This window comes from Pezoporus occidentalis, unplaced genomic scaffold (assembly GCF_034315485.1).
Source record: "Pezoporus occidentalis ecotype Australia unplaced genomic scaffold, CSIRO_AGI_Poc_V1 ctg142, whole genome shotgun sequence".
In the NCBI taxonomy this organism is placed as follows: Eukaryota; Metazoa; Chordata; class Aves; order Psittaciformes; family Psittacidae; genus Pezoporus; species Pezoporus occidentalis.
The window spans coordinates 1-132,509 of NW_026913230.1; the positions used below are offsets into that span (position 1 = coordinate 1).

The 132,509-nt window shown below is 45.9% G+C and overlaps 6 protein-coding genes and 1 long non-coding RNA gene across 18 annotated transcripts; 3 read left to right on the forward strand and 4 right to left on the reverse strand.

The window, feature by feature from the left end:
* Window positions 1–471: 471 nt before the first annotated feature.
* MAML1 (mastermind like transcriptional coactivator 1) lies at window positions 472–23,878 on the forward strand. Of its 3 annotated transcripts, none has more exons than XM_062609878.1 (5): window positions 472–1,046; window positions 10,151–11,563; window positions 13,800–14,069; window positions 17,336–17,444; window positions 19,497–23,878. In XM_062609878.1, exons 1-5 carry the CDS (start codon window positions 678–680, stop codon window positions 20,486–20,488), a joined length of 3,153 nt encoding a protein of 1,050 aa, XP_062465862.1. In that variant the 5' UTR covers window positions 472–677; the 3' UTR covers window positions 20,489–23,878. The 3 variants fall into 3 exon arrangements, with proteins under 3 accessions (XP_062465862.1, XP_062465861.1, XP_062465860.1); XM_062609877.1 differs by having other exon boundaries at window positions 473–1,046; window positions 10,154–11,563; window positions 17,330–17,444; XM_062609876.1 differs by having other exon boundaries at window positions 474–1,046; window positions 17,330–17,444.
* A 105-nt stretch (window positions 23,879–23,983) lies between these two features.
* LTC4S (leukotriene C4 synthase) lies at window positions 23,984–32,365 on the forward strand. 5 transcript variants are annotated; one of them, XR_009963067.1, is made up of 4 exons: window positions 23,984–26,900; window positions 27,967–28,090; window positions 30,239–30,338; window positions 31,211–31,962. XR_009963067.1 is itself a non-coding variant. In XM_062609881.1 (4 exons), exons 1-4 carry the CDS (start codon window positions 30,112–30,114, stop codon window positions 31,975–31,977), a joined length of 528 nt encoding a protein of 175 aa, XP_062465865.1. In that variant the 5' UTR covers window positions 29,311–30,111; the 3' UTR covers window positions 31,978–32,365. The 5 variants fall into 5 exon arrangements, 1 of the variants encoding a protein (XP_062465865.1); XR_009963069.1 differs by lacking the exon at window positions 27,967–28,090 and having other exon boundaries at window positions 31,211–31,596; window positions 31,830–31,887; XM_062609881.1 differs by lacking the exons at window positions 23,984–26,900; window positions 27,967–28,090 and having other exon boundaries at window positions 29,311–30,338; window positions 31,211–31,281; window positions 31,515–31,596; window positions 31,830–32,365.
* A 152-nt stretch (window positions 32,366–32,517) lies between these two features.
* On the reverse strand, window positions 32,518–83,673 carry MGAT4B (alpha-1,3-mannosyl-glycoprotein 4-beta-N-acetylglucosaminyltransferase B). Its single transcript, XM_062609880.1, has 15 exons — window positions 83,444–83,673; window positions 48,119–48,298; window positions 47,299–47,439; window positions 46,341–46,474; window positions 43,733–43,779; window positions 41,499–41,612; window positions 41,020–41,095; window positions 40,528–40,642; window positions 39,669–39,799; window positions 36,683–36,790; window positions 35,571–35,764; window positions 35,109–35,187; window positions 34,578–34,665; window positions 33,546–33,658; window positions 32,518–33,460 (listed from the first exon to the last, which is right to left on the reverse strand). Exons 1-15 carry the CDS (start codon window positions 83,538–83,540, stop codon window positions 33,437–33,439), a joined length of 1,641 nt encoding a protein of 546 aa, XP_062465864.1. The 5' UTR covers window positions 83,541–83,673; the 3' UTR covers window positions 32,518–33,436.
* Window positions 83,674–86,562: 2,889 nt separating this feature from the next.
* On the reverse strand, window positions 86,563–88,186 carry LOC134159189 (uncharacterized). The gene is made up of 2 exons (XR_009963070.1): window positions 87,407–88,186; window positions 86,563–86,638 (listed from the first exon to the last, which is right to left on the reverse strand). It is a non-coding gene; the product is annotated as an uncharacterized LOC134159189 (long non-coding RNA).
* A 2,535-nt stretch (window positions 88,187–90,721) lies between these two features.
* SQSTM1 (sequestosome 1) lies at window positions 90,722–95,326 on the forward strand. 3 transcript variants are annotated; one of them, XM_062609882.1, is made up of 8 exons: window positions 90,722–90,981; window positions 91,165–91,260; window positions 92,091–92,320; window positions 92,435–92,591; window positions 93,058–93,147; window positions 93,636–93,880; window positions 94,127–94,331; window positions 95,017–95,326. In XM_062609882.1, exons 1-8 carry the CDS (start codon window positions 90,804–90,806, stop codon window positions 95,172–95,174), a joined length of 1,359 nt encoding a protein of 452 aa, XP_062465866.1. In that variant the 5' UTR covers window positions 90,722–90,803; the 3' UTR covers window positions 95,175–95,326. The 3 variants fall into 3 exon arrangements, with proteins under 3 accessions (XP_062465866.1, XP_062465867.1, XP_062465868.1); XM_062609883.1 differs by having other exon boundaries at window positions 93,061–93,147; XM_062609884.1 differs by lacking the exon at window positions 93,058–93,147.
* A 444-nt stretch (window positions 95,327–95,770) lies between these two features.
* Window positions 95,771–99,574, reverse strand: MRNIP (MRN complex interacting protein). Its single transcript, XM_062609885.1, has 7 exons — window positions 99,438–99,574; window positions 99,307–99,366; window positions 99,048–99,145; window positions 97,802–97,871; window positions 97,375–97,511; window positions 97,025–97,112; window positions 95,771–96,503 (listed from the first exon to the last, which is right to left on the reverse strand). Exons 1-7 carry the CDS (start codon window positions 99,495–99,497, stop codon window positions 95,898–95,900), a joined length of 1,119 nt encoding a protein of 372 aa, XP_062465869.1. The 5' UTR covers window positions 99,498–99,574; the 3' UTR covers window positions 95,771–95,897.
* A 407-nt stretch (window positions 99,575–99,981) lies between these two features.
* TBC1D9B (TBC1 domain family member 9B) lies at window positions 99,982–122,192 on the reverse strand. Of its 4 annotated transcripts, none has more exons than XM_062609909.1 (22): window positions 121,962–122,192; window positions 119,458–119,568; window positions 116,787–116,905; window positions 115,492–115,720; window positions 114,622–114,880; window positions 113,808–114,015; window positions 113,465–113,677; window positions 113,140–113,301; window positions 112,386–112,536; window positions 111,768–111,982; window positions 110,906–111,023; window positions 109,926–110,211; window positions 109,133–109,262; window positions 107,882–107,980; window positions 106,996–107,064; window positions 105,974–106,214; window positions 105,547–105,612; window positions 105,314–105,385; window positions 104,862–104,894; window positions 103,764–103,811; window positions 103,207–103,313; window positions 99,982–102,437 (listed from the first exon to the last, which is right to left on the reverse strand). In XM_062609909.1, the coding sequence occupies exons 1-22, from the start codon at window positions 122,077–122,079 to the stop codon at window positions 101,745–101,747; spliced, it is 3,747 nt and encodes a 1,248-aa protein (XP_062465893.1). In that variant the 5' UTR covers window positions 122,080–122,192; the 3' UTR covers window positions 99,982–101,744. The 4 variants fall into 4 exon arrangements, with proteins under 4 accessions (XP_062465893.1, XP_062465891.1, XP_062465892.1 ...); XM_062609907.1 differs by having other exon boundaries at window positions 104,862–104,912; XM_062609908.1 differs by having other exon boundaries at window positions 104,862–104,912; window positions 113,140–113,298; window positions 121,962–122,191.
* Window positions 122,193–132,509: the final 10,317 nt, after the last annotated feature.

The window sequence follows — 132,509 nt, forward strand, 5'->3', positions numbered from 1 at the left end:
CTCACTCCTGGCTCCGCCCTTCGCAGCCCCTGATTGGCTGAGCTGCCGATGCCCCGCCCCTCTCGTGCCAGTGCCTTTTAAACGCGCCGGGGGCCGCCTCCAGCTCTCCGCGCTGCCCACCCACGCCTCCGCTGCGCAAACTCGCGCTTCCCATTGGCTGGGAGGGTGCCCATCACGGCTCGTGACGCGTTGCGCGCCGTGACGTCACCCGCCACCCAGGAAGCTCCGCCTATTTATTCTCAACTCGGCTCTTGAGGGGAAAAACAATTTCAAGATGGCGGCGGCGCGGATAACAATGGGGAGCCGGGGCTTCGGGCCGGACCGTGCCTGAGAGCGGCGGCCGCGGGGCAGCGCGGCGGGCTCCGGCTGGGCCCTGCGGCGGGTGGGGAGCAGCCGCCGGGTCAGGGCTGAGGGAGAGGTGGGGGGGGGGAGGGAAGCGAAGCGGCACCGGCCTCGGGGGAGAAGGAGGAAGTGGGGCGGGAGGGAGCGCAGCGGGCACCGCGCCGGGGCGGGAGGGGAGGAACCGGGGCGGGGGCGAACCCGGCGGGCAGCCCAGGGAAGGCCCGCGGCAGAGGGGGGAGCCCAGGGAAGGCCCGACGTGGGGAGCCCCCGCCATGGCGGGGTCCGGTGTGAAGAGCCGGTGAACGGCGGCGGCCGCCCCCATCGGTCTCCGGTCCATGGTGCTGCCCTCCTGCCCCATGGCGGAGTTCGTGGTACCGCGGCACAGCGCGGTGATGGAGCGGCTCCGCCGGCGCATCGAGCTCTGCCGGCGGCACCACAGCGCCTGCGAGTCCCGCTACCAGGCCGTGTCCCCGGAGCGCTTGGAGCTGGAGCGCCAGCAAACCTTCGCCCTGCACCAGCGCTGCCTGCAGGCCAAGGCCAAGCGGGCCGGCAAGCACAGGCAGCCGCCCCCGGCGCCACCGCCGCCCGCGCCACCTCCGCCGGCCGCCGCCGTCGCGGGAAGCGCCGACAGGACCGGAGCCAACGGCCTGGACGCTGAGCCAGCGAGCGGCGAGCAGCACGGCCGCAGCAGCACGTTGATCGCGGTAAGGCGCCTGCCCGTGCTCGTTCTCGTTCCCGGTCGGGGACCGGGGTGGTTGCGGCTGGCACAGTGACCTCCGGAGCTGGCACCGGCTGGAGGAAGGAGATGGGAGTTCTCGGGGTTGGTGCGATGGTTGCGGTGGGAGGGCTGAGGCTGGTGCTGCTTTGTGGAGTGAGTGCTCCTGTCTGCTCGGTTGCAACTTCGCAGCTGATAAGGTCTGGTTTATTCTTGTCACCTTTGCGCTTTGGAGGAGCACGTAAAAACTGGTGCCTGATGTGGTAGGAGTAGGGGATAGCATTTCGTGGTGGTTATGGTCCTTCGAACGACTGTGCTCTGAATGTTTCTAGCCATCTAAAACGTCCCTGCAGAAACTGTCAGAGGAGCCTTAATACTGCGGTGGCTTTGGATGTTTTCTTCCTTATGTCTTTTAATTTGGGCAGTCAGGTTTTGGTGGAGTCACTTGATAAGGATGTGCTTGCTACTGAGGGGGAACTTTTAAGACAACGTGTCTTAATTCTGGTACATCTTGGAAAGAATTTCAGTGGAAAGACAGCTGCTTATTTGCCACTTGCTCTCGTGGGTGTGAACGCTGTGGGAATCCCACTCCACCCATCAAAAACTGGCTTAGCTCAAAATCTTAATGTTTCTCTGGCTTCTCTAGCATTTCTGGTTGTCGGGATATATTCATACAGCCCTGTTTGTATATCAAGATAGCTCTTGCTTAACTTTTTCTGAGCCCTCTGAATATACTGCTGTGTACTAACGTGTCATGTAATGTAGGTTAGTAGGATAACCTTTACAGGCCGCCTGCCTTAATACCTTTCTTAAACCCAGTTATTTCTAAGTGGTGGCCTGTGTGCAAATGATACAGTACTGTTCTGAGTGTCTTTAAAAGGGGATACTGAATTGACCTGAGACATTTCCTGGTCAATGTATAGCTTAAATCATGTGTAAGATGGTCTGTGTGTTTGATCAGATTAGGAGGGAAGGAGGATGTGATTCTCTGCTCTCCTGAACTTCAGTGAGTTAAGTTTACAGCTTACTCTGTACTTGGGTATGACTGGACATGATGTGAAATACTGAAACATGGGCGTGTTGATGTAACTTTAAGTAGCACTTGGCAGCATGTGTGCAGCTTGTAGTGTCTGCAAGATGAACTGAAAATGTTATTCAGCTGAATTGTTGCTGTTCTTATTAACACACATACGAGAATCTGGGACCTGTTACTTTCTGAAGACTGAGATGCTTATGACACAGTTAGAGCACTTCAGATGGTTCTTAAAGAAGGGTACTTGAGGAAGAGAGAGAGCCGTGTGATTCTGTAAAACCTCCTGTGTAGCCGTTGTTTAGTAGACTGATCTTGAATGTAAACTTGTGTCAGAACAGAATTGACTCAAAATTATGCTTTATTATCTAAAGACTTGGTGGGATTTCGTTTATTGCTTGTCTGGACTCTAAGGCTTTCTGTATATCGGGCTCTATCCATTAACAGTGCTTATTTTTGTTACACTCAGAGCTCTTTAGCATATCAAATCCAGTTGCTTAAACTGCTACCACACGGTTTCATATTGATCTCCTAAAAGAAAGATGTCTTTAATTCATTAGTGGTGTTTCTTTTGAATTGCCTTGGATGTGGATGTGATCTCTTTAGCATCCATTATAATGAGGACTCTCAGCAGCAGTGAGGTTCTGAAATCCACTGCACATCTGGGGAAGCCCTTCTTGTACAGGAAGCTGCTGCCAGTGGCCAATTTACACAACAGAAGAGGGTTTTAGTGTATGAATGACTCTTCCTAGTGCTGGCCTGCTGTTTCCTTCCCAGGATACATGACTGTAAGCTTAATTGCAGCTGCTGATTCATCACCTGGGTACTGGGGTATGAAGTTGGTTTGCTTAGTAATTCAAGTTTTAAAAACCCAAACCCATCAACAACAACAACAAACTTCTGCTGCTGATTTCATTCGTTTGGCATAAAATACCAACCCAGAGAGCTACATTTACCTCTAGCAATCATGTAGCTGTTATCAAGACCAAGCATGTGCTTTCTACGGGAAAGACAGGGGCTTGGTTTACAATATCCAATAAAATTTGTATGGACACCAGAATTACCTGGTTTTAAATATTCTGGATACATTCCTTTCAAAAGAATGCTGCTATATTAGTGAAACATGCATTATATCAGTTATCATTGCTGTTACTGTCCAGAGTTTTCCATGGAGCTGCATATGAATCTTCTCTTGGAAACTGGTACTTTGCATTGAAAGTTAATCAAGTGTTTATTTTGATCCTTGAAAGAGATGACAACTCATATGAAGGTAAAGCATTTGTGATCTAGCATCAGAGGGTTCGTAGTAGAAGGGCATGAGGCAGCACTGCCACAAGCGTGGACAGTGTGTGCATTCCCACATGCTGTACATTAGAGCATCTGTAACATTCAGAATAGCCATGGGGAGCAGGATGATGCTGCCACTTCTGTCTTAATGTCTTCTGTGATTTTTCATGGGGCCAGAGTCAGATATTTTTTCTTCAATTAGTCTTTTATCTGTTTAGATCCTGAAGCTGAATGGATCTTGCTTATAAGCACAAGTAAGGGGTAGATTCCTCCTTTGTTTTCTTACTAAGCAGCTCTAAAATTTGAGCCATAGAAACTGAGATAACACGGTATTGACACAGGAATACTTTGGATGACTTGTGCACCGCGTAGGCCTGTCCTTCCTTTGAGGACAGAGATGAAAAACTTCTTAAATTTCAAAACCATTATTTAATGGGAAATTCAAATGTTAAAATTTACTTCATTTCTGTTAAGACTGCATTATTAAGACTGTGTTCAAAGTAGAAGATACTTAATGTTTGGATGATGTATTGTCTGTTGTGGTAATCTTGCATTTTTGAGAAACAGGGAAGTTGGGAAGAGAGAGGATGTGTCCCTTAGAACACTTTTTCCTCTTTGCCAGGTTCTGATTTGAGAAAGTTCATTCTAATAATGCTGTTTAAATTCTCAGCAGTAAAAGGTTGGCTTCCTTCTGTTTCTCTGACAGACTATAACATAATGTATCACTGAGCTGAAGAGAGTGTTCCATTGACATATGAATAAGGAGAATGGCAAGATCTGGGTTTTCATCTCCACTCCTTGTTTATGATGTGGTCTCTTGGAAGGAGACCTGCTGCCTGTCTCTTACAGGTTGTTTCCCCACCTGGGAGCAGTTGTTGTGCACATGGCTTGCTTGGTCTAGGGCTGCCACAAACCCACAAAGACTGTTTCTGGAATGGGCAGAGGAGGTCTAGTTGGTGGCCTGTCTTGGGAATGGGTTGCAATAAAGCTGAAGAGCAGACCAGCATTTGTAAGCTCTTTACTATGAGGGTGCTGAGGCGCTGGCACAGGTTGCCCAGAGAAGCTCTGGCTTCCCCATCCTTGACAGTGCTCAAGGCCGGGTTGGACGAGGCTTGGAGCAACCTGGTCTAGAGGAAGGTGTCCCTGCCCATGGCAGGGGGTTGGAAATGGATGAGCTTTAAGGTCCCTTCCAACCCAAACCAGTCTGGGATTCTATTTGGAAGCAATGGTAATTTTTACATTAATGAAAGGTAAGTTCTAATTTAAGCGAAAGCACCAAGTAAATAAGTTTAAAAAGAAGTTTCAGTATGAGGACAGCAGTGTCATGTTTCTTGGTCGAAAAGACCTAAAGTGATAAATTAAAGGGAATAGATTGCCTGGATTGTACTGACAAGCATGAATAGCATTACCCTGACGAAGCTTAGGCTGGAGCACTAACAATTCAGAAGATCTTGGTTCTGTGTAAGCTGTGGTGTAGGGGTGTTAAGTTGTGAAATTATGTTTTACCACAAAAATAGCAAATTATTTCCATGTTATTTATACATAACTCTAGTGCAGTGTAGTCTTGCCACCATTGTTTGTTTTTGCTGACAAGTCTGATAGTTTGTTGCCCAACAACTCAGACAGGTTTTTCTTTGTCTCCTTTTAATTCTGTGTGAGGTATTGTTGTATGTTTGAAACATTGCCCTTACTAGATGAGTTAGATATGCAGAGATGCTTCCTAAATTGTAAGGAGGTGGGAGTAACTGATGTGCTGCTGCTGGTGAAGTTCAAGTGAGGTGGTAGAGCCGGCACTGCAGCTGAAGGCACAGCAGTGTTTTTTGATTCAGCAGAACAATTCCTGTAGCAGAAGCTGCCCCTTGTGACTAATTCAGGCTCGGGATATTTATAGACCTGCATATCCACAGCCCTTCTTCACTCCAGCAGGCAGTCGCCCAAATACAAAAGTCTTCTGGAATTAAAGTAAAAGTCAGAATTAAAATTAGTCCAGCAGTTTGGTTCTGACAACGCAGTGGAATGCAGGAACACACTGGGTAATAAAACACTTGTCTTGCCGGGGGAGTGTGGCTTTGGAAGCTGTGGGCAGATGCACAGTAAAGGGGGAGTTTTCACTATGTCAGAATCAAGATGTTTTCTTTCTATACGCTACAATTTCTCACACTTGCATTGTTGTTCCAGCTTAAGAGGTTGTGAACTTTGTTGTCTCTGTCCTTGGCCAGACAGGAAAGGGGAATCTCTGTCTGTAGTGGACCTACTGTAAGCTCTGGTTCATGGGAGCTTATCTGTGTTGCAGTGCTACCACTTCCATGACAGAAAACCAGATATAATATGTTTTGGTTTTCCCTTCTAGGTGAGCATGCTGCTATCCAGCTAGGAGACGTATTGGAACAGATTGTTATTCTGTTTCTAGAATAATACGGCGTTGTTTCTTTGAAAATGACCAGCATTATATTTCTGTATTTGGTATTTCATGACAAATCCTTGTAGACATAATTCTGAGACTGAAATGGAAAGCTTCTTCCAAGTGAAATGCAAAACATCAAAGCTCTGTTGAGTCCTGTAAGAATATTTTAATCTCTGCAATAGATGCTTCAAATAAAACTAAAGAAGAACATTATATGGAGCCTGAAAGGTGCAGTATAAGAACCAGATTTTAAAAAAGTTGTGTTTCTGCCATGTCCACTAAGTATTTTTTCAGAAAAAAACTTTTATACAATTTCCATTTTTACACGTACGTATCATAGAATCCCAGACTGGTTTGGGTTGGAAGGGACCTTAAAGCTCATCTCATTCCAACCCCTCTGCTGTGGGCAGGGACACCTTCCACTAGACCAGGTTGCTTCAAAGTTCGGTCCAGCCTGGCCTTGAACAATTCACTGTGTTCAGTTACGGAACTCCAAGTATAACAAATCACTGAAGTTTTACAAAAGAAGTTTAATTGACTGTCCTCAGCTTAAAAATTCTGCATTGTGAAGCTCTTGCTTCCAAAAGAACAATGTGAACTAAACTTTTGTGCCTGTTGAGTTCTAACCCATTGAGATGTCATTGGTTTCAGATAATTATCTAAAACTAGTTTCAGGTATTGAGTGTTTCACAGTGATGTTTTGATTCCTGGAAAAATCAACAGCAACAAAACACAGAACAATTTTGTGCACTGTTTTGATTGGTGGTTCATGCCTCTTTCCCACCAAGACAAAGTTTTAAAGCTTTTCCAGTTTCTTCATGTTGGGCTTCCATGGTAGTTTGTGGACAGCTTTTGGAAGCTGTCATTCCTCTGCTGTTAGACCTCAGTGTGGCTGAGCGGTAAAACTGGTGGGTTTAAGATAGAGATTGAATACAGCTTATCAAAACTATCTGTGTGCTGTCCATTTCCTGATGGAAGCCTTGTCATTTGGCTGGGCATGTATTCATCTTCAGTGCTGTGGTCCTGTGTGCTAGCCAAGGAAAGTGTATATGTAAATTTACGTGCTGTGAATTAAGTGGTCAGAGGCTGACGGTGTTGGACACCTCTTTTGTTGCGATGGTTACACTTGGGGTTTATCACTTTGTGTTCCTCACGTGAGCAGCCCGCAGTTATGGCCTGACTTAGGTGTGCTCCTGCCCAGTAAGTGTGTTCATTACCATGTTGAGGACTGTCTATTTGCTCACATGAATAAAATGCAACTCTGATGATGTGGTCTGGAGGAGGTGCAACCTGTGGCCCTTCAGTGGCTCCTTGAAAAACTGTCCTGTTTTGGGCCAGAGGACTGAGGCTTGTTTACATCCCTTTCTTTGCACTGCTCCCATATTGGTTTAAGCACGCGGGATAAATGTTTGTGGGGTAACACTTTTAGGCAAAGCTAAATAGCAAAGATCATGGAGGTTCAGCTTGTTTTTGTGAAGTTGTGACGATGGAAAGGATTGGCTCATGTTACAAATCCAATGGATTGATTCTGCTAAGGAAACTGCGGACAGTATGCCAGTGGGCCACTGTGCCTCATGGAATGATAGTGGACAATAAAGTTAAAAGGATTTTCCAGTGAGTAGCAGGCTGTGCTTTACTTTGTCGGTGGTTCTGCTTTCTTGTTTTCTCCTTGCATTTTGGCAGAAGAGAACAGGTTTTTCTTGCCTTGAGAACTCTCTTGGAGCAGCTTGATATGTAGATAGCTACAGTCTGACTTGTGTCTCACATGCCCCTTGTTTTTTTCCCCCAAAACCAGATTATTTGGATAGACACAGACAAATTGGGGAAGAACTGAATTTAGTCTTTCTTTTGCTGTTAGGAAATTGAGAGCTGAGATACTGTGTAAGAAAGGAACTTCACAAGAGAAAGTTGCATTATTGCTTTTGACTCTTTTTACTGTGAAAACAGAACTAGGATGCAAGTGCAGTTGGTGAAGTCACCAAGAATCAGGTATCTGCGTGTTGTGACTGTTAAAACCCATTTAGATATCAAAGTCCCTGTGTGTTTTTGTTGACAGGAGGAGACTGTGATGGGTATTAGAGGGTTTATATTTTTCCAGACTACAGTAAGTGTAACTTGTAAGTTTGGATGATTTAAACTAGGTAGCTGCATATGTTACAAATGGTGCAGTACAGTAACAAAGACCTTAGGACAGATAAGCTTCTGAACATTTGTCCAGCACAACCCAGGTGGGCTGTGCAGCCTATGAAGAGCTGTGTGCACTTGTAACTGTAATGCTACCAAAGTCCTGGTTGCCTTGTCTGTATGAATTACAGTTACAGCAGTGACCCCAGTGGGCGTATATTCTGTTTTAATACAGAAATTTGCTTCAGCTATGAGAAGAATATATTCGGTGACCAAAATGAAGTTATTTGTATGTCAGTTTTCAGGATGTATGTTTCTCCCTAATGGTTTAGAATTAAGGAGGATCCATTCCCAAACGTTGAGTGATTGACTCATATGACCTTGGGCAAGTTACTCATCCACCTTGAGCTTTGGTTTTCCCGGTTGGAGTATTAAGTAAACACCGAGAAACTTGCTGAAAGACAAATGTTGTGATTGAGTTGAGGCTTCCTTGCTTTCTCTTGTTTCGCCTCCTTCCAAAAAGTAAATTTCCATTATTTTTTCAAGTCAGTATTTGAAAAATTCACTCTAAATCTGCTCCTCCAAGCCGTGGAGCTGATGTTCAAATCGAGAGAATTCAAGTTCCAGCCTCCTTTCCAGATGTACACCTCACCTTGCCCTACTAGGTCTGCTACTGCTATTTCCATGAACCATCTAGAAGATCAGGTCTCCTGGGAAGCTGCAGTCTACCCCTCAGATAAAAATAAGATGTTGCTGCTACCTATGCAAGCATTAAGCAAATAATGGTGTTTTTTTTTTCTGAAGATCAGCTGACTGTAGACTGTTTAAAAAGAAAAGATCACAGCAGTTAACCATGAACCAGTCCCTCTGTCCTGAAATCAGAGAATGCTGCTGCCCAGGCAAGTGCTGTGAAATTCCTCTGATTTATGCTGGCTCTGCATACAACCTCTTGCTTGAGTGCTGAGATCTTGAGGTTTCCCCTGTTTTTTCTTGGATGGGACAGTTTTCCCCAGGGGTTAGTGGACTACGTTGTGGAGACTGCGAGTAATATTAACATAAGCAGACTTGCCTTGAGGTTTGTTTAATGAGGTGCTTTTCTTCCATCTGAGAGAGCTGTTGTTCAGAGAACCACGCTTCAGATGGGTGACTTTTTGTGCGTCCTGCTGAGATGTTCAAAGGCATCTTGTACAGGTGAGGGGAGCTGATGGGAGCTTTCCTTCTTTACGTGCCCTGCTCTGTTGGAGCAGTGTCTCTGCCCTACAGGTTTGTCTGCGTTGGTGTAGTGATCCAGCACAAACAAAGAGCAGCTTTTCTTACAGAATGCACCTGAGGGGAGGAAAAGTTTATAGTGATCTTTGATGTGTGCATGAATTCTGTTTTCAGATGTTTTTGAGGTCAGTGGAAAGAACTTCATATTTGAGAGAATGCTGCCAGGAAAGAGAAGTTGAACAAAGGCTCTTAACTCTGGTTATAAAAGTGTTGCTGTACCCTCTGCTTGCTTCTAGGTGGCACTGCAAGAAAAAGAATATGTACATTCACCAGCTCTGAGAAGCCAACTGTTGAGCTGGTTGGGGCTCTGGTGGTCATAGCGCAGAGAGGAGCAGCTGACAAATACTCTAGGAGAAAGGAGGGAAGGAATAAACTAATTCAAATGTGATAGAATTGACTGAACTTTGAAGTGCATTTTACATCAGTGTGGAACAGTGATCACTTAGTTACAAACTGGGTTTGCTTTAGTGCCAAAAGTGTCATTGTGTACAAAAATTATGTATGAAGTTCTATAAATTGTAATCACAAGGGAAGTGGTTCTCCTCTCTAAATATTTCAGTGCTTTATAAAGGTGTCTTACAGAACAGTTATACGGTTATTTATTCTCATCTAAAATTTGAATCTTAACATTCTTCAGTATTTTCTTAGTTTTGAATAGGAAAAATCTTTATGTATTCCAGTTCACAGCCATTTCTCAACTTTTTGCTGTTGTCAAAGTATATGGTGGCTTTTGGAAGCAGTGGGCTCTGTCTGATATAGTGTATGTTTTCCAAAGTTTATCTTAAGAGCTGATAGTAAGGAAGTCATCTCATGTGATGACTTGTAAAACAAATCTACCCAAGGTAAAGATAGAACTTTTTTTCTAACCTTTTTTTCCTAAAATGTTTTATTCAGGGCTAGACAATGTTCTGGTAAGAAATAAAAATCCTGATCTATGAAATGTGAAACTTAATAACTAAACCCTTCCTTTCTTTTTCAGCAGCTCCATGAGACTGTGAAAAGAAAGCTCGATAGTGCTGCTTCCCCTCAGAATGGAGACCAGCAGAATGGCTATGGTGATGTATTTTCTGTGTCCAAGAAACTACGTCGTGATGATGGCCTTGGTGGAGTGGGTGGTTCTTCCAATGGAATGCCCCCTGTGTCTCCACTCCATCATCTTGACAAGAAATCTGGTGGTGGAGACACCTTGCAACTTAACGGAAAGCATCCCATGGGGTTAGATGGCATCAGCAAGAAGTGTCTTCCAGATTCCAGCCTACAGATGAACGGAGGTGGTGATGCTGATGACTCATTTCCTCTGAGTCTGAACAAAGAGCTGAAGCAGGAGCCCGTAGATGATCTTCCATGTATGATTGCTGGGGCAGGAGGGTCTATATCTCAGAATAATTTGATGCCTGATCTTAATCTTAATGAGCAAGAATGGAAGGAACTTATTGAGGAGCTTAATAGATCAGTGCCCGATGAAGACATGAAGGATCTCTTTAATGAAGATTTTGAAGAAAAGAAAGATGCAGATTCTTCAAATTCAGCTGCACAGACTCCATTGCCACAAGATATTAACATAAAGACTGAGTTTTCCCCAGCACCCTTTGAACAAGAACAGATGGGATCTCCCCAGGTTCGATCCACTTCTTCAGGTCCAGCATTTATTGGTGCTGCTTCTGTACCTGTCAGTGCCGCTTCTCCAGCAGTTGGTAGTTCTCAGGCTATGTTTCAGTCTTCCAGTCAGTCAATGACTGAAAATCCTAATCAACCCATGATGCAGGCATCAAACCACTCTCAGAACGTCCAGAGGCCTCTCCCCAATGTGTTGTTACCTGGGAAGGGTGCAGGAAGTGCCAAAGAAATGTCTTCTGCTCATCAACTTCAGCAGATTGCTGCCAAGCAGAAGAGAGACCAGATGTTGCAGAACCAGCAACAAGCTTCACAAGTCCACCAAACAAATCAGATGTCCACGTGGCAACAGTCTGGGCCTTCCCATAGTCCACTGCCTGTCCCATATACCATGGAAAATCCCACCAGCCCATCAGTTTTCCAGCCTGACTTCAACAATCAAAAACTCATGATGCCTAATATGGGAAATAAAAGCTCACCTAGAGCTGGAGGCAATTACCATGTGAACATTTTGGGTCATCAGCAAAACAGCTTGAACCAGAACAGTGTGAATAGTCAAGGCTCTATGCTAGACTATGGGAACACGAAACCTCTTTCGCATTACAAAGCAGAATGTGAACAGGGGGTGACAGTACCTGGTCAGAACAAGACACCGATGTTGGCATACATACAACAGCGTCAGCAGCCACCTCTGTCTCATGTGAGTGATGACCAAAATGGGATGATCCTGTTGAAACCCAAGCCTGGAAACATTGCCTACAGACTGCCGCACAGTCAGGTGAATGTTCTGGGTTTTGTTACCTTTGTTTAGGAGCAGATTTAAGGTCTTGCAAGAGCGTGTTGGATAGGTAAGGCTGGAGTACAGATTCCTTGGTATTGTTTCGAAACAGTTGCCACATGATTTAAAACAAGAAAATTACAATATGCAGTAAGCTGAGACAAGAATCAAGAACTCTGTTTCACACTGGGGACAGTTTTTAATAGTTCTAGGTCATGTGGTAATGTGTGATTTCCAGCTTAATATACTTTGTGGGTGACAAATTATGTCACACTTCATAGAAGCTTCTACTTGCAAAGATAAATAGATGCTTTGTAAACTTTTGCCTAAAATAACTCTCATAAGACTGTAGTGTTAAGCAGTGTTCTCAAAGAAGCTTTGATTTCTTTACCTTGGTTTTAGTCCCTACTTGTGTCAGAGTTGGCTTACTATAAAAAGACATGCCTTCAGTTGCTGCTTTTTTGAAGAGAGATGGAAGTGGGGCTGCATTCCTGATTTCTTGGGTGTTCCTTGGGGCTTTTCGAATCTAATGATTTGTTATTGGTTAAGTCTCTGGGGACTGGGGAAGCACAGATTAAAAATGAATAATAGAAATATTTGTCTGCTTGAAGCAATATGCTTCAGGTTCTCCTGTAAAGGAAAATCACAGATGGTGCTTCTTTGCCTTCTATAGAACTGTTACTACAGGTGTGTAGCAGGTGAAAATTAATGAAGTGCATGGAAGTATAGAGCTGGGATTCTGTGACATGTGCCTACAATGCACATACGAGAGGGCTTGTTGAGAAAAAAAGTCTTTGTTATAAGGATTAAAGCTTCTCTCTCAAAAGCTGTTGGAGATCCAGCTCTAGTCGTATGTTCCCTCAGCAAAACAAAAACCGTCTGAAGAAGATCTGATTAGCCTGTGATAAAGACCACACTGATGGACAAATAACAATCTGAGATCAGTGTGTGCTTCATAAGGCACTAAAAGATTAACCTCTTCAAAAGCTTCAGCAGTAACAATGTAGAAACGTTTTGATGGAAGAAGGGGAAGGGTAGGGATGACTGTGAATGTCACATCTCTCCCTCGCTGAAAACCATGAGGGACACCCTGCATCTACGCTGCTCTGCTTGTACTGAATTAACAGAAATACTGATGAATGCTGCTGGAGAATTCCTCCAAAACCTGCATGTAGAACAGCTTAGCACAGCATTACCTGTGTTTGGCTCATGATTTCTAATGAAACTGCAGCCAACCCATTAGCTTGAAACTTGTATTTGTGTAAGTGGAGATGAAGCTGAACTGTGCTTAAAAAGGAGAAAAATTTCAGATGGATTTGATGGTACAAAGATGACAATATCAGATCTTGGATTATAATTGGTCCATGTTATTTTTCATTATCCCAAGTTCCAATCTGCAGAAAATCAGACTTATGAAAAATTAATAACAGATTTATCTGTAGAAGTATTTTTCTCTGTGGAATATGGTGATGATTGGATGCCATTAAAATACATTAAGGCTCATTTTGATCAACGATGGCCTTCTTCCCCTTCACCTCGAATAGTAAATACCAAAAAATCAACTTTAGGAGGGGAGGCACAGACAGTTGCTGACTTAAATGTTGACAGAAGAGGCAGGATTTAAATAAATGTTTTGTATAATGCAGATTTAAAATGTAGTGTTTGAAAAGCTGCTATCAAAATAAACTGAAGCTAGTGTGCTTTGTAATGGGTACTGTTGCCTGGCTAAGCAGAAGCCCACAGAGCTATGCTCAACTGTTTGAGCTGGACTTTGAGAAGTACTTTGAGACTGAAGTTAAAGCCTCTATTCCTAAATATTGTGGAGCTTCTGAACTTAACTCTGAACCATCATTTCTGTGTCTGGCATGTTAAAGGTGAGGTTTCAGCTGTCTTTAGTTAGCTGACGTGGAAATTGTATCACACTTTGCCTTTTCTAGTAGATGCTTCACAGGTGAAGAAGCTGTTGCATAAAGATGGGAAAATATAAGGAACTGATCTAATTTTTTATTAAATAGTGTAAAAGTACAAATAAGCAATAATGGGCAATTTCTGTTTTTCTGGGGTGTATTATGATTCCCCTCACTGTGTAGACTTTATTTACAAGGCCTTTCTTCCTTATCATGGTCACCACCATGATAGTGCCTTTCCTCACCTGTGTAACTACATAGTTAGTAAATTCAGTTCTGGATGGCTCATCTCTTTCTGTAGCTCATGTCACTTTTTCTATGTTCTGCAGGATCAAAACCCTTCTCCTAATGTTCCTCGTGTTCCTGTTTCTGTCCCGGGCGCTGGTGTTGGTGCCCAGGCTCCCAGCGTCTCCATGGCAGGTAACCACAGCAACCCACCTTATCTCAGCAATCAGCAGCAAGCAGCAGTGATGAAGCAGCACCGAATGCTGATGGACCAGCAGAAGCAGAGAGAGCAGCAACAAAAGCACTTGCTCATGGAGCAACAGAAGCAGCAATTCCTAATGGAGCAGAGACAGCAACATCTTCTGGCTGAGCAGGTGAGGGGAGCAGCAGTCTGTTTTCCTTTGCACTGATTTGCTTTGGTGGATGAAATAGCATTTGAGATTTTGTTGGACACTTATCATGTTACAAAATAGGGGATGTAAACTGCAGGACACTTTGGTATCCTAAGTATAATTGCTGTTTTATATGTCTGTAATAACCCAAAAATGTAGCACTTGCTTGCAAAGACTTGTTTTTGCTGTTGTTACAAGGCACTGTGGTAAATGGTAAGAATAAAATAGGTAGAATTGAGTATTGTGGAAATACAAGACAATACATGGAGAGAATGTATCATACCAGCAATGGTGTAATCTGTGAAAAAAGGCAAATGGAATCAGAGAAAAAAAAAGATACAGTTGAGATACTGTTGATGTGTTCTGTAGAACTTTGGAAGTGATGAGCAAGGGATTCTGCAAGCTCATTGTGCCTTCTGCCTGTTTTCCCTATGAGATCCACAGCAGTTCGTGCTTCAGATTTGAAAACATCTTTGACTAGTTTATTTGAGGAAAATAATTGGACATCTGCATCCAACTTGCATCTTACCCTGCCAAAAGAATTTAGCACTGCTGTCCATCAGACTGCAGAAAGCTGCTTTAGCCTCTCTCAGGGCAACAGGCTCTTTGTGTGAACATTTCTAAGCTTTAAACATTTTGCAAGTCTTTCAGTTGGGAATTAGCCCAAAGGGCCTTGTTCCTGTCATCAGTGCTTTTCTGCACTTTCAGAAGTCCATGCAGGCATGTTCCAGGCACTGGCACTGTACATACAGAGAAATGTCTGGTGTGGGAGAAGGTGAAAATGAATTTTCAAAGAAGGTTTGAGACCCAGGGAGAGCCTTACCATTTGTTGCATCGGTGGAGCTGTGCCAAGTCCAAGCAAATGGCTTTTTTGATCACCTGGAGACTTCTCTTAAAATTGAGGACTAGATTGAAGTGATAAAAACACCCCTTAAGTTCTGGAGCCAGTGTAGATAATAATATGGTTGGCAGTGTTTTAAAGAAAATGAGTGAATGTTGGTAAAGGTACATTTTTGATATTTGGGTAAAAACAATTTGGCTAAGGGACTATCACAATGGAAATACACTGTCAAAAGACTGAAGGACAAAAATTGCCCAGAGCCTCAGTAAAAGAATATTTTCTGGATGAGTTCTGTGATCTATAAACTTATATAAATAAATGTAACACTTTTAGTAAATACTTCAGGTTTTGATGACTTGTAGTTTTTAACATTTGTTTGTTACTCTCTTAAAACGTTAACAAACAGGTACTCTTTGAACGAAGGTAGGGAGAAAGGAAATATGGGGTGTTGCCATCCTGCTTGTACTTCTGCTCCACTGGTTACTGGTGATTTAGAGCTCTTAAAGCTGTGTCCCAGTAGATTTTCTTAGCTGAGTAATGGGCCTAATGGCCATCAGACCTCTGAACAGTGGGGTGGTATATTCACAGGGAGGTAAGTAGCGTATCTCAAACACAGTGTTCAAATATGTATATATGTAAAATTTTCCAACCTACTTTGCTTCTGCTTTACCCAGCACATGTCATTGTAGTAAATATCAGTGTTATGAAAATATTTTATTCCTGTCCTAGTTGTGGTATCTCTGACTTCTACAGCTTGCATCTTTGGATAGCGATAGTGGGACATGGATCCAAATAAGGAGCAGCTTTGCTTTAGAGCTGAACAGACTTAAACTGAATTTGCCACATTTCTTGGCCTTTCAGGTTAGATCTTGATAGCATTCTAATTTGGTATTTATTTCTTTGGATACACATGATACTGGATGTAGTTTTACAAAAGATCCTTGAATCATTTGGCATCTATTTTGCTGGAGAATTACAATTTCAGGTAGTTTCAGTGGCATTCCCTGCCGCCCTAAAGCTGTCTTTGCATTTGGTATCTTGTATTTTTTTAACATTTTTACTATTTTTCCTTTGGTTTTTTTTCTGAGCCAGGTTCTGCAGCTCTTGATTTTCTCAGAGCTATGGCATCTCTTGGCTTCTGTGGTCAGCCTCTTTCAGGTTTGACTGGTCCTGCAGGCAGCAGGTCCTTTCTGTCAGGCAGCCTGCCCTCTTCATTCCTCTGCGTGTCTCAACAGCTTCTTAGTTGTAGATGTTTCAGAAGGATGGTAGTAATGTCTATCTGCCTATTTGTTGCGTTGCACTCGTCTCTTCTTTAAAGGCTTATTGCTTGTGTCTTTACACCAGTGCTCTTGGACTTTCTGTCCCCGTTTCTGTGCTCTGTGTAGTTTTTCAGATAGATAGATGGTTGTCCATTGTATCCCTCTGAATTTCAGGCTGGTTGAAGATAGCTGTGGAAGCAGAGCCAGAAATACTTTGCCTGTTACATTTTGTATTGTAAAAGCAGCCTGTGGCTGCTTACACTGTCAAGATCTCTGAGTGTACCATTAGTGGATGTACAGGCACTCTTGATGTTCCCCTCAAGGCTTTAAGTTTCATTTTCCCCAGAAATTTCCTAACAGAAAATTAGCTTGTTTTATTTCACAAATGGTTTTAGCATCAAGTAGGCACAGGTTGAATGTGCTTTTAAAGAGGCAGGGTTATTTTGAACCATTAGTAGGGTTTCTTTCAATTGTTTGGTGCATTAAGAAAATGGTTTTGAACAATGATTGCAAAACTTGTATCGCTTCTGTTATAAACTCAGTGCTGCAGTTTTCCATAATCTTCTAGAAAAATCTGTGCTATAGAAGAATTTAGGCTTGCGAGTATTTCTTTTCATTTTTTGAAAATAAGGGCTAGAAAATAGTTAAATGTTTAGTTTTTACTTTTCTAATGATATTTTTAACTTCTGTTTGATTTCTAAAGAGAGGTCTAAAATTGATCTGGGATAAAGAGCTAAAAAGGATGTGTAAATTTCTTTTATACACACTCTTCAGCTCTTTTTGTACTTGTTAGTGGCTTTAGAGTATTGCTAAAAATGCCTGTTGATTGTTACTGGTTAAAAGATTTTTTTAATCTCAGGTTTTTCTGTGTTTTAAAGGCTTCAGACATGCATTGCAATAACTCCTGTAATACATGCTGTTGTCCTGTGTCTGAGTTCCTAATCTTGTCACTCATCAGATGAAGCTGACTGTGTTTGAGCCTTGAGAACCAAGGTTTGAAGTGACTCTAAGTCACTTACAGAAGCCCCTTCAAGTACCAGCTCCCCATGGAAGCATGCACATAGCTTGTTTTTATCCAAAGTAGTCACCCTTGGAAAAAGCTTGACTTGTTTTCTAATTGTCTTGCATTGGACCTTTCTTAGGAGAAGCAGAGGCAGCAGCAGGAGCAGCAGCTGCAGCGGCATCTGACTCGACCACCTCCCCAGTATCAGGATCAGCCACAGAACCCGTACCAGCAACCAGTTGGACAGTTCACAGGTGAGTAAACATGGCAGTGAAAATAGTGGCATTAGAAATATCAGGAGTAAAAACCAAGGTGTCTTCAGATTCCCTGGGTTGGATAGCTTTTAATTAATTTATTACAGCACCTTCCCACGTCACTGTGGGATTCTGTTGCAAAGTAACAGCTTCCCCTGTCCCAGATATCTGGGACAACTTAAGCTTCTGATTCTTAATGCTGCTTTGGAAGTGGGTAAAATTCTTAAGTACCTTCATTGTTCTGAAAGCCTTTTTATACCAGTATTTGCTTTTAGAGGTTGTAAATTCTTCTGACTTTCATATATTAGGATTCTTTTTTTTTTCCCTGAAGCTTGTATCTATCGCAGGCCCTCATTAAGGAAAAATAAGGGATGTATTATTTCTCTCATCTTCTAGGATGAGTTTAACATTGTCTAATATTTTTAGCCCTTTAGAAGGGAATGCAACTTGAATTCTCTTCATTACATGTTAGTGTCCTGCATGGTTTTTTTTTTTGTAGGAGAAGCAGCTTGGTATGTCTTCAGTGTTAACGCTGATAAATAAAATACTGTGTAACGCTTAAACTGGAATAACTTCATAAATGTAGAGTACAGTAAAAACTCATCTCCTTACCTGAAAAATCCTTACTAACAGGACACCAAGAAGCCATTTGTCTTTCTTCATAAACCTAGAGTACAAAAAAGTACTCATTCCTTACATTTTGTTTCCTTACTCTCTCTATTCCCACAGAAATAAATAATGAAGGAAAAAGATGCAAATAGAAACATGATACCCTCTTTCTGACAGAGTTCTGACTATCCAGTGTCTATGCAGAGCTATGACTGGGTTTTGTTACTTAGCTGAAACAACTCAATACCAATACAAAAGGCTTGTGTGTTAGCACAGTCATCAGTAGCATCCTTCAGATATTGCATGGAAACATTTTGTTTCTCCTGCTTTTTTTCTACAGAAATGCAGTAGAAATAGAGTATGTTTTGCTATAATGAACGTCAGCATTATCAAATCTAATTTTCCCTTGTTCTGATGATGATAACTATTTTTTTGCATCTTAAATCCTACCTCTTCACTGGAGCTTTCTAGTAAGGCTCTTCTCCCACCCATCCAACCCCCTCATAACGTTGGTGCTTTTATAGTAAGCTTTGTTGACAATTCAATAGAATTTGAATTGTATTTTAATATATTTGAATAATTATATGTGGATAAAATAATAATGATGGAGAGGCAGTATTCCTCAGCTATCTTTAAATATGAAAAATGTCTGCTGCTTTTCAGTTTGAAAGTAGGGAAAGTACTGGTGTAGGTAAATTTCCCTTGGTTGACTGTAAGAAGTGTATGGGGGGGATTATATGCATTACACTTCACAGTGCTTCTCTGTTCTTTTTTTGCTTTAAGTAGGGGGTTATTTATAGGAGAAATGTTTTTACTTGTTTATGAGAACAAATAACTATTTTGCCTGTTTTTTTTTTTTGCTGAGAAGACTTATTTTTGCAAATCATCTTGCTTGGTTATCAGCAGTGCTATTAACATAGCAAAGATTTCATTGTGGAAATCCAAATGATACTCTGCCAAAAATTTCTGATAGTTATATGAAATAAAAGATATGTCTGGAATTGGGAAAACACAGGAGTGGAAACCCTACAGTTGTACAATAAGAGATAAACTGTGTGTGCATCGAATAACTGACAATGTGTGTGCAGTAAGTGGTAGTTTTTAACAGCCTAGCATGCACTTCAAAGTCTGTGTTTTCCTTTGTTCACAAAGAAATATCAGAGTCCTACCTTTAAAGTCTAATTTTTTTTTTTTAATTGATGCTGAACTCTTAGAAGTGGTATTCAGATTTTTTAGGACATTGGCATATCTGTGTTTGTGATCAAGGTGGAGGTGCTAACTGGAGCAATAGTTGACGCTCTGTAATTAAAGTACTGCTGCGTGTGTATTGGTTGCATTGGTTGGCTTATACAAATGCAGCCATACCTCTGTTCTGGATTACGGTGTCCACAAGCTTGGTTGAACCAAAGTATTTAATGTACAAAATATTACTTTGTATTTCAGGGTCATCTTCAGCCATGCCTGGGGTCAGTAATTTGGGACAGTCCAGCTCCAGTAGTCCACGGATGTTTCCTCAGACCCAGAACATGATTCAGATGGGACCTGGGCACAGTTCTGTTCCTCCACTCCAGTCGGGCTCCAGTCAGCAGGATCGGGGCGTGACTCAGTATACCAATATGCAAAACATTCAGCGAGGGGGATTATACAACTTGGCTTCTGGTATGACACAGATGGTTCCCCAGCATGCAGCTCAAAGTGCCAACGGGCAGCCACCGATGCAGAGACAAGGCAGCTTGGGCCAGGGTGCTGCTGTTCCTGCTGGGTATGGGCAAAATACCTTAGCAAACTCAAGTATTTCTCAGCAGCACAATAAAGGTGCTCTGAATCCAACCTTATCTAAGCCACAGATGGCAAGAGTGCCAGCGGCTATGGGGGCTCAAAATCCATCTTGGCAGCACCAAGGTATCCCTAATATTAACAACCAGACACAAGCAAACAGTGGCTTAGGACCGTTTACTACCAACTCCTCTTTCCACATGCAGCAAACTCATCTAAAGATGGCCAACCAACAGTTTGCCCAAGGAATGCCTCAGGTAAGCCTAAGCACCAGCAGACCGATGACCTCCATGAATGCTGCTGTCTCTGGGCAGATGTTGTCATCATCCTTAGGTGCTCAGCAGCGGACAAACCCACCTACTCAACAGCAGGTACCCTCACAGCAAGTCTTGCCTGGCATCAACCAGACTGTTCCAGATCTGAATGCTTTCAGCCAGAATCCAAATCAGCAAATGCCCAACAGAGGTAATCTGCACTGTAGTCAAGGGTACCCTGTGAGGACAACCAGTCAAGAGCTGCCTTTTGCCTACAGCGGTCAGTCGGGCAATAATGGACTTCAGAACTTAACTGGTGACACAGATCTGATAGACTCATTGCTGAAAAACAGGACTTCAGAGGAGTGGATGAATGATCTGGATGAGTTGTTAGGGACTCATTAAAATGGGGCTGAGGGTGGGGGTTCTACTTTTTAATTATTTCATGAAATATAAACAACACTTGGACCAAAAAACCTGTGGCATTGAGGAGACTTGCAGGCATTAGAGGTAAATGGTTGGGAAAGGGACTGGAGCTGCTTCTCAATGAGTGTTGATAGGTGGTGATGGCGCACCAAGCAGGTCCGCTGGAGTAGTTTGCTTTGTCTTGGTGTCTCTAAGGAGTCGCACACTTGAACAGGTCAAAAAATCCTGTGCGTGTCCTCGCCAGCCTTTCAGAAATCTCACTTGCAGTGTTCTAAAATGAATTTTTTTTTAATTATTTAAAAATAAAATTCCACAAGAAATAGTGCAGAAAGAAAGCAAATAGTTGCACAAATTGTGTTTAGGACGTAGTCTCCTGCGGCTAGTACTTGCAATAATTATTTGTTCATAGCTTGACATGCTGTTGTAGTACAGTCCATCAAACTTCTGACTTTGAATTTGAGAAGAGGCTGTATGCACCTGAGTATGCTTGCAAAATGTTTTGAGTTCTTTTCCCCATTGCTGAAGCGAGTGCCTGTACTCTCAATAAGCAAGTGATATTTCACAGTAAATATTGCTAGATGCTGGTAATAGATGAAAGAAAGTATTAAAACCTGGCCAGTTAGTCTAGGTAGTCATCTTAATAGATTGTAGTCTTTTAAGCTGCAGTTTGCACTCTGTTGTAGAGAGGCACAGTTCTTGGCTTATACCTTGCTGTGTTTAAAGGGGGGAATTTCTTATGGGAGAACTTTTAAACTATAGTAGGTTTAACATGAATTGTAAAGCCATTTACTTTGCACCTGTTTCTTCATAACTTATTTCCAAAGGTAGTTGTATTTAAATGAAGGCTTTGCTTCATGACAGCTCATCTAGTTTTCTTTGTTGTAAAAAGTAAAACTAACTTTTGAGAGCAGTTCATTCCCCAAGTGGTTAGCAATGAGCACAAGACTTTGTCACTTCAGGACAAAAATGAGGAAAAAAGGAATTTGGCTGAGAGGTGGGAAGTCCTTATCAGCAATAATAGCACAGGCAGCCTGGGAGGATACTTGTATCAGGGTTGCTCCAGTATGGAAGTCTCCCCCTTTAAATACCTTTTTGTTTTTTTAATGACTGGGTTACGAGTTTGATAATCTTTCTACAGTCTGGTGGATTTACTTCTTTAATATCCCTTGAAGCTGGTTCTTCAGCTCATCCTGAGGAGACCTCTTATCCATAAGTTGGGGTCAGTACCAGAAAGGACAAAAACCACAGTGGGAACAGTCAGTGTTCCAAAGTCCTTACTTTCTACCAAAAAAATCCCTTATCCACCAACAAACCACCTTGCCTTAACCTTTATTTTAAAAGGAAAATAAAGTTGAAAGCTTTTGTTTTAAATGCACAAATACCTCTTCCCTTTCGAAATCCACTCATTTAAACTTTCTAACCAAACCCAGCATTGTGATTTAAAAGCAATTTCCTTCAACACAGACTGGCTTCTTCAGGAGTTTTCTGCACTGCAGAGATGTGTGAGAGGGTTTTTTCCAGAGTGGGTGAAGGGAAGTGAAAGGTAACATAGATTTCAAAGAAGGAAAATATTTTACTGTATCTGCAGCTCCTTTTGAGACAATTTGCACTTTTAAAAACTGCTTTTTTAACACTAATACTTTAGCCCTTTCCAAATATGCATGGAACATGGTTTGTCCAGCACACTTACCTAGTGTGGATGAATTACCCTCTGTTGGACAGATCTGATGTATCATGTTGAACTGTGGGTGAAAGATGTGCATTGATCAGTGGGTCCCACCATTGAATAGTGGATAAAACTTCACTGAAGCAGACTTAATCCCTCATAGAGCTTTTGATAACGTAAAGATTGTCTTTGGATGGGAAGACGAAGGTGTTAGTTGATGACACTTCTGGTATTTTGTAGAATAAGTAGTTGAGATGCAAATAACTAATGCTAACTTTTCTTATACTGGCAATGTAAGAAAAGAGCTAGTGAGTTTGGTTTACTGTTTCAGTTAAACCAAAACCTGGTCCAAGGTAAGTGTCATTAGAAGAATATAGATATAAACTAGCAATGGCAGGGGAAGGAGTGTTTGCTGTATTTCTATTTCTAAGGGTTAACTTTGCACCAGTGTGCCTTCCCTTCCTGTTGGGGGTGCTTGGGACCTCAGAATTTCAGGTGACATCCTTCAGTGTCACTATTTTTTTTTCTCCCCCTTACAAACACTTGAGAGAAGTTACAGGGTAGTAGGATTCAGCTCTTGTTTCTTCCCTGTTTAGGTTGTGGTGAAATCTGCTGCATTTTCCAGTAGATTTTGCACACAGGCTGTGTTCTGAGTAAGTCAAAATACAATCCATCCAGTTGTGATTTTCTTAATTGGAGTTAAAGAGCATCTGCTGTTTGCATTATTACTACCAAAAAAAGCAATCCAGCTAAATGTCCAGGAAAATGCAGGTGTGCTCTTTCCTCCACTGTTTCTGGAAGCTAAGGTGGATATTGCCCTGCTTGACCACCGGGTTTGTTCAGGAAGGTATCTAGGTTCAATGACAGGGCCTTTTCATGGTACTGTTGAAGTAAAATTCAGTGTAATTCTAGGCAAACTGGCTTATGATGCCCATTGGTCTTCATATGTGAACAGGATCCAAACAGCATTTAACCTGCTAGGAAAAGCAGCCATCCCTTCTGGTTTGGGTCCCTGTCCACATAATACAGTCGGACCGCTGGAAAGACGGTGTCACTGTAACAAAGTGGAGACAGTTCAATGGAAATGAACATACGGTTTAGATGTCCATAGGTGCACAGGTAGGGCTGGGCTTTGCCTTTGTGCCCTTGAACATGTAGCTGTCTATATATGCACTTGGGCTTTCCATTTGCTGCAGCTTCAGAGCAATAAAACTTATCTCCCCTGAACTGTACCTAGCCAGCCGCCCATGGCTTTATTTATGAACTGCGGTTTTGGCTGGGTAGGAAAGGTGAGAGTGTCACTGTGCAACATCCACTGCCTTCCAAAAACCACGATTCAATTGAAAAGGGTGCTCAAAATTTTGTTATACACATTTCCTTTGTGTAAATAAATGTTTACAATTTTATATTAAAGATTTGAATAAGAGTTAGATCTTCTGACTGTATATTTTTTACTTTTTATAGATTTTAAAACTATAATTCTTTATATATGTGTTTGGGGGGTATTATGGTAAGTTTTATGCTTGTAAATTGAGAACAGTTGAATTTGATGCTAACCTTTATGAATTTTTGTCATTGAAATGTATAAAGAGTCCATTAATCCCCTTATTCTTTTACTACAATTACTGGTGCACACCAAAAAGAAATCCTTCACTTCTGTTTTATCATTATAAAATAAATATTTTGCTAGTGTATTAAACATACATGGTGTGACTTTATACATTTGTGTGAGCTGAGCAGAGTTCAGCATTGCTGTTCCTAGTGAGATGGCTCCCTTCATCCTAACACAGTTCTGGTAAGCCTGTTAAGCCTGTTCTGCTGTGTCTTATCAATTCTTACGTGTCAGAAAGTCCATCTAAACAGGCCACAGCTGGATGAGGCCTTGGAAAACTTCAGTTTGAAAGCAAGGCTTGATGCTACACCCGCTGCTTCTGGACTGTTGGGTTTTTAGTGCAGCCTCAGGCCTTAAGCTGGGAGATGGGACTGCAGAGGGGGTTGCTGGTGATAAAGATGTTGATGACCACTGGGACCTCACAATGCAGAATTGTAGAGTTCCAAAAATATGCTCAGATTCCCTCAGCAGTAACAAGCTTTAGCGGATCAACCTGATTTCCTTGAGACTGGTAAAGAGACAAGGATTATGCGTGTTTGATGTACACCCAGAAAACCCCACCAAACTGATAAATGAGGAACGTTTACTGCAAGCATGTTAAATGTTTATGAACAGGAAACAAAATACTGACTTAAAAGCTGGTAAGGTCCCCAAGCCGCTGCATAGAGCTGGTGGGTTGAAGAGGCTGTGGAAAATAATGGCAAATAGGTCTTTCAGATGCTGCTGGATTGTTGGTCCTCTTCAGATGGATACTTTACCTGTATGTTGGTGAGAAGTAAAGCAAGGAGGTGTGATCCCATCAGCGCACAGAGGAGCCTGGCTTTGGTGGTGTGTGCTTGGATGTTAATACGTTCTTGTTAACAAGTTATTACTTGACAAATTACACCAAACTGAGCATTTCAAAGCAGTTCTTGTCATGAATCATAGCACCTGCAGCAGACCCAAGAATTCAGCTCCTTGTATGTAGTGTTTCCTGTTTGTCAAGTGCGCCTTTTAACAGATGATATCTAGTCATAAGTTCTAAACTGATATCTCCAATCTCTCCAACCACAGATTTAGCAGTAGTGATAAAGGAGAATTTGCAAAGCATGACACATGCTTTTCTTGCAAAGGCTGTATTTCTTCTACATGTTACCATGATTTCAAGCATTCCCCTATGGTATAAGAAGTTTAATCAGCTTCAAACAGCGAAGAATCATTCTCCAAGCATTGGAGCTGGTGTTTTATACAGCTACTCTGTGTAAAGCAGCCTTCAGATTTCCTCACAAAGTGCACCCTGTTTTGAGGATATTCCTACTCTGCAAGTTCTGAGCGGTGTTTGGGGGCAGGAGGGGACCTGTAACTTCAGGAGCTTATAAAGAACTAAATGTAATAATAATTTGCAATACCAGGACGAGCTGCTTCTAGTTTGTGGGCAACTGTGAAGTTTATGTACTTTATAGCTTTTGTTTTATTGTCCCCTTAAAGCTGCTGCCTTGTATTTAATGTTGAGTGAAACTGTCCCGTTGGAGTTTTGTATATGTTTTTCCAAAGACGTTAAGGAGTCTCAGCTCAGCAGCAGATTTATTTATTTATATAGTGCTTGACGTTAGTGCTTTTCCTGAGGCAAATGTAAATCTGCAATGGAAATGCTTTCTAAAGCCTGGGTTGTTTGCTGAAATGGTGTGAGCACAAGTAGATTGCCGGTGGCATTTCCTCTCTGACTTTCATCCCCAGATGAAATCTTTGGTCACCAATAGATTCTGTTAAGGTAAATTGCTTTATTTCTATTTCAGTGTGTGTCTGTTAGCAGCGTGGAGGATCTAAAGTCCCATCATACGAGTGTTTTGCAGAGAAAGGGAGCAGTTTTGCTATTTATATGCATGGCTTTTCTTACAGAAAGTGCACAGTTGTCTGTTTGAGTTAGGTTTTCAACATGATCGTTGAGGTGATGAAGAGCCAAACCAGGAGAACAAACTTGCTGCATCCCACAGGAGAAACTGGAGGCTTGGTCACTGCTGGTCGGTATTGTGCACGAATTCTGTACTGAGGTTTTGGGTGGGACTGTACACAGAGAAAGGCAATGGCTCAACCATGTCCCGTGCCCTCTCTTCACCAAAACTAAGGGAAATGTTAGTTGTTAATGACTGATGCCTTTCTTCTCCTTTTTGGCTTTAAAAACTTCAAAGTCAGAATAGCTTTACACATATAAAGTTGCTCCAAAACACAGGGTAACTTTTGGAACTGATGTGTATTTTGCTTTTGTGGAGTGGGGAGAAAAGTTACTCATGGCTCAAATATTGCTGGTTTTCAAGTTTTGCATTTTACAGCTCTAATGTCAGGCAGTGTTTCTGAGAGTCCACGTGTTTCGACATCCTCCCCTGCCTTCCATTTGGAGCTGAGAAGTTTTAATTTGTATGTTAGCCAGGAAAAGGTTTGCATGGCAGAATTGTAGCAACATCAGAACACTACAGTAGGTGACTGAGTGCTAGGAAAGAACCATACTTTTAGTTGGTACACTTACATCATTAATAGGATAAAACGTGAATGCTCTTTTAAATAGTCAGAATCCAGTAACAGAATTAAGCTGCTTCAGTTGGAGTCTAGAAAACCCTTCCACGTGATCAACTCCATTACTTGGAAAAAGAGCAGGTCAAGCCATTAATTTGTAAATGCTTGTTAATAGTTTTTACAACCTCACCCACAATGTAGATGCTTTAGAGCTGATGAAAACTAGCAGCAAAAGGGCTGAAAAATACTCAGTTATCTTTCCATTGCCAGCACTGTAGAACTCAATCACAGTACAAAGTCTGTAAATATAACTGGAAGGATTTCTCCTTTTGTGCATGCAGAACTTCTGCTGTTCTGTGGTTCAGCAAAAGGCACTGGTCTGAAATCACCATTTCCTGGTGACTGTCTGCCTTGGGAAACTGTGATGTGGAGAGAGTTAAGCTGTGGAGGTGGAAACACGTGTTGCTGCAGAGGAACACCATGGGCCCAGTGCTGTCCTGCAGGGAGGGCTGGGGAGCAGCCGGACCCATCACATCTGCCTAGGGTTTGGGCCACCATCAGCAACATGAGGCATCAGATGGACTTGCTGGCAACCATCACAGTTTTGGGAGTCCTGTAGCAAAGTAAATGTCCTTTCTATAATGCTAGGTACTATTAAGCTAATTCTCTTAAGCTTTGTGGAACTTGGTTCCTGTGTTTTGCTTGGAGTCTCTGTGGAGTAAAAGTTGGTTTAAAGATGCAAATGTTTGGCTGTTCATGGCAGAAGTTTTGTGTCTGTGGATGCCTGTTACTCAATAGGGACTGAAATCATCCACAAACCTCAAAGGCAGCATAGAATAGTTAGGGTTAGAAAGGACCTTAAGATCGTCCAGTTCCAACCCCCCTGCCACGGGCAGGGACACCTCACACTAAACCATCTCACCCAAGGCTCTGTCCAACCTGGCCTTGAACACCGCCGGGGATGGAGCATTCACAACCTCCCTGGGCAACCCATTCCAGTGCCTCACCACCCTCACAGGAAAGAATTTCCTCCTTATATCCAATCTAAACTTCCCCTGTTTAAGTTTTAACCCGTTACCCCTTGTCCTGTCACTCCAGTCCCTAATGAAGAGTCCCTCCCCAGCATCCCTATAGGCCCCCTTCAGATACTGGAAGGCTGCTCTGAGGTCTCCACGCAGCCTTCTCTTCTCCAGGCTGAACAGCCCCAACTTTCTCAGCCTGTCTTCATATGGAAGATAGCATCCTAGAAGGAAATGAGATTTAAGTTTTACTTTTAAATGTAAAATAATTTCAACAGTAGAATGTATTCAAAGTATTTTCTGTGATTGAATTTTAGCAGGTAATTTGTAGCTTAAGAGTGGGTGGAGGTGCTAAAACAAAGGCAGGTTAATAAACATGCTGATGAAGAGATCAGTGTGCAAACATATATTGTATGTCTATAGAAAAGCGTACGTACTTCTCTGTGACCAATGCTATGATGTGTTTGTAGAGCTCAGCTGCACAAAGCAGATGACAGGGTGGTTTGACAGCACACAGTAATTTGGAATATAATGCAAGCCCCCTTCTGTTCTGAATCAGACAGATGTCTTCAGAGAAACTGTAACTTCTTGTTACTTCCATTGATGGGTCTGGTTTAGACCTCTTAGAAGCAATAGCCAAGCTTTGTCTACCTCTTGTGTTTAATTGTAGGTCCTTTGAGTGACGGCCTCTCCACCCTGGGCTTCAGGAGGGTCATGGAAGGGGACATTCCTTCTGCTTGGGGTGGCGACAGAGCCCCCATTTTACTAAAATCTTCCCATTTCAACAAGGCAAGGTTGGTTTGTGGGGTTTTTAATTACTGAATTAATTCACTGTAGAGCTATCACACCTCTGCTTACAAACGGATGTGAATCTGAGCAGCCTGAGGTATTTTTAGCCATCAGATGATCCATCTCTTAATATAAGCATTATTTAAAACACAGGCTCCTTGAAGAATAGAGCTCAAGATTTCTGAGTTATCTGTAATTTCCCCTCAAACAATTTACAGAGAAATATCTGCGACTGGAAATGGAAGATACTTTTGTCATATGAATTTTGCTTGTTACTAAGCGGGATGGAGGGAGTGTTTAGTGTGCAAAGGGAAGACAGGAAGAGAAACTGAAATTGAGTTATGGAAATGCTGCTAAGCCCTTTCCACTGGGAAGCCCTCAGTAACAAATCCCTGGATAGCAGTTTTGTCTCAAATACATTTGTTTTATGAGAGCTTCAGGTGTTTTTTTACAGGTTGCAGCCTTAGGCATTTAACTTCCATGCCATGCAAACCATGGTGTTAGATAAATCGCAAGCACCGGCACCCTCTTATCTATGTTAAATTGGATAAAGTAGCCTGATTTTAATAATCTCTGCATGGGAAGTGAAGAAGCAGTTACAAAATACTGTGTTTCCTTTCCCTCTCGGTAGTATGAACTATGTGTGCCAATGTCACCTTGAGTCAGGGCTGTGCCGTGCCTTTTCTTGCGTATTTTGAAATGATGCTCAGTACGTGAGTACAGATCCGAGCTTCATTCCGAGAGGGCAGAGCAGTGAAACATGACATGTGCTGTATGTACAGATCCTCTTCCATCTCATCCTGATGCAGGCCGCCTGGTTTGATGGCTGAGTTTAGTGCAGTGTTGGTTGATTTTTAGTTTTCATTGTGTTTTCTGGGAGCTCACAGTTTCTACCTTCTCTCAAGTAACCTTCCTCTTTTCTAATTTAGTTATGCTCAATTTAGCAAAGCTCTGAGCTTAGTGCCCTGGGGTGCGTGCCCCTGCCCTGTATTGAACGCTATAGCAGAGCAGGACTAAAGTTTAGGTGGGTTTTTTTCCTCTTTCTTATGGCTTCAAAGGAAATAAAGCTTATGCAATGTCACAAACAAAGAGCTTGTTTGCCAGGTTCATTCAGATGTGGCAGCTAGCAGCTCCAATATGATTTGCCAAGTTTGTGGACATAACCAACCAGAGAATGAAGGTCTGGCTGAGGAGCAAAGTGCCGGGAGTGCTCAGCCCGTGTGAGCCTATAGAGGCATTTAACCTACAGACATGAATCACAGAAAACTGCTCTGGAAGGCTCTGCAGAGGAGGTTGAACTCTGTTCCCGGGAAGTCCACACTGAGAAGGCTCATGCAGTGTGGGTTTTTCAGCTCCTCGTTCTGAGAAGCTGATTTGAGGGTGGTTCTTCATCCTTAGTGCTTCACCCCTACAGCAGGTTTTGAGGACAGCTAGCCATCCCCTAAAGGCTCTTGCTCCTCTTGGGGGGTTGTTTTATATTATTATATACATATATTTCTATTGTTAGCCCTAAGTGTAAGAGATGGTGCAGTTGGTACCAAGCAGGATAAAAATCACTGCCCAGCACAGCCAGGTATATGCCACAAGCCAGAGCTATGCATTGATGCAGTAACTTTAGCTCAGTCCATTTCTTGAGCAGTGACTGGGACAAGACCCTGAGAGCATTCAATAGTTGTATCTGTCTTGTCTTTAATCTTGCAGCATCTGTCCCTACTGTCTCTTCTCTATCCTGCTGTTCTGCTTTTATCTTTGTTAGAATGAGACAGTCCACAAGGCATTCCTTGCAGCCTGGCTCCTTGTTCAGTGCTCTGGAAGTGCTGCTGCATTAGGACCTTGCTAATTCGAATGACTCACTCATGGCGTGCTGCCACAGCCACCAAAGCGACTGGTTTTATAAGGTGTTTGTCTCCTGTATGAAAACTCTCATTTTCAGAGGCAGCAATGTAGTAGTGCACCTCAATACTTGAAACATCAGTAGTTTCAAGTACTTTTATTGGCACATTTGTTCCAGGTTGTGTGCGACAGCATGGGCTACGAACCTAGGCAGTGCCAGCTGTTTTCTTGTAACCACTTGTTTGATCCCAGGCTAGGTAAAGCTTGGCTAAATACAGCGCTGCTGGACTGTTGCCCTTCTGTGTTCTTTCCTTTTACAGCCTATTTCGCACTGCAGGTGATCCATGCCCGATGGCAGTACAGGATCTCCCCTCCCAGGACAACAGGTCACCCTGAATTTGAGCTGGTCTTCAGAGCTCAGTACGACTTTGACTTCCCTGTGGTGAATCTAGATATGACTTGAGTCAAGTGTCGCTACCGGGAAAGACTGGAGTCACCCTCAAATCACCTTTTCACTTGCTACCACTGATACTAGGTATTGTGAATTAGGGTTTTTAAATGCTTTGTCTGAGGGTGATTCACTTTGCTCTGGCTGCAGTGTTTCTGTTCATCCATGACAATCCTCCTTCTGGCACTGCGAGAGGCAGCCGCGTTACAAATTAGTGGTTGCATGAAGGAGGTGCATTAATGAATTATAATCATTAAGCTTAATGTTGCCTCCAAATTAATACCCTAATATTTGCTTGTAGGTTGTTGCTGTTAAACTACAGCAAAGGGCCTTGCTGGCAGAATCAGCCACCAGGATGTTTTAGGTTTTGTCCTTTTTTTAAGCCCTTGTCCTGTGAACATCAGTGCTGAGGCCAATTCGTTCTGCTCTGTTCTGATGGAGAGAGCAATGCTGGAGCTAGACTAGAAGTGTTCACAGATCAGCTTCCAGCAAGCACCAGATTCCATCTTTCATCTCAGTCATTGTGTTTCATAAGCAATTGGAAGGAACTGGCTGGAGCTGGATTGAAGGGTAGCTCAAGCATGGCACTAAATCCTGAACAAAACAGCTGTGTGTCCTTGCCAGTGTGTGGGAAACATTTGAGGAGTGATACGGGGAGGAAGGAAAAGGGAGGAAAGGAAAAGGAAAGGAAGGACTTGGCTACAGGTTGCATTCTGCTGAGTTTGATCTGGCAGAAGGTTCCCTCTTACAGCATGAGCTCCCTGAATACTGCTAAGGAAGCTCTACCTGTGCATGTGTTATATATGAGGATGTGCATTTAACTCTCATCTCTGGTTCTCACCAGGGTGAATTGCTCAGAGTACTTCCCAATCTTCACCTGGCTCCTCTGGGTTGCTGGACTCTTCTTCCATCAAGGTGATGGGGATGAATCACAACATGCACAAAGCAAAAAGCCCAGTTAAAATCCCATTGTGACTCAGGTGTGTCCCCTCTGCACCCATGACATCGTTACTTGGGTAATGCAGTCCCCTTTGCCCAGACAGACCAACGGGGCCCAACCCCAATGTGCATAAACCTGCTGGGTAGCAACTGAGAAATCCCGCTGGGGATGCTCTGCCCCATCGGGACTCGGTCCCATCTCCCCACAGCTGTGGCTGCGGCGTGCGGGCTGCTCTGCCTCTACACCCACCTCAGGTACTTCCAGGGATACGCTGCGGCTGCGCAGGGACGGTGAGTACCCAGCTGGGGCTGTGGCAGCCCCAAACCCACCGAGGGAGCTGGGTGTGGGATGCAGCCCTGGGGCAGGTTTCCTTACCACAGGTGGGACCAAAGGCAGGTTTTACACCTTTCTCCTCCTCTCCTGTCCCTATGTGCTTGTGGCCTCCTCCCTGGCTCGGGAGGGTGCAGTATGCTTCATGCCCTGGGTCTGTTGGTGGTGTCTGACGGTGTTTCTCCCTGTGCAGGTTGGACTCATTGTATGCCAGTGCCCGGGTGCTGGGGCTGCTGCTGGGGCTGGCGGTGCCCAGGCTCCTGGCACACTTCCTGCTCCCCTGCTGCTCCCCATGGATGGCAGTGCTGGTGCGGCCCCTCCAGCACCTCGGTGCCTGGTGAGAGGGGCCATGGCTCTCCCAAACCCCCCCTCGGTTCTTACCTTTGAAGGGAGGTGGATGCTGGCACTGCTCTGCGTGTGGAGCTCCACTCTTCAGAGAGAATAGCCCATCTAGAAAGCAAAGGATGTCCAGCTTCTGCTCCTGATGATGAGCTTCACTGCTGGGTTTTGTAGCACTGTGCTGTCTAACCTCCAATACCTTTGGCTGTGCCCCACAGAGCATGGGTTAACCTGTAACCTCACTCACTGTTGTCACTCCTCCTTACTGCTGTACTGATGGATGGTGAAGGATCACACCACGGATATGCAGAAAAATAAGTCCCTTTTCTCAGTAGAAATCACCTGTGATTTCCAAAGGCGGCTGGGGACTGAGCAGTGCTTTGGGAGTATCAGCTATTGATGAGTGCTGAGGAATAGCTTTATTTAAAGTTTAGGGGCTACATCTGGTCCCTGGTCCCCAGGGATACCTACCAGGCCCCTGGAGGACAGAGCCAGAGCAGGTGCCTCGCTGCCACAAGTGACTCTCACTGCCGCACCAAAGCTTTAAACTTAGCTTTTATTACAGTGCACATTATTTTATATATTTATATAGAGATGTACTTGAAAAATCAAATGTATCCAATAATAAAAAATACAGCACATGAAAGTAGTATAATGCATTCCAGTGTATAGCTGAAGAGACAGCGGGATTTACACTAATCCCTACTAGTTTTGAACTGGGCTACCTCTGCTTTATTCCCCCCCCCCCCAAAAAAAAAAGAACCAATCACACCAATCAATAACTGAAACAATCCTTTTAAAAACCATCGTTTCTGCACTCAATCTCAAGGCATGAAGACACTGGAGACTTCACTGTGAGTGAAGGGGCTGTGTTCAATGCTGGCAGGCACAGTGTGGCGTATTTCATAGTTCTTTTTGTTTTCCCTGCCATACTCGTAGCTCCAACCCCTTCGGATTCGTTCCTCCTCTGCTGAAGGAGGGTCAAGTCTTCACCCTCACTTAATCCTCAGCTGTGGCCAGGACTGTTCAAGGCAGACCTTGGTCCCTGCCCGTCTCCATCCCAGCGCACCCATGGGGTCAGCCAGCGGGACTCAAGGTACCCAAGCGCCCCAAGTACAGCCAGAGGTGGCCCTGTCCTGGGCTGAAGGTGCTTTTTGTTCCCATGCTTACCAGCACTCACCCCGACCCCAAACCCCTGTGTCCGTGTGGCCTGAGCTCAGCAGCTGCACCCACGAGGGGCATCGCTCTCTGCTCCGGATACCGGGGTTTGCCTGGTTCTGCTCCTCTTCTGGAGCAGGCGATGTCCTGGCCCTGCAGCTCAGGCCGAGGATGGCGATGCCGGATGGCTGAGGCCAGCTGCGCTGCCCTTGCACCCGGGCGAGGCGCCCCGGGAGGAGGGAGCGGGAGGGGAGAGAGCAGGACGGGATCCACGTGTGTCCATCCACCCTTCCGCAGGCAGGGTCACTCTGCCTTCTTGATGAAAATCTGCAAGCAGAGAGCGGAGGGCCGGGATCAGAGGGAGCGGGGCAGGAGCCCCGGGGCATCCCGCTGGGGATGGAGCCCCGCTTACCTCGCTCAAGATGATCCACACGGGGGAGTCGGTCTGGATGGACAGCCTGATGGCCTCCAGCGGCCCGAAGGATGGGTCCACCTCGCCCTCTGCAACCCCCTTGGAGAAGGAGCCTGGTGGGGAGAGCACAGGGATGACACAGGGACAGACTCCTCGCATCCAGCCCCATCCAAGGGGACCACAAACAACTATAGCAGCTCCCCACCACAAGATGGGCTGAAAACCATCAGTGTGGACGTCAATACAGTGCAAAATGCTATGCTTTAAGGGACAAAAAATCTGCTAAACAAAGCAAAATGGGGAGTATTTGGCTACACATCACTGCTTACAGGCATGGGGCAGAGTGGAACAGCATGGTCCTGTAAGAGACAAATGTTGGTTCAGTATCTATGCCATGGAGATAATAATGTCCCATTTTTTGGTTGCAATTTTACTCTTCTTGTTTTAAATGTAACTGGAAGAAGCCAAATAGCACTGCAGAGGAATGTAAAGTGGCAGAAAGCCACACGTGCCAGGAACTTTGTCTATTTAAAATAAGAAGCCTTAGCAAGGACAAGTCTTAGCTTTACCACGCACCAGCATTTCCCCGTAGGCTGCAATGACTTATTCTTGTCCAAGGGTATGGCAAGCACTAAAACAAACTCAGGTAGCAGGAGACAAAGTCCAAGCTTCAAGTGTTGTGAGCATTGACACAGGCTGTGGAGGAAGGGTGTGAACTTGCCTGGGGTGAAGGTTTTTAACAGCAGATCAGGCAAATGGATAATCTGAGTAATTTGGTCCCAGCTCTGAGCAGAGACAGGCAGAAACATAGGGCTGCAAACTACCTGAAGAGGACACCTACTCCAAGAGGAGAGGGAGAGCAGTGGAGGAGAGGAAAAGACAATTAAATCCTCTTCCAACCTGGCTCCTGACAAGCAGAAATAACTCTTTGCCAAGTGAACAGCACTGAGGGTCTTGATTCCCTGGAGGGTGAGGCTATGGGCTGTGTTATCAAACCCAGTGGGCAGCTGACCACCCCGCACCCTGCTGTACCTATCTGGATGTAGCCATCCAGTGTCCTGCGGTATTTGAACACTGCACCTCTTCCCTCCTGCAAGGCTTCCTTATCCGACTGCAGGCTCTGTGGGAAGGAGAGGAACGTTGTGCAAGGCCATAGGAAGAGCCACTCAGAAGCTCCAAGCAACAGCAGCAACCCCAGAGCTGCCCTCGCCAGCACCTTGTCCCATTGCCTGACACCTCAAGCTTCGTTCTCCAAAACAAGAGGACATTTGATGCCCTCATGCTGCTGCTTCCATTGCACCTCTCTGGCTCCATTCCCTCCCCTGCAGCCCTCCCACCCATCCAACATTCCCTGTGTAGGCAGGGATGGCTCCCACAGTGATGGCTCAGGACAGTATCGCTGCTCCCGAGGTGGTACCACACCAGGCGTGACCCCCCGGCAGCACCTCTCAAAGGCACTCGAGCCTTGTAAAGATTTTCCTGACGGCGTCAAGCAGTTCCCTTCTCTCAATCCTCTTGTGCTTCCCACTCCACCCCCAGCTCCATCCTCAATAAAACACTTACGTCAAACGGCAGAACCTCCACAGTCGTATTGAGGAGTTTGTCTTCTGGGTGCTCGATGTTCCCGCTGCGGAAGAAGAACCTGTGACAGAGACCAAAGCCATGGAAACCCACACTGAGCGAGGGGTGACACGAAGGCTTCCCCCCAGCTGAATGTTCAGACAGCTCACCCTAACAGGGCCCTTCCCAAAAAACCCACGAGCACGTGGTTTGGAAGGAGACCTTCTGCACCAGGTTGGATACAGCATGGACTGCTCACAAGAGCAGGAAAGCAAAGGGCTCCAGCAAATATGGCCCCACAAAAAAAGGGTCAAGTTATTATCCCCCTGGAAAAGCACCACTTCCTCCTCCTGGGCAGCCGAGCAGGAGACAGGCAAAACATTCAACATGAGCCAAAAGGGAAGTGTCCCTGCATGCCCCAGGCTGTCCCTTGCCCAGCCCCATTGACCTCCCCCAAGCACTGGCCTTTCGATGCGGAGTGGTTTGAAGAATCTGAATCTGATGAAGTCTCCGGCAGTGGGAGTGAAGGCCCAGAAGAAGTCCTCCCGCAGGTAAGCCTTCTCCAAGGTGAAGTGCTGGTAGGTTTTCAGGCTGGTGCTCACCTCCGCGGGAGGGTTCACGTGCTCTTTGCGCAGGGCCTGCTTGCCAAAGTCCTTGTCCTTGGTGGGCACAAAGCGAAGAGGCAGAAAAGGGTCATGAGCTGCTCTCACCCATGAGGAACACGGGCTCCAGCAACAAAGCGCTGCAAATTAAAAGCTATTTGCACAGCACAGAATGATGAGAGATGGAAGTGATCTGGGAAAGGCAACAGCCAAGGCAATGAGTGACTGGATCCCAGGAGGACACCATGTCAGTAGAGGCAGCACAGAGAAGCATCACTGCTCTGCACTCTAATCCAGCACCAAAGAGCCCTTCATCGTCCAAGCATCCCTGCCCCAGGAGGACTGCAAACGGCCCTTACACCTGAGGAGAAGGGGGCTGTGAGGCTGACAACAGCATATAATGATTGGATTACACAGCCTGATGGGCACTGATACAAACTGGATTACACCATCCATTTACCTGGGGATCAGGCAGACAGAGAATTGAGCACATAGACACACCTGGTGTCTGTGTGTGTCTATGGGTCCTGCACATATAGCTGTGTTCATGTTTAAATACACACACACAATTTAAGCTCTTACACAGAGAGCTCTAGTTCACCTATCAGCAAGCCCCAGGAACAAGGACTGGGGTAGGAAGGAAGTCAACCCAACCCAGGAGTCCTGTGTCTCCAGGGTTTGCCAGCAGATGCTTTGAAATCAATTGCATGAACCACAGTTTGGTGCTCGGGATGGGTAGCCAGGACTTGGAAGCTTGCAGTGACTCTTGGCACACATCACTGCCATTCTCCGAAGCAGGAGCTACACGAGCTCACTGTAACTCAGAATAAAACATAATCACTGCACAGAAATCCAGCTGCCACCAGTTGCTGTCACTGACTTCCCCACCCCAAAAGCAGCCAGTTCCTCGGTGCCTGCAGGCCAGGCCTGGCACAAAAGCCACATCTGCAGTTTGGACAGGCGGCTGGTACCCACCTTCAGCTTCTGTATCTTCCCAGCCAAGGAGGAGTGGGTTCCCACGTGCTGGAAGAGCGACGGCTTGAAGCGGATCCTCAGGTTTGCCTTCTGCCTGTCACAGTGTTTCTGAAATGAGACAATCCCTCAGTGCCCCAGACTTAAACCTCTGCAGTCAACCGCAACCCACGAGAGGAACAGACAAGGGTACGAGGAGTGACAGACATCCTTTCCTCCCCATCTCTGCACCCTTCTTTGCTGCTTTGGCTTTCATTTGGTAAGAAGGCTTTTAACCACACTCTGTAGGAACCTGACTGTGACTCTTGGCCACTCACTCGCCAGGCAGCTGGGGTGCCCAGGTTTAAGTGCCAGGTTTCTCCTTGCCAAGCGCAGCTTAGCAAAGCTGAGCACATCTCTGTGCTGTCAGCTAGGGACGGACACAGAATTGGGTTTCTTTCGTCCATGGCGCATTGGGAAAACCTTCCTCCTACAACTCAGAGCTCAGGATCACTGAAGTCTAACGTACATTAAGGCCAGGGATATTCAGAGCCTAAGTGAATCATCAGCAAGCACAGGCCCCTTCCAGACGGGCAGTTTTCAGCTTGTTGGCAGGTGCTGTTAAGCAGATGTCTGGCACGTGCCATTGTCAAAGCTGTCTGACTGTTTCACACTCATCTCACCATGTAAATAAACTTGGGAGATGCAACTGGGATCCAGCAGCGATTTTCCATGTGGTGGAGGGAGAAAGATAATGGAATGGGAAAAGGAGGACACAGGGGAAAACCACTGAGAGCATGGAAACAAGTGGTCACGTTTAAAAATAGCTGAATTCTCTTAGTTTGGGGGAGTGGGTTCTGACTTCTGCTTTTTCCATGAGAAGAAAAGCGTGCACACCCCTGCCACCATCTGCTCCTGCAGCCCACAAAGAAACCCTGGCACCAGCAGGGCACAGCAGGGAATGCCAGCCACAATGAGCCCCTGTGATGTGCTGCGAGCACCAGGCAGGGAACAGCAGGGAATGCCAACCACAGTGAGCCCCCCTGATGTGCTGCCTGCACAAGCAGCACCAGGAGCTGGGAAATTCCAGGCATGACCCCTATGAGCTGCAGAGGAGATAATCCCCTGATCCAGTTCATGTTACATTAAAAATATTAAAACTAGCCATGCTAATGGCTATGGCTACTCATCGCCAGCAATCCTAGATGCAGCCCGTCAGGTCTGATCTCTGGATGGGGAGAGGAGGAGGAAGGGGAACAGAGGGAGCTAAAGCATCACTTGATTTCTCTTTCTCCCTTTTCCCCTTGTGCTAAAGAAGCACTTGCTGAAAGCAGTGTTGTCTCCATTGAGCCAGGAGGGGAATGGCTCTGTTGGTGGTAAGAAGGTCATCCTTTCAGACAGCTCTAGCCCAGGTAAATCTAAAATTAGTTGAAAAAGAAAAAGCAGGATCTATCCAGAGCAGGCAAAGCACTTACCGAAAGCTCAGGTCAAACAAAATTTCAATCAAAAAAGATAAATCCTCCCTGCTACCAATTTGATTCTGCACACTGGGATTTACAAGGGGAAGTCGCGTTTGAAAGGGCGCTGGGCAGGGTTAATCATGCAAACAGTGGGGGAAAGGAGCCAGAAATCCACATGGGAAGTAGGTTAATTTTTAAAAAGGCAACACGTTCAAGAGGTCTGCAGTTTCCCCTGGGAAAACCTGGGCTCTGCCAGGTACGAGGAGTGAAGATTTGCTAAGGAGAAGATGATCCTGCACAGCAGGATCTGCATTTACTCTACGCTCAAGCTGAGGATTTTGAAGGCAGGGGGACACAGCAGCATCATTCCCAGCTCCATCCCAGCATCCCATCATCCTGCCTTCACCCATAGCTGTGAGGACCCTGGGGGCTGCCGGGCAGGTCTGGTGATTGCTCTGCCACTCTTGAGCACAGGGGTTGGACTCTCAGGAGGACACAGCAGACACCAACTGAGACTGGTCCTGCTGCACATGGGGGACTGGAACCAACGACACAGCCTCTGTCAGGGATCAGAGCATTTAAACCACATCTTTGCCCCAGTTCTGCAGAGCCCTGAGGATGCCCTGTCCCCATAACACATAAATACAGTATTTATCCCCTGAGCAACCACTTGCCACCACAACGTAGTTGTGACCATGAGCTCTGTCCTAAGCAACTGCCTTTAATTGCACAGGGACTCCACTGCTCATTCTCTGCCGGAGGAGGAGGGTGAGCAAGCATATGAGTAAATACAATATGTTCATAGAGAAGACAGGAGAGTATCTGGTGGTGAGCTCATCTTACATTTACTGTCACACACGTTCCTCCTCTGCAATTCCCACTCGCTTTAGCCCCTCGCTGCTGCTCCGATGGGAGTTCAAGCCCAGCCTCCGCAGGGCACGGGGGCTCCTGTGCTGCTGCCTGCAAGGCTTTGTGCAGACACGTCTCCTCAAGCAAGCTGGCAGCATGAAAACGGAGCCCATTTCACCTCTCTGCACCCTGCTAGAAACCCTGACAAGAGCTCTGCCTTCATTCTGGGACACTATGCAAGGCGGGCTTGCGCTTGGGTCACCTGGGGTGAGCTGTCTGGGCAGCCTGCATGTGTGCTGAGGCGGGTACAGCACACGAGCCCAGAGCCAGAGGGTTATTCTGGGGTTATAGTCAGCGAGCAGGGAACAGCCTCAGGGAGAGAAGCACACCGGAATGAAAAGCAGCACTGAAGAATGGGGAACGGCCACTGTCCTCGAGGACTGGAGCAGGAATACTCTGTTAGTGCTCAGATGCAGAAATAATGCTTCTGCTGGCAGCTGCAGACTGCAAAAGCCTGAACTCCCAGGTCTTGGCTTACACAGTCTGCAAGGACACCCTGCGGCACGCTCCCCAGGATGGCACGGTTCAGTGCAAAGTCAGTGAGCACCAGAGCTCACAGGAAAGATCCTCTGGACACACAGACCAAGGGTGCATTTGCCCACACTCAATAGGTTTCCCCTCAACAGAGGTTGTTTACTTACTGCGTCTTTCTCAGGGTTGCAGACTTTCACCCAAAGGATGTGATCCAGCAGCCAGTCAATGGGTTTGTCCTTATAGAACATCAGGATGAACTCCACGATCAAGCTCAGATCCAGAGACTTGAACATTTTTCCTACAAAGGAAGAAAAAAGACAGCAGTTATGGTATAAAATGTCAAGAATCAGAGCTGGGAAGAAAAAAGCTTGGGAGACTGGGCTGTGAGGCTGGATGCGCCCGTCTCTCTACGTAAAGGAAATACCATGCAGCTCTGGTTTATGTACCACTACTGCTGGCATTGCTAATGCAGTTCTGGATTTAATACTCATTGCAGAATTAGAAAGCATTAGAGTCTCACAGGTCACAACAGTATCAAAAGGTCTAAAACTCTTCAGTAGTGAGAAATGAGGATGAATAACATTCAGCCAGCTGCCGGACAGGCCATTTCCTGCCCTGAAAACTGCAAGTTTCAAGCCAGTCAAACCAGTATCCAAAATAACAGATCAAGCTGCTACTGCAGCCATGTACTGCTGTTCCCAAAATAGTTCTGTGCTGATGTAAACTTCCTTTTGCACACTCTTAGGCAACTCCAGATCCCATCCAGCCTTAAAGCTACTGGTCACATCTAAGTTGTTCGACCGTTGGCTGGGCCAATGACCAGGTTTATGTTTATTAAAAGTGAGTATCAGCAGTACCTGCTGTGTGCGAACACAAGGGTCATTGCAAAAACAGGGAGGGATCAAGTCCAAGTATTTCACTATCTTGCGGGACAACTCTTTGGACCAAGAGCTAAGTGCCTGCAAGAACCAGCAGCCATGTGTGCCCATGCCTGATGGGGCTGGGGTGAGCAGGGAAGAACGTTACCAATAAACCCCAGCTGAGAAAACTCCAGGATCATCCACTCCTCAGAGGGCTGCTGCAAGGCAAAGTTCTTCATCGTGCTGAGATAGTTTGGTTTGGCCACAATATCGTCCTCCAGCTGCAAGAGGAAAGGACACTCAGTGCCAATGACCCATCCAGGTTCCAGTAAGAGCCTCTCCGTGCAGAGCAATCACACCATAGAACAGAGGAAAGCTTTGACATGAACCTAGTTTATTTCAGAAGATGCTCCAAGCAGATTTTTGTCACCCAATTTAGCAAATAAATGAATCAAGGATCCCTGCCCTCCCTTGGTGGGAGGTCTTCAAGTTATAAGCATCTTGGAAACCCAGCTTTTGAATCTACCTGATTACAACCCGCTCCCACTCTGCTGCGTCACACAACTGGACATGCTCTTTGCCCTCTCTCAGCTGGGTACAAGCCACACTGAACTCACAGGTGCACCCACCTCCCCTCCACCCCCAGCACCAAACTCACCTGCACATAATATATGCCTTTGGACTGGGCATACATCATTAAAAAGCAGTAGTCCAGGTTCTGCTTTGTCCTCCACCTGCAAGAGACAAACATGATGGGAGTGCCAATCTCTCCTCGAATACTGAGCTGTTCTGGGGAGCCAGCTGGGGCTTGGTTTAAGCTGGGAAGGTGACACAGCTCTGGGAGCATGGGATGGCATGCGGCCTCTCCCTTTTGGTCTCAAACTGGTCAGCTAAGAGTTACTTCCAAGTAACTGAGGGACTTCCAAAACCCCTCATCGTCTGGGTTAAAATAACCACAGCACAAGGCAAGTCCTGCAAAGCTGGTGTCAGTTCACACCCCGCACCACTTCCTTGGATAAAGCAAGTTTAGGGCCTCACCTGGCCCTGCAGATGAGCTTTCCCTGCTGGAGTCAGTGGGGGAGATGCTGCAGTTACTTAACTCAGGTCTTGCTTGGTTTTAAGCTCATTGATTCTCACCTGACTCTTTCCTTGGGGTCCCCAAAGGATTCTCGCAGATGGGAGAAATCAGGATAGAAATGAGGAGATGGGGAAATTACCTCCAGGAGACCTGAGTGTATTTCCTTTGGGAATCTGAAGGAGAAAAGCAGCAGTAAACAAACACCATGTCTGACACATCATTTCATAGACCACATCACTGGGTAAACACCGAGCTGCAGAGCCAAACAAAATCCACAGCCTCCAAGAGAAAACCTCCCCAGCAGCTAGAGCACTTCAAGGCCTCATCGTAGGACATCAGCAGGAACTGCCATGGAGTTGTAAAGCTGTTCTCTCCTTCCCATGGTGTCCAATAGCCCCACGTTTGTGTGCTCCCCCCCAGCATCCCTCCTCTCTCCTGCATGCAGCTCTTAAGGCCAGCCAAGAGGACCACGAACTTCCTATGGATTAAATGGACTGGCTCATCAAAGAAAGGACTTGCCGGCATTCCTGACATTTAGAGACTTTTCCAAATACCTCAGTCATTAAAAGCCATTTTGCAGAGATTGTTATGCATTTCTGATACGTTACTTAAACCACTGCTGGGCTGTAGTTAGGACAAGCAGCAGGAATTCTACCTGATTCCTTATGCTGATGAAATCAGCATCTCTTTACCCCTGTAATATGCTTAAGAACCCTTCTAAGAATCAAACTCAAACAGAAAGAAAATGTCACCCATCTGAAAAAATGTACCTACAAGAGCCTGGCAAGCAACAGCAGAGATTATTGTGACTGCGAGAGATAAGCAGGAAAACCAGTTATTTTTACACTGCCTTTTTGAGAACATTTGGTGCAAGGCTGATTTCCTTTGTTTGTGCAGAGCCTGGGGACGGGAGATGGGGCAGAGGGAGACAAAGCAGTGAGATTGCCAAAAACTTCTCCCTTATTTTCCCCTCCCTTATTCCCTCTTCGGGACTGGCAAGATTTTCATCTGACATTATCAAATCTCCCCTTCCTCAGGCAGCAGTGAAACAGACGCTTCTCACTGAGTGATAAAACCTGCACTGAAGCAGCCACTGCGTTCTCCCTCCTGCAGTCCAAGCCCAGCCTGCCCTGGCCCCACACCACCTCAATCTGGTTTGGAAGAGAGCTCATTTCAGTGAACGAGGGAGGAGCAGGAGGTGCTGGAGAGGGGGACGGCAAGAAATCAGATCATTAAGTCAATTAAAGTTTCAGGCCTTCTACGCAGAGGCGCTCTCTGCAGCAGCACCCAGTAATTTCATCAGGATCCATCGGACAATCAGTCCATTATCCCCCGATAAGTGCATCCTCCTGCCAGCAAGCAGAAGGAGGGGAGCTCTGCCAGCTCCTGCACAGCAAGATGGAGGGCTCTGTTTCAGCTCTTCTGCAAGTGCCCGGGAACACAACCCTCCCCAGGCACGCCTCAGCCCCTCTCCCATCATCGGCTTGGGATACGGGGCGCTGGGAGGATACAGGGATATCAGCTTGGGATACAGGGTGCTGCCCTTTTGCATCTCCTCCTTACAGTGACTGTGGTCTTTTAGAAACATGCAATCATCGCAGGAGCTGGATGGGAGTCACAGCCTCTTCTCTCACCACCCTCTTCTTTTGCCTCCGAGCTCTGATGCTGTTAACGCCTGGACCAGCTCACAGTTAAAAATCCATCACTGGCTGTTGCTTAAACAGCCACAGATGAAGCTGCAAAAGCCACTAAGACTTCAGGACATAAATAGCAGCTAGTGTGAGAGACTAACGTAACTAGTGCCTGAAACAAGAGGAAAACAAACAGGCTGGAGCGGGAAGAAAAACGGATCATGGATTTTAAAGCAAAAGAAGGCAGGAGCATTCGGGTGTGCTTCCCACATTGCCCAGTTGCTCTGACTCTGCAGAGCAGGTAGAGGGCTGTACTAGACACAGAAACAAGTGCCAGGATTGCTGGAAACCTAAATCAATCCATCCTCTCACAACGCCACAGGACAGAGAGCGCAAAACGAAACAGCATTACTGCGTGTGTTACATCCTGCGAGCACAAAGCAGCCGACTGGAAGCTACACACGGGAGGCATTTTAGAACCAGCAGAAAGAAGCAGCAATAGCAAAGACAGCGCAGAGTCTAAGAACAGAAGAAAGAAAACAGCAACAAAAAATAAACCCAAAAGGGAAGCAGCAAAGTGTGTATTTTCTCCTTAAAGAAGCCATTCCCTGGCCTCACGACAGGCACAGACTGTACAGCTGTAGTCACTTGGAACTGCTTACAAGTTTTTGATGTTTTCTGCCACTCCGGCTGTGTACTGCGGATCCGTCTGAAAACAGAAGATAAGCAGTGTTAGAGGCTTCAGCCTCAGCCTGTGCTCCCCGTGGCTCACAAATCCCCTCCAGCACACTCCAGGGGGACTGCCAGCACCTCTGCACCACCTCCATGTCTCCCTTTATCCCATTTAATCACTCTCCCCATGCTGATGGACTTTTAGAAGCCCTCCTTTATGGCCAGTGTTAACGAAAGCCATCACTCACCAAAGGACTCAAGACCCTGCACATCTTCCCCACGTGCTCTCTCCTGTAACTTCTGCCCCTGCCAACGCCAAGCGATTGCACAAAGTGTTAACTCCTGGACTATTTATTTTCTCCATAGAAACTGTCTTTCATCCAAGCAAATACTCTTGGCAGAAAAGGATCCCCGCCCCTTTTGTGAAAAAGAGGGGCCTATTTATAAGCGTGCATTTTTCATTTCAGGTTCATTTTGATGCTTTTCTTCCTAGAAAAACAGTTTCTTCCCACAATCAACCCGGCAACCCGTTAACAGTTGGGAGGCAAAGGCCATCAGTGCTGCACACCGCTATCTGCAGGCGAGATTAAGTGCAAATATAGGGACAGGCACCGGACAGAAACCATCTGCACAGTGACCGGGAATACAAAATCTAAGAACAAAGGGCAGGAGACCTGCTTCCTGTTGGTGGCATTGTTTTGGGCTGCTGTATGGATCATGGGACTTCATGTCTTGGGTGGACCTGCAGATGCAGCACCACAGAAGCGGGGACCAGCTGCTGGCTGTGCTTGGCGCCAGGCAGAGGTGAGAAGTGAGATGCTGGGGATGTATGTGTCAAGCTGAGGACAGGGTTTCCACACTGGAATGGTGACAAGGGAGCGTTTTCTCAAGAGGAAAAAGGTCCCTTTCCCAAACAGGGCTCAGGCTCCCAGTGGTGGATTGATTTCTTACCCCAGTGCTGCCAAGAAACAGCAACAGTAAAAACAAAGATAGGAAAGATGCTCCTGGCTTTGGGAGCAAACACACAGCTCCGCTCCAAGCACCTGGCTGCCACTGCAGTGGTTATCATGTGCTGGTGACAGCCGAGCTGTACAGCTCACGCCAGGGCTCCCCTCCACCAGCCAAGGAGCCCCCAGCTCTCCCAGGCAGCCCAGCCACTGTGGTTGAAACTTGTGGTGGTTAGAAATGGGTCAGAAATGGGAAAGCCCCATCCCCAAAAGGACATTTGCTTGCTCCACTTATTGTCCTGAGTCTCCAAATTATCCAGTGTCCACTCCAGGTTCATACCACCCTCTCCACTGTTTACTCTTTATCCCACAAGTGAGGAACTCTAACAAGCAATGCCAAGTGCAGGTACACCAAGAAACACTTTGGGAAGAGGCACAGTGGGCACGGCCGTGGTCAAAGCTCGGTAAAAGGATGTTGTGTAGCTACGAGAGCAAGCTTGGCAAGAGAGGACAGCAATGGTGGTGGTGATCTGCAACATCTACCATCGCCGTTACTGGGATATGGTGCGTGTGCTCCTGCACTTCACAGTACCAGAACTAAGGTATTCATTATTCACTTCCCTCATTACAGGTACCCCAGGAAGGTCAGGAGCTGCCATCACAGTGTGCACCTCATTTCCAAGCCAACTACAAAAAACATTACTGCCGTCCAAAACAGGATATGGTTTTGGTCAAGTTGCGTAAAACATCTCTTGCTTTAACTCCCCTGCTCTGAAAACAGCCATCAAACCTGTCCTGGCTCAAAGGGAAATGATGGCCAGGACTCAACATCATCCTGGCTACTTTAGGTTGCCCCCATCTGTGCACACCTTCCTGTACAAAATACCAGCCAGAGACCTGAAGGCCAAATGCTACTCAAAACATCACATTATGGGTAAATAGGCAGGAAACCCAGACATTTATCTCTGTTCCGCTCCCCGTAACATGCTGATAAACTGAGGTTTATCTTTCTCATCGGATTTCTGGAAATTAAGACAAATGCACTTCAGGCTCAAGAAAATAATCCTGAGGGGAAAGCCATGGAGAAAAATAACCATCTAAACCCATACACAAAAGCAGCTCTCATGGATTAATGTATCAAGGCTTTTTAGCCCTTGGATTCAGCAACTGATTCTGGGCTCCAGATACCAGTATGAAGAGGCATGCTAATCCTAGCCCCAAATCAGTGGACTTTGAGGTTCCGAAAGAGCGTTAGTGCTGTCTCACAGGTACACAGAGAAACAAAACTGCTTCAGAAGCAGGTCTGGGAGCTCCCCTAGACATGACCACAGGGCTGCTCCAGCACGTTTTGGGAATAACCAACCAAAAGCCATCCCAGTTTAGACGGAAAAGATAAATGCATGTGCTACACCAGCAGTTGCTAATGTTATGTGTTTGCCTGCTCACATGCTGACCCATTATGGCCCAATCAGTGTTTCATTATGGGCAGGATACACCTAATAATGCTGGTCAGGCAGCAGCCCAAGGCTGGGCTTATCTGCCCCAGCAAGCAGCAGAGCTGATCTGCAGGTGAGCAGCCATCCTGTTTGGCAGACAGTGGGATGGGATGGGGGCCAGGGAAATGGGGTAAACAGGCAAAGCTCTGTCTTACCTCAGCAATGAGGACGACGATGACGGAGTCCTCCTTCTCCTGCTGAGTGAGCTCCGAGATGAGGGAGTTGAGGGTGTCGGTGAGGTAGGAATGCACCTCCCGCTTCACGCTGGGGATTCCCATCACAACGGACACTGCCCAGGGCCACGGAGAGATTTTAGAGAGGGGGGTGTGCTGGGACAAGGCTCTTTGCTCTGCTCCTACGACACCTGCTTGGTGCCATGCTCCATCATTAAACACCAGCAGTGATGAGTAGGCTGGCGGGTTCCTGGGCTAAGCAGTGTTCCCATACTCCTGTCCCTCAGCCCAGTACCAACCAGCAGCACCCCAGTGTGCCAGGCTGGCAGGGCACCCTGCCAGGGCAGTCAGACAGACTCCTTCTTTTCTCCCTGAAGTCTGGTGTCTAAGGAAACATCCCCAACCCCTCCCTCTCTTAGGGGCCTTTTCTGCCTGTGAATGGTAGCTTCGGGATCACATTTGTTCTCCAAATCCCCCCCATGGCCAGAAGCACCTCAGTTTAAGAATCAGGTCTTTGGCTTTGGGTTGGGATTTGGGAGCAGGGAGGAACTGTCTAGTAACCAAAGTCCTATTTCAGATGGGATTTGTCGCCTATGACAACTTGAAAGTCTCCATGAAACTCCCTGCAAACTATGCTTTCATCTGACCACCTTCCAGGCAAAGCCTAGAGCACTCTGGAGATGGAAAGCAGCAAAATATATCTGGCAGAAGCGTCGAGAACGTTTCAGTGCCAGTCAAGAGCAGACACAGCACTACCCCATAGACTTGCAGACGTGACATGGCTTACCCACCCCACGTGTCACCAAGGAAGCTTGCATGATGCATGCAGCCGTTCCTCCAGCCCTGCTCATATCCATACCACATCCAGGCATGGAGGAAAGGGGAGGGACAGGCACCAAGGTGAGGAAGAGCACCAGAAGCAGCACTAATTCCCATTTACCTCCAGTGCGCCCCTGTCCCACATGCACGGCTGGCTGCAGACTGTTCTCCTTTGACAGCAAATGTGGCAAATGATGGAAGATGGTGGGAAGGTGCAGCACATTCTTGTTGGTGATATTCCACAGTTTTAACTTGGTTTCGTCTTAAAAAGGAAAAGGGAATCAATTGCAAGGCACGGTAGGTAGGAAGAGATTGCAAGGCAAAAAGCCTTTTTGGAGCAGCCTGGCCACCCGAGACTACTGCTGGGTTATAAGAAATCAGGCCAACCTTTAACATGCTACCACAGACCCAATTAAAGTTCAGCAGGAGCCAGGAGGGCCTTAAAGAAGTCCCAAAATATTTGGGAAGTAGGGGGGAGAATGAAGATAAAATGAAGGTCAAATCAGATCTCTCTGTAGGGATCCAATTTTCTTCAACTGTGCAACTTAAAGAAAAAAGAACAAATAAATGGGCAAGGGGTGCTCAGCCAGCCTAACTCCCTGCCCTGCCCTCTCTTTGGATCCCCATTTTCCATATGGATTCAATACAGCCATAGGAAAAGGCATGTATGACTTGCAAGGGAAATAAAAAGCTTGTAAGCAAGCAAATGGGCAAATCCTCGGCAGAGGTGAATCTCAGTGTTTAACGATGCCTGTGCCCCTCTAATTGAACAGGAGTTTAAGGGTTCCCAAGCCCCTCTGAACCCCACAGTTTGCTGGTGCTGGGGGAGAGAAGAGCAGGTCCTGTCCGCAGCCCTGCGCACACGCACACACACCTCTCTACCTCCTCATTAGCAACAGCTTCCACACAGCCCGAGATCCTCAACGTCTCTGTTTATTCACCAGATAAGCTGCTCCAGGTCCGGTTTATATCCCGCAGGGCCTGCTTCTCCGAGATCGCCCTCTTGATCTCCTCCAGGACCAGGTTGAGCTCCTTTGAGCGCTTCAGGCTCTCCTGCTCGGCTGCGTGCAGCCGGTCCCGGAGGGCGAGAAACTCCCGTTGGTAGATGTCCACAATGTCACCTGTGGATGGAAAAAGAGAGAGACGCTTTCTCCTCTGGGCTCCGAAGGGTTTCAAGCCACAAAAGCGATGCTCATCACTCGTACATCCCCTACCTCCACAATCCATGTGGATTTAGGGAGTTGTGGTCCAGCACGCTGGTCGGTGAGAGGGGAAGAGAGAGGGCAGCTTAAGTCGCAGGACTACAATTAAAAAGCTACTCCTGTTTTTCTCTTTCAACTTCGGTTTCCAGGTCACATAGAAATGCAATCTGGTTCTCTGTGATCGAAGCACACAGCAAAGAATAAGTCGCATGGTAGTTAGTTCTTCACTATATACTCAGGCAGGGGAGTCAGCTGCTGGCATTGATTTTACAAGCAATATTCTGCATCTCCCTCTGGAAGTTTGGGGGTGTGAGATGGTGACTGCTAGAGTGAGCAGCAGGGAATCAATCAAGTGAAAAGAGAACTGAAAGCACTGGTGGTGATGGCCTGTTAAAGACAAACCCAAGGAACATCAATATTTTCAATCACCTTGCTCCTTGCTTTGGATTCCTTATGGCACACATAGGAAAGAGTTTTAAGAGCACAAGTCAAAGAGCGTTCAAGTGGGTAATTCCAGACAACCCCTGGACAGCATCTTGATCGTCTTCTACAGGTGGCACAGGGCATCTCATGGATGAGCATGAGTGATGGAAAGCAAGACAGTGGGAAGAGCGATGCAGCTGTGCAGGGACATGAAGGCAGGGAGGAGGCAGCACCTCCTCCAGCTTTGCAACAGAGTCCCAAATTCTAACAGCCAAAAGGGACTTTTGGAATCTAACCTTTCTGAAACATGGCAGGATAAAGAATGTCAGGAAATAGCTGCCTGGAGGCTTATATAAATCCAAGTGTTTGGATACACAGCTTAAGGATACATCACATATAAAATATATAAAAATAAACTTCTGATAGGGTAACAAAGCTTTTTCTTTAAACCAACATCTTATCAACATGCCTTTTTTAAGCAATAAAACTATTAAGAGCTTTCAGCTGGAACTAACTACACAATAGCTGGGAACGGAATCAGTTAGCCACTAATGAACTTTCCTGGGCTGTTTTTTAACCCATTATTAATGAAACCACTCATTTAAAAAAAATCTACTTTTATCTGTGGTCACTCCTGTGTTTTTAGTAAGGCTTTAACTCACAGGAGTTAAAGGAGTTACAAGTCTGGACTATACCCAGAACAGATTTATCCACTGACTAGTAGACCTTTAGCCCAGGGTCTACAGGAGAGCTAACGAGAGAGCCCACAACCAGGAGAGCTAATGACCAAAATCACTGCACTGGAACTTCCCAGCACAGGGCTAAATATACATCAGAGCCATTGAAAAAAGACACGCTGACTGCTTCTATTTTGGAGTCCGCAAAGAAAAAGGAATTTTGAAGATCAGACATACCCAGCTCCAAGCAGTGAGTTTCCAAGACAACAGCGCTTCCCAGGCATGCTTTTGCCTAGGAAAAGTTTCCCCCATGGGTTCTCTTCCCCCTAAAAAAAACCCTTCTTAAAGATTCCGTGCTTCAACACCAGGGACACCCCCAAGGCCATCTGGCTCCTATTAACCTTTCAGTGTTATTTTCAAAGCCAGTGGCACGTGGGGAGCGAGCAGAGGAAGTCACACCCGTTTGATGACTCCGTCCATCTGACAACACGTTATTCACAGAAGGTTAAGATACAGACACAAACAGGGCCAGTCCTTCCTTTTTCCTGTGTGGTGCCGCTCGCTTTCCACTCCCATTGAGAAAACCTTGGAGAATGTGCACATAAACAGGTTAACACCCTGCTCTGGGAGCTGCCACGGGAATTCACAGAGGGATGTCAGCCTTTAAATTGACTGCGTGATGAGCTAGGGCTTTACCTGCTGGCACCTCGCAGGCATAAGAATAAACCTTTCAGCTTCCCAGTAGTACTCTAGATTATAGGTTTTCCTACTTGTATCTTTCACGGGCTGCATCTGTGAACAGCAGCAAGGAACAAGTCTCACTTTCTGCCTTTGCAAGACAGGAGGGCAGCAGGAATCGTGCCTGTGCAAGGCTGGAAGCATTTGGCTTTCAGCATACCAGGGGGTTACTATCCCATAGATGCTATCAAAGCCAAATCACAGCTAAAGGCTGCCATTAGATCTCGTCCTGCAATACCTGGGAGCAGAGTAAAGGCAAGGCTTTGCACTTAATGGCTTTTTCCAGAGCACTGCACTTCGTTTGTGTCGGATTTAGAAGGGAAATGTCACTGATTATTCCGTCACTAATGACCTGCCCGCCGAAGCCAAGAGCTGTACTTTTCATTAGAACTGCAATGGCGATGTGCAGTCAACCATTTACTGCTTTTCTAGCTAATGGTTGGAAGTGAAATTGTATTTGTTTCCACTGCTCTTGTCCTGTGATGTCTTCAGAGGCTTTCCATTCTTTAATTAAAATTTCATGAAATTTAAAAGCTGATCGATCGTGCCCGGTTCCGGTGACAGCTCCAACAGTCCGAGACAAAGCCCAGGATGGCTGGAACAGTTTCCCATGAATTTCCAGTAATGCCATTTTGCACTCGCCGGGCTGCAAAGACCCGTGGATGCGGATCTGCCGTCCTCACAAAACCCCTCAGCCAGGGCTCTCTGAAAAGCCACAAAGGGCATCAGAGGATAAATGGGGAGGGAACTGGTTCCCATCTCCATAAGGAAGGTTGGACACAGAAGTGATTTGCTGCTAATTAGGCTGAACAAATTTTTCAGCTCGTGTCAGTTCAGCACAGGCCCTTTACCTTTCAAAGCAGCAGCACTCCCTATCTACATATTTATTGTATTCCCTCCCAGCACAAGATAGCAGAGCTCTTAAAATATCTCCAGACTCAAGCACTGCAGGATAAAAACTCCTATAGCTATAACTATATTAAAAAAAGACTCGGCTAACTTTTTCTTGGGAGATAACACAATGCTTCAGGCTTAAAATACACTGGTTTAATAAAGAAAGAAACTCAGAGTTAGGCAATTGTCTGCAGGACAGAGCTGGGAGACCAAAATCCTCTCAAACTTACAGCACACATCGTGCATGCCCAGTGCCCTGCAAATAACCTATTTCTCACCTTGTCATGCTTAATATTTGCACCCAACTGTCTTTTGCAAAGCTTGTCTTTAGAAACAGGCTGGCTCTAAGGCTCCAAGCAAGCATCCAGCAGCTTCAAACAGGCCAGAGAAGGCAGCACTGGGAACAGCTGAGCTCCAGCCTCCATCTGTCCATCCCAGCGCTATGGGAGTGGATCTGGGGGTGTATCCCTGGAGGGGGGAGCAGTAGCCATAGGAAGCGTCCAGCTGAGCATCACTCACTGACCCACAGCTCCCCCTCTGCTCCCTCCTCTGGCCCCGGCTGCGCCTGGCCACGGCTGCCAGCTGAGAACCCTCTGCTGGGTTTGCTGGGTGACAGCGTGAGCTGCTGGTGAAGCAGCAGGCAGGGATGCTTGAATGGGTCCCTTCCCCAGCAGCCAGGATGCAGCAGCGTGCAGTGATGGGCACACGCTGGTAGGGCTCCTGGGGTGCTCCCTTGGAACCTTATAGGAGCTCCACAGAGCTGATCTGCAGCATTCCCAAAGGCTTTCATCCATCCAAGGCAGCATCCGTTTAACAACAAGTATTTCTCTGTGATGGAGAATCCTGCGGCTTCATTCTTATTTAAGTGACTATAAAGTGCAAACCAGGCTTGCAGAGGTCAGGGCTGGGACATCTGTGTCCACTCAGCTTATCCATTTTCAAGTTTTGAGTGAAAGCAAACACCTAATCTGATCCTAAACCAGCAGATGGGCACAAAATCAGCCCAGTGCCAATAAAACCCCACCATGAAACCTCACAGCCCTCCATATCTATTTATGTCTATATATATCTCTTTATATATACAGTCAGGAATATTATAATTCTGTATTCTTCTGCATTACTCTTTCAGCTCACACTCCAACCTCCCAGGGAACCTGCAGTGCATTTTAAACGTGTCCGTATTTCAGGACCAATTACTTCTGGTTTTGTTCTCTGCAGATAACCTCTCCCAGCAGAGCAGATCCATGGCCAAAGCCAGAGCTTTCCCTCCAATTCAATCTTTTCAAAAGTAAATGCAAAGTCTTTGCTAGCTGGATTTGCTTCTCATTAGGAAGAGACTTTGTTTAAAAAACTCAAAACAACCCCCAAACCACTAAACCGTTTATCCTCATGAAATCTGGGCTTTGAGAGCACAACGGCACCTTTTGACCCGCCTGATACAAGAGTTCCCAGGGCAAAAAGAGGCAGAAAAGAAAGTGCAGTCCTCGGTTCACACTGCAAAGGGAGCTGGAGCAGAAAACTAAACTGCCTACAGAAAATGTCCCTGCAGTGACTATTCCTTTGTTTTACTTGAAGCACCCCTTCAATAAGTAACCGCTCCCGCTCTAGGACTTGCAAGGGCCTAAGGGGACTCCAGAGCACACAAACAATCCTTTCCCCATTCTACAGCACCTATGGAATCCAAAAATGCAACTGGTGAAGCCCAGGGAATGGAGCTGGTGATCCATCCCACCATCCCTGTCCCCATCCCAGGCTGCCTACGCCTGGCTTCGTCCGCAGCCATTCACAAGAACTCCTGGAGTTAGATGATGATTAGGGACTTTCTTCCTTTTATGTTTTGATGTTTAATGATTGATATAATGCTGGCACTGCTCCACACATTACACTCTAGATTGCCCTGATTGAATCGCAGCGTTCATTAGGTATTTTGCTAACAGAATTTCACTGGACCATTAAAATGGATATTAGAGGAGTTTCTGTACCGTATCGGTGAATTAAACTCAGCAGAAAAGGATAGTACTGCTTTACATGGAAATCTGACGGTTAGCGAAGCACACAGGTATTAAGACACACAGGTACACAGTCACTCTACAATAAACATTTTATGCCACTGAAAACAAAATGTTGCCCTTTGCTTTTTTGGCTGTAGAAGGAAGAAAACCCCTTTAGAGACTCACCGTGAACTAAACCTCAACACAGCCTCCAAAAAGCCACTTGGAAGCAACTCTGCAGGGGTACGTGGAGCTACAGGTTAAATTGTGACACTAAATATGTCCTCTTAAGTAGCAGAAAGAAATAGAGAGGATAGTTGAGCATCTAAAATACCCCCCAAAAGTCCTTGCCTTGCCAAGCAGGATGAAGATGGAACAGGTTTTTTCCTTCCAACCTGAGGAAAGGGTAACTGTGCTCCTGTAAGAGGAGCAAGATGACAGTTACATCGTCTCTGCTTCCATGAGCCAGCAGACCATCGTACCTAGTCTTAGACTCATCTTTTAAAATCATAAATATTTTGGCAGTATAGGATAGCATGTGTGCTACCCTGAATAAGGTCCATTATGTAACAGTCATACCAGTCAAACGCACTCCTCTGTGCCATTACTGTGCTTCAGCCTAGAGCCTGTGCCCAAGCACCATCCTGACCAGTCATGGAGCTATTCTGCAGCATCATGGTCTATGGCATGTTACAAAGAGGTACCCAATGTCCCTACCCAGTAAAAGGCACTGGCTGTCTGGCTGGGTGATGTTAGCAGGAGTGATCAGCCCCGCACCATGGAGGCTCTCGCACTGCTCTGGGTTGGCTGCTGGATTTGAGCATCCCACTCTATCACCATCGTGCTGAACTAACACATCAGCTGGCACAAAAGGCTTATTAAAAGTCAGCCTGCCTGACAAAATGATCCTCAAATAAAGCAAGCACTGCTACCAGCTGCAATCTGGGGGGGGGAGAGCAGGGCTTTCTTCTAATAAAGATATTTAAGAAGAGCCTGTGGTATATTTAACAACATTTCAACCTTCAAGAGCTCTGCATAATGACATAGAAATGCAACGCATCTCTCCACTGATGGGCTCTACCCAGGGAACATGGGCTCCCTTAAGTCACCATTTCTCGTTTTTCCAGCAGTAGGTTTTGATCATATTCCTGTTGCATGCCTCCTTGCTGGAGTTTAATGACTCAGCCCATATGCCATCAGAAAGAGAGAGGAAAATATGTATCACCTGCACCTTATTATTTCAAAGTAGGAGCAACTGTTTGCATCTGAGATCGAGTTCAGACAACATCCACACAGATACTTCCAAGAATAAGCTTTAAAGTCCTAAGAAGTAAGTTTTCAAGGCAAAGTAGATTTCCCATTATGAGCATGGTGAACCATGATATGGATGGTAACATAATTCCCCTTCCAAGAAGGAAAGCAGGACACAGGGATACCTATGCCTGGACCCCAAAAGCTCCCCAGGCTGCTGCAGGAGGGGTGTAGGCTCTAAAGCAAGGATGTAGAAACTCAGAAATTAGGAAAGCAAACAGTGATGCCCATCACCTATGCAGCAAATATCTTGGATCAGGATAGAGGAGGCAGCAGAAGCCATCAGACTGCTCTCAGATACCTGCAGAACCGGTTTGGGATCTCTTCCTGCAGCCCAGCTCCAAGGGTAAATCACACTGAATGATACAGAGAGCTCAAGATCACTGCAAATCCCCCGGGTTGTACCTGCTGCAAACAAAAGCATTGGCAGGTGAGGAAATCCCTGGTAGGCAAAAACCACCCCCAGCTTCTGCAAGGGGAACTAGTCCTGATTTTTCCTGGGGTTTTATCAACCCATTCAAGGGATTTAACAAGGCAGAGAAAACAGCTGGCAATTCATTTTGCTGCAAAACAGCTAAGGAGGAGAACGGAAGAGGGCAAATACTGACACTGAGCTGAAGATAAAGAAGGCAGAATTAAATAGTGAATTTTCATCATAGCAAAAGGTTAACTATCAGGAGGAAGCCATATGGATTGGTATTAAACTCACCGTCTAATAGATTTAGTGAGGATCTGGAGAAGAAGATGAATTTGTGAAGTAGCCAAATGCAGAGCTGACACAGAGGTAAGCTCGTCAGAGCCAGAAAAGAAGCAAATGACCGGGAGAAAAGGCAATAAAATGGCAAATTGACATCAAAGCTGATGGGTACAAATTAATTGGGGGCAGGGGGAGCAAGGTACTTTTCACCTGTTTTTTAATTAACAATATTAACTAGGAAGGAGACCATCAGCATCTTGATGCTGCTCTTCAGGCAGCAGCAATCCAGGGGAAAAAGGGAGGTGGAAATGGAGGCAAACAAGATGTTAGTCTGCTTAGTGGACAGGATAGGGAATAACAGTGTGAAGATTATAACATTATTAAAATGATGCTGGCTAACCCCAGAATAGTTTTCACCTCATCTGAAAAGGAGTATTATTACAGACTTAAAAGGGGCTTTAGAAAAGGGTGATGAGAATGATCAAAGGCCTGAAAAAACACCCACCCTGCTCTATGGAGAAAGAAAGAAAATAATATATGAGATTATTCATCTTAGGATGGGTATAATAATAGGGCTCATGACGAAAAGCATATAAATCAGATTGATATAATGAAAATATATCACAGAATTCCATCCTTCTCATCTCACAAAATAGGAGTAACCATTCAGTTGAAATATTAATTTGAAACTGATAAAAGAAAACATATTGCACAGAGAAAGTATATGATATCTCTGAATTCACTGCCATGGGAAAACACTGGAAGAATGAATTCAAACAATGTTGAAAGAAGGTGCTGCAAGAACAGAGGTCCCAAGAGATGGGGCTGAGACCAAGGTGGTCCCCAGCCTCATCTGCATTGGCAATCCTCTTTTCCCCCCTTTTTTGGGGTGAAAAACACCCAAATCTGTGTTTCCCTTCCCAACTTAATTAGGAACATTACTGCCTTCATCTTCAAAGCAAAGCTAATTCATTAAAAATCTAATTATTTACCTGTGTAGCACGAATAGAGCTTTAGAAGCATTTTCCTCACAAATGGGAAGCGAAGGCTTTGTTCTTGGTAGGTTTTTTAATACTCTTTATTTGATTGGGGAATGAAAACATGCTGAAAGTGAACAAAATAAAGCATTACAGAAATCATGGGTCATTACGCCTCGTAATAATTGCAGCTCTACAGGGTTTTTAAGTGAAGACATTACAGAGGCAAACCTGGGTGAGGGGTGGGAAGAAAGGGGGGTGGAAAGGGGAATGAGAAAGGCTGGGAGCTTGCTTATGTGGTCAGTGCTGGTCTTGGACCATCCAGGTCCAGGCACATCGCTATTGGTGCTGACCATGCCATGAGTTGTTTTATTTGTCACTTGTGGCCGTCAGCTTCATGCTGGATTGCAAACCATCACACGCAGTAAAAACCCAAATTGGATTTGCTTGGCTCTCCCCACTTGCAAACCTCCAGACTGGATTTCTTTCCCTTTCGCCTTATTCTCACCACAAATACCAAAGTTAGTGAGTAAGATCTCATGAACCGAATCAGCCCTGAAGAGCGAGCTGATGTCTGGAGCACGCAGGACCACGTTCCTGTGGATGCTGGCAAAACCTAGCTCTGGAGCTTTAAAGAAGCAGAAAACCCTGAAGCAGAGCAAATGCCTCACAGTCTACTAGGAAACCCCTTTTTATTACAACCTAATTATGTTAATAGTGAAACAGAGGCCTCATTCCACCAACCCCCAGAGCACCCATGCATCCCACTCTGTGCCTAGTGCTAATGGCTCATGAGTCCAGCCGAAAGGAATCCCTCCAAGAAGGGAAGCTGATCTTTGCAAAGGTCACTGTGTTAATCATCACGCCCTTTCTCCAGCAGCAGCTGTCGCTAATTGCCTGTGAAGGAGTGGAAATGAAATTCTTGTTAATCCTCCTCCCAACACCACTAAAATCCAACATCATCATGGTCATCCTCCCCACAAATGACCATGAGCCACCGGCACTTCACAGCTGATGGATGAGCTCTCGGGATGAGATGCGGCAGTGGCAGGTGGAAAAAGCAGTTCCATTTTGCAAACTGAAGGATAACTTATTGATCAGCAGCAATAAGTGCCAGGACATTGTCTTTCTCCACCACCTTGTGCGATCGACCATCGCACTCAGTTACCACCAGACTCAGAACAGCCGAAATCCTGGAACAGGGGGAATTTGTTTGATCAATAACATACGAATCTTTTGGCAGAGCTGAGTGTATGACAGAATTTTACAAAATAAAGTATTGCTGTGTTATAAATCAGAGAACACATATGGGAAAGTTAGAGTGATGTACTAAGCCAGAGGGATATCAAGGAAATCACAGAAGTTCTGGCTGGAGTCACTGGCTCCGCTGATGTTAATAGCTGAGAACTTCCATGCAAGTCAGGTTTGACTTCTTTTTCCAAAAGAGTAACTCATTTGCAATGCATGTGACTGTGTTAGAGTGAAAGGATATTTAGAGTGTTCCCTTCGCTCCAGTGTTTATGTAAATTGTACATCTTGTCTAACTACAGATCCACGGCAGCAGATTACAATTTCCTTATTGTACCAATGCCCTGATCGGATGCACGCCTGTGCTGGTGGTGGGTAGGAGCAGACTCTTTAAATCACCACGCACTGATGATGGGATGAGCTGGTCTCAATGCATTTCGTTTTAACCATCTTAAATAATTTGCAGGATGCTTAAAATAAAATGCACACAGAACCTTTTAAAAATTACTCAGCATTAATATTTGAAATATTTATCCCCCAGGGTGTGGACTTGAAACATGAGCACTTAATGGGGTACATTTTCTTCTCTCCAGAGAAAAAACAAGACATTGCCATTAAATAGCGCAGTTAGACCAACCCTAAGTGTTGATGCTATCTGAGGGCTCTTGTTTCATTTTATATGCTAGGATAATTCCTGGGAAGAAAAACATACCGCTAAAAGAGCAGGAAGACCCACTTCTCCCTTTTCCATTCAGCAGCAAAGAAAACATGAGAAAGGGCTATCAAGTAATACCAACACCCCCTTCGACAAAACCACACCAGCCTGCTTTAGAGTGAAAAAAAACCTTATTTCTTTCCCTTGCAGACAACATGCCACTGGAAGTACAAACAAGATGGAGTTCCCACCTTGTAACCTGCAGCAATTCAACTTTTCCCTTTTTGAAAACACAGGGACTAACACAGAGCCAGGAGGCCTCTGTTCCACATCCGTTCAGCTGCAGAGCTGCCTGCCAGCCCCATGCCAGCAGCAGTGCTCTTCCAGAAGATGAGCTCTGCTATGAGGCAACACAGATGCTGGTGATGGCACAGCACAAGGTGTGGGTTACAGGACATTTCAAGGGTAGCAAATAAACAGCTGGGGAGGAGGATGCTGTCTATGTGGGTGTCCTACTGCTAAGACCTTTGGTTGCTTATTAAATGATGCCTGAAAGCTTCTCAACAAGCTGCTGCTCTTAAATGTAACTGGCATCTCCCACCCACCCCATGCCAAGCTCCAGGGTCTCACAAGTGGCTTTCAATGATCTCAAGCCAGGAGTGCCAAAATGGGCAGGGTGCTCTCTGCACTGTGCCTCTTTGGATGATGGCACCGACACCCATGCAGCCCTATGGCCTTCATGGGCTGATCCAGCTGGAAAGTTAAGCATCCTCATTATGGGCTTAATTTTCAGCCAGATCACCCTGCTGACTGAGCCAGTGGTGCAAAGGAAGCACATGGGAACTAGGATGCCCTTTTGGACAACAGCCCAAAGGGACAGCAGTTCAAATGTCTTGTGAAACCACATCCCTAGAAGTTTTGCTTTCTTGCAATGTCAAATTTACTTAACGGCTTAAAGGCAATGCACTGAGCCTTACAGCATGCTGCTTACCACCTCCAAAAATAGGTATGCTTCCCGTAGCCTGGGACCACAAGACCATGGCATTTATGCTTAATTTCACAACTATTCCTAAAGTGCTGTTTAGACCTGGCAGAGGACACTTCACGCTCCCTGTGAGCAGAGATGCACAGTTCACACCTCTCATTTCCTCTGAACATGCCTATTTAAATGCATTTGGGTTTTCAGTATTTCACACACCGTTACCTTTACTGGTGGCATACATAAGGTAATGCTACCTGCGGCTCTGCGGGCTGCTGTGGCTCAGTTTTCCAGACTTTCCAACTCAGAGGGAAGCTATGTTACAGAGAGATTCAGTTTGACATGTTTAGGTGCTGCAAGGGGAACACAAGATGGACAGGCTGCCTGCTGAAAGCAAAAGAGACCTTGTCTCCCTGTTGGAACCCATGAGCTGCACCCAACAAACAGACTCAGAGCCCACAAACTTTTCCCCTACGGAACAGTTGCATCTTATACAGCTCAGAAAGCACCAGTGCAGATGTATGTCCATATTTTCTTCTTCTCTAGGGATAAAACATCAAGAGAGGGCAGACAGTCTGTCAGATAAAGCAGCAATGTGGAAGAAGTGGAGGCAGAGCTGTGTCATCATCTCCAGCAAACCCCTGTCTGAAGAGGAGCAATGCAGGTGGGTGAGCTCCAACGCTGTTATGGGCTGGGAGGAGAGGCTCAAGACACACAGCGTCTTCTGGGGAACTCATTATTTAGTTTTATGGCCATGGAAAACAACCCAAATGTATAAACTGTAAGATCATCATTGTGCGTAGATAATTATGACTAAGAAGATACTCTCAGAAGACTTCCACAGCCATGTCCAAAGCTATGCCATCCAGGGGGACCTCGGCACGCTTGTGAGGTGGGCTGATGCCAACCTCATGAAGTTTAACCATGCCAAGTGCAAGGTCCTGCACCTGGGTCGGAGCAATCCCAGGCACAGCTACAGGTTGGGCAGAGAAGAGATTCAGAGCAGCCCTGTGGAGAAGGACTTGGGGGTGTTGGTTGATGAGAAAATGAACATGAGCCGGCTGCAGTGTGTGCTTGCATCCCAGAAAGCCAACCGTATCCTGGGCTGCATCAAAAGGAGCTTGACCAGCAGGTCGAAGGAGGTGATCCTGCCCCTCTGCTCTGCTCTTGTGAGACCTCACCTGGAGCATTGTGTGCAGTTCTGGTGTCCTCAACATAAAAAGGACATGGAACTGTTGGAACAAGTCCAGAGGAGGCCACGAGGGTGATCAGGGGACTGGAGCAGCTCCTGTATGAAGACAGGATGAGGAAGTTGGGGCTGTTCAGCCTGGAGAAGAGAAGGCTGCGTGGAGACCCCAGAGCAACCTTCCAGTATCTGAAGGGGACCTATAGGGATGCTGGGGAGGGACTCTTCATTAGGGACTGCAGTGACAGGACAAGGGGTAACGGGTTCAAACTTAAACAGGGGAAGTTTAGATTGGATCTAAGGAGGAAATTCTTTCCTGTGAGGGTGCTGAGGCACTGGAATGGGTTGCCCAGGGAGGTTGTGAAGGCTCCATCCCTGGCAGTGTTCAAGGCCAGGTTGGACGAGGCCTTGGGTGAGATGGTTTAGTGTGAGGTGTCCCTGCCCATGGCAGGGCAGTTGGAACTGGATGATCTTAAGGTCCTTTCCAACCCTAACTGTTCTATGATTCTATGTCCAAAGCCAAAGGGGCATTCCGACAGCCTTACAAATCGAAACAGCAGAAGAAAATCTTGACTTTTCCATAACAAACCACAGTAAGCCCTGCCAGTGCAAAGATACTGAAGGGATCCCGGATGCTGCCAATGTGAGACAAACATTTATTAGCCCTATACTGGTGCAGAGCAGCACAGCCTCAAAGAGCTGCCCCATGCTCTGCACCACCTCCCTGGCACTGTGTGTTTTGCCCAGGTGTGTGTCTTTGGGCACCATTCAGAAGTGGCTGGACCATTTCAAAAGCCAAAGTGGGGTCAGGATGCCAACAGAGCACTGCTTCATCATCACTGCACCCCAGTGACATCCACTAAACCACCTCCATCACCCCTGCAGCTCTGGCACTGCTCATTTGCAACCCAGCACATTGACTGTAGCCAATTCCCTGCACGTGTTTTCCTAAGGACAAGCCCAGCAGCTCTGTATGTGTGTGGCATATCAGATTTACAGGCATGATGTTTCTACACCCCTTCCCAGCATAGATTTGGAAGGTGTTGGGCAGGCAGCCATGCAAGCAGCCAGGAACAGGCAGTGCACGAGTGCTAAAAGAGCCTTGCACACCTGCAAAGGCAAATAAATTCTTTACTTTAGCATCAGACAGTAGACTATAAAAAGAAGCTATAAGAGCACATCACTGCACATGAAGGGAAATTCACTCTGCTGCTAATGCCCATAACCTCCCTACTGAGAGTAACGGACATCAACAGGAGAACAGACATCTGAGAGTGCTAAGATGTGCACTGTTTTTTCACTAAGCTTGTTCTGGGCACACTACTACTTGAAATACAGAATCGCACAGTTCTTCTTTCTCCCCAGCCCTCAAGCTGACGTAAACTGCACATGTTTTAATACTTAATGTCATTAACCATTAACATAAATTACCAGGGTTGTGATGAAGTCTCAGGAAAAAACTCAATTGTTTCTTCAGAGCTATTTCAGTTATACACCAAGTTACATTTCAGTTTAAATAAAAAGCAGCTCCTATGATGGGTATTCAGATAAGAACTTGGTCTAAACGATGCTGGACGTTCCTTCCACTTTTGAAATACACAAACGTACGTGTTATTTACGATCAGCAAACTACGGGGACTGGCTGATCCTCCGGAGCGAAGGAGGAAGAGCCAGATGAAGTTCCAAAGGCAAAGGGAGAGAAGAAAAGCCAGTTAAGTTTCCCAGCCAGGGCAACGATTTATGGTTAGGAGCCTTTTCTAGCTTCAACTTCTTCAGCAAGGAGACGGGACGCACACGTCTTGCTGTTCAAAGGACATCTTGTGCATCTGAGGAAGTCTGTCCAACTCGCTCTGGCTCCGGCCGCGGTAGTATGTTTAGTACACTATTTCCAGATGTGTTTTCTATCCCCGTCAGTCCGGCTGCTGCCTCGAGCCAAGGGAGTTATATAAGCTGCAAAGCTTAATTGGATTATTTAGCCCACATTGCCAAGAGGGAACCAGCTGGGCAGCCTGGGGAGGACCAGGCCCACCACCGGCTTGGGGGGCAAAGGGAGGGAAGCCAGGAAATAAATGAAAGAGTTCATAAAGCAAGCCTGGCCTCCCCATCTCCCTCGGATGTTTTCTCACAGCTCCCTCCCTTTCACAGAGGGTGCAGTAGATGGTATTTTAATAGAGGTACGTTTTCCTGTTTTAACAATTAAAAAAGAATGCAATAAGCACTTAGAAGACACGCGCATTTCCTCTCCACACTAGCAAGCGTTTCCTGACTGTGCAGCTCCGCGACATGGAATAATACATCTAGCAACTTAGCTTTCCCACAATATTATTTTTTCCCAAACTTTGGCAGTTGCGGCGGCTTATTCTCCATTTAAGGGCATAATCCTGCTTGTGGGATAACCCATCCCAACGGATCTTCACAGATGTAATTATCAGGGCAAAGTCCTAAAAAAGAAAAGTGTCGCAACTATTCTTGGGAAGAAATCAGGAAAGAGGAAAGAGAGAAGCTGAAGAGTTTCCAAGGGCTGTAGCTATCAAAGTGTGCCAGAATGATTTCGTTCCTTTTACTCGTAATAAAACTGGATAGCTAAGTTAGAAGTTAAGACAAGTATATAAACTCACACCAAACTTGAAGCAGGTTGTTGATTAAACAAAGGGTACGTGCATGCTTGAGAGCTACTAAAACCCTTGCCATGAGGGCCTGGATGGACTTTCTATGGCTTCACTACAAATAATCATAAAAAAGCAGCCTGGCATCCTTCTCTGCCACTGCTGACAACATTCCCACTGCTCGCCACCAGGCAAAATGCCATGGATAAATTCAACAGATTAAAACAAGCAGAACAGTACAACAGGCAGGGATGTGCTCAGTTCTGCTGGAAACAGCTACACAAACACTGTGAATCACACGCAGCGCTCGGGGAGAGAAGATGCCTCTCACCGCCCCAGCTCTGGTCCCCAAAGCATCGTGAGCACAACAAACCCCCAAAATCCGGGGCGGCAAAACTCCACCACCTGCATCCGCGCTGCAAGTTGTTATGAGTATTGAATAAGGAGCTTCCATTACCATGCTGGACAGGGTAATAGCAAACAGCAGTGGTGACCAAAAAGCTATTTACACAAGGGCTCTCTGCTCGGATCCCATGATTACTAGTTATGGAAATGTTTCAGAAAACAAGAATACAAAGAGGCTTCCACAGGGCACGGCGAGCCATGCAATTTGTGCTGTGCTGGGACTTCGTAAATCAAAACAGAGGAGTTCTGTGATTCTAAATCAAAATCCAAGCGATGTTTACAGCGCTCCAGTTGTGCCTTAAACTTTATTTTTCTTTACTGCGTGCATTTATGCCCTCGGTGAGCGGCAGCGTAAAGCCCTTTGTGTGACTGATGGGAAGCAGAAAATTGGCACAGCCTGATTGGGCAAACTGGCCTCACCTCCGTTATCTGCACTAAGAGCTCCAACAAATTTGTGTAATACCCAGCATTATAGAAATGGATTTCCAACCAGAAGAGTAGTTGGCAGGATTAAACAAGTAGAAAAGCACATGCACGTATAAAAATCAGGAGGTCTGCACATGATCTAATGGAGCAAGCAGAAAATAACTGCGGATGCTCCCTGGGCTTGGGGACTGCTTCCTTTACAACAGGCAGTAATGTCTCATTATGGGGGAAACAAACACAATAAAGATGAATATTCCATCTTCCCCTGGCTACATTTTACATGTTAAGCCAATACAAATTCTCAGGTTGTATTCCACAAAAATAGCTACTCAAAAAATAAAACCTGCTGGCAGCACAGCAAAGCAAATTTCATTTGAAAGATAAATCCTACATTCTTCACAGGCAGATGTGAAAATAGACCAGACTTTATCATAACAGCCCCTCCCATGAGCAAAGAAAGCCACAAATTTACAGCAAAGAAGTTGTTTCTTTTCCCTTCTTCCCCTTTATTGCTTAACTCAACACAGACAAAATTACTGGCAAACCAGCAGTTCTTGCATCTTATAAATAGACACCACACACCTTTCCAGTGCTGTGGCGCTCTGCAAAGTCAGTATGGAACCAACCCAGGGCTTGGGATCATCAGTAAAACACTTGGATGGTGAAACTACATGGATGCTGCAATTATTGTCGTCACAAAATGACCATTCAGTATTTCTCCACTGAGGCAAGACCGTACCAACCCTACGCTAACAAACACAGCCTTGTCGTGGTGTCTGGGCATGAGAGCGCCTGACACCAGCCAGTGGCTGCCAGGAGAAGATTGCTAGCAATTAAAGGACCTGGTTAACTCCAAGCTGGACCAGGACACTGTAGCATTGCTATCTCTAGCTGGTAAAAGGGCAAGCTCAAACCATCTCCACAGTTTTCCTGACAACTCCTACAAGCTGACATGGTTAATGGTCTGAAAGCTGTTCTTCAGTGCAGGTTTATAAATCTGGATCACCACCACCTTCCCTCCCACAGCGAGAACATTGCACTGAAGGGTGATTATCCATCTCATACCAGGATGGGGCAAGGAGCAAAAGAAGAAGCATCTTTAATCAATTAGACCCCAGCTTTAATGGTCTGAGCGAGATAATCCTTGCAAAGAACATCCCTTGGGTCAGTCCCCCAGATGAAATTAAACTCCCTACAGTGCAGGTGTTGGAAATGAAGTGCAGAGACACACGCACCATACCCAGGAGCATGCTGGATGCTTAAACATTAAAACCTGTTGCTCTGTTCAGCTCAGCACCTGCAGTTCTCATCTACCCCATGCCTGCAAAAGGGATGTATTCAGGGATGGGACTGTGGTGACAGGAGCTGGAACTGTCCCAGGCAGCGGCAGCACCAGGGGACTGAGGGCGACTTTCAGGCTTGTGCTCCTGCAATCTGAAGACGACCTTTCTAGATGCAAAATATTTTTAATTAAGGACTAAATCAATAACTATTAGTAGTAATTTTAGCTTAAAAAAAAAAAAAAGTGAAGCACTTTTACCCCACTAACTAGGGAAAAAAGAACCCAAACCATATACACCTGAAAGAAACCTGGTGTGCTTGGCCAGGTTTTCCTGCTGCCTAAACCAAGGCAGGAGTAAGCTTGGCGATGACCTGAGGTGCAACAGAGCTGTGCAAAGGCAGCAGCACCCTGAGATCTGTAGCTCTGGCCAAACCCTGACTGCTGGCCAAAAGTCCCTTAGATCCAAGCACCAGAGGCAAACCTCCAACAAGAAGTGTCTGTTTCTATGGATCATAGCTTGGAAGAGCAGCTCAGGCCTTTGGGATTGCTTATTTCTCTTTTAAAGTTGGTTTACCGTATATTTATTCCATCTCCAATCTCCCCTTGCCTTGCATCTCCATTTTTAATTATTTATCATCAGGTATCACATTCATTTGCATACTTTATGAGGTGCAAAACAAATGATTAGTCATTACATACTAGACTTCCCCAAACCATCTGTGCCGGCCTCTGCAGCAGTTTCATTTTGATTTTCTCTAATACTCGGGAGGAAAGAATCCAAAGGGAGAACACTGGATTTGTTGGAAACACAGAGTCAAACAGTCCAAGTACTTGCTGATAGCAAAGCCTTGTTACTCTGTCACAGCCGTGCTCCACAAGGAATGTGGTGACTATCATCTTTGTAGTAATTTAACCAGCGATACAAATTGCAAGCAGCATTCTTTCAAAGACCTTTATTTATTGATTAGAAACAAAGTCCTTATCCTCTTCCTGCTCCCTCCTTGAGTCATGCTGATTGCACACAATAGAGAGCTATCACTTAAAGAGTCAATTAAGTCAACTTCTGAAAGGTAATTGAATAGCTGAAATTCTTAGTGGAATATTGCGCTGCATTATCTTGATTGCAGGGAAGGAAAAACAAAGCAGTCGGAGCAACAAAAATCAGAGAATGAGGCCTTGGCCGTAGGTAGGAGTAACGAAATGGATGGTCCCATTACCCAAAATGAGATCATTATTTTCTTTCTTGGTTACTTCCAACCTTGCTGGAGGTGTGAGGAGGAAAAACACTTTATGAGGGATGAGCTGAGCTGCTAACCAGGCACAGAGAATGGTGCTGGCCATGGCCAGCCCACCCCGGGGGGAATCCAAAATCTGGGTGTTCACACTCAACCAAAAGCTTCGATTAAAGCATTTCTTGTGGCTGGGGCTTTATGAAGGTAACACCTTCCATGTGGATTCACCCATGCCTGACAGAGGAGCTCATACTATCCTCCGGCAGAGCCACACACAGACCTTGTGTCTTCGCTCTCCTGGCTACCTCCAGAAGTACCTGGAGGATTTTAGATCACCTCTGGAATTCCCATACCATGATCCAATTGAGCTAAAGTGAGATTAGGAGTTTGAAACCTATTGGGAAGAAGGACATAGCTCCAGTGCCTCAGAAAAATACAAGCTTAAACAAAATCCAAGCAAACCAAAAAGGGGGAAGAAAATGATTGCAAGCCTGCCAGTACTCAGAAGTTATATAAAATCACTCATATAAATGCAGTAAGAAAACACATCACAAACTGAGAGAAGAATCCTTAAGAACTTGAAGACACTGGCTGTACATGGTCAAAATTCACCATCAGTTTTCAAGGAACTACTCCAAGTCACAGCACTCGCCTATAAAGCATTCACACAGGCACAAAAAAAAAGCAGCTTTTCCCAAAGTAGGAAAAGAGGCACCACAAAACATTAAAATCTCCCTCCTTCCTCTGTGCTGACAGCAGACTCTGGTGTGACCAACTCCCCCCCCTCCCCATCCTCCCAGCCCTTCATCCACCTGGGTTTCTACAGCAGCAGAATCAATCCACCCCAGCCTGACCTCTGAGTAAATTAATGGCCAATTGCTGCTTTCCTGGAGCTGCTTTGGCACCGTCTGCCTCCTCACACACGTATTTTGTCTAGCACTGGAGCCTTGCTGAGGAACACACAGCTGAGGAGGGCGAGATGCTGCAGCACGGATGCTTTCTCTGGCTGTTCTCGAGGTCCTGGCCCTGAGCTCCGCAGACTTTCCAGCCCACTACAAGCACAGACCTTCCACAGCAACCCAATAAATGCCATTCCTCTGGTAGCAAATGTGCCAGCAGATAAGTGCAAACTCATCCCTCTGCAGGCACGGCTTCTGTGTTTGAGGAGCTGCAGGAGGGATGGTCAGAAGGGGGTCCCAACGGGCAGGTTGGGATCCCCTCCTGCGCTTTGATTTCCCACCTACCCAGCCAACTTTGCTTTGCATCAATCCACTTCCATGTCTAGAAGTCCACTGACACCACCCTCACCCTGCTGCTTTGGGGTCTCAGGAGCTATCAGTATGAACCAAAACATCCATGAATCCATCAGGAATTCGGCAGTATTGTGTAACTAACCTCTGAAATACACAGGGTACCAACGTTTGCCATCGTGCTCCAGAAATGCAGCAATGGCACACATCACCGAGTCCTGCTCTAACTTCTGCTCATTTTTGTCAGTTACTCCTCAGTTTATTTTGCAGTTATCTCGGCAATTCCCACGGAAAGACAGGACACAATTCAAGGAACTTGAGCAATTTTTTCAACTTGAATGGTCTTTACCCAGAAGAAGCCAGAAGGGAGCCCAGGCACTCAAATATACCCCGAGAGCCCCAGTCCTCAGACAATACTCCATCAAATGGGAGGTTTAGATTTTCTTAGTTCAGCAGACTGAAAGTTCATCAAATACAGCAAAGCACCAGCCTCTCCCCGGTCAGTCTGCGCTTGAGACTTGTTCTATCTCTGCAAAAGCTCTGTTGAGATACACCAGCACAAGGACTGTATCTAGAACAGCTCTAAGAACTGTTTGTGCTTTCCCCGGGAGCTTACGTCAACTCCTTGGATGGAGGAGCCTTGAGGAGAACAGATATTTCACAGAGCAGACGCTGCACATAAATATTGCCCCAACACAGATGCACCATGAATACAATTACATGCTCACATCAATTACGAGTACACTCCAAAAACACCATTTGTAGAAGACAAATAAACAAACAAATGTAAGCTTGAAACAAGAAATTATCAGGCATTCTAGCAAGCCACTCCACCTTATCATCATTATTTCCTGAGATGGGTTCTGCTGGCTCGTATTCCAGTAACCACACAGGTACAAGGGAAGAGTACAAATCATGTCTCACGAAACAACTGTTGGCAAAGAGCAGGATTTGTGTATTCATTGCTCACCACTGAACACTTCCATACATTTTAATCCCGACCTCAAACACAATTTGGACCACGGCAGATGTTTCCTACAGCGCAAGCTTCCTTTGGATGAGAGTTAATTCAGTTTGAACACAGCAGCAATGAGGAAAGGGATTTAAACATTTGCTGCTTATTCCCCAAGCTTAATACTGCAGAGGTAAAGATGAGGGAGTACTAAATTGAACAGCTAAACTTGCCTCTCCCAGCCTCGGATCTGAATTCAGCCCAGCACGGTAAACCTGCGCTTCCCTGCTTCCCAGGACTCCCCTCCCGGTGACACCAGCCCGTGTTGAAAAGATATTAAGTTAATATAATGAGGTTCTTCTGAATGAGAATTGATGTAACTGGGAGGAGAATATGCCTCTTGGGTTAGGCTGCTTAAGTGTCACCAAAAGAAGGGGGCATGCTCCTCTGCAAAATCCTCCCTCTACTTCCCTTGTTATCCTCAGCAGCTTCCTCCTGTTACTCTATATTAATAAGCAGATCATTATTTCTTCAGCTGCAATCAAAACCTTCCATAAGATGAGATCCAATTGCAATTCTACATTCACATAGTTGCCCATGCTGAAGAGCCCTAAAATGCTCTTAACGAGTTGTATGCACAAGGATTGCCTCTTCACCTGTCAGCGGAACGGGTTTGGGAAGCGACAGCTGCTTAAATAGTGCACACACAGCAGAGTAGTTTAAGGGGAAAAGAAATGCTATAAATAATTGAAATCACAGTGAGAAATGTAGGCAGAGCAGAGGGAAAGAGGGCAACGCAGAGGAAGCTGGCAGCAGAGAAGAAATAAGGACTTCTGGAAGTGAAATGAAACAAGAGCACACATACAAATGAATCCACACCTTCTCACCTGTGTGCTACACCACACATCAGCAGGCAGAAGAAGGTCTTGACCTTTTCTGCACTGTTTGGCAACCCAGGTTTACCCACCTATGAGCTCTCTCTTGCAAACACCTTCCCCTTTCCACCTCTCTGCCAAATCCCAGACTGGTTTGGGTTGAAGGGACCTTAAAGCTCATCCAGTTCCAACCCCTGCCACGGACAGGGACCCCTTCCACTAGAGCAGCTTGCTCCAAGCCCCTGTGTCCAGCCTTGACCTTGAACACTGCCAGGGATGGGGCAGCCACAGCTTCTCTGGGCACCCTGCGCCAGCGCCTCAGCACCCTCATAGTGAAAAGTAAGTCTGTCGGTCTGATGCGAAGAGCCCATATGGTCATCCCCAGCTCTACAGAAATCTTGGTTAGCACATGATGCCCCCCAGTGAGTAGATGTGGATTTTAAATGGCCAATTCTGCACTGATGACTGCCTCATTTACATGACCCACTTCTAGCCCAGCCTTCCATGCTGAAGCTATGTGGAAGGCTTTCCCATGTACCCAGCCCCAGAGAGGATCCTGCTCTCAGATGGGGCTTCTGAGCACCATGGGGTCATCGTCAGAGGTAGCTGCAGAAATGGCCACCTTTGGTTTGAAGACTGTAAGAACAATTAACCAGCACTCTGGAGCAACAGAGGAAAAGAGGAGTGCTTTAGGTTTCAATCTTAGCAGTAAAACACCTCCTTTGATGACCACAGCTGCTATGAAAGGCTAACGGTTGTCAATTTGCCTGGCCTTTAACTATTACAGCAATACTTCTTGACCTGCATTTTAGAAGTTCTGAACAGACAAGACAACACTACTCAGGCCAAGCAATCTGCCACTGCGTTGACAGATTTCCAAAGGTATATGAAATATCTGCCTTTCCCAAGAGGCTTGAATGATGTACTCATAGAGAGCTCTGCAGCCAGCCACTGAAAACCAGCGTTTCTCTCTGGGTACAGTTCACCCAAGCAGGAGATGGCAGGAGACAGTTGATTATGCTCTGTGGAGGTAACACTTGGCACAGCAGCCCCAGGTTCCACTTCGTGACAGGATGGGGTTGAAGAAGCGAGACTTCAACTCACAACTGCGCTAATCAGAGACCTTTAACTAGGAGCAAGCAAAGAGCTTTCTCAGTGAGCGGCTCATTCAAAGGGTGTGCAGTGATACCAAGAACCAGATAAAACTCCCCATCAAGATCTCTGTGCAAATCAAGAGCACATAGGAGCTGGTGTTCTCAGAGATAAGATGGATATCTTGCCTTACCCAGCAACCGATCAATTTTGAGGGGTCAATCGCCAGACCTCACCAGACTCCTCCTGCAGAATGTCTATGTTTTTAGGGCAAAACCCTGCACCAGGCATCACTATTAAAGCTGAGCCCTGCTCCTAAAGCTAAAGGACTAGCAACCGTGACCAGGTGAAGAAACCTTGATACTGACTCTTCTGTGCAAGCAATTCAGCTTAAGAGCTGCTGTTTAAGAAGCAAGTCACTGAGATGAAAGGTGATCACATTTCTTAAACACAACTCCCTTCTTAAAGAGCCTTCTAGAGGCAGCAAGGATCCCACGAACCCTCTTTTATACACACAGCCCTGCTAGGCAAGTGCCTTACCAGTTTTGTGCCTAATTCCATATGAGATCCTTGTGCAGCCCACCTGCACTGTCCCAAATTCAAGACTGCTAAGGGAGGGCTGAGCTTCATGTGCCTCTAAGGACATCCTCCAGTTAGGGCAGGGAAGTGACAGCTCTTGGTAGTATTCATGGCAAATCTGGTGTCAAGAGCAACTTCCAGTCCACAGCAAAAATAGACATACCAGCTCCTTGGACGTCAGCACAAGATTGGCCCTTCTAACCTCTCTGTGTCACATGAAGGAGACTGGAAACCCAAGCCCACTATCGACAGGACAGCATTTGTTTGACTTCTTGTCAAAAGCAAGGAAGCCCTTCTGTACTTCCAAAAGATACGTGAACGTTGACTGTACTGCCATGCCAGCAGGAAAAGATGGGAACCTTGTGGTTTGAGGGTCTACCACTGAGAAACTGTGTTTGGGCACTCCCCACGTGGTCAGTGATGGAGTCGTTTCCCAACAAGACAGCCATGCACAGCATCTGTCCTCCAACGTGCAAAGGGATGATGCTGGCCGCCCATCCTCCTCTTCCAACTGGAGGATGGCTCATGGGCAGCCGATTCAGCTGAAGTCCTGATACCTGGCTCCCACTGTCAAATGCACAGCTTGGCTCATCAAAGGATGCTGCGGCTGGTTCAGGCGTGCCTCAGTTCACTTAGTGTGAGGCTGGAGAGAAATGACTCTCTGACAGCTGGTAAATGTAGCTGCCTGCAGCTAATGGGGGATAATGAAGAACCAGCCACTTCTTAGAAGTGCATTCTGTCACCCATACCTCCAAAGAGCAGAGCTCCTCTGACCTCTGGTCATAGAGATCAGAGATCTGTAATGCAGCTCTTTGAACACTGTTAACTGATCCAACCCCATCCAAACGTCACGGATGCTGTCAATACAGAACTGCTCTTTTCTCTTCCTGCCATCCTTCCACTTCATCCATGGGGCATCCACTAGGTTCAAACACAAAGGCGGCAAAGAGCCTACAACAAGAGCCTCATTAACTGACTGTACAACTGGATTTGGTTTGGAGCACTGTGCCGTCCCCTGCACTGCATGGCAGAGCTCTTGCTGGGGGAAAAAAACAGATCAAATTAAGAAGTAACTTGCATACCTTAATATTGCGAGCAGCTCTTCTGTCAGACTTAAAACAACAGCGTTAGCAGCTATGAAAGGGAAAAAAGCCCGAGGAAGTCTCCCAAAACAGCAGACCAAATGAAATGGAAAAGGGTGAAGGAGGTTTCAAATCCACCCTGGAGAAAATGTGCATGGCAGCTTTAACCTGCTGCAGGGAGCACGGGGGAAATGAAACAGGATAGCAGAGACCAGAAATCAGATTTATTAGGACCAACCAGGTAGATAAAAGGTAGATGGTGGTGACTGGAATCAGCTAACTTCTGAAAATGTCCAGTCAGCTTTAGCATTTCATACACATGAAATTAGTGTCCACGCAAGAGTACTTTCCTGAAAGGATGGGATTTACTGCAGCCGAGATAATTATCTTGATACGTCTTTATCCCATTAGTGGTTTTCATTCGCATCCTGGAACTCCATAAGCGGATTGTTCAAGAATTATTTGCCATCCGCTGTTTCAATCCTGATCAGAATTATCTTTATACCTTGGTACAAAGAAAAGAGATTACATTCCTTCCAGGGCTTGCTGCAATGCCCTCTTTTCTGAGGCTCCTCTTATTATTTTCATTCTATAAGGTGATGAAAAGAATCAGAAAACAATTGTCATGGACATGATTTTGCCCTCTCCTCTTCCTTCCCTACATGTGCCTTTGGGAGGAGGAGGAGACACTCTTCCCATCACATTCCCTGCAGGAGATGTATCATTGCACCTGCACAGAGATGAAGCTCAACGAGACTTAGTCATCAAATTATCCAGGACAGGATCCAAAAATGCTTCCCCCCCCCGTTTCTTTTTGCACCACAATCCACTAATAAAAGAACAAAGATGAAACTGTTAAAACCAGTTAAACAGATCACTTGATGCAAGAGAAAGAAGTGGAATTCACTGCACTGGAGATCCCAGGGGCATACGCTGAATGTCGCGTTTTGTGCTCTCTAGTAATGTATGTCACTGTGCAAGCTCCAGTGGCGATAAAGCCAACATCCTTCAAACAGCCAAAACAATCCCTTGCTTCAAGGCCTAAAGCAACAGGAAGACAAAATTCCCTTCCCAGCCATTCTAGCCGCCTGCCAGGGTTTGTATTAATGGAAGAATTACATCTCCTTCCAGGTATGGCGAGGACACAGCCTTGTCTCCCCATGGCCATCCGTGAGCCTGCCCAGCAGTGAGTAAAGATGCCTGGATGCCACAAAAGCTATGCCTCCTCCTTACAGAAACATGAGGAGGTAAGTGTTCACACCTGACCTGAATAGGAATGCATGCATGTTTTAAAAAAGCACGTTTTACGGCTGTGCAATGAGATCTGGGGGAGAATTCTCTTTATAAACAAGTTATTAAAAGTGGGAAGAGGGACACAATACGAGCAGCTGCCAATTACTCAGCTCCCAGAGGAGACTTTCCAATTTCTCACCTTCCCCCAAAGCAAGATGTGCCGCTGTACAGCAGCACATTTACTTGCAAGTGTAACACCCTTCTGGAGTACTGCTTCTCTCCCACAAAGCAAAGCTGCGTTGCTCCTGTGCTGCCGCTGGAGAGGGGCAGCCCATTTCCCCATGACCCTGAACCAGAGCTGAGACCAATACCGCAGAAAATGAATGTGGCAAAGAGCGAAACAGCAGAACGTAAATCAAATTATCTTTGTATTCGACTTCAGGATCTGGCCACTCCTCCTGCCAACAGGAACAGCAAATTTGTGAGCTAATTCCCACTGCCAGGTTTGCGCCTCTGCAAATCTCTGCTGCGTCTCAGGCACAAGACGCCAGTAATGATTTTGTTATTTTAAGACAGCGGCAGAGTTTCAGACAGTAAATGTCCACGTCGCAACTGGAGACGTCAGAGGGAGCCCATCCTTTGAGGCAAGCACACCAAGCTAATGATTAATATCACAAAAGTAATCCGAGCCTTTAAAAATCATTATTCCCAAAATCAGCAAATAATTACCAAGGCCTTCTGCAATCAATACCCAAGATAAATAGACAATTAAATTGCAAAAGAAACAGAAGAATGTCGTTAATATTTGCCAAACACATGCCAAATACACTTCTTCATGGTAACCAAATACTTCCAGTAAATAGATATTTTAGCTCACTGGAGAGGCACTTTCAGAGAGTAATAAATTAATCTAATAAAACAGACAGACAGGGTGGAACCAGACATTAATGAAACACAAACTGATCTATATGGAGCCAACCCACAGTCATGTCCTAATTATGCTCATGCACCATTCCGGGTACTTACCTCCCCCACCCAGGTCAGCTCTTTAGCCCAGGGAGAAGACATGTTTCATACAGATCCACTGGCACGACAGAGCAGAGGATTTCAGCCATTGAACGATGATGTTTGTGCTCAGCTACAATGTGCATTTCTCATTTTCTTTTCTAAATACCTCTCGCTCCTTAAAGCCAGTAAATTACCCTGCTTTTAAACACCATTCTTGCTTTGCCTTCAGTGTGGTTTCAGCTCCATCCCTGAGGTGCAGGATGAGCTCTCGCTGCCAGGCAGAACCAGCTGTCCTCACATGATGCCTGTGCCACAGCACATCGCCACTCTGGAACCCAGAGGGTTTATCCTGGGGTGCTGTGCTCCGCCTCACCATCACTTCTGGGATCCCCAGGGACTCGGAGCAACCCCTGACACTCAGCGCAAGGACCAGCACCACTTCCTCCCCAGCCAGACAACCTTTACCAACTTCAACCCCCTTCAAAAAGGGGAGATTTAGATTAGACATTAGGCACAAGTCCTTCCCTGTGAGGGTGCTGAGGTGCTGGCACAGGGTGCCCAGAGAAGCTGTGGCTGCCTCATCCCTGGCAGTGTTCAAGGCCAGGTTGGACACAGGGGCTTGGAGCAAGCTGCTCTAGTGGAAGGTGTCCCTGCCCATGGCAGGGGATGAGATTTAAGGTCCCTTCCAACCTGAACTGTTCTGTGATTCTACCCAAAATTACTGCTTGCAGTTCACAAAGCCACACTATTAGATGAGCATCTGATAAAGTTCCTCACATAGCAGATAACTTGAACTGGACAAGATTAAGAGAGGGAGAGATGTGTGGGAGGACGTCCATCCCAGCCATTTTCTGCAACAACAAAGCAAGAAGGAAGGGAGGAAACTGAGCGAAACTGAAGACAAAGAGAAAAGATATCAAAGCCATCTCCGGAGAGAACACAATGAGAGATGGCAACAAAAAGGAATGGTTAAAATACAAAAGGCAAGATCAAATAAAAGGAAAAGATCACAGTCTGGGCACAGAGAGGAGGGAGGGGAGACCACCACACTGCTTTTGCCAGCATTAACTGAACAATTCACTTGACAGATACTTGTGTGTGGCAGCAGTTGAATCTGAGAGACTCCAACACCATCCAGGGCCATCCATGCACCAGGCAACCCATGCTCTTCACACCCAGCATGGGGTCAGGCGATGGGGACACTGCACAGCAGCTCTGCTCCCCTGAGCACCCCTCTTTTGGGGAGGAATACAGCAATTTAGTCCTTACTCAGAAAACTTCTCCAGCTTCTTCTGTAAGAAGTTCTTGGTACTGGCAGGGTCAGTCTTGCTACTGTGTTTTCACTAGAACAGGCTATACAAGCACGTAATGCTATTACACATATCTTAAGTATCCCATATCTCAGTATTGGAAGTTTCTGAGGTTATTATGAGGCTACACAACTTTTTTGGTATCACAGCCATAAAATTCCTCAGAGCAGTGACAATACATAGAGGATTTATTGCAGCACACACACAAGTAGTGAGTGACAAAAAAGGGTCTTCAGGTTAAACCTTACTTCCAGAAAGCTCTTGCCATCACAGAGTGAGAAGAAAAACCTATGGGCTCTAAGGCAGCCTTGAAAATGTGATGAGGATGGTCTAAAAACTCATTGGGGGATAGGTGTAGACCAGGTAACGGCACTGACACAAGCCAACACTGTGCGCTTCCACCAGTTCAGCACCTATCCCACTACCAACAAGTCCTAAACCACCAGTGTGACAATTGTAAGTAAATGGGCACTGCAGTGCAACAAAACTCATAACGAAAATAAGATGGGTGGAAATTAACTTTTGCACAGAAGCTTCTTCAAAGCCTGACGGTTTGCATTTCAATGCTGTCCACTTTAATACAAGGGGAAATAAAACATCTTGCACAAAAGTGTCTGGTCATTTCAAAATACAGATTAACTTTTAGGTAAGTATTTATCCTGTTCCTAGTGCAAGAGAGCAGGAATACTTAAATATCAGGGCAGTGACTCCAAGGCAGGAGGGAAGATGGAGTTACAAAGCTGTCTCCCTGCATCAGGGACATCCATGCTAATGCACAGATACTGGAGACTCAAATGTGACTTGACACCAAGACAAAAACAGAAGTGGCCAGTGCCCAATTAACAGAGACGGTTTAAAACAGAAATCTTGCTTTCCAAAAGAAGCCTAACATGAACTCAAAAAGCAAACCCAAGAAAGCCATTGCTGAATAAAAAGCTCCCTACACTTCAATTCCAATAAAAGAGGTGGAAGGAATGCACTTCCCTCCATCAAAGACAACGATCCCCTCCCTGAATCAGGAAGCCGTTAAGCAGATGCTTGATCAGCACTCCCTAAAAAGCCTCTCCTCCTCCCCGTTAACCTGCCAGCCCCCGCTGAAGCCCTTTGTTTATTTTAATAGTTTCCACAGTCCCTTCATTTGACCAATGACTTCTGCCTACGCCGCAGCCCTTCTCACCCAGTGATCTCTTGGGCTTTGTCTCGTGAGAAACAAAGCATCCACATTAGAATCACAGAATAGTTAGGGTTGGAAAGGACCTTGAGATCATCCAGTTCCAACCCCCCTGCCATGGGCAGGGACACCTCACACTAAACCATCTCACACAAGGCTCTGTCCAACCTGGCCTTGAACACTGCCAGGGATGGAGCATTCACAACCTCCCTGGGCAACCCATTCCAGTGCCTCACCACCCTCACAGGAAAGAATTTCCTCCTTATATCCAACCTAAACTTCCCCTGTTTAAGTTTGAACCCGTTACCCCTTGTCCTGTCACTCCAGTCCCTAATGAAGAGTCCCTCCCCAGCATCCCTATAGGCCCCCTTCAGATACTGGAAGGCTGCTATGAGGTCTCCACGCAGCCTTCTCTTCTCCAGGCTGAACAGCCCCAACTTCCTCAGCCTGGCTTCATACAGGAGGTGCTCCAGTCCCTGATCATCCTCGTGGCCTCCTCTGGACTTGTTCCAACAGTTCCATGTCCTTTTTATGTTGAGGACACCAGAACTGCACACAGTGCTCCAGGTGAGGTCTCACAAGAGCAGAGCAGAGGGGCAGGATCACCTCCATGACCTGTTGGTCATGCTCCTTTTGATGCAGCCCATTTGCATTGGCACAGTTATGGTACGGAAAATCGTCACACAAAACATAAATCTTCGTCTCCAAATACTTTTAGGCAGGTGGCTCAGCCCCACCTTTGCAAAGCACTGGGTGGTGGTGGATGCCTCTGCCAAGCCAGGCACCCCGGGACCAGTATTTGTTCATCCATGTACTGAGAAACTGGTACTTTGGCTCCTGGTTTGGGTCTTGTGAAGAGGGAGAACCGTGGCTAACCCATGCCTACCTGCAGCAGCCTGCTAGCAGCCTTGCCTAGTCTGTCACTAAAGCAATTTCTCCATCACTTAGCAGGCTTCAGAGCTTCCTAGAGATGACTGGCAGGCAGCTTCACTTAAACTAGCCCTCTATAGATGCATTCTACATTAAACACTAAGTGAATAATCAATGAACATTCAGGATGTTAGCACAAATCAATGATTTGTTTTAGATGAATCAAAGAGAATCACAAACGAGAAAGGGTTTTGTTCTGGAACAGAAGTAAACCAAGAGAAGTAAGTGGTTGATGTAATGGGGGGGGTGTTAACCTCCTCTGCCTGCTCTGCTACTATGCACTGACACAGACGCTGGTGTCAGACACTGCTGTGTCCTCCAAACCACTGTGACAAGAGATGTCTCTGTCCCCAGAGAGCAGATGGACACTGAGGCATGAAACCAGCTGATTTACTTTCCCAAGATTGGGAGGCATACGGCATAGTTAGGACCTGAATCCAAGTCTCTGGGGAACACTGTCCTGGCTGGGAGAAATCTCTTTCCCAGTAACTTCAACTCTGTCACACAACCACAGCTCTTATTGTTGAAGCAACAATGAGACGTGGACAAGTGCTTGTGCAGTGCATGTCAAGAGCCCTATTTAAAGACATAATAAAAACTGCAAAGAAATAAAACCAGAAACACAGGTGACTCTGGACAATGGACAAGTTCTTCTGATTAATGCACATCAACAGATTGCCTGGTGTTCCTCACTCCTGGGATGAATTTGGTCAAATCATATGCAGGATAATTTTGCAAATGCTGCTGCATTCCAGCCACCAATTCCACACAATGTCTGCTGGGCACCACACAGGCCAAGTAAAGGCTCTCAGAAATGCTCCTGCACATCTTTTTATTGGCCATGCATTTTAATGACAGGTTTCTAACCTCTGGGGCTCCTCAACCACGTCCCTGCCTGCACCTCCCCAGCCATCAGGAGCACACAGTGGGTCTGCTGCTGGCATCTCTCCTCCTGCTAAATGCTTCCAAGGGCTGTGGTGAAATGACCCCAGCTCAGACCAGGGCTTTCACTCCCATCCATCTGGCTGCAGCCAGTGCCTGGGACCTCAAAGAAAGGACAGAATCCTGAAGTCAAGCTGCTGCAGGTAACAGAAATGAAATGGCAGCGGGAAGCCGTGCATGCCATGGGCCAGCTTGTATTTAGCAGTATCACAAGCTTTGACTCCGCTGCTTCTAGAGCGGATTAGCGATCACGGCTCTTATGCATTATATAAGGAGACTTAGAGAGAAATATCCCTCCGGGACAAAGTCTGTTTCCTACAAAGGACACCCCAAGTGAGCAGAGCCAGCACCAGACAAGCAATATTACTTTACAGAGATGCTGTCTGAGCCTGCACAGCTGCAACGGGCACCAGAGCAATGTCCACACTGCAGCACGTTCACAAGTCACAGGAGAGACCCTGCACTCAGAGCTGTGCTGAGGCACCCTCCCAGGATGCGAGGGGTGACTCCTTCAAGGAGCTGTGCACATCTATTCCGAAGCGCTTCCACAATGCCCATGGGAAGAACAGTTCCCACAAGGTGAGATCCAAAATAGCATGCAATCAAAACTGATCTTAGGGGTGTGAAGCCACTATGGGAAGAACAACCCCACTGCGCACCTACACCTACAGGTACAGAGGTGCCTGCAGCTGTGGGTTTACAACAGAAACCTGGAGCTGGCTAGTATTAGGTAACTATAAATCATTAAGATCTGAGGGGGAAAAAGCTGCCAGGGGAAGCCTGCACAGGCAGCATGGCCACAGAGCCCACCCTGAGCTATGCAGCCATACCCTGGAGGTGCAATCCCACCTTCAAAAGGCAGCATTCCCAAGGGGCAGCGTGTTGGGAGAACCTAGCTCGTTGGTCAGCCAAGATGAGAACAAACGTTATGGATGAGAGCTGAACAGTTTTCATCATGGAAAGAAACAAACCAGAACAATTTAATTACAGGTAGGTTTAATTGTTCACTTTCATCCTACCTGCACCTGTGACTTGTCTAAAGTCGTGAAAGCTTCTCTGTTTTACCACGCTCTCAGTAGAACACCCCCTGTAATTTCCATGTCAGGCATGCTAATGCCTGAGCCTGCCGGTGCCTTGATCCTCTGACCACAGGTTACCCTACACACAGTTAAAGCCTACAGGTCCACCTCATGACAGCAGTTTATGGAAGGGCTTCTTCCAGAGCAGCCTTTCGGTTTGGAGGGTTAAATCATACTTAAACCTAAATTCAGCACAGAGAGAATATTAATCTTTGGCCAAGACACCCACCACCACCATGTGCAGCACGTGGTCCACCTCCAAACCACCCGTGATGCTGGACGTTGGCTGCCTGGGTGACTGGTTGTGCTATTTGAGGCTGCCCTTCTCTTCCTACTCCAGCAGACTATTTCAAACCTCATTTATAATTGGAAAGATGCAGCATCTGTTTTTGCAGCCCATGAGGTCAAAACTTTACTAATAACCACAGCACAGCAAAACATCATTAGCGGGTAAACAAACCCTGCATCAGTCACAGAGAAGCAGCTCCAGAGCTGGTTTGACCTGGTTTGATTTCTTTGGACTAATTGTTTTGTCCTCCCAACACAGAGCAGGAAGACAGGAAGGTTCTGTGATGCTTTACATGTGTTTTAATATAATATTTTACCCCATCAGAGTCAACACAGACACCTTGACAGCCTTCCCCAGAACTCAATGACATCAGCAGCTCAGGATCACTGGGAGTTGTCTCCAGCCACTCATGAGGGATGGCTGATGTTACAGAGGACTGGCAAACACAAAGCCTGTCTTTGAAAAATAAGGAGATGAGGATAAAGAGGCTGAGGAAATTACAGAATAATCAGCTTAGGTTCGGTTGAAGTGCTTAGAAAACAAGGAGAACTTGAGCAAGAGCTAACTTCTGTTTATCAAAAGCAAATCACATCAGACCTATCATGCCTCTTTCTGTGACAGGGTGCAAGGACTTGTAGGAAGGGGAGGAGAAACAAAGATTTCAGAGACATCTCTGATAATGTCTCATAGGAAGTCCTCATAATACAGCTGGGGACATGGGGGCTGCACTGAGCCCCATGAAGGTGGGAAGCCCACCAGTGAACTGGTTGATGCTCTTTGAGCACAGACTGGGAGGACTTTACTGAAGCAGGTTCCAGGGGAACCCATCCCAGATCTGACACCACTTGGTGTTTTCATCCACAACTTGGCTGATGGCAGAGAAAACACAGATTGCTTTTGAAAGCTACACCAAGCTGAGGGAGGCGGCAAGCATGCAGGAGAGCAAGATGAGAATTCAAAACAATCCTGACACTTTAGAAGAAGCAGTCTGAAAAAACACAAAAGGACACAGTTCAACAAGGACAAGTGTGAGGTAATGTGATTTGATAAGAATAATTAACCAGCAAGTACAAGGTGAGGAATGAAAAGCAGGAAGAGTTCTGGAGAAGAATGGCTGAAGGGTCAAGGGGATTAAACATAAAATGAAACACAAGTTTCTGCAGCAAAAGTAAAAAGCAAACACACTGGGATGTACAAACAGCATCGCTGCATGTGAAAGACCTGAAGTAATCCCTTACTCTGTTAAGCATCACTCTTCACGAAGGGTGGTGGTCCAGAAGAGAGGAACAAGAGCAACTGCAAACCAAGAATACAGAAGCTAAAAAGACTGATCAAAGGAACCAGCATGGTTTAATCGATAGTAGCAGGGACTAAGGGAAAACACAGCAGTGAGTTCCAAATGTCCCACAGGCTCCCGCAAAGAAGGGAGGAAGGAACTTTTCTGCCTGTGCCCCATAAATGGAAAACAGGAGAGCAACCGTGAAACCGAACTGAAGGAAAAGACATTTCTGTTCAGATCGTAAGACAAGTCAAATGGCAGAGCTGCTAAATGTCATTGTCCAGAGAGCTCAGGCATCTGCCATCAGAGGGTTTTAAGAAGGAACACGACAAACATCTGACAGGAAGGGGTTGGTTATCACCGATCCTGCACAGGGGCAGGAGATGTCTGGATGACCTCTCAAGGTCTTCTCCAGCTCTGTACCGAGTAACAGCCTGATATGTAAATGACCATAATCGCCGGAAACCTGCTGTGCTGACACAGCCTGACCCACGCTGCTTGTGACCTGCTGTAGCCATTGCTGTTTGCAAGACACAATCTGTTGCTGTCAGAGGAAAACATGTATCCCAGGGAGGGTCCTACCAAGAAGGACAGGGACAGTGGTGACCGGGGTTCTTATTTTGGTGCTTGTCTGAGCCATGGGGAAAAGCTACTTGTGAGAAAACAGAAGTGAGTCAAAGGATGACACAGTACAGGCAGCACAGGGCTGGCCACCCTGCTCCAGAAACCAGGAGTGACTGCTCACAGCCCGTGCAGTGTCGCAGGTCAGTTTCACTTCATTTATGGGAGGGAGCTACCAGTAAAGCAGCTGCTCAGCAGGAACCTCCAGACGCACCTCTCAGACTGCATCACAGTTATGCTCTAACATTTCTGGCTGAAAGCACATGCACCTGGTTGCACAAATGTTCTGCCCAGTTAAAAATGCCCCCAGCAGAAGCCCACCAGCCCACCGGCGGTTCTCCCGCACGACAAGTGCCCGTCACCCAAGCCTCTGCGCGAGGCAGCGCCAATGGGATTTAAACCACATCAGTAGCACAACGGGAAACCTCTTCAGCTGATCAACAAGGCAGAGAACTCCAAGCAGCCTACAGCTGCCAGGGGAAGATGGCATATCCCAGGCACTCCTGCCCTGCTGCTGAGCTGGATGGGCACGTACATGGGCTCGTGTCATCCTGACAGCCGGAGCCAAAACACCTTCCCCCCAGCCCTGCCACCAGCCTTGCACCATACACACGCTACACCTTGTGACTGTGCATGGTGTTCTGTGGGACAGCAATGCCACCGAGTCACATCTTAGGCTCAGCAAAAGCTGCTTCTCACCTGTAGCAAGGAGAGATGCTTATATGGTGATGGGAAGCAAGGGTCAAGGGCTGGATGGCCACACTGCATACCTTTAACAACCTCTGAAACTGCAGGAACTGAAAGAGCTGAGTGACTTAGCATGGACACGAGAGGTTCCTCACCCATGCACAAGTCAGATGCACAATTCAGAAGCAACTAACAGAACTGTCCTCCAGGCCAGGCTAAATCTAGTGCCCTGCTTTAGCGAGCGCCAGGATGGGGAAAAGCAACTATTCCATTGTCAGGAAAAAATAGGGGTGAGCATCTCTGTGATACCTGTGTGGGGTTCCTCAATGGGACGGGGCCCTGCCTCCCTGCTCCACAGCGGTGCAAACCCGACACCGATATTGAAGCAGTGAAACCGGCAGCCCTCGCACTGGTCCCTTGTGCATTTCAGTCACTGGACCCAGCATCGAGCCGCCGGAACGTGCGGGGCGGGCAGCGCTGCTCGCTTCTCTCACCTCCAGTTTGCCCTGAGCCCCTCACTACCGGATTGCTCCCCAAAGCCGCTGGCATCGTCACCTCTCCACGAGGATTTAACCCGCCTGGCTCCCATCGCGCGCGAAGGCGTTCACCATAAACGTGAGGGTGCAAGAAGCGCATCACCGAAACGAAGCCCAGCGCACCGGCACCCGGACGCCCGCCCGCGGAGTCGAGCAGGGACCCCCGGCGCTGGCACCTCCGGCCCTGCTGCGCACGGGCGGGCACGCCCGCACCGGGGATCCCGCGGGGCCAGGACGCGCCGGATCCGGCGGGTCCCCAACCCAGAGGCTCCCGCAGGATCCCGCCGGTCAGGATTACCCCAGGTCCGGGTCGCACCGGACCCCCGGGGTGCAGCGGGGCCCGGGTCCCCCAACACCCCCGCGCCCCAAACCAGGGCCGGGTCCCAGCTCCCCTCCGGAGGAGCAGCCGAGCACCCCCTTACCTTTGTGCCCGCCGAAGGCGCCGTACCAGGACAGCGAGAGCAGCGCGCAGAGGCAGCCGAGCAGCAGCGTGAGCGCCGTGCCGCTGCGGAGCCTCATCGCCTCCTCGCCGGCGGGGGCGGCCGCATGTCCCGGGCGCGGCGCGGCCTCGGCGGAGCGGAGCGGAGCGGTGCGGGAGGAACCGGCCGGCCGGCCCCAGGCAGCGACCGCACCGGGCCGGGCCGCGCCGGGGCGGGCGGGGCGGGGCGGGGCGGGAGGGGCGTAGCCAAAGGGGCGTGGCCAAAGGGAAGGGGCGGGGCGGGAGCGGGCGGAGGGCGCCCCCGTGCGGGGACGGCGGAGGTAGGGGTGAGTGTATGTACATGCGTGTGTGCTTGTGCGTGTGCGTGTGTGTGTAAATGTGTGTGTGTAAATGTGTGTACATACATATGTGTGTAAACGTGTGTGTGCGTGTGTGCATACATGTGTGTAGGTGTGTGTGCAAACGTGTGTGTGCGTGTGTGTGCATACATGTGTGTAGGTGTGTGTGTAAATGTGTGTGTGCATGTGTGTGTGCATACATGTGTGTAGGTGTGTGTAAACGTGTGTGTGCGTGTGTGTGCATACATGTGTGTAGGTGTGTGTGTACATGTGTGTGCATACATGTGTGTAGGGGTGTGTGTAAATGTGTGTGTGCGTGTGTGTGCATACATGTGTGTAGGTGTGTGTGTAAATGTGTGTGTGCGTGTGTGCATACATGTGTGTAGGTGTGTGTAAACGTGTGTGTGCGTGTGTGTGCATACATGTGTGTAGGTGTGTGTGTGTGTGTGTGTGCATACATGTGTGTAGGTGTGTGTGTAAACATGTGTGTAGGTGTGTGTGTAAATGTGTGTGTGCGTGTGTGTACGTACATGTGTGTAGGTGTGTGTGTGCATGTGTGTGTGCATACATGTGTGTAGGTGTGTGTAAATGTGTGTGTGCGTGTGTGTACATACATGTATGTAGGTGTGTGTGTAAATGTGTGTGCGTGTGTGTGTACATACATATGTGTGTAAATGTGTGTGTGCATGTGTGTGCATACATGTGTGTACGTGTGTGTGCATACATGTGTGTAGGGGTGTGTGTAAATGTGTGTGTGCATGTGTGTGTGCATACATGTGTGTAGGTGTGTGTGTAAACGTGTGTGTGCGTGTGTGTGCATACATGTATGTGCGTGTGTGTGCGCACACATGTATAGGTATGTGTGTGCGTGTGTGTGCATACATGTATGTAGGTGTGTGTGTAAACGTGTGTGTACGTGTGTGTGCATACATGTGTGTAGGTGTGTGTGTAAATGTGTGTGTGCGTGTGTGTACATACATGTGTGTAGGTGTGTGTGTAAATGTGTGTGTGCACATGTGTGAATGTACACATACTTGGTTCATTCGTATAGACGCACATACACACACTTGTGCACACACCTGTGTCTGCACAGAGGTACGCAGATAACTGTAGATGCCTGCATGGGTCTATACACATGTGTGTGCACACACATGCCTGGGTCCATGCATCTGTCTGTGTGCATATGCCTGGGTCCATACATGCATATGGCCATGTGGGTGTGTGCACGTGCACCTGTATGCACACACGGCAGTGCACACATCTCTGTGCATGGGGGTGTGCACCAGGACCCTCGCACAGCTGGGGGTGAGCGTGCAGGATGAGGTGCAGGCAGCAGCCCCCATGGCCGTGCAGTGAGTGCATATTCGCTGCCATTCCGCAGGAGCGTTTCATCTCGGTCAAGGAAGCAGCACTTAATGTTTACTGAGAGGAAATCGATGCCGGATGCATACTGCAAATGGGAGTTGCTGCCTGGAAGGACACCATCACTCTTCCAAAGGACCTGGCAACCAGGGTTATGGCCTCAAGCTGCTTCTTGGGTGAAGGATGGAAGAAAACAGATTTAAATATTATTTTGCCCTTGTTTTCTGCTATTAATGGGTCTGGTTTTATTTCACTGCAGACCAGGAGGAGCCATACAGGGAGGCTGGGTTCGAAATGCTGAGTTTACACAGCTCCATCACCTGAACTTGTTCCTGTGGTTGTCCGTGAGGTCAAAAAGAAGGTGGCAGCTCATGAGCTCCATATGTGGGTACATCATTCCTCCAGCAAGAGTTGTCATCTTCCATTCCCTGGAGCTCTTTTAGCGAGTAAATAGTTCTCAGATGTGTAAATATTTGGCATCCAGTGATCCAGGTCTGTTGCTTGAAATGTTTGGATCAATTAGAGGGTAATGTAAGGTGAAGCAGAGATGGGAATGGGGATCCAGGCACTCAGAGATGCTCGGCTGCAGCCTTGGAGCTGAAGTAGCCAGCAGGGATGTGCTGGGAGCCATCCATGCTCCATGGGCATGTTTCCTCCCGGCAGCACTCCAGCTGACATGGGAATCCTTCTGAGATGGGGAAATCCATCAAATGGGTCCTCAGGCCTCTACCCCATTTCCTTCTGGAAAGGCAAAGGGAGCTCAGCACCCAGGGGCTGCCTTGAGGAGCTGAAAGCCACACGTGTGTAGGAAGAAAAGTAGGGATCACCCATTTCTGCAGGGATGGTCGTGTCTGCTGCATCCTTGGACTCTTCTCCAGTTTATGAAATAAAACACACTTTTCAACTCGAAACAGTCTCTCCCAGTGACTAGAAAATGCAGGAAGGAAATCGGCAGAGGGAGCCCTTTGGATGGCACCAGGCTTCTGCCTCCACTGCCAGAAGCCAGCCAGGAGCTGCAGGGCTCACACCGGGCACATCCCTGAGTGAGGCAATGCACTGAACATCACTCTTGGGAATACTGAAAGGAATGAGGAATCTGTGCTTCCTCCCCTGGATTTTGCAAGGCATTGCCCAAGTGACCATCACCACAGAACATGAGCCAGCAGCACATCCCACCGACAGCATTTTCACCAGCAGAGCAAAGAAAACAAGCCCCAGAAGCTCTGTCCCACCCAGCCCGCATGCTTTCTCGCCTTAAACCTGTGTTAAACACAGAGGGTTCACAGGAATTAATGGCAACTTCTCCCCCTCCCCAGAGGCTGCAGACAAGCAAGAGCTGCTGGTGGGAAAGGCGCATGAAATCCTACCACTGTGACAGAGTTTAGGGAGATAACATGACACGTTTTAGAGCATTAGATGTTAGCTGGTTTATTTTCAGAGGTGCAAAACGCTCCTGCCACCCGGGGTATGTGGTGTGTCTGCAGCGGAAGAAAACAGAATAGCATTAATAATTTCTCCAAGACAATTAATTAGGCTCTTTCCCAAGGATAAAGCTTAATCTCATTTCTGCTGTTACATTTTGTCTTCATAAAAGTCTGAAGAAATGAATGAGCTTTATAGCACCCTTGCATGACAGAAACCTTGGGCTCTCTTGTGAAAAACGAGGGACTAAGCAAAACTGCCAGCACTTGTGATCTTTCTCTCAGACCTGCAAAGTTCCCTTTTATTCTTGAAATCCCTCCCTTTATCCCAGTTTTGGCTTTTATTCTGTTTTTAACAAGCAAACTTTGAGTCTCGGTCAAAGTCTAAAATAGGAATTGCAGAGATTCAAAACCCCAGCAGCAAATAAACAGAGAGAAGACGGTTGTTTTAAGGCGATCTCATGATCTTTGAACAGTTGATGTTGGCAATACTGAGCATGCTGCAGAAATGAGGGGCCTTCCATGGAGAGCACTCCGAAAGCAGCCCAGAGGTCCTGAGGCCATTACAGAAATTAGAAAGAGAAAACATTTGTTAGGCCTAGATAGGGAATGTAATCCAGGTTTGTAGCTGATTTTATCTAGCTCGCTAAAGAGCTTGGCTCTGGAGTTTGAGCAGTTCGGGCTCAGTCCTCCCTAGGCAAACAGCACTTGCTGTTTGTCTCATAAACCAAAGTAACTTCATTTTCTGTATGTCTTATAGGCTGCTGTGAAGTGTTCTAAATTCTCCTTAGCCACCAGAGATGAAGATCACAACAGGGTGTTTACCTTGGCTGTGTTGACATGCTGATGCTTTAATTCAGGGCAAAAGCCACACATCAGGTTCTCAGTGCAACATTCACCCCAGGCAATTTGTGTAGGCTGCAAGGCATTCCTGCACGCTTTTGGGAACATGAAAACCTTCAGTATTTTCACGCCGCCCGCAGTGTGCTTGTGCTTTGTGCCTGCTTTCCAAGTGTTTTCCCTGTCTGCTCCTCTGTCTCAGTGAAAGCACCGTCCCAGAGTTTCCTGCCCTTAAAAGTTACATGTCGCACCAATGAGAAGTGGTGCTGAGCCTGTGTAAACACCTGACGTGGCAGAGCTAACCTTCAGAAAGACTCAACCTCAAAAATGAGACAGCAAAAATAAACCCTCCCAGCTTTCCCTTCTGCCTGCGCGGCTGAGGAAGGACATTCTGCTTCAGAGGCACTGAGCTGTTTTCACTGGGCTGGAGGAGGAGGGAAACCATCATGGGATCAAGCTGAGTCACTACCATCTGACTGATGTGTCCAGAGCATCCTGCACCTCTCCAGAAGCATCTGGAAGGAGCGTGTGGTCTGCAGCACCCAGTCCAGTCCAGTGAGCACTCACCCGCTGGGGCTCTGCGCTGTCCCTCCATCACCACTCATCACTGCCAGAGCTGTGGGAACACACAGGACAAACCTTCCCCTCCTCACCAAGAGTGCCAGGGCAGTGATTTGGGCCTCAGGCTGGGGCAATGATTTAGGGAAGAATTCCCTCTGGAACATCATCACCAGCCTCTACGGTGATTTGCAATCGAGGAATAGACCCCCCCAGCCTTCATCCTGTCAGGGCTTTACTGTGAACATGAAAGTTTGGCCATAAGGAGCATTCTGGTGATCGTGCCCGCAGAGCAAGAACCTCACCAAACGTTTTTAAACACTTCCCAGCAGAAAGTGGGTGTAGAGAGAAAGCAGAGCACTGCAGGGACACTTATTGCTCCTTTTTTGAGCCTTTCCTCTATACATTTGAAATTTAAAACTCAAACAGCTTTTTTTCCCCACCCCTTTTGCTGTTCCTTTGCCACATCCACCTCCGAAGCTGGGTGTTCAGCATCAAGGGCTGAGAAAACACTTTTTGAGCAGGGGTTGCTGTGATGCTATGGGATTCCTAAAGAACCATAAGAAAACATCCACACAGCCAGAGCTTCACGCTGAGAATGCCAAAACCCGGATCCTCCAGCAAACAGAGGGAAAAACATCTGAACGTCTGTGGGAATACAGCCCAGCTGCTCACACAGCCTCCACGGGGGGCTGAGAAACTGCCCAGAGGCACATCTCAGGGCTGGGGGCAATAGGAAACGCAGGGAGAGGGAGGTCCAAGGTCTGGACCAGAGAAGAGCTTGCTGGGAGGAAATCCCCGACCTCGAGGAGGAAGAGAAGGAGATGACTCACCGAGTCAGCCGTGTCCCGTGACGGGTGAGGTAAGCTCAGAGCAGCCTGGTGAAAGCCTTGTTTTCCTTATGTTTTGTTGAAGTGCATGGTGTCACCACCGGAGAGCTGAGCGTGACTCAGCATTCTCACCAGGAGGAGGGAAATTCCCTCTGGCTTTTGGCCGCTTCCATGTTTGCCAACTGGATTAAGGTTCACATGGAGGAAAGCTTAGATTTCTGATTTCAATTTCGTGCATCACCTGATAAATGCATTGATTAATGTGGAGACACAAGTGGCTTGAAAAGACCCAGCAACTTGAGGACAACCCACTGTGCCTCAAACACCCAGGCGTGATGGAGCGGGGAGTAGGCAATCAGTCCTGTCTAAGGTGGCAGCAACCTTTCCTAAGGAAAGGATGTGCTGGGGCTGGGTCCCAAAATACAAATCTCTTTCTCTACAAACAAGACCAAAAGCGGCCATCAGGGTCCTCAGAAACAGGACATGAGATGGACACACTGGAGGTGTTGCTTGGCAAGGCAGAGTCAGCATTGGCAGTGTCCTGTGCTGCATGTCCTACAACTGCTAACCCTTCTTCTCATTTTATAGAGAAAAGCAATAATCCAATGATGTCAAGTCAGTAGCTTTCACCAACACTTTCAGAAATAAGAATACACACAGCAAACAGGGAAGGTGAATGTGATACACGTGCGCAAACCTTTCGATATCTCGTGCTGTAAAAGCTGGTGAATCGTTCCCTGTGCCACATCATCATGCTTAAATCTGAATCTGTTCATGTTTAAACTTAAACACATGGCTTCACAGTTGAATATTGCCATGCAATACCTGGAAATTGAAGTTCCTAGAAAATACTAGTAAAGGTTTTAAGTTTAAAAGGGCAACCTTTTTATTGTAAATAGTGTTTTCCAGAGAAGTGATGCAATGTCAAAATTGCCACACAATGACAAAAATGTAGCTATATGGAAGGCCAAGTGTTTTAACATATATACTTTAGGTCAAGAAATAAACTACCTTCCCATTGTGGCAATTAAAACTTATCCTTCGCTTGATTGCAGAAGATGGTAAATCATTACAGTTTCTCCTGAGCTTTTATTATCTTAAACCAAGAAATATGTCACCAATAGTCAGAGTGGTCAGGCCCTTGGGTGAGAGGGAATTAATACCAACGAGGCACCTAATAATCATCGATCCATCTTTATTTAATTACCCTTGGATGGCACAGATGGTGTGTTCTGCCAGCTGGACTCCCATGGCCAGATTAAGAGGCCTGTCAACTGTATCTGATCTGCACGAGAGCACTGCTGCCAACCAGCTTGGAAAGCCCCCAGAACATCCTCCTTAATGTCAGTTGTGTTTATATCAGTATCTTTATTTTTAGCCCCCCTTCTGAAACACCAAGTTCAGGGAAGAGCATTAGCCTAAGAGTTATTTATTCCTGCCACGCTGAGCATGTGAAGCACTCCGATGGGTGCTGTCACCCAGCAAGAGTGGGGCAGGCACTGGGATCCCACCTCCATCACCTGGCCGGGTTGGCATTATGAAGGTGATGAACAGGACCAATGTGGCCAAGTGCTGTGTTAGCACTTGCTCCAGCTAACGCAGGCGATGGGGACCAGCGGACCCCGAGGTGCGCTGCACGTCTGCAGTCATGTTTGCCCACCAGTGGGTCTTGGAGGCCACTGTGACTACCCAGAAGGTACCACCACCGCCGCACACGATCCCCAATGCCCGGTCACCGGTGATGCTCCACCGAACAGCACAGCCCCGCTCCCCTAGACCCCTATGGACCACCGCGGCCGCAGCTCCGCGGTGCACACGGGGCCTAGGGGGCGGAGCCTGGCTCACAGGGGGGCGGAGCCTACCACCGGTGGGCGGGGCGAGAGCCCCCACCCCCGCGGCACTATAAGCCCGCTGCTCCCGATCCGCCTCCCGCTACCGCCCCGTCGCTCACCCGTTCCCGGCCTCTCGACGGCAATTCCTGCTGCGCCACAGCCATGGCGGCGCTGACGGTGAAAGCCTACCTGCTGGGCAAGGAGGAGGCGGCCCGCGAGATCCGCCGCTTCGCACTGCCGCTGCCCGTCCGCTACCAGGCCATCCATGACCGCATCGCCGAGCTCTTCCAGGGGCTGCTGCGGGCCGGGCCGCCGCCCGCCTTCCGCATGCACTATAAGGGTGAGCGGGGACCGGGGGTGGCTTCTCTGCGGGAACGGCGGTGGGTCAGGCCCTGAGAGAGGTGCCCCGGGGGTGAGGAAGCCTCAGGGCACCGGGCTCCCCGCTGTCACCCCCGGGGTACCCAGCACGGGCTGCCGCTGTGACACTTGACCGGGCTCCTAATGCTGCGCTTTGCCCTTTTAGATGAAGACGGGGACCTGATCGCGTTTTCTACCGACGAGGAGCTGGAGATGGCGATGCCTTACATGCAGGATGGCGTCTTCCGTGTTTACATCAAAGGTAACGTCGCTCAGCCCCGAAGGGCGGCGGCAGGACTCGATGTCGTGCTGGGCACATTGCTGGCAGGGTGCCGAAAATGGGAGAGACCAGCACCAACCCTTCCCTTTGTCCTCAAGGGCCTGGTGGAACCGGCGGTGTTTGTGGGGGGAGATTAAATAAAGGGCAGGGTAATACACCAGAATATGAATTCTTCCTGCTGAGGTGGGGCAAGCAGATCACAAGTTTCCTCCTAGCCCTGTCATCTTGGCTGGCCCAATGTGAGCCACTGTTGTCATACTGGCTCCCTGGAAACATGAGCCTAGTCCTGGTATCTTTAATATTCACAACAATGCATAAGGAAGCCTTAATTCCAGTGTATTGAGTGCTTGGACACTCCCTTCTGTTATTGTGGATATCTGCAAAGCTTTATCTGCAGTCCCTTTAATGAGCCACACAAGCCAGTGGCTGTTGTCCCTGTTCTGCCTCCTGGCATCTCTTCCTGGGTCCCTCTCTCAAAAACATTTTGTTCTTGTAGTGCTTAGGAAGGTAGGATGAGAAGCCAAACTCGATAGTACAGCATTAATCCATAACACATCTCTTGGCATGTTTATTCTAGATAAGGCATGCTCCACTTAGAGGAGCAGGTATCTTTGTGGATCCCCTTTGCACTTGGTTGAAGTTCTTTTACATGCCCCCCCAAGCTTGTCTTTGGCAGCCAGTGTAAAAATAAACTGACCTAGTAAGTCAATACTGCACCAACAAGAGCCGCTTGTGCTTCCTTCTCCTCTGCCTGATTTCCAACCTTTAAATAGTAACCTGTTCTTGATGCAAAGTTTCCTTTCCCTTAATAGAGAAAAAGGAGTGCAGGCGGGAGCATCGCTCGCAGTGCAGCCAGGAGCCCCCCCGTGACATGGTGCACCCCAACGTGATCTGCGATGGCTGCGAGGGGCCGGTTGTGGGTGCCAGGTTCAAGTGCGCTGTCTGCCCAGACTATGACCTGTGCAGCACCTGCGAGGGTAAAGGCATCCACAAGGAGCACAACATGGTGATGTTCCAAAGTCCACTGCTGAATCCATTTGAGGTGGGTAAAATCTGTGGAGGGGAACTCCTGAACTACCTCAGATTTAAGTCCTGAGTTTCGATTACTCAGAATGGGGCTCTGTGAACAGAGTCACATGAACTCTACTCCTTGCAGTGGCTTCCCCGAGGACGCTGGCTCCGTAAAATGCGGCATGGTGTGCCCCCCTTCCCATGGATGCACTGCTGGGGGTATCCTGGCCCTGCTGCTCCATGCCAGAACTCTGAACAAGCCCAGGCCAGCACTGCAGCCTCCAGTCCACCCACTGGGGAAGGTAAGAGGAGATGCCCTGGTAAGCAGGGTGGTGGTGGAACCAGGCTAGCTGAGGTTCTGCAGCACAGGGTAGAATGTGGGTGGAAAAATAGACATAGGAGCTAACCTAATTTGCTTGAAATAATTAGCACCTTTCAGAATGGGATTATTTTTAAGGCATGCTTGGATCCCTGCAGTCAATGAGGATGCTGATAGAGGAGAGTATCTGGAACCAAACCAAGCCAAACTGTTAGGTCAAGCATGTCACTACTCCAGATCTGCCTTTCAGCATGGCTAATGAGCCTTAACAATGCTAATGCCACTGGCTTTCTGTCCCAGAGGTAGCTTAGAGTTGGATTTTTGTCTCTATGCTGCTGTTGTCAGTGTATGTGAGTGACAGGAGGCGAGCACCAAGATCTCATGGGGATAACTGTAGGTGCTGTTTCCCTCTGAGCATCTGTGTGTGCTAACAGAAGTTGTTTTTCTAGAAGCTTCTACTAACAGCCAGCCTCAGGACCCCAATGTCACCTTCTTAAAGAATGTTGGGGAGAGTGTGGCAGCTTTTCTGAGCCCCCTGGGTAAGTGGCTTACAGTTTGTTATCCCAATCCCTGAGACTGGCTTAAAGGTCCTTTTAACAGCAGCAGGCAGCTGTTGGGACTGATACCAGAACTACCTCATCCTACTAAGCCTCAGAGGCTTAATTTACTCCTGGTACTAATAATGCCTAGGCTTAGAACAGCCACTCAGTACCTTTTCAGAGCCCCCCTTTGGGAGGAAATAAAAGATTTCACTAACATGTCACCACTGTAACACTAGTGTTAAGTCAGTGGTGACTCAGGAGTTTGCCTGCCTCAAGTAGACATGGATGACTCCTGCCTTGACCCTCTATATGGCTTATCTAAAGGATAAAGGATGACTGTTTGGTGCTTAGCTACATGTAAGATGGCAAACTGTATGATTACAGAAACCTCACAGTGTTTAGATGAGGACTGATCCATGCTCATTTAAGACTGTGCTTTGGAAAAAATCGCTGTAAGACTTCCTCCATTTCAAATGCACTTCTAGGTATTGAAGTTGATATTGATGTGGAACATGGAGGACAGAGAAGCAAAGTGACTCCTGCTGCTCCCAATCAAGAGAAGAGCAATGCTGAGGCAAGCAGTGGTACTTCTAACCAGAATGTTCAGACCAAACCAGACTGGAATAACACAGAGCCTGCTGCAGAAGTAAATACTGTTGCAGAGCAGATACAAGACATGGTGATAGATCCTGTGCCCACACAAACGGAGGATGGCAGCTTCCAGTCCCAGGTACAAGAACTGTGACACTAATTTAGTAACTTACTTGCTGAGGCTTTACTAAAAAGGAAGATCATTATTTAGCATGCATTGTGGGATTGAATATTAAGATACCAGCAGATTAAGTGATACACAGCACCTTTGCTTTACAAGTTTACAGCAAAGGTGTTGGGATTTCTTGTGGAAAGGCAGATAGCAGGAACATGCAGCCTACCTGGAAAGCACTGCAGCATCTGGACTTTTTTCTTTCCATTTCAGGAACAGAGTGAGTCCAGCAGTTCATCAGGGGGTGATGAAGACTGGACCCATTTATCTTCCAAAGAAGTAGATCCTTCCACAGGTGAACTTCAGTCCCTGCAAATGCCAGAGACTGGTCCCAGCTCCCTGGATGTATCTCGGGATCCTCCCCAGCCAGGACCTACAGGACTGCGAGAAGCTGCACTCTACCCACATCTCCCACCAGGTATGAGAATGTGTACAGGTTTCACGGAGAGAGTAATTTTCACTCAGGAACTGCCAACTTCTCTGACATAAGCAGACCTGCTCTTAGACATGCTAGAAACTAAGGTCACATACAGTACAGCTAAACTCGTCTGTATCTTTGTTAGCAGGCATGGCAGCTCTTGTATCCTGTTAGAGACAGTCACCTGGTTCTCCTCTTGAATATGGGCAGCTGAGTCTTAGTAAGACTTCTGCCCCTAGACTAATATGCCATTTGAGAAAAATGAAAGAAGGTGTTACCCTAAATCATGTCCTTGCAGTGTACTCTTCAAGAGAGCCTTTTGATGCAGAATAAGAACTAGTACCTTGTGTGCCTTTAAGACAGCGTTATTTTGGTTGGAGCCAGTGACAGTATACAAGGCCACTTAAACTAGATCAACAGTGCACAGCCCTGCAGCAAGGCCAGCTGAGTCTGTCTCAGCTGTTTTCTTACAGCTGAGTGTGATATATGTGATGGGGGGTATAGTGATATATCTCCTATCTCAAGTATCTCCCTCCCACTAGACAAAGGGGAGCATGTCTCCTAGATTTTAATCAGCTATGCTAGGTTTACCAGGGTTAGTGCCAACCTACCTAATATGAGTATTACCTTAGCTACTTTGCCAATTACATGAAGTGCTTCAACTTTGTTACTCTTCTCTTAACAGAAGCAGACCCTCGCCTTATTGAGTCTCTGTCCCAGATGCTCTCCATGGGCTTCTCTGATGAGGGTGGATGGCTCACTCGACTCCTGCAGACAAAGAACTGCGACATTGGGGCAGCACTAGATGCTATCCAGTATTCCAAGCAGCCACCTCACTTGTAGTAATCTGTGTAACACAAAGCACTTTCCTTCTAACTGAAAGCAGACAACACAGTACAACTCACTCAGTGGTTCATCTTTCTTCCTGCTAAGAGTTTGTCTCATGTTTCTAAGTGCTTGTAGAATGGAGGAAAAATAAATACTACTTCCTGTGATCAGTGTCTGTGAGTGTTTAACTACCCAAGTTAAAAGTGGAGGGACCAGGCTAAGAGTGTGTTGCTTTCAGCAGGCAGCTCCCTATGGAAGGGAAGCAGCCTGGGACTGTGGTACCTCTGGGTACCCTTAGGGCTGCACTGCTGAAGAGAATCAAATGCTTTGCTGGTTCTGAAGCCTGCTCTGGAAGAAAGGGTTGCTAAGGGAGATCTCAACAAAGAGGTGGTACAGGAGAAAAAAGCTGTAGTTCGTAATGAGGAATGAATCACAGAATTTAATTGTACTGGCCTGGAACCCTTAGAGCCTGGGCACTTTCTCCTCCCAAGCTGACCTACTTCCCTTCTAATCTCTGACTGATGAGGTTGATGGACAACACTCCATAACCTTAGTTCTTGTCCCCTGCAACAGTTGCTTCCACCCTCATGCCTTTCCCCCAGACACAGCCGTGCAGCAAGTAAACAGCTTTAATAATGCAGTCCTTCAATGCTTACAGTAAATCTTGCCTCAGTACTTGGCATACCAACCACATTACGGAGATAAACAAGAAAGCAGTGCCAAACATGCCTGAACTTATCAGAGATCATCATCAAACTCATCACCTGTGCAGAAGAGGTGTTCACAAGAAATGATGCTAGGCTTTGGCCCATTGCTACAGTTAACAAAGGTGTTTGCTCTCCTTGTGCTTTCTGAACAGCACTTTCCTGCAGTGGTGTCTATGACACCAGATCCTGCCCTTATCAATTGGCTTTGAGGTTCTTTGAATAACACATCCTCCCCAGCTGAGCAACTGATGCTGGGCACCATGGTGCCAGGCAGTTTCGAGCCAATCTGCTCAGTGCTAGCAACACACTTTTTAAATTCAAAACCTGTACCTTGAGATAGAGTTCTTTGGGCCTGTTCTGAGCATCTACTGACCGTATCAGCATCTGCAGCAGTCGTGCTGTGTAGCCCCAACCTTCCACTGCCCTCCTGTGGTGATAAGGTGATCCTGGCAGCATTTTCACTGTAGCTATTAGAACGTGAGAGAAATTTTTCCCACTTGGAGGGTTTGGTACAAGCACTTGGGGTTGGTGTATTCTTCTCAGGCACTATGGGCTCACAGACAGCAGGAGCCATGCTGTGTCCACAAACGGCATCTCCATCATCTTGATCAGGCACTGCTACTGAACATTTCTTGTGCTGTAAGAAGAAAGAGAGCTGTGTTACAAATCTAGAATGCACAGGCAAGCTGCACAGAAGCAGGCAAAGAAAGAGCACTCGGGTCCTTCAAATGCACCCGAATCCTCACCAGCCCTCTGAGGCAGCGCTGGGGCTGGTGCACTGGGTGGGCCTATGAGCTCTGGGCTTTGGAGACCCAGGTCAACTTTCTGGTGCTCCAGGTCATCACAGTAAATTTAATCACTGCATTACTACATAGGTGCCACTGCTCAGCAAGGCAAAGCACCACAGAATGAAGCTGTGCTGAGGCAGGAATCTGGCTCAACCACTCAGCCTACACAAGGTGGCATTGTTTTTACCTCACTAAAAACTCTCAAGAGAGAAACCCCTGACTTTTTCTTTTCTCTTCCTCAATCATTCAAATAGAAGAGCAGAGGAAGACTCATAAAAATTCAAAATTATGATGACATAAAAGAAGTCAGGAGAAAGCTTTATTTTACTGGCAGGAAGCATCTTCTACAACTAAAATAACCATTTTTAACCTTTTTGGCTTGGTAGGCAAGCTGGGAAACTTCATTTTCTTCAGCGTACTCCTGAGCATCGCTGGAGAGGAAGCTCTTCTGGTGTTTCCTGGCCAAGAAAACAATTCACAAAGAGACAGATTAGCTCCACTGTGATTTTATTTCACAAGTCACCAGAAATGTTCACAAAATGCATGGCTCTAGCAATAAGAGAAGTTTTATCCCCATATACCAAATCCCTGCTCAGCTCTGGTTGTACACTACAACCTGTACTTTATTGAGCTATCAGAGCTGAGCTACTTCCCACATGTCCAAACCAAATGTCACCACTCAGGGGCAGGAATTACCAAAATTTAAAGGTCTTTCTGTACCTTTGTTCTTCCACAGTGTTCTTCCTTCGGGAACAGAACTGTTGCCTTTCTGTACCTCTCTCCTCCTCCCCATCTTCCTGATCTTCATTGTTCTTGTCCAGATATTTACTCCAGCGACTGACTTCTGCCCTTCCCTCCTATAAGATTGGAAAATGACTGAGAACAGAAATATACAGAGTTCTCATTTTTAGCATTGTTATGTATGTGCTGAATGCCTCAAATCACAAGTCAGTTTAGAACATGTTCCTGTGTCATGTTCCTACGTTCAGTGCCCCAGTGGAACAGAGTTTCTGTACACATCTTGTTCTCTCTCTGATTACATACACTATCTCAGCTGTCTGAACCTTATAAAGGGATCACCGATTTCACTGTGATTCACCTGGGTCAGTATGGGTTGGTATTTACTTCAGCTTTGAAGGTATCTTACCTGCTGGACTGAGCTGTCTTCATGTTGGGCTGCTGTATTTTTGCTGTCATTCACAGAGTCTTCTACGCACCTAAAAGAGAGATTTAGAGTTTCTAGAACACATTTCTCACTGATGGTTTATAATTCTCAAATCACCTACTCACAGCACAAGGGATTAGATAGGAAGCATGGATAGGTACTCCAGATAGGAAGCATGTCAGAAAAACAAATGATCTATAGAAAAGCTATGTCAAATTAAGGATTTGCAAGCTATATTGCCCAAATATGTGAAAACACTAGTTAGAGAATGGCTTTCTATAGAAACTTTGTAGTTCCTATACAAACACAGTAACAAGTTTGCTCTAAAGCTGCTAATTATGAAATGATAAATTCTGACTGTTCTTAACTAGGGATGTTATAACATGATGTCCCAGTGTGTCTTTGGGGCACAGGTTAAACCCCACTAATGATATCCCAAGCTACCATGGAAAAAAGGGAAGTTATTTGACAATGTTTTGAGACTAGAAATAACCCTTTTTGATAAAGGGAACAAACAAGGAGTTTTCCTCCCAAAGCTCAACCCTGAAGCACAGCATTTACGCAACTCAGTTATCTAACAAGCTTTGACTGCTTTCTGGAAATAACCTTGAGTGAAAAGGAAGCTGGAGCAGGTCAAGACCGGTTCGAGGTCAGGTGATTTGTAAACAGATTCGGGAACGAAATAAACAGGAAAGTGCTACCCAGATTTTCCAGCCTAGCAGGAATTAACACTCAAATGTCCACACTAAACAAGTCTTTTTTTATCAATAGCAGCAGGAATTACGCAACAGATTCAGTGTGAAACCCCTGGTGCCAGCAGCAGCACCCAGAGGGGAGGATGTTTACGTCTGAGGATGCACCTCTGCACTGAGGCCAGTCTGTGAGATGGGCATTTCCACAGTCAGCTCATCAAACAGTAAATAAGGCAATTAGAAAAACCCTTCCAAAACCAAACTTTACTGCATGCATTTTCACGGGTAAAGGTGTGAGCAACGCACATTATTGATCAAATAAACGTACCTGGAAAAAAATCCTTGTCACAAGAAATGTGGCAGGGCACTAAACCAAACAAATCGATTATTCCTATGAAACTAGCACATGCCATAACTACAACAGGTAAAACCCTCCCATGCGTCCCGATTAGGTAACGGGCACCCCAGGTGTTAAGAGGTACTCCTCAGCCGTAACACATGTAAATAGACGAGCAGGTAAAGATTAAACACTGTACCGAGATGTCCACCCGATTGCTTCCTCTGCCTCACCCTGCAGCAGGTTTAGCTTCTGGACATGGCGCCTACAGTCCAGGGCAGACCCTTGGCCGTAAAGCTGTGAACAAGGAGCACAACGCTGAGGGAAACACACGACGTGCGGCTCCACCGCAGGTGATTTAATCAGCTGAGGTGTTAATTACAGCCAGAACATCCCGCAGGGGTCCCCTCCGCCTCGCTGGGTGCTGCCCCCACATAGGCCTCCCCCCGGCCCCTCACCTTCTGCACCGCCTGCCGCTGGCCGCACACGCCGCAGCTCCACTTCCCGCTCCGCTTGGCCTAGGAAGGAGCGGAGGGGTCAGTCCCGGCCCGCTCCCCGCTGCTCCCGGCCCGGCCCGGCCCGCACTCACCTGCTGCACCTGGAACAGGCGGCATTGGCAGCACCGCAGCGCCCAGTACCGCGGCGCCATCCCGCCATCGCCATGGCAACGCGCGCCTTCCGGACACGTGACAGCGCAGCCGCGTCCGAGCCCGCCCCCTGCCGGAGGGGAGCGGCCCGGGCCGGTGGGGACGCGCTCCACCGGGCACAGGGTGGTGCAGCAGCGTCCGCTGGGACCGGCTTAACGAGAGCTCCCCCGGCCCGGCCCGGGCTGAGCTGAGCTGAGCTGCCTTCAATGGGCAGGGCAGAACACGAGGGAAAAGGAAGGGGAAAGAAAAGAAGAAGAAAAAAAAGGAATAAAAAGAAAATAAAATTGGAAAAAGGAGAGGAGAGGAAAAGAAAAATGCAGAAAAAGGATAAAGAAAAAATAAAATGGGGAAAAAAGATGGGTAAAACAAAAAAAAAAAAAGGGAAAGACAGACAAAAAGATGGAACTCCACATCTGCTGTTTTGGATAATCACCATGGACAGGATACAAGCAATACTCCACAAGCTAAGAGAAACAGGAGTCAGAGTAGTGTGTAGGATTCTGGTTCCTTTATTGAGTACATGACATGAGACAGACAGACTGTGTAAAATCACATGTATTATTTGTAATTTAAAAAATGACAATAAATTACTGAATAATTAGTAAAAGCAGTTTGACTAATGGCTGCTCTCCAGTGATGCAGGACACAGGAGGCAGAGAAATAAGGAATATGTACCAGCTGTGAATACCTACAGAGACTGTCACAAGGAGGAATTAACACCGATTAGCATGCCAAGTAGTGTTAAATGGGAACATCCAACCGTACGTGTCCTTCCCAACCTTCACATTCTGAATCCCAGCCAACAGCCGTAGCAAACCTTGCCTTCAGTGAGGGCTTAGCTCTCACTCCTGCCCTGCAAGGCAGATGTCTGTGTACTGAGAGGAATTTATCTGTAGGAACAGAATTACTTCTCCATCCTCGGAGCGCATGCCCTACTACCAGAAAGCTAACTCTTAGTTTCTTCTGGTCTTAACTGATCTAAAAGAGCAGTCACTCAGTCTCCCAGTTATTTTGTCTCTAACTGGAAAAGAGATCTAGTCTATTATCGAGATTTCCCACAAAGGGCTGATGGCAGAGGGCCACACTGCTTTGAATTCTTCCTCTTTGAGTATAATTGCCCTTTGATGAGTAGGAATTTCTAAGAGCATGTCCACTGCTGGACTCTTTGTACAGGAGATGCTCAGGAAGGACACACTGAGTAGCTGCAGGTGATACAATGCTCCTGCACATCTCCCTGCCCCACAAATTTGCAAGGGTTGACTGATCAGACTGTTCTTAGGGGTCCTCCTAAAAACTGTACCCATCATTAGCTAGTAAAAATAGAGAACAGACAAGAGACAAGGGATGTTTCCTGTACTGATAGGAAAAGTCCAGCAGACCAGCATGCCACTGCCCTGTAACACAGGCTGATTCACCGCCTTCTAATTTAGGAACTTAGTCCCTCACTATAACCATCATAAGACCACTGATTGACTTAATATTACTCTGCACTGAGGTCAAGGAGCTTGTGGCTTCCCAGGCAAACCAAAACCAATGGATTTCAAAGGATTAGTAAAGGAAATGCTAGAAAACCAGGTTTGTCTGAAAACTCTTGAATGCTGAAGGAGAACGTGATCATACACTATGAAAATGCCAAATCCCATCTGAAAGAAACCTGCAGACCTGAGAAATGTCTGTGTTTAGATCTGAGGGTGCTGGGAGCAGTGGGCTGACTTGCACTAGAGCTGCTGAGTCACAGAACAGCACTGAAGAACTTACAAGACTATTTCTGGGTCAGGGCCCTACAGCACTTGACTACACTGTGTTAGCTCCCAGGCTGGCAGACAGCGGTGGACATGGTTTCGAGCCAGGCTGCATCTGCTGTGCAAGTTACCCAGGAGCCTACAGCAAACAAGGGCAGGCAAGGAGCAGTTACTGTCTGAAATAAAACTTCATTAAAATAAAGGACAGCAAAAGGCAGACATGCACAATTTATGGTGGTAATTCTGTATGTCAGGAGCTACTAGGTTCTAATGGCTCTCGAGAATATAGACCTAACTCCACCAGCCAGAGTAGCCAAAGAAGCACCTACAAAAAAGTCACTGTCAGATGTCAGAAGCCCCTTATCAACTGGAATCTATTGTAATTGTGTAGCTACTGGTCTCTGATTAAACAAAAAAGTCCCCAAACACAAAATACCAAACCATTCTGCCATCTGCCACATTATCTCCCTGCTGCATCTCCCAAAGACAATTCCTGCTTTCTCCAGTTCACCCTGACACGGAGGAAAGTTCATAATCACTGGATGAACTGAACTGCCTCTCTACTTTCTTCTGATCTTTGATCTTTTGGAGAATGTTGACTTTTTTCTCAAAGTAGTTTACAAGGGCTGCTTCTGTCAGCATGGAAGCTAAGATCTGCTCAAAGGAGATAGACCAGTCAGTGTCAATGGTGCTACCATACCTGGCAGCTGAACTGCTGCCTTCACAACCAACCAGGACCGTGTCATCTGCAATGTCTTCACACTGCAGGGAGCCTGTGCTGACCATGGAGTAGGAAGACATGGACATATCATCTTTGGTTTCATCATCTGATAGCAGCTGTAAAGGAGAGCTTTGTCCTTCCCCTGATGCATCTCCTAGAGTTTGGTTCTCCTGCTGTGGTTTTTCAGGCTGAGCATCTCTGCAGGTTTTGTCCTCATGGTCAGCTCGGGGCTGCTGCTCAACTGCTGAATTCTGACTCTGTTCAGATGTTGGCGACTCCTCTTCACTCACAGGGTCTTGGGTATTGTTTGTTTTGCAGTCCTCAGACTTCCTCATGGGCCTGTTGGAGAACTTTTTCCCAACCTCTCCAATTCGCAGAAGGAGACTGGCTACAGTGGCAATGGCATGATACAGCTCTTGCTCCACTGGGTCCTCACTGAACATGTTGTAAAGGGTCTTGCATAACTCTATGAATTGTTCCTTTAAAAGACAAAGACCAAAAAAGCTGACAAAGTGATGAAGCTGAACAAAGCAACAGATTAAGCAACAGGCACCATCTTGGCAGACTGTTTATCTGCCTCCCTACTAAGTAAATGGCAATTTGCTGTACTGATTAAGAACAGCCCAATGCAGGCAAACTCCTTTCTCTGCTATAGTGGCTAAATGGAGACACAGCTAGCAATTTCATAGTGGTGGAGTTTTAATACTGACAAATGAACATCTGAGAAAACATAACATTTTAGTTCTAGTCCTGCTATTCTTTTGTGGCCAGCTTCTAAGCATTTCCAAACCGGTTTAAGTAGCACCCATCAAGGAAATCAGGGACAGAAAAGATCACACCAGTCATCAGAGTATCTTTCCTGTAACCACATTCTTTGCTCTTCACCAAGCAGCTGTAACTTGAGGCAATGCAAAACCAAAAAAGCCAAACAAGTTTATACGACTGAAGGCACATTTGAAACTGCTCTGGAGATAAAACACAGATTGCAGTTCTTACAGGAAAAATTGTTCTGGGAGGCAGAGAGGATCAAATACATTTGACTGGTGGAAAGAAAGCAGTTTGCCCATGTCCACTGGGAAATTCAACAGAAACATGTGGAATTAGGGGCTTCTAAAGCTCACCAGACCAGAACAGCAGGGTAAACAGCAGGCAAAGACTGAGCATGCTGGCAAAACCACTGCACATTCTGCTGAATTCCCCACTAAGCTGCCAGTCACCTAATTGCAAACCTTCACATTCACTTCTTACCTGGCTCATTTTGGGAAGATCTTTAATGGTTTCTTTCCTGGACTCTTTTTCCTTGGCCCACATTCTTAGGTAGTACCTGTAGTCCTGTGGACTGGTACCTTTCTCCTCTGTAAGGCAAGAATAAGCCACTATTGTCAGGTGGTTAATGGTTTCAGGCTTCAAAAGTGAACGCTGTGCAAGCAAAAATCATGCTGGAAGATGGTTTTACTGACAGTTAGGAAAGCATCTACCAGGAAGGCTGCATTGTTTTCTGCTGGTTTATCTAATCCAGCTCAGTAGAGCAAAATGTTAATACTGCTGCACCAGTCTGACTTCTCCTAAATGAACTCTATGAGCTGACAACTTGCCAGACATGAATTACAAATGTTATGCTCTTGGTATGTAAAAGTCAGAGCAGTAAGGCGTGAGAGAGCCTTATTTCCCATCTCACATCTCACTCTACCTCTGTGCACAAGGGACACTTTGAAAGGTTTCCTTGATGCAGCAAAGGACAATGAACAGTTTGTAATAGGAGAGTGACAAGACTAGAATGTGGTCTCTATTGATGATGGAATTACCTTTTTCTGGACCATTCTCATTTGTCCTTCCTTTATCTTCTTGGGTTTCTAAAAAAAATACGGAATTCAAAAATCATGGTTAATAACTGATTTTCAGCAATACAGTACATGAAGTACATAAGACAACTCATGAATATGTTTAATATTAGGATAGATCTGACAGTCCCACATCATGCTTAGATGAGTGAATAGAACAGGATGGAAGCAAGAGGATGATGGGATGATCTGGGTAAAAAGCCACACTGAAAAAGGGGATTGAAGAGCTGAGGTAGAGGGCAGAACTCTTAAAAGAAGGGTGAAACATAGATATGAAAGACAGCTGAGCAATGCGATGGCTTAAAGGTTCAGTTATCCAAATCAAGATAATGAACGGAAAAACCCCAGACGACTACTGAGCACATATGTGACTAGTATCTACACTCACCATTATTCACTGACTTAACTGACACTTCGGGAGCAATCAGCAGTCTAACTTCACAAACTTTGCTTCTGCTTCCCTATATTGTCACCAGACTATACAGGAAGTCTTGGCTCAACTCAGACTGTTCACTTAGCCACCCAGCACCAAACAGTACAATTACCCCTTGTACTTACTCAGATTTTTATTTTTGGAGCACTATTACATTTTGGTAAATGTTTAGCACAATTGACATATTTTGACCTCCTATTTGACAACCCCTAAAATAATGTTTTAAGAAATACAGTAGATTAGTCTACTAGCAGTTTTACAATACAATGGCATGAATCATTATTCCTTTAAGTTAGAAGATCATGGAGTAGACACAGGTGCCATCTGCCCAGGTCAGCAGCCCCCATGCTCTGCTCTGAGCTTATTTTCCACCGGCCAATGTCTAGGGTGAGACAAATTCCACTGGAAAAAAAGATGGACAAACCCTATTTTGATCTAGGTTGAAACTCAATAGTTAGAATCCACTGAAAGGTATCTAACTACTCATAGCATTTTATTCACAGTGGGACTGTCAGGAAAAGAGGAGCAGCAGCTACAACTTCAGAGTATTTAAAATAGCACACTGGTGTGAGCAGATGATATCAGCATGATAGCCATGCTCAATGCATGCACATAATCCATGGACTGACCTTGAGACTCACAGTGCAGGCAGAAATCCAGCTCTGAGACAAAAGGAGATACTTGAGCAGCAGAAAAAGGGTTTGAGGGGACAATATCCCAGATAAAAGAGAAGTAAAGGCCAGACACAGACAGACACAGAGAAGGAAACAAAAACAAGAGAGAGACAATGAGACTTGCATGAAAAACCTAAATCATGGTGGGAGACGGGCTGGTAAAAGCACACTGCTCCTCCTCAGCAGTCTGTGACTGTGATTCAGAGCATGCTGTGTTGTGCATGAAATGGGCACTGAGGAGTTTAAGCTCCAAACTTCTTTCCCATTATGCAACAAAGACAGCAAGTTCACATACTCTTGTTGCCGCCACGAGACCATGCTTTGCACAAAATCACTATTTATACCACATGGATTTGTGCTGCAACTCCTGCCTAATCTGAAAGGTAAAGACAGCAGTGTTGTATTACCTTCTGCTGTAACATCCTCTGTGAAATAACTTGTGGCCTCCAAAGCAGACTCTGTCTCCTCTGGGTTCAGAGCTGTATTTACAGAGAAGGAAATGTTAAGATCTCCAAGCTAATTGAACAGCAGTTATCACCCACTTCATTAGCAAAATTCATGAGGCATCCCTTTTCAACTGCAGGTCAGCACACACCAGGCTCAACAGTAGCAGTATAGAGAAGCAATAGCAATCACTCACCAGGAGGCAGATGCAGTTTGTACAGTACTTTGAGTTTTTCAGTAAGGTCACCATGGTACATCCCACCTGCAAAACAAAAAAGCAAGGTTAAGAAAAACAGCCCTTAGGATAAAGAATCACCCTGTGCTCACAAGCTCAAACCAGAATGAGTTCACATACAACGAGGAAATGATATCCACACAAAGGCCTGCGCAGAAGCACTAAAGAAATCCACAGCAAAGCTGCATTTTGTTTTGCCAACTGTTTCCCAAAACAGGAAACAGTGCAGCAGCAAAAAGGCATTGTTTGTTCTCGTGAACCTCACTGTAAGGCAGCCACCCTCCCCTTGTGACAGTGCAAACACCACTATCTCCTTTCAGTTCTCTGCTTGGAAAAGGACAGAAACCTGTTTTGCAATGTTATATCATCTCCAAACCCCACCACTTACTCATCCCTGTGACAAACTCCTTGAAGTTAATGAGAGAATCCCTGTTCTCATCCAGAAGCCGGAACAAACGCCCCGCTAGCACTGGTGTATGTGCACCACAGGACCAGGGGGTCAAAGCGATGAACAGCTCTTTGAACTGGTCCATGTCGATGCGATACTGCTCCAGGTAGGGTAAACTCTGATCCCGGCGGGCACCTGCAGCACGGTTATTTCCCCAGTAACAGCTCATCAGATACTTTGCCTTTGGAGGGAAAGGATTAAAAGGTCAGATTATACTAAACTACAACAGTCCAAAGGAGTGGAGACTTTGCTGTAGCTCAAGAACAGCATCAGGAAGCAAAGGAGAGATATTCCAAGACACACAGTTTATCTTCCCCATTATTACTAGTGTTACATAACTACAAAATAATACAAAATTAAGGAAGAGGCAGGGATTTGTGAAAAGCATGAAGAACAATTTTAAGTGAAAAATACAAACCCCATTATTTCAGGTTTGAACAAAATGTCACTCAGGCTTTACTGTAACAAGTTTAAGAACTAAGCCTCTCTTTCTCAGTCTCCAGCACAATGCAACTGAGTTTGCAGTGACTTGGTAAATGAAGTTGGGTAATACCACTCCTTTAAAAAAACCACTGACAGACAGAGGCAAAGCACTTAAGTAATTTTGTCACAATTACAGATCAAATCAATGGCAAACTTGAAAACAAAAACTGAGGTATACTCAATTCTAGCTCCCCGTTCTAAGTGCTGTGTGTCATTTCTTCCATTGCCTCCACAATCTCTTTCTGAATAAGTACCATTCAAATACTGCAAATGTGTTTTGGCTATCTTTGGGGGAACAATAATAATCAACCAGAACATAATATGGCCAGTCGTACTGGCACCATGTATAACAGAATGCCACATCTGTTTCTGATAGGCTGGATTAAAAATCAAAGCAAAGTCATTTCTTCCCTTTCAATTTATTCTGATATTTGCTCTCTCTGTGTCAGAACATATTCTTCTTCATTCCAGCTTCTTACCTTGAACACTACATACAGCTCTTCTAGTTCCTCAATAGAGAAACCAATGTCACCTGACACAGCTCGAACCTATAGTTAGGGAGAAAATAGAGTGAAAATTTTATTTCAAAGCTAGAAAAATTAAATATGACTCATGGAAAAATCTGTGTAATATGGAACAGAAACAAACAAGTGCAAGGTGATATGACACAAGATGGGAGGGAAAACATAACCATTCTAATACTTCCTGCTGCTATGAATTATATGTCAGGAAGACAGTTTCTGGTCATGCAGAAACTGCTGACATTTGGAACGCCTAGGAAAAATTGCTGCACTTATTCCTTGTTTATGCAGGGACCTCACTGTGCAGGCTGTGTTGCCCCTGCCTATTGCTTTTATCTTCAGATGTTTGACCTAGATGTACTGAAAAACAACAGTGAAAGAAAGTTGTGGATGAGATTCTCCACCTAGAACATGGCAGATAATTGCAATAGATATGGATACTCCCCTTTGGCCATGCGCTAGCATACTCTTTAAGTGGCAGGTAAGTAATTACCTGCTGGCTAGCTTTTCTCAGAGGTTCCAGGCAAGTAATGAAACAGACAGTACTAGGCAATGGAGACTATTACAAGGCTTACAAGTGGCATTTATCTCCCTCCATGCCAAATATCTCATTCAATCATGCCCTCGCACTTCAATCCATTTTACTAGATTAAAGAGAACCATGTGAAGTAAGAAAACTGAAAATATATTATTACAGCCAGTAAATCCATTTTTCACATGAACTGCTATTCTGTAAGTCACTCAAAACTAGGTTTGCTACAGTGCAAACTTTCTAGATGCTTACAGCAAAACACACTGCATTTATATGCCATCTGGTAGCTCATTCAATCTGGGAGGCACATACCACACTCTTCTTGGCTGTATCCTCCAGAGACTGGATCACTTTTAGCCTTTGTTTAAAACGCATTTGTTCAATGTCATCTGCCTTCAGATTGCTAAATTTCTACAAGAAAGGAAGCAGACCAGGTCAGCATCATCTCCTAAAGAAAGAACAACCCCTGTTCAATGACATGGTTTTTAACAAGTGCACTATCCCCTCAGAGATGATTTAACCCCCCTAGAAGCCTTTTACCAACAGCAAAAAGATGAGACAAAGCTTGAGCTCTATTTCTTATTCACATCTGTCCTGTAAGAGAACTCATATAGAATTCATGAGAAATCCAGCATGAGAGGTTTGAAAAGAACAGCTGAAAAAGCTTCTGTCAGGACTGACAGAAATACAGATCCTGTACTGTGGTGGAGATAAGAGTACAGACAGGTTGGCATTCCTTCCAGACATGTTCTTTTCTAGGACCCATGTGAGATTCAGCTAGAAACACCAAAGTTAAGAGGCTTTTCTACTGACGATGTCGGACAAGTAAGATGAATTTGGCAACTTTTTTTGCAAAAGAAATCAAGAAGAGAGATGGCAGATTTGAAGAAACAAACAAAATGCGCAGCAAAATGATGGCAGCCTGACTGTAAGCAGCTGGAAAGGGATAGGATGAAAAACAGGAGATAAAAAGCGAAATGAACCCATGTTTAGCACAGCATAGCAGAGAACTGTCAAACACCTCTTCTTTTAACTGTGTTCTTTCCATCATTCATTTGCAAATTTCTTCTGAGTTTGTTCTCAGTAAGAATAATGAATATGTCCACCAGTGCAGAGGTATTTCAACAGGTCACCTTCCTATTACTGTAACTTGGATCCCAGCACAGGATTCCTGTGCACGTGAACAGGGATGCTTCCATGTTTCTGCAGTATACCTTGCCATTTTTACCCTTAATTTCTTGCCCTAAATCCATAGCACTGACAATCCCCAAATATGAGTAAGAATGGATGATTTTTTAGCAAAGCAGGAAGAAATCTCTGGTATGCAATTTTTACTTATTTGCAATCTTCATTTTAATCTCCACTGGTGCTAGGGAGACTCTTTGTAATCTGCAGTAGCCAACAGCGCTAAGTCTTTACTCATACCAAACGTGGATTAATGGCTTGAGCCTGAACTTAAACACCTCAAGCTGTGAACATTGTTCAGATTCAGGCTGCACAAAGTATAAAACTGGATGTTACTAGAGAAAAGTCTCTTGGGCAAAAACTAAGCCAGAACCTTACCTCATAGGATGTTTTGATGAGCTCAAAGATGTCGATTTCCAGTGGTGGGTCATCTCCACTTGTCAGTAAGGCATGCAAGTGGGGAATAGGAGGAGAGACACTTTGTCTGTTAACTACATTGTCCAAATATCTGTGGGGAAATGAACAGAACAGATTCAAGACTCCAGGATTAGAGTCCAGGAAAAGAAGTCATATCCTAAACACGTAATTCCCAACTTCTTTGTATCATTAATCTAAACATGTAGGGCAATTTAATTTTTCACAGCTAACCTGCAATGCTACACTCAATGAATCTGAAGTTGATTTTCACCCTATTTTGGGGAGTACCTACTCTTTTTAAAGTGAGCTTTTAGTTGTAAGCTGAAGATCTTGCTGCACACATAGAAGAGATTCACATTTCAAACAAGAAAAATACTGTATTTACTAGATTTGGGAGATATCTGCTTGATAAAGTTTTGTTATCCAGGCAATTCCTGCCAGGATATGTTCATAATACAGATTAGAATTTGTCAGTGAATTTCAGATAAACAATGCTTTGGAGTTCAAATTTAAACTGGGATGCAGGAATGCATTATGCTGCAAAGCAAACAATTCCAGAAATATGGGATTCCTCCACACTTGAGCTGTAATTCAATTTCAGCTCTTGTAGATAGCAATAGCAAAACTCTCTGGAGCTCAAGTTGCAACCTAAGTGTTATCTGTGACCTGCTATATCAGGGAATTAAGTAGGAAGGGATGATGGCTAAAAGGGTACCATTACTATCCCATTATAAATAAGAACAATGAATGGTACCTGCCCAGAATAGTCATGGCTTCACCTTCATCACAGCACTGTAACAACTTCTCCATGTTGGCATCAAGTATGGCCAATGACACTTGTAAGATGAACTTGATTCCCTCATAGAAAAAACAGTCGACAATGACCACGGCACTCTCAAAGGGCATGACACTGAGAAAGAGAGTGAGAAACCAGGAAAGGGATATGGTGGAGATAACTCCTAGGTCCTGCATCTTTTCTGACAGCTGTGGCAGATACTCTCGTGTAAGCTCTTCAAAGATGCCTTGGTCGACCAACGCACCTGGAAAACAAACAAAAACAATGGTAGAATTCAAACTGGTGGTATCATGGTACTACACTAGCTAATCAATTATTAAAATATCATGAGTTCACTTTGATTTCATATAAGCCTCTTAATATCAGAACTAAAACGGATACACTTATTTAGATTTCTCTCCTCAATAAAGCAAACATATTTAGACAGATACTACTTCTACATTGCAGAGCATGCAGAAACAAAATCTCCCACTGATCACTGAATGCATTTACCCTGAATGAGTGGAGAACTACTGCTATTATGGTATTTTCATCAAACTACTCTTTTATACAGACCAACCTTAAAAGCCCATGAAGCGGAGCTTTCACTAACCTTTCCTGGGAGCCTATTCCAAAGACTTAATAAATCATTCAGATGGGAAAAAATAACCCAGTAATCTTTTTCTAGATATGCATCTTTACTGCTAATGGTCCCTCCTGCTATCAATTTTTAGTGATTTCATCTTCCTTGTTACTACAAGGTAGTACTGCTACCTTGGTAGCCTGTAGTGTCTCCTCTTACATCTCCATTAAACACCTGCAACTTTAAAGGTTGTTCTTCATCATCTTAAAAATGCACCATATTTAATTCATTCTGAACAACAAAATGCTAATGAGAGATGCTGGTGCAGCTGAAGCTCAAAAATCCAGGCTCCAGCATGAATTTGAGAAAGACTCACCGACTACTCTTGTGTTGTAGTAATCTGGCAACATCCTCTCACATAAAGCCACGAGGAGCCAGAAAGCCTCTTCCTCATTGCAGTACAGCAGCAGTACTGATGTAACAATGTTCATGGCCTACGAGCCAGCACAGTAAAATGCACAGAGGAGAAAAAGATGAAGATGTTCATGAAAGCTCTGTCATTACAGACCAGCTAAACTTAAAAAGCATGAATACAGCAAAACTGTCGCTAAGAGTCACATCCATTTCCAACTTTTACTGGTATCTGAGTCAACAGATGACCTTGAGCCAATTTACCTTCCTGTTTCAGTTCCTCTGTTTGTGAGGCAGCAAGTAATATAATTACTTTTTGTCAAGCATTTAGATCAATCAGTGTGACTAACTACAATTTTCACAGTTTTCATAAAAAGCTTTTTAACAATTTGATTGTAATAGAACAATATAATAGAATGCCTAATACCAGAGCAATACACAAAATGAATCTGAATTTCCACTGAGTTGTTTCAGAAATGAGCAACCGGCTTGGTTGTCAATATACTGCCTATGTTCGTCATCACTTATTGGATCCAATTGCTCTTTTCCATGAAACCATTCGATGTTTTTCCTGAGCTAGGGAAAGCTCTAACAGGAAAACTCATAAAAGACTCTCACTACACCTAACAGAAATCTGCAGAGTCTATTTAACTGCTATATCCAAGGGATAGCTAAGAGATCTTGCAACATCACCACTTTTCCTGCCCTCACACCACCACATGGACAGCATGAAGGAAAAGCTTGAAACTTAAAAAAAACCTGCAGAAAAAGACCAAGTCAATCATGGTCACCATGTAGACCTAACAAGTCTAAGGCTTCTTTCTTACCTGACAGTACCCAATTGTTGGATTTCTGAATGCATAAGCTGTTAACACTCTGCGGAGGGCAGCAATTCCCAGCTCATTCTGGAAGGCAGGATGTTCTGGCATAGAACGGTGCAGATCTCTCTCTATTTCTTCTGTAGCAAGATTGTACTTTCCCATTGACTTTTCCACAAGATCTGCATAGTAACCAGGATGAGTCACCATCTCATTCCAAGCCCCTGTAATGACAAATAAATATTGCTTCACCTTTTGAGCTCTAGAATACAGATTTTATACCCACAGTTTCAGAGATGAGGCAGCCAGGAAGAACTGCACGAATTCATTAACTATGAATAGATATGACAGTAACAAACTCATTGTGAAATCATCATGTTAAGAGTCTAGGTCCCAACACAAACGCAGACAAAAGAAGCTAAAGAGCTTCTACACTCATAAAAACCCGTAATGTCAGGAATGTGATCTCTGCATTTTTGGCACCACCACCATGAAATGTATCATTCAGATGGGAGTTAACTTGTGATTAATTTATTCTGAAATGAGCTAAGATTTATCCCTTTTCCTTTGAGATGTGCAGAAAGCTTATTCTTAATAGCTGTCAAAATATGCAGCACAACACCCTACCTGAGAAAAGGAGCCACAATTCTCCACGAAGGTTCTCTGGGATTCCTTTTTGCACCATCTCTCTTGTCTTGGCAGTGCGATACATACACATGCCTCGCCCATATTCAAAGAAATGGATGTTCCAAGACTCTTCTTTCATCTTTTCCTTTGCCTTCACAGAAACAAACATGGCCGTTTTAGGAGATTAATGCATTTTTATGTTTGTAGGACAGGTAATTTCTGGGTATGCTCAGGCCTACACTTCACAAGAGAAATGCATTGCATTGTGACATTTGAAGCCTTTATTCTTCTGCCTGAATGAACAGGTGCATCCTAACCTACACTGTTCTGAATCAGTTCTGACCTCACTTAAAGTCAAATCTTTGAAACACTAACATGGGCTGTGCAATGGCATCACACCTTGCAAACCTGCACATAAATGCAAGGAGAACCATGGCCTAAGATGATTAACTAGCAAGCAGAGATCTCCTTTCTTGATTTGAAGAAAAGCAGTTCTTCACAGACATGAATTTACATCCCAGAAACACAGTATCACTTATTTCTCACCCTCTAGTGAAGCATCTCAGGTATCTCAGTACTCATAAAGCAAGCTGAGGGTCAGGTTACATCTATGCAGCACTGTCACTGTGACACACAAAGCAGTGATACTGCAGGACTGACTAGGGATAAAATGAACTTTAAGTCAGACCAGGACAGAAAATCTGCAACCTACTGCAAACTAGAGTTAATTCTTTTAAGTTAAAATATTATTTACCCCTTTGGGTCCTGAAAGCTCCTCGGAATTTCTTCTGAAGAGTTTGAGTAGTCCCTGTGAGGCTGTTGGCACTTCCCCGGCACAGAAGTTGATAGGTCGACTGCTGAGAGCAGACACAGGGCTAACAGCAAGTGGGCTGCTGGAAGGCAACTCTGGAACCTCCTGAACAACAAAACATAAAGCAGCTGAGCTCAGGCAGCCTCCCTCCTCTGCTAATTGTCTAACAAAGAGACAGTATTTGCTGGTAAGGAGCACTGTTAAAACACTGTAACAAGTATTATTCTGAAAAGCTGACAAATGCTCCTCCCCGCTATTCCCTTAGTACCTCACAACCAGGATCAGCCGAATTCCACTTCCATTCCCTGTCACTGCCACATGGCTTCTTGGATGGTGTTCTCTGCAAGAAGTCAGAGATTCTCTGTACCAAGAAATCTCGGTCTTTCAGATTGGCAAAGAAGAAGGTCATTTTACTTTTAGTGCTGATGGACAGAGGGCTGGGCAAGACACTGGAACTATCTGCTTTCTCAACTATTGTCACCTAGAAGACAAAGACAAGGGCCATTTGGATCTAGGAGATTCTCTATGATCTATAAAGCACTGCACAAAAGACAGAAGCACACAAGACAAGAAAGGCCTATAGTCTTAATACACAGGTAAGAAATCCCTACCTCCCTGAGAGGAATGATGAGATGACAGGCCTCCTCTGCCTTGCTGGCAAAACAAATGTAATTGTTGGAAACAAACATCTGGCCAGGAATATGCATCTTGTTGAATGGTGTCCACAAGGTACAATCTGTGTGTCCATCCAGGCATTCATCCTTAGGCAACCGGAAAGTGGCACGGTAGCACTCATTTTTGGCTCGAGCATCCAGGTCTCTGAAGAAAAGTAAAGAGTAATCCACAGAGTTTTTTTCTCACTGGAAAAACCCACTCCAACACTAATGTTAATTGTTGACTCCAATCACAACCTTCAGACTGTGCTGTGTATTCTTAGTATTCATTTCTCTAACTGAGATTCCACCCCTCATCTGACTCCACTTTCAGCTTTCAGACATGCTTCACTGACAATGTATGTCCTGCAATACAAGATAAAATATGCAAGCGCAGAGAGCAGTCCCCAGCAGCAGGATTTATTACAATACAAATGTATATTACTTTTTAGAAACCTTCAACTTCAGACAATGGGGCTGATGTAATTTTCTTCTTTCACTTATTTTTTAACAGGATTTTCAACAGTTTGTAGTTGAAAATTCCTCCTGACCATGCCTACTCATGCATGAGTAAGACATGAGGGTGTGTGTGATTTCAGTACCAGTTTGGGATGGGAAGAAAAAAAGATCAGGCAGAAGGCTAATGCTAGGAATAACTGATACAGCCAGGGTGAGAAAATCCCAGAGGTAACTGGGAGCTACACAGTAATACAGATTTATTATAACAATCCCCTGTTATTTGTCTTGTTTCCTCACTGCTGGAAACACATACCTTTTTAATGCAGAGATGTTCTTAAGAGGCTTCCTGGGCTTCGGGAGAGACTTGTCCTGTAGGAAGCTCTCATTATCCAGCAGCTGCCGCATAGCAATATTAGCCAACTGTTCCATCAGCTTGAATGTCTCATTGATGTTGAGAAACATGGAAAAATAAAGTTCACTGTCCCTTGTGCTTACTTTAATGCACTCAGGGAACAGCAGCGTGGCATTTTTTTCTAGCTGGGTTACATCCACCCACTGGATCACCAGTGTAACTGGGAAAAAAAAAAGATTAAAACCCCTATATTACCATTTGAGGCAAAACAACAATCAGAAATGAGGCTCAAGGGGCCATTAAGCTCTCAGTGTAGCAGCATTTTTTCCCCCGCTTACACGTGGACAATTCTTTTACTGGGTTCTCCAAAAATACTTGGAAGTAATCCTTGTGATTAACTAGACTAGAAATAATGCAGTTACTAAAGGACTATCTCCTATCCAGTAAATGCCTTCAAGTACAATTACTCAAGTTTTCACTCTTTCTTTCCAGCAAATTAGCTTTTAACTCAGGAGTTCAGGCTCTGTAAATACTGGATCCTGGTGGTGGTTCCAAATAAAACTCACCAAGGTAAAAATACTGCTTGGTTCTCCAATCCAGTTTATGTAAAACTTTGGTTGTACTTGTACAACAACTGACTTAGGTATTCAGTCTAAACATCCCTGAAGTGCCTATGAGTGTAAGGACTGATCTGTCCACTGAGCTAGAGCCCAAAGGATTCCTAAAAGGGAAAAAAAGGCTGTCATCTTAAAAAAGGTCACACACAAGATCAACTGCATAAAAAAGTTAATGGCAAATGGCAGAAAAACAACTATCAGGCTTGCAACTCACCCTCTTTGCCCAGCAAGAAGGAGTAGAAACAGAGGTGATTGACAGTGAGGTACAGCCATCCCTGCCTGGGTACACGGCCTTTCCAATAGCTGCAGGAATAGTAATTGACCAACTTCTCCACCTCGGGCATCCCAAACTGCTTCCGCATTTTCAGTTCAGCCTCTTTGAATTTACCTGGATCCTCTTCACTCTGGGGCTGCTCATTCTTGTTCTCTTCAGCAATAATTCCCTGAAAGGACATGGGAGGAGAGGGGGAAGAAATGAGAGAAGTAACAGAAGGGAACATGCCTGCTGACAGACATAATGGACAGCAAAAGGTCACAGCAGCAATCCGGAAGACAGAAAGAAGAAACACGACACAACAGTTACCATTTCTCCTGTCATGTTAGAGCAATGGTAAAGACATGTAGAAAGAGCAGCCAGATAGCCTGGGATCCATTCCTGAACACATGCAGCAAGCATTCACATTTAACGTTTGACTGAGTTTCTCCTGGCTGGCCTGGTAACACTTTGAACACCCTGCAGGAGAACTGAAGTCTGTTTTCACTTGCATACATGCTTCTTCAACAGGAAGAAGATCATCTGCCAGGAAGAGCAGAACTCCACAGTCTGTCAGATCTTGACTGGCCAGAAGGAAAACACAAATGACCACAATCTCTCTTGCACACAGAAAATACAAACAGTCTGACAGTAGTACTGAAAAAGACTCAAATTGCTGCTGTTCAATAGCAAACTCTATTTATAGGTTTCTACTCTGGAGAATTTGTGGGCTGGGAATCTGAAGTGTGTTCCTTGCACAACAAGCAGACACCTGTCTGACTCAGAAGGCAGTGGAAATTGGGGTGCAGTTTCTTTACAACTTACATGCCTTTTAGAGCACTGTGGCAGGACAAGTGTATTACTTGCAAACTAGAGTTCTCCCTGCTGTATTTGTTGCAAGATGAATCCTTGTTAAACATTCTCTCTGCATCAAAGGCATAATCAGCAAGGATTTTAAAGAGGTATATTTTAATTAGTAAGAGCATCCTAAGCAGCCTGCTCCCTGAGATCTACTGCTTGTAACTTTTTCCCTCACACAAATACCTTTGGCCAGTGTTATGACTGCAACATGATGCTGATAATACCATATATATTCCATGACAATTTCAAATGTATGTGTCTGAAAAGGGAGCAGGGAGAAGTTTTGCAATGGAGCTCTTGCTCCCTCCCTCCTTCCCTCCGGTAAAAAATCCTTAAAGCCACCTCCTCATTCTTTCTCAGGATCTGGAAGTCCTTCAGGGAAATGTGTCACTTACATGTATCTTGCCCTTCACAAAGGTGGTGATATCTTCTTCATTATCAAAGATGGAGAGAGTCTGCAGTAAGTTATTCTCCAGCCATTCCCAATGCTTTGTGATCTCTTTACGGGATGACCCTAATTGAAGGGGTGAAAGATGATGGGAAGAGCAAAGAAAAAAGAAATTAGAACATGGTCTTATTTTGCCCTCCAAGTTCACAGCAGGAAACTAATAATTACCAAACAGTGATGAAGAGAAATCAAACACAATAACCGCATACATGTCAAGGATATTTTATGTATACCATTATGTTTCTAATGAAATATCTCCACTGCCACCAAGGACAATAACACTACCAACAGACCACCCTATCTGCCAGCGCACACCAAACACAGCTTTTTTCCCCAGATAAAACGTGTTCTTATGTTCCAGACAAGAAAACCTCTTTTAGTTCCTGGTATTGTGGAGCAAAAATAATTAACTTTCAGTAGAATCCTGAAGTTTTTGCACCTACAGAAGAACTGAACCTTTTACACCTACAAAGAGGTCCCGTATTCCATGCTCAATGGTCAGCAAAAAGCATAAAATTCCAAAACAAAAAGCAAGCAAACATTGATGTCAAAGTGTTTTACTTTCCTAAGTAAAAAGGTCTCACCAAACTTCCTACTAGTTCGTTGTCTTTACCCATGTACAACAGCTCACAAAGGACAAGCTGCACTCTCTAACCAATTTGAAGAACTTTTCTATAGAAAGTTACCTGAGTTTACATTATTTCAAAGATTTGTGTTTACTAAAAGATTTCCTCCTCTCTGTGGACAGCTATCACTGTGGTCTCTTGCAGACAGAAAAAATGCAGAAAAATTAAAAAACAATTTATATTCTTAACAAGAGACACGGTTAAGTGCAGAGAAAAAGAAACCCGTTTAAACGCAAGTCAAAGACATTTTTAAGTTTCTCTTTGCCAAATTCCAGTAAATTCACCTTCTGAAGTTTTACGCAAGAGCAGTGGGATATCTAAAAAAGTTAACAGCACGCCTCCCTCTACCCGGTTTCGTTGTGAGTACACTACACCTCTCCCTGTGGTTAACAGTGGAAGAGAAGACAGCAGCAGACACCCAAGCTGTTCCCTAAAGCTACTGCTCTACCTCACTTTAAGAGGCAGCTTCAGCAATGAAACACTCTTCACGTATTTGCAGTTGGACGCCTAACCACGAAGCCCAACACCACCTAATCTGTGGTTTCATAAGTAGAAATAACTCCAAGAACTGAAACTAAAAACTAGAAGCAAGTAAGCTGTCTTGTCTCAAAGCACTGCAGGGCTTTGAATTTGAGTCTGTGTGTACAGCCCAATGGATCAGGCAACAGTAAGTTTACTTGACATCTGTGCTAGCCATCTGACAGTGTTTTTAAAGCACTAATGATTTCGAGTAATACAAAATGGCTTATTTTAAGGTCACAGAATTAACAACTATAGGATACTTTGGTTGTCAAAAATTCTCCACAGGTCCAGCAACTATGGTAGGGGAATAAAAGTCTGAGTTTTGTTTTGTTTCAGGAGCTGCATCTCTCACCAAGTCGCAGCAAATTGCTAAAATGAGCCAGGCCTCAGTAACTGACATCTAAGAACAACATTAAAATTGCATATAAGAAGGAGTAAACCAATTCCTACAGAGAGAGTTGTAAGAATGAAGGCCGGAACCTTTGGCTGTAAGGCCGAAGCTGTGTATCACCAGAATGCTGCCACTAGTATTTACTTATGATGAATTGTACATAAAAAGTACACATTTTTCAACTGGAGAACCATATACATTTTATAACTTTAAGTACTTTCACTCTGACAATCAAATGAGAACCAGATATAATTACAAAAATATTCTGGATAAAGACAATGTATCTACTCCTGTATAATTATTTATCAAACTCCATTCAGTTGTTAGATAGCCCAGCTCATTTTATCATGTTGCATTTCTTAAAAGTAACTGAGATATAGAGGATATCAATTAAAACACTCCTGGTATTGCATAAAAATAACACACCCATTAGTGTTAAGATACTGTAAAATTTCAGATTTGCGCCATATGTGGCCACTAAATATTCTGCTTTTTTCTATGCAGTTTCTGGCCTGCCATTTTGTTTTCTTTCTTCCTCTCTGCCTCCTCCTTCCTCAAAAGGGAAACTTTCTGTGAAACACAGAAACTTCTAAACCTTGTTTCAGCAGAATTTAAGTAGCTCTGCAAGGGAGAATATTATGGTGGCTGCCTGGGGAGAAGACAGAAACAGTGAAAACAAGACATCAAGATGTCTGGGCTTAGCACATAGTTACCTCATGCTCAAATTTTATGTCTCAACCACAAAGTGAGAAGTGAAGATTCTTATTATAAACAGAAGTGGTCTAACAAATACGTCCGAAGATACCTTTCTCTTTAGCAACCAGCAGGACCTAAAAAACTTAAAGTTTATCAGCAGATATTAGGAGGTTGTACCATGATACTCTAATAGAGCAGTTACACTTCTCAAGTAAAAGAAACCAAAGATTTCTGATGTTTTAAAAAACTATTATTGTAATGTTTTATACAGATATAGTGTATCCACAAATCTATTACAGATGTGGGATCACTGATTATCTGAACCAAAAAGACAACAGAATAATAAAAATTCAGCCTCCAACAAGAGTCACATCACTACATACCACATGCCACTGCCCAGTACACTTGAGAGTCCTGAGTCTGGTGCAGAATACGGTATGGGGCAACTCTGGCACTAGAATCCAAAACCACGTCTAATGTTCCCACAAGAAGACCTAGGAGGCAAAGAGGGAGAAATTAAAACAATGTATTACCAAAATGAAGAATTGGGTTAAGTAAAAATAAGGGTTGAAAATTAGGGAAAAATGATGTTCCTATGACCTATGCTGTGACAGAAGAACAACGGCACCTCGTTGAGACAATGAAGACACACATCCAGTCACTGCAGGCAAATTACCTATAAACCAACTACAGCCAATCCCACTGGTAATGGAGAAAGTTTAGATGGCAATTAAGTGTCTCCTAAACCTCATTATATTCCTCTGCCTTCATAGGAGTTTTCTAATACAAATGAAATGTAATTTCCTCTGTGGGGATTTTGTTGCCAATAGTGATTTTTAAGCCCACTAAACTAAAACACCAAAGAGTTTTCAATGCTGTATATTTCAGCATCACCTATGCAAACAGCAGGTAAGATAACTCATCCAAACTGGAATCAAGCAGCTCCAGAAAAACTGGTACTCACAGGTTGCAGTGTTGTTTCTGGAAGTACTTTGATTAAACAAAGACAGAAGGCAGAGAATCAGAATTTGGCAATACAGAAGTTCAAGTATTTTTTGTACATGATGCTAAATAAAAAAGGAAGCACTTCCAGAATAAATACTGACAGCAACTTTGTAAAGCAGACCCATATATTTCAATTCAGTCTATTTTCTAGATAAATCAAATATCTAAGATGATAGTTTGCTTTGTTATTCTACATAATGTACTATGAACATTTTTAAGGCAAATTAGTTTCACAACTTCCTCATGATTAGAAGTTTTCTAACATTAGAACTTGGAGAGCATGATTCTTCCTCTCGATCTCTATTTGGGAGGCCCAGGCTCAATCCCCCTGCTCTCCTCTGTATGGCTTGGGCAAGTCTCACCCATATCTTATTCGTTATCATGAAACCATATCTCATTCGTTATCATGAAACATGCTACTTCCTCCCCTTTATCTCCTTCGGCTATCCAAAAGCAAGTAATAGACTAGGAATATACCATTGATCACAGTTCAACAGAAATGCCATCCACAGCAAGCTCATCTAGTAATCCTTAAACCAAATCCGTATGTACCCAGCACAGCAGGATCTCAATTTTGGCTCCAGGTTTCTTGTGCACAGTTTTAGACAGAATGGGTGTTAAAAAGCCATTTTGCATACTTCTTATAACAATAACAAACATGTCAAATATTGGCACATGGATCAGTGAAGACACATTGACATGTTTAAGAATCTAAGTACAACAGCAACTTACTTAAACACCTTTCCAGCTTTCAGGATGAGTATCTACATTCTACCTCTAAAATGTCAACTTGCAGCTGTACAGCTCCGTAAGGAGGACACGTGGCTTTTCACATGTAAGAGCTCTGAAGAAGACTCTCTCACTGAGCTAAACTAGCTCAGGAAGTAAACTGGCTCCAAGCTTCCAATAAGAGATCAGCTCAAACACTTCCAGAACAGCACCAGGTATCACTGCTTCTTGCAAGAACCTGGGGAACTCCAGAATACCTACATGGCTACATGTGAAATTAGACAATTAAGTGATGCTGCATAAAACAGAGCAATTCAAAACAGTTTTGAACACTGTGAACAGCTGAAACATGCTAAGGGTGTTTATCAGCTTGTGCCATTTCTGCAGTCAGTGTGTTTGGTTAACAGGGCTAATGCGTGAACCTGGTTGTGTGCAACACACAAATGTAAAAAGCACATTTTGGTTATCCATGTAACTCTGTCAGCATTTTGCCCATGAACGGGGTGTTTTAAAAGTGAGGGGACTGTTGTGGTGGTGTTAACATTGTAGGCACCGCGACATTGTTGTAACAGTTTCTGTCAGCAAACAGGGTATCAGCCACACACACGCACTGGGGTTGCTCCATCGCTATCGGGCACCCACACAACTTCACCCCTGACCCAGGCACAGCAGTTTTGGTGAAGGTATTAGTTTAAAACCACATCTCACTTCCATCCTCTAATCTTGGGGGAAATGCATAAAGAAAACAACTCGGCAATTCCAGGCAATGCGAGGATGACAGAGGAGCCATTCCTGGCAAGCGAAGAGGGTCACCCCAGCCGCCCCCGGCACCATTATTCACCCTCCCTTGTGCATCAGCACGCAGGGGAGGCCCGGCCGCAGCGCCAGGCGCCGCACAGACCCCGTCGGACGGAACGGGCTCACCCCAGCCGCCGGGGCCTCCATCTCCCTCCCGCTCCCGCCGCCGTACCGAGGCGGGCAGCTCCCGCCCGGCCCTGTCGGAGCCCGCGCCGCGGTCAGGGAGCCCCTCAGCGCCCTCCGGACCGGGCCTTGCAGGGACACAGCAGCGGAGCAGGACATCCCCCCGCTGCCCCCGCAGCGCCTCCCCGCTGTGGCCGGGCCGGAGCCTCCCCTCAGCCCCGCCGCGGCTCACCCGTGAGGCCGCCCCCTTTGCCGTGTCCCCGCCGGCGCTGCAGCAAGAAGAAGGGGTTGGCCCGCTCCGTGACCCACAGCGCGCCGGCCAGCAGCACCTCCTCGGGCCCCAGCCACATCGCGGCGGGGCCGCTGCGGTGGAGAGGCACGGAGCGGAGGAGAGCGGCACTGGGCCGGGCCCGGCCGCAGCGGGGAGGCGGTGCCGGGGAAGCAGCCGGGCCGCGCCGCCGGGTCACGGGGCCGCGCCGGCGGAGCCACGGCGCCCTCTGGCGTGCGGGCCCCCTCACTGCAGCGGGGCGGTGCCAGGCTGCCGCTGTGGCGCGGGAGAGGAGAGGTCCTGGGTTCGAGCCCCAGTCCCCGGAGGGGAACGGGTCCAGTGCCAGCTCCCTGCCCCGTCCTCGGTGGGCAGCTGGGGTCCCCTCCGCTGCTTCTCGGTGGCACCCTGCACTGAAAAGACCTTTGCTAGGGCAGTTCAAGTTTGACTAGGGTAATGTGCTTACATAGCAAAACACCAGGCACATGCATATTCATCTTCCCGTGCAGCCCCACGGGACCCACTGAAGCTGCTGTCAACCAAGATTATTGAAGTGCTCCCTCCCATTGTAGTTTATGCAGTAATTTATTAGCAGGGAGCTCCCGGTGTAGGGGGCTACAGTCAGCTTTAAGTCCTTGTTTTGCCGTTCTGGAGCCCACACAGGGCTTGTGATCAAGTCCAAGGATGGTCTTTGCAGCAAACAGGAAAGCAGATGTGGGTCCTCCTCATCTCTTGGCTGCAGATCAGTGTCCCACTGAACTGCTGTTCGTGGTTTAAACACTGACATTCACCGTGTCAGAGATTATTACCTGGCTCCCAGGAAGGCGGGAATGCCATGTTTTCTTTAGCCTATAAATCCTTTAACCCTGGGATGATCTATCTTCTGTGTTAGTGTAATGCCCTAATCCCTGCTGGAGCCTTTGTACACTACTGCAATATAAATATTTATTAGCTGGCTCATCTTTCAGGGCTCTACCTTCATCTCAATGGCGTGGCTGTATTTGGGAGCCGCACGGTGGTTTCTGAAGGTTGGATGTGCTGCAGGAAGGGTTCAAGCACTGGCAGAAGGTGCTGAAGGAGCCTTCTCTGTGTTACTATCTCTGTTCCTGCCTGCTATGTGCCATCTGTCAGGTGGCAAAACACTGTGGGAAGGTGGATTAGTGTCTCCTGTATAGTCATAAACCGCTTTGAACCATGTGGCTTTTAATGGCCTGAGATTTCCGTGCACTATTATAGGAAAATAAAACAGTATTTATGGCAGAGTAGGAAAAATCCTCTCTGAAAATGGATCCTTCGACAATGGTGTTCTATGCTATATATATATATAAAAGATGTATTTAAGAAATACTAGAGAGACAGGAGTCACTGGGTGATGCTTTCATCCCCCTGTATTTTGAGAGACACCAAGGTCACAAACTCTGTATTTTTAAATTGCTTTTTATTGAAATGTATTACATTAGTAAACCCTAACTAACCAGTATGCACTGTTAACATATTGGCATATACCACGTAACTACAATACAGTGTTATACTTACATCAAAACATGTCAAGAAGTTCTGCTGCTGTCAAGCTACAGTTTCACAAGGGCTGTGAGGATCTGACTGTTGGAGGGCACCGCACCACCCGCCGTGCCTGTGTCCCTGCAGTGTCCCCGTTCCTCGGCCAGACCCCTGGTAGCTGCTGGCATTTTCGGGTGGTGTGGTCACACTGCTGTGGTCCACCTTGCAGCGAGCCAGTCGAAAGAGACTTCATTTTACACGCAGGCAAATTGTTCTTTCTGTTGTTGTTTGCTGCAATCTCTCTCCCACACCCAAAGGCCCAAAGGTTTCGGTGTCCCCTCTCTGCTGGGATGAAATGATGCAGTTCCAGTGTGTTCTATGCATAGCCAGCCATGGCCTCAAGCAGGCCATGAGAAGCATTTAGTATTCAACATCTACTTGCAAACTGCAGCAGGGCTGACTGGGTAAGCAGAAGCACGATGCTATCAGTCACTTTGCTCAGAATGGTTATTCCCCTTTATAGAAGTAGTGTGACAGATTTTACCATTGCTAGGAGTTAAGTCTAGACACAAGGGGTGGAAAAAGTCTACCTGCTGATGTGGTGGCAACCAAGAAGGCTTCTTTTCATGGAGCACCTTCCAGCACTAGCACAAAGTGAGCCCCGTCTAGTGACAGGCTGGGACGCTGCCTTGCTGGCTGCAATGCAGGAAATGCACAAAGCTGCAAACAGGAGCTTTACTTTAGCAGCCTCAAACGCCCTATTTAACATTCCTTGCTTGAGAGCAGCAATGATAATCCAGTCTAATTTCAAGCCCAGACTTCCCTGTACTGGCACATGGGAGTGTTGAGCTGAGCTGTTGAGCTGCTCTCTCTGTGATCCTCCCAGTGCAGTGCAGGTACATGCAGAGGCTGCGGGCAGATACAGCCTTTACTGCCCGAGACAGCCAGAGGGTGTTACAGCCACAGGCATTGCAGACCAGCAGTAATTCTAGCGACCTGATGCCATTACCACAACCCAGCAGAGCTGCTCTGTTGGGAATTAATGGCTCTTGCCCCCTGGAGGGGTTTGGGCAACTGCAGACCAAGTCAGAGCCAAGCCAAGCTGAACCCTGGAGCACATGAGAGGCAGCAAACAAAAGGCAAATGATGCAGCAAACACATGCAGCTGAGCTCAGGGCAAAGACTAAAAGCTTTCTTGCTTGAGGGGCTCAGCTGCAGCAAGCTGCGGGTAGATGCAAGAGGAGAAGGGGATAGCCCATGCCCTGCAGGAGCAAGGGAGCTTCACATGCACAACCAGCAGATTTTTGAGCTGTGAAACCCCAGTTCCAGCTGTATAACACTAATTCACCCCCCCTCCCCACGCCCCAGCCAGTAATCAGCCTTGCAACAAAACCACTCTAAATAGTTTCAGCCTACAATAAAAACCCTATATACTTCTTACTTTGCATTAATACTTAATTATTAACTCTTTAGGAAAAGGATTATTTTGGGGCAACACCTTATACCACAGTGCACCCATGCCCAGAGACCCTAGACATTATTGCCATAAAAAGAATAAATATTCAGACATTATTGCACAACCTACACATCTATCTCTGCTCATCTGGGCATCTCCATGAGGCTAGTGGGCTGAGGAGCGAAAGGATGCTCCATGCAGGGACCCTCCGAATGAGCATCCCACAACAACCACCCATGGTGCACACAGCCTGCTTTGGCCAAAACCAACCCACCAGGAATCTCCATGCTCCCTCAGACCATGATGCTGGTTTGGACCAATAAATCCCCTTCACGGGAGTGGCTGGCAAGGTGGCAGCATGGTGGTGAAGAAGATGCTGGCGGTTGGGTGGATGACAGTGCCTGCACAATGGAGATCTTCACCTGGCTCTCCAGAGGAGGAGAAAGCCACTAATAATCAATGGGGTGGAGACCAGAGATCAAGTGGGGAGAATTAAGAGTATTTGGGAACACTGCAGGCATTTAAAAAGAGCAGGTGAATGAAAGGATCAAACAACTGACCCAGGTAAATGGTGTCAGTTAGTGTTGCTTTGCAAAGGCTCATGCAAGTGCGTTTCATCCCCACAAAGCACTGCACCTGCATCAGGTAAGCCTTATGGGCCCCAGTGACGTCAGGGTTTTGGCCATCAGGTCAGGACATCACTGTCTGGGGGTTACACAGCACTGTGACCCTGTGCTGGCAGCAGAATCCCAGCCAGAGCCCTACTCTTGTCACTGCATCCCATGAGGAAGTGGTGCAGGGTACCACTTTTCCTCCTGATTATTCCAAAGACATTGGAAACAAAGCAGAAATGAGCACCAACCTGCAGAAGCACACTCTACCTTTCTCCTGATTCCCTCCTCCCCCCCCAAGTCTGGTTAACTGGAGCATCTTTCCCTCTCTCATCCCTCCCCTGCTCAGCAGTTTCCACCCAGCATGCTGGACCATGGGCTGCCCTTACAGCAGTACCCTGCGGTGCAGCAAGTTAAAAGTGAAGGCATCTTTAAATATAACAGCACATATGCAAGCTGTCATGGCACATCATGCACTCTTCTGCACCGCTCAGGCTGGAAAATTAGGTCACCTATGGATGTGTAACATGGAGTGAAAAAGGACTGAAAGCTTCGCTTGGGAAGTTCCAAGGCGTTTCCTGCCCTCTCCGCACACCACAGGGCTGGCAGCAGCCCCATGGCTCTTGTATTTGCCCACTGTGCCTTGGCTTGTGCATTGCCATGAAGTTTACTTTGTTGTAAACCCCAGATGACTATTAGCTAAGCAAAACAATACATACTTTTAACAATTAACTCACCCCCCAGTAATCAGGCTGCAGAGCTGCTTGAACTTCAGCTCAACCCTGGTGCCTTCATTCTTCAGCTCATGAACTACGACTGTGGCATTATCTCAAACCTAAATTGGGCTAAACGAGTCCTGGAGCATCAGTGTGACTCTTGCCTCCTGCAGACTTCCCTCTGCTTTTCAGTAGCTGGTAAAGCTCGTCTTTCCCAAGCCTTTGCACTGTCTTACATGAGTATGTTTAAAGAGAACAGAAGGTGTGTAAAAGTCTCGTAACGTAGTCCTAAAAACATTTATTTAACTATTTTTGGTCTTTCTTTGGCTTATGTAGGATATCTGGCTATTCCTACAGCATCCTCAGGTGCCAAGGCAAGCATCCTAGAAGCAGGGGGATAGTGCAGATATCAACACATGAGCTCACTGGAGGGAGTAATCGTAAGTGTCATTAAGTTAATTTTAACATGCTTCAAATTTAATACTTACTGTTAATATTATAGGTAAAAAGCACATTTACAGTCTGTTTCTTTTTTACTGGCAATTATCCTCTAAGAACACAAGCAAACCTTGATTTTACAATTGTCTTACGGGAACATGCAAAACTCTCATGGAACAGGAGGCCAGGAAAGAGAAGGTGAAGTGCTGAGTTTAAATATTTTAGGGAAACACTTGGAGATAAAAGCTTTCATATATATATATGTTAAAGTCATAAATTAATGCTTTCTCTTATAAAGAACTGGGTTTTTTTTTTAAACCTTGGAAATGATTTCCCAAGTTACTGGCACTTCCATTTCTTAGTAAATTGCAGTCTATTTTACTTCTATGAAATGACTCAACCATACACAGCACCACTGCAGCAGAACAAGAACAACAATGCCCATCAAGCTTTTTTTTTATATACTGATTAATATTAAAAGGAAAACCTCAAACTTACCAGTGCAGCCCAGAAAAATCACCCATGTTGCTGTGGTGCCTCCTCCCCATCCTGCATATGACTAAGGAGAAGAACGCACGCTATGGCACGTCCCAGCATGTACATAGGGATCAATTGTTTGAACTAGCTTTTCGTTTTTACAGTGCTGACAGATTTTCCAAATCCAGGATGTCAACTGGAATCATCAACTCCCTTATCCAAGCTGCTGTAGCACAAATCCATTTCTATATCACTATACCAGACCCCAATCTCCACAGAGGCAAATCTTCCCTCCCCCTGCTAAAAACCAGGACGTTAGGTTAGAAATTAGATTTTACAAAATACAAATGATATTATTTATTGTTTTGTCTTTGGGGCCTTTGTACTTTCTAATGTTTCTTTTAATTTCCATGCCTTTTCTAGCTTTTCTGGACACTCTGGTACATGGCTGGTGCAAATGGTCTCAGTCACAGCCGAGAAATCATCAGTTTTCTTTTCATGCCAAAACTGTGCCCAGTGGCCCTGGGGCAAATCCCTGCATTGGGCTGACGTAGCCCGTACAAGAAGGATTTACTCTGAGCATCTGTACCCTGCACAGTGCTACAACAGGCTGTCCTACCCCAAACCACACCGGGGAGCTCTGCACTGTGCACAGGACACATGCTTGTTGTGGACACTCAGATCTACGTGTTTAACCACAAACACCCAGGTGTGTATTGGTTTATTGTAACCTGGCTGCCCACCATGGATAACAAGAAGCCTTGTAACATCCTTGGGAGATGGTGATTCTTCTCTCATGTGTCTGCCTGCTGTGATTGCGCAGATGGAATTATGAAAACAGGGGTTGCTCAATCAGCCCTTCTGCCACCCTGTATGGGCCTGAGTGCAGCTCAGCCAGGCTGGGTTTGGGAGCTCTGCCTGGGCTTGCTGATGCTGCCAAGAGCTGCCCCCATTTGCACATCTGCAAAAGAGGAAGGATGCTGACCACGACCTCCTGCCGCTCAAACCACCGGCTGGCATTTTGTGCAACCTTCACTTCTGCTTTGTAGGAGAAAGTGGGTGTTAAAATTGTGCTCTTTAAAGGTTTTGGGGTTTAAACATATTTCTAGAGTGGGCTGAATGACAATAAAAGTGCATTTGGTAAATATAAATGTGGGTATTATGAGAAAAGCCTCCCTACACTTCACGCCACCCACTCCTGAATTATCAGATTAAATAAAGCTGACGCACAGCAACAAAAGTCAAAGCACGCTCAGTGATGAGGATCATTTCCTCATTTTACAGCGCTGGGTTTTTCTTCTTCTCTTAAACATCTGTGTTAAAGACACAGCCAAACCACACTTCAGGTAAGGATATATGTCAAACAGACAGCTATACAGCTAGAAAACATAATAAAGGAGGGGCAATTCCCCCCGCTTGTAGCAAAAGCGGATGAAATGAAAGCATGGCAGGGTAATGTCTTACCTTCCTTTTTGGCTTAACTGATTTCTCAAGATTCCTATACAGAAGGTGAAGCTTTGTTTCACGTTACAAGGACACAAATGCGTTCCTACACCTACAGTAACTTGGACTGCAATGGAGAAAAATCCAGACATTCATTAAACAGCTATGCATTTGTCCGGTAGGAAAAGGTGGAGAAGAAGCACTCGCTCCTCCATGTCTGCTCATTTGAGGAACACCGTGGATGACTTAACTCAAGAGGTTCCTCTCTCACTCTCCATTCCTGCATTACTCTTTCAGAAGCTTGCAAACAATATTCATTTCCCCACCGCTTTTGTCACACACCACTAAAACCTGATTTTTCCTGCAGCGTCTCAAAGCGGTTGCTGCTTTCCTTTCTTCTGCTGCTTTCTGCATTCCTGTTACTGATGTCAGTGGGAAAGGGCACAGCTTAGAAAACGTGTTTGTCATTTAACTGTTGCAGATCTCAATGGGAGGACGGGATAAGAAGCTTACCTCTCTTCTTCTCTTGTGTAATGCCAACATGCTGGCTTTTAAAAAACCTCAGTGAAAAAGTTGGTGAATTTTTTTAAACCACCACCCTCCCTCCTCCCCCCCCCAAAAAAAAGGTTAAGTGAGAAAGAAAGCTAATTAGATTCCTGCATATTTCAAAGAGTCTTATGGTTTTCAGGTAGATCAAGTGCTGGTTCTGTGAATGTCCTCTCTATAGGAAGAGACTCACTTGACTTGAGCACACGGAACGACCAGAAGTATATTCTGTGTAGACCATTCTCCTGCTTCAATCAAATCAGAGAAAAAAATCCAACTATCGAGTTCCTTGAAATCTTTCTGCAAACGCAGGTCCTCTCTGCAGCTTTAACATCAGACTGGCTTGCTATTATCCAGGGTTATGTGGGTTGTAGGAAACTCAATGCACTTATAAAGGTCCCTTTTAGAAGGGGCTATTTCACAGTAAGGTTATGGATTGACCAAGATATAGGAGTGCTTTTACCAGTCACTGGCCATCTCCTCTACAACCAGTTCCCTTTCTGACATTGCCCAAGCATCTGGGCAACTGGAGACAATGGGAACAGCAGACGCCCGTGTAAGAGACGCATTTGCAGTCCAACACAAACTCTTAGGACCACCGGAAAACCTCTTCTGCATCGCCACGGCTGGACCGACACAGCTCCCCATGCTGTTACTCAGCAATTTCCATCAGACAACCTTGCTTGCGCGCAACTCTTTGTCAGCTCAAAGATGCCACCCTCAGAAACCACCACAGCTGGTCTTCGTCTTTGCAATCGAGAAGGTGGGTTCGTGTTCTGGAAAAAGCAGCTCTTCTTCAGACAAAGGAGATCCATGGAAAGAGTACACAACAATAGGAATGAGAAATGAAAAAAACGGGAAAAGGGCCAGGAAGGAGCATGGATTCCTTTCAGGTTTTGTTCTCATCATACATGTCCAAGGCAGGCTCGATGGCTGAGAACTCGCTCTCGTAGACCAGGCTTCGAGGGGACAGAGAGTTACGATGAAAGAAGTGACTGCCTACAAGAGGTAGAACAAAACCTCATTAGGATCACACGTGAACAATGCCCACAAGCATCCTTGTAAAACACTGTACTCATGGAAAAAACAGCCACCCTTCAACACAAGTTAAAAAAAACAGTAGCAGGCCTATGAAATAATTCACCTCCATTTGTGTGCTCCCCTGCCAGCTCAAAGCAACTGCTTTCCATATGCAGGAACAGTCCCACCTCAAATGGTTCTTTCAGATAAAACAGGTCAAGTCTGAGCAAGGCTGGGGCAGGCTGGGGTTTCGCACTCGGTGCTTGCTGTTGATTTACAGCCTTGTAAAGCAGGCATGTGCTTCCTTGAGAAACCCAGAAACCTCTGGTAGGTGCCCAGTTCCCCGTGCCATGACCAGCACAAAACGTTCCACCATGGGGTCAAAAGGAATGTGCAGGCTGAGCGAGGAGGTCACCAAGTATTGTCCAACCAATGCTGCTGAAAGCCTGACCTCTGCCAGAGCTCAGCAACATCCATCCACCCGGAGTCACCTTCTACAAACAGGAACCTACTTATTTCCTTCCACAGAACCAAAGGAGACCCTCTCCGCCAACACTGGTGATACCCAAACCAAGCACTAAGTGGCTGTTGGCAGAGTGGGGAATGGAAGTTCAGCTTTCCGTTGGTGGCCTGGCACGACTGTGGCTCTCCAAAGCCAGAGATGTATTTTGCAAGGAGCCCAGCCTACTGCTGTACGAACGGTTCTCTCTGAAAGCATCTATCAGATCAGGCCCTTGGCCAAAACGTTTCATTACTCAGTTTCTCGATCCCAAGAGGGATTAGCTGGGAGCAAGGCTGTTTAGCTTACAATACGCCAGGCAGCCACATGAGCCAAACTGGAGGCAACTGAAAAGCTTCCAAGTTCATCAAGAAGGCACCCAGCAGACCAAGGTGCCTCCGGTTTCAGGCACCAGTGGAGCGAGACACTTCAGGGACTGCAGTTTTAGCCCTGTCAGAATTTAGGTGCTTGAATCCTCCTTTCTGTGCCAGTTTTTGAGTCCAGCCCATGCCCTTCTGAAATAAAGAGCTCACAAAAGGTGTGAGAGAAAAATTCAGCTGCTACTGTGCAGAACACTTATTCTCCTCCCCCACTCACCCAAAAGACAGAGACTCAGATAAGAAAAAACAGAAGTCCTTATTAGGATGTTGTGGTTTAACCCCAGCCAGCAACTAAGCACCACGCAGCCACTCACTCATTCCACCCCCTGCCTCCAGTGGGATGGAGGAGAATTGGAAGAAGGTAAAACCCATGGGCTGAGATAGGAACAGTTTAATGACTGAAATAAAGTAAAATACATAACAACAGCAGCAATAATAAAAGGAAAAAAAAGTGAGAGAAATAAAACTCAAGAAACACAAGTGATGCACACTACAATTGCTCACCCCCTGCTGACTGATGCTCATCCCTGAGCAGTGATTAGCTGCTCCTAGCCAGCTCCCCCCAGTCTATATCCTGAGCATGATGATCTGCCATATGAATATCCCCTTGGGAGTTCAGGTCAGCTGTCCTGGCTGTGCTCCCTCCCAGCTTCTTGTGCCCCTCCTCACTGGCAAAACATGGGAAAGTGAAAAGTCCCTGATTTAGATTAAGCACTACTGAGCAACAGCTAAAACACTGGTGTGTTATCAACAATATTCTCATACTAAATCCAAAACACAGCACTGCACCAGCTACTAAGAAGAAAATTAACTCAATCCCAGCCAAAATGAGGACATAGGATCAAAAAGAAAAAGCCAGAGTTATAATCAAATGCATAGAAGTGTTGAAAGAGCGAAAGCAAGGATGAATTTTCCACTTATCCAAGCAGAGGCCAAATTCATTTTGCAAGAAGTTAACTGAAACACAAGTGAAATTAGTAGTTGCATTGCAACTCAAAAGGAGTGGACTGCTCATTCTTCCAGGAGCATATATCCAGTCCTTGGAAGAAATGTACTGTGTTGGAATATACTTTGCAGAAGCAGTTGGTAGGGGATGTCAACCCCCCCGCATTCTAGATCTGAACCCTTGCCTGAATTTACAAGTTTTAAAACTGGGCAACACTTTAAAAAGGTTAAGTTTTTAGGAGAACATAAACTTGAAACTACGACTTCTGGCTGGTCATCGTCTGTCTTCAAACAACCAACCTGAACCTACTTGGTTCTATATATCTCTACCACATAAAACTGATTTCAGGATTCCTCTTGAAATGTGTTATGGGTCAAGATAATGTAACTTTTGATGACTGAGCCTCAGCTTGCAGTTGGAATAAGCCATGGATACTGGATGTTTCATCTCCCTTTCCTCCACCCGCTGAAGGGTTCCATGCAG

Excerpts from the sequence above, each read along its gene's own strand:
- MAML1 (XM_062609876.1), top strand. The coding sequence starts at position 678 with ATGGTGCTGCCCTCCTGCCCCATGGCGGAGTTCGTGGTACCGCGGCAC. Across the intron at positions 11,564-13,799 it reads ACAGACTGCCGCACAGTCAG|GATCAAAACCCTTCTCCTAA; the intron begins GTGAATGTTCTG and ends TATGTTCTGCAG. Across the intron at positions 17,445-19,496 it reads ACCAGTTGGACAGTTCACAG|GGTCATCTTCAGCCATGCCT; the intron begins GTGAGTAAACAT and ends TTTGTATTTCAG.
- LTC4S (XM_062609881.1), top strand. The coding sequence starts at position 30,112 with ATGGGCTACGAACCTAGGCAGTGCCAGCTGTTTTCTTGTAACCACTTG. Across the intron at positions 30,339-31,210 it reads GAGCTGGTCTTCAGAGCTCA|GGTGAATTGCTCAGAGTACT; the intron begins GTACGACTTTGA and ends GGTTCTCACCAG. Across the intron at positions 31,597-31,829 it reads GCTGCGGCTGCGCAGGGACG|GTTGGACTCATTGTATGCCA; the intron begins GTGAGTACCCAG and ends CTCCCTGTGCAG.
- MGAT4B (XM_062609880.1), bottom strand. The coding sequence starts at position 83,540 with ATGAGGCTCCGCAGCGGCACGGCGCTCACGCTGCTGCTCGGCTGCCTC. Across the intron at positions 33,659-34,577 it reads GGATGGCTACATCCAGATAG|GCTCCTTCTCCAAGGGGGTT; the intron begins GTACAGCAGGGT and ends TCTCCCCACCAG. Across the intron at positions 33,461-33,545 it reads TGTGGATCATCTTGAGCGAG|ATTTTCATCAAGAAGGCAGA; the intron begins GTAAGCGGGGCT and ends CTCTGCTTGCAG.
- SQSTM1 (XM_062609882.1), top strand. The coding sequence starts at position 90,804 with ATGGCGGCGCTGACGGTGAAAGCCTACCTGCTGGGCAAGGAGGAGGCG. Across the intron at positions 92,592-93,057 it reads CAGTCCACCCACTGGGGAAG|AAGCTTCTACTAACAGCCAG; the intron begins GTAAGAGGAGAT and ends TTGTTTTTCTAG. Across the intron at positions 94,332-95,016 it reads CTACCCACATCTCCCACCAG|AAGCAGACCCTCGCCTTATT; the intron begins GTATGAGAATGT and ends TTCTCTTAACAG.
- MRNIP (XM_062609885.1), bottom strand. The coding sequence starts at position 99,497 with ATGGCGCCGCGGTACTGGGCGCTGCGGTGCTGCCAATGCCGCCTGTTC. Across the intron at positions 99,367-99,437 it reads GCCTGTTCCAGGTGCAGCAG|GCCAAGCGGAGCGGGAAGTG; the intron begins GTGAGTGCGGGC and ends GCTCCTTCCTAG. Across the intron at positions 99,146-99,306 it reads AGCGGCAGGCGGTGCAGAAG|CTTTACGGCCAAGGGTCTGC; the intron begins GTGAGGGGCCGG and ends CCTTGTTCACAG.
- TBC1D9B (XM_062609907.1), bottom strand. The coding sequence starts at position 122,079 with ATGTGGCTGGGGCCCGAGGAGGTGCTGCTGGCCGGCGCGCTGTGGGTC. Across the intron at positions 107,065-107,881 it reads ATACAGCCAAGAAGAGTGTG|GTTCGAGCTGTGTCAGGTGA; the intron begins GTATGTGCCTCC and ends CCCTAACTATAG. Across the intron at positions 103,314-103,763 it reads TGAGAATGGTCCAGAAAAAG|AGGAGAAAGGTACCAGTCCA; the intron begins GTAATTCCATCA and ends CTTGCCTTACAG.